The sequence below is a fragment of the Oncorhynchus mykiss genome, chromosome 16 (genome assembly GCF_013265735.2).
Source record: "Oncorhynchus mykiss isolate Arlee chromosome 16, USDA_OmykA_1.1, whole genome shotgun sequence".
Lineage (NCBI taxonomy): Eukaryota > Metazoa > Chordata > Actinopteri > Salmoniformes > Salmonidae > Oncorhynchus > Oncorhynchus mykiss.
The window spans coordinates 55,858,152-56,000,660 of record NC_048580.1 but is presented as its reverse complement, the minus strand read 5'-3'; the positions used below and the strand labels follow the sequence as shown (position 1 = coordinate 56,000,660).

The window sequence follows — 142,509 nt, the reverse complement described above, 5'->3', positions numbered from 1 at the left end:
CCTCCGGTGAGACTGACCAGAGAGAGGGGACATCATCTTCCTCTTGATGGTGATACTCTCCTTGCACCACATCTGCCTCATGCACAAATACATGTTGTTCCTATGAACAGAGAATGTTAAATATTCCTCATTATTAAAATAGACAGGACGACCTGCTAATAATAATATAAACGCAGGGCTATTGATTCACTTGTCTACTCATTCAGTATAGTGTGGATTTTGGTATTTTGGTATTTTATTAGGATCCCCATTAGCTGTTGCAAAAGCAGCAGCTACTCTTCCTGGGGTCCACACAAAACATGAAACATAATACAGAATGACATAATACAGAACATCAATAGACAAGAACAGCTCAAGGACAGAACAGCATACATTTTTAAAAGGCACATGTAGCCTACATATCAATGCATACACACAAACTATAAAATAATAAAACAGTGTAGACAGTGCTGAATATAAACAGACAAACTCACTCAAAAAACAGCAGCTCTTTGCTGTATTCTTTGACGCTCTCTCTCTCTGGTCAAGGTTTTATGAATCTCAGGTAGGCTAGTATAAAATTTAGCTGTGGCCGGGGTTGTGGAAACTGTAGGCAAGGTGATTTGAGCGATCCAGGACAAATACAATTTAAAAAGGATCGCAAGGAAGTGATCGACTCGGGAATGCCTTGAAGATTGACCTGACCAGTCGATCGTAATCGACCGGTTGGTGACCATTGTCCTAAAGTTAATAAATAACTCATATTTGACAAGGACATAAGAGAGGGTATATTTAAGGATCTAATTGGGGACAAACTAAAAAGGTGGTCTTACCAATTGAGCACCTGGGAAAACTCAGCAGTCATGTCCTCGCTGCTTAACTGAAGACAAAGGGCAGACAACAACAGTCAATACACCCTGGCAAGTTTAGTATTGTCTGATTGTTACTGATGGAAAATGTGCCATGTGAATTGACTGTGAGACTGGGCCACTTACTGTGAGATGAGGGAACAGAGAGCCGTGGAAGGAGGAAACCCACCGTAGCAAAGCCAGGACACAGCTAGAGCTAACCTCTAGCCACTTGGGCACTGGGAACACACACACATTAAAGAGTTACACACTCTTGCATGATAGAACACTTTCTTATCTGAAGCGCAGTCTGCAAGTAATATTTTCAAGACCGTAAAATAATGAAGATAACATGGCACTCACCCTCTGCACTGGAGTTGGCTATTTCATTTAGAAGTCCAGAGAGGCCTGCATCACGCCTAGCAGACAGACACAGAGGTAGGAATTAGTGAACAGGGCCTTAGAATTGACTGTGTGCGTCTCTGTCTGTGTGTATGTGTCACACACACCAAGCCCCTGCACTCCTTGTGTACAGTGTCTCACAGTGGTCCCGAAAGGCTGCCTTGCTGCTGCACTCTTGGAGGCTGCGAGGTTTCAGTGACTCTCCCGGGAAGTACAGATTCAGAGGATGTGAATCCTACAGCAAATGGAAATACATTAGACACACACACACACACACACACACACACACACACACACACACACACACACACACACACACACACACACACACACACACACACAATAAGAATAAACATCTAAACATTACAGTGACAAACAGTTTTTGGTAACTGAAGTTTGTGGTGACTAGTACAAGGATTGGCATTGATATGGTAGCCCACCCACCCACCCACCCCAAACCAGACTGCTGGATCTGTGTTGGACTCGTCGTATTGAGAAGTCTCTCCATAGCCGGACAGCGGAGGGGGGAACAGAGCCAGGGAACACATCATAACCACATTACTCCTGAAAAATACATCACATTTAATAGCTCAATATTCAGCCATCACATGCAGATGCTAGCTTAATTAGCTAGCTAGTCACTAACGTTAGCTATCTAGCAAGCTTGGCTGGCTAGATTGGATTGACACTTTAGACTTGCTAGCTACTTAGCAGGCTAGCTAGACCGACATTTACAAAATACAACTACACAGTTATCCATGTAGTGGTACATTGTCCATGTACTGTTGTTACCTTTATTTTCCTGTAAAATGTAGCTAGGTTTACAGCAGCTTCAAACAGATCAGCCAGTTAACAAATCCCGCCGTGCTGGATTCATAAACTACGGAGGCCTGTAAGAAGGCATACAAAACGGCGAATTTCCACAACGCGGACATACTTTTCCCAGAGGTGAATACTCTGCTGTCATCTATCGGATAAATAGTGGCATTACATCCTACTTCTGTTCGCAGTTCACATTGGTGCTGTTTCATCCATTTGTGACATGGATGAAATAAGCAAACTGTAAAAACGTGCTGGTTGTTTGCAATTCAAATGCCGTTTTGATGAGTGAATGCATGGTGTGTAGACCTTGATGGACAAATTATTAGCTATACCACATTTGAACCGTTAATTGTGTGTGTAATTTAGAGATTTCCGAAGACAGAACTAAGTAGTCAGTGGAACAGACATGACACGAAGACAGTTGATTAAACTTTGCTGAAAAGATGGAAACCACTGTACAGTTTTGTGGGGGCGATATCCACGCCCCCTTGTGGGTTTGCAACTCAGTGACGTCAATTCAGCACTAGGAAGGAGACAGCTCCCTCCCTCCCCAACCCTGCGCGCCTCACGTTCCATGGGTCCCCGGTTATTGATAACACAATTTGCCCGCTGGGATTCGTTCTGATAACGTGAACTCGTGGGAAGGGTCTTTCATGCAATACAACGACAGACAGTCCGGAGAGAAAAAAAACGACGATTGCTCTTCATTATTACATACAGGAAGCTGAACCCACCCCTTACTTGAGAACGCGACAGCAACCAGACAGAAAGGTAATGGAATGTCATTCAATTAATTATATTATATAAAATATTATGATGAGATATGCAGGTGCGTTGCCTCGTGCAATGTACTCTGTTCACATTAGCATAGGCTACCACCAGGTCAATCTGTCAAAAATGCATACTCGTCGATTAATACGAAAAATCATATTTCTGCATCAGCATCATAGTCTGTACGACATATTTTATGTTGGTGCCAAAATTCAGTAAATCTACAGACGCTGCGGCAGTTAGACTTGGCATGGACTTGTACGGTTCGGGCATTAATTGACGTACGTCGACTGTGATGCTAGTGAGTGTCATCATCACATCCGTGGTTATTTAAAGATTGATATTCCTGCGCTTGTGTGAGAAAGAGCTCCTTCACACAGGCCCAGTGTTTTTCCCATTTCACGCTCTCTATTCGCTCGAGAGTCGCGGTTCCCATACTGGGCTACCTTGTAATATGAATTGGGTACATGTGGCAATTCTCTCTCCCTCCCTCTTACACACACACACACACACACACACACACACACACACACACACACACACACACACACACACACACACACACACACACACACACACACACACACACACACACACACACACACCTCAGTGGTTAGAGTTGCAATTTCGTCATATTCTGCAGAACTAAAATGTCAGGACTGAAACACATACAGTATTGTATATGTATAGTTTGCAACATTAAAATGTCAAGCCAAGCATGTATCAGGACCATAAGTGTCATTCAATGCATACAGTACCAGGAGAGGCATAGTACTCATCCTTATTGATTCCAGCAGTGCCCCATCCATATCCATCACAGTGTAAAACAAGATATAGGCTATCCTGACCTATGGTGACCCTCCTACAGGAATCACCCTGGGGATAAAGGTCAAGTCTATTTTGTAGTCAGTGCTATGTCCTTGGTTCATTCATAAAACTATTCCCCATTGACTAGCCTTGTAATTACCAGACTGATTACCACTGTCGCGAACATTCATGTAAGCGTGCAAGATCAGGCGGCTTGAGATGCTACTGTTTGACTGCCTCAATCCCATTCATAAATATTAAGATGTGGTCTGCTGAATAATTGAGGCTTTTGCCTTTATTGAGGAGAAACTGGATGTAATGGTTGACTTGCTCTCACAGGAGTTTTTTTAATGAAAGAGTAAGATTTCTTTTTTTCTCTCCCTCTACTCTCCTGCAAAGTAAGGCCCATCTGTCTGATGGTTCATCTGTTACAGACAGTCATTCTGCATAGTACTTGATTACAATAATCTATAATTTACTTCAACTATGTACCATACTGACAAGGCCAATCACACATCACACACTGTTTTAAAATGAGAAGTCTAGATACAGGTCTATTTCATCAATGAACAGCTCTGAAACAGCCAAATGAATTACACTGATTTATAGTGACTCATTGCATTTTTCCTCTCCTATTCATCTTTGTGTCACTCCATCCAGGCCTCCCCTTCTCCCTCTCTACTCCCATACATCCTTGGTTACTGTGTTGTGGGACCCCCTGATGAGTGGGACCTGCCTCCATGAGCCCCACACCCCCTCCCCCTCCCTCTCAGGCTTCAGCACCCCCATCTCAGAACCTACCTTCCGCAGGCTGGATGCAGACCCCCCCGCCTGCACCCCAGAGACCGACCTGACCCCCACCCAGTGTGTCCTCCGCAACGTGCTGTGCATCGACACAGGTGGGGCACCAGTTGTGTCAGGCGGAGGTGAGGGGTGCCCCCACACCTGTGGCAGCAGCCCGACCCCCAGCGACGGGCCCCTGGCCCACTTTGACAACAGCGTGCTGAAGTTGCACGAGCATGAAGCCTGCCAGTGTGGGGGCGGGGAGGAGGCGGGGCTTAGCTCAGAGGCTGGGGCCGTCCACAGCCAATCAGACAACATCCGGCTGCAGCAAGGAAGTGGAGGGTTCCTGGAGGGGCTGTTTGGCTGCCTGAAACCCGTCTGGACCATGATCGGGAAAGCCTACTCCACCGAACACAAGCATAACCAGGAAGGTGCGTGGAGTGAGTATAACAGCCAATTCTATGTCACTTCACTATTTGCACAAGGTCTCCTGTGTTTAACAAAGACGTTTGTATACTTTTAGGATACTGAATACCTAACCAATACATGAGAGACACTTCAGAATATTTCACTCTGCGTAGGATATGTACGACACCGAATCTTTTGTCACTTGAAATGTTAGATAGTCAAGATGTTGAGGTAAATCCGCACACCATGGTGATGCATTATGTACTGTATAAAGGTTCAACTTGACTTACTTTCATTATGGAGGTACATCACTAAAATGGCTTCCATTTTCCTCACTGTTTATCTCTCACTCCTGCCACCATGCCCCACTTTCTCTTTACACGCCCCCTACAATGCTGCTGACGTTACCTGTGCACTAGACTTATTCACAGTTAGCTACAGGTGACACCAGCAGCTGCCTCCACAGCAGCAGGTCCCTGGAGACCACAACTCCTCTCATGAAGAATTCTCCTGCTTGTCTCTCTTATCCCGCCTACTGGCTTCTCTTTCCTCACAGTGACCAAATTCTCAGTCATTCATCTATCTAATGTACTCTCATGACAGATGAGGGAGGGAGGAGAGATTAGATTTGGGGAGATGTGCAGCTGTTTGCCTCTACATCTCTCCCCAACTGCCATCGTACTGTACACTGAGCATATTGATCAAATCGTAGCTATGATGGTACCATGGGGAAAACACCTACTAATTTGCCGATGTAAAGTACTTTTTTTCACAGGAACGCTTCCTATAAACAGATGATGAGGTTTATATGATACTTCTCAGCTGGTCTGCTTACTGGCCTGGAGTCCTCTCCATCTGCCGCTCATGGCCTGTGACGGACTGTTTCCTTGTGTTGATATTGTGTTTTTAGAATCCTGGGAAGTTCCGTTTGAGGAGATCTCAGACCTGCAGTGGGTGGGCAGTGGGGCCCAGGGTGCCGTCTTCTTGGGGAAGTTCCATGGAGAGGACGTGGCTGTCAAGAAAGTCCGGGACATCAAGGAGACGGAGATCAAGCACCTACGCAAACTCAAGCACCCCAACATAATCACCTTCAAGTGAGGAAAACTCCCTGACCCAGACTCCAAGAAAACAGTAGAGATTTATATGAACATATCAACTGTTCGTCCGAGCTATTGTAGCCTTGACCAGCAGTAACTAGCACTCCATCAAGACTGACATCATCAGACACTGACTTTTTCAAATGTTCTCTTCTTTATACTTGTCCCACTGCCTCCTCCCTCCCTCTCCCCATTCCTCCTACCTCCTCTCTCACTCCCCCAGGGGTATCTGCACCCAGGCTCCCTGCTATTGTATCCTGATGGAGTACTGTGCGCAGGGCCAGCTGTACGAGGTGCTAAGGGCGGGCAGGAACATCACCCCCTCCCTACTCATTGACTGGGCCATGGGCATTGCCGGGGGCATGAACTACTTACACCTCCACAAGATCATCCACAGAGACCTCAAGTCCCCCAAGTGAGTCACTGTCCTGGGTCCTATCAAAACCATCTGCCTATAGACCAGAAGGCCCCAAAGTAAATCAATTAGCTCTTTCATTAAAAAATGTATTTTCTGGCTTAAGAACATCTAAAAAATATATTTTTTTGCTCTATCCATGGCAGTATGCTGATTACACATGATGACTTGGTGAAGATCTCTGACTTTGGCACCTCCAAGGAGCTCATTGATAAGAGCATGAAGATGTCATTTGCTGGTACGGTGGCCTGGATGGCCCCAGAGGTCATTCGGAATGAACCTGTATCAGAGAAGGTGGACATCTGGTAAGTGAAGGAATTCAACTTATTGACCATTGAAAAGAGGACCAATGCAATTCCATCTCTGATCAGTGATCACTAATATAAAGAGTGTTGTGAACTGCAGGTCGTTTGGGGTGGTGTTGTGGGAAATGCTGACCGGGGAGGTCCCCTATAAGGATGTGGACTCCTCCGCCATCATCTGGGGGGTGGGCAACAACAGCCTGAACCTCCCTATCCCCAAGAGCTGCCCCGATGGCTTCAAAATCCTCCTGAGGCAGTGCTGGTGAGTGAAGATGGTGGGAGGGAGGGAAGGAGGGGGAGAAAGAGAGGGATGGTGGAAAAGAGGAGAGAGGAGAGAGGATGTAGTGGAAATGGATAGAGGGAAATTATTTCCTTTGAAATCTTTCCTAGGTAGACTTGGCCCATGTAGATCCATAATGATTATATAGGAGATATACCAAACTTGTCTCTGACTCCTCGGTTTTGCAGGAACTGTAAACCCAGAAATAGACCCTCTTTCCGTCAGATCCTCCTCCATCTGGATATAGCCTCAGCTGATGTCCTCTCCACCCCACAGGAGACATACTTCAAATCTCAGGTAGCCTACTCGACACTATGCCACACACACACAACATAATGAATGTATACACAAACAAACACATTCACATAAACGCACACGCGCACACACACATAAACACACACACACACACACACACACAGAGTGCCTAAGTCTGTGTGTGTGTCGAGCAGGCTGAGTGGCGGGAGGAGGTGAAGCAGCACTTTGAGAAGATTAAGTCTGATGGGACCTGTCTGCACCGACTGGACGAGGAACTGATCAACCGACGCAGAGAGGAGCTCAGGTCTGTACCACAACACTCTGATAGACAGAGTTACTCTTCTCTTTTACCTGCTGGAAGTGATGCAATGCCAGTATTGTATAAGAGAAAGCCACCAGTGCCTTGTTATGAGCTGTGTAACTACAGTACAGCAGTCCAGGGTCATGTAGACAGGCAGTTTCACTAACATCAAATGGCTCCAGTTCCTTTGCCCTTCCTTTATCTACCTTTGGAGATATAAAAAAAAAAGAAAGAGATGGAGAGAAAAAATCAAGTAAATAGGCTCAGGGCGCATTTCTGTTACACAGCATTTTGATTCTTTCATGCGTAAACATGATGTCACTTCTTGTGCACTGTTTTCTATTCAGGCACGCTCTGGACATCCGTGAGCACTATGAGAGGAAACTGGAGAGGGCCAACAACCTCTACATGGAGCTCAATGCTGTCATGCTGCAGCTGGAGCTCAAAGAGAAAGAGCTACAGAAGTAGGTGGATCCATCAGGCAAAGCAATTCAATGCATGTGGAGTTGTTCAGCAAATTCTCAGATCATTTATAAAGAAAATTCTAATTTAGCACATCAATCATATCAGCTAGGATGGTATATAGACATACTGAACAGGCAGTTTGAAAATAAGTGGATAATAAGTGTTTGGTAATTAGGGTTATAGAAGATACAAGTCATAGAAATAGAATATGTAGAACATAGTAGTTACTGGATTTCGCATGCAATCAACTTTAATCGTTTTGATGTGTACCTAGGAGAGAGCAGTCTTTAGATAAGAAGTTTCCAGGACTGTTCAAGCACCACAGCTCCAGACAGACTAGCTCCTCCAACTCCATGGACAAACTCATCAAGAAGAGAAACGTCCCACAGAAACTGCCCTCTGGAAAGAGGTGAGCGTTAATTCCGAGAGCCAAAAGCATAGGAGGCAAGGGTAGTTCTAATGTCAACCCAATGCAGAATTAACTTACTCATGTAAAACAATTGAAAGCACTTTAAATAAATGTATAATCAGATTATATCACAATGTATCTGACCATTGTTTTCTATTCTATCCTGTTCTCACAGGCCAGACATCCTCAAGTCAGAGGTGATCATTCCCAAGATGGATTCCTCCGTGATGCAGGTCACCATCCCCTCCTGCACCAACAGGGGCTCCACGTCTCCTAGCCGCTCACGGAGGATCAAGACCCGCCACCGCAAGCCTGGCAAGGGCAGCAGCGGGGACCTAGCTGGCCTGAAGGCCACTCAACCCTCCCCTGGCGGGGACAACCCTGCCCAGGCCAACAGCTTCAGCACGGAACCCTCTAAGCAGCTCCTGGACCCCAGCGCAGTCTTGCGGGCCCTGGGCCACGAGCAGCAGCAGAGGCAGCTGTCCTCCTCCAGCCCAGACCTCATATGCACCACGCTGGCAGCTGAGGGCCAGGGGAAAGGAGAGACCACCATGGGGGGGCTGGAGAAGGGTGGCAGCCTGAGTGCCTCTGCGGGCCTGGGGGGGTCCGAGCGGGGCGCGGCAGGTCTGGATGACCTCACAGAGACGCCCCCGCATAGCAACACTCCCAGTGAGGACGCAGCATCATTCCCCTTCTCTAGCAGCCCAGACTCGCCATGTGGGAGGGGGGTGGCCGCCGGGAGGGGGTCTGTGCTGGGTGCCCCACGCCTGCCCCACGATGGGGACTATAAGGAGGAGGGAGTGAGTGGTGTGAGGTTACCCCGGGTGGCGTCAGGGCACCTCACCCCCTCAGCTATCCTGTACAGGGCAGCCATCACACGCAAACAGGTACAGTCCCAATGAAAAGCTAGTCATGTTCAGTATGTACTTTCTCCTTTCATCTCTGTGAATGTGTTTAGCTAACTCCCTCTGTTCTATGGGCTGTGTCCACAGAGACGTGGCGTGTCTTCGGAGGAGGAGGAGGGGGAGGTTGACAGCGAAGTGGAGTTGCCACGGAGACGGTGAGAATGTTGCTGTACTCCAGTACCCAAAAAACTGCCCGTAATTGACCTTTGTCTCATCATTGATCTGTGATATGATTTTAGGAATCACAGGGTTTGACACCATTATGAAAATGACATTTGTAATTCCAATCAGAGATGTTTTGTGTTGCTAGTATAAGTGAATGTGCAAGTGACATGCAGTATGATGACAATTAATTATGGAATGAATCAAAACTGAAACAAAAGTGGATTCTTCCTTTCTTTTATCTCCCTCTTCTCTCTTGTTCGTTCTCCCCAGACGTCCGACCAGCATCAACCAGTGCCAGTCGGGGTCCACCTTCAGTTCAGAGAACCTCTCTGTGTCAGACGGCGAGGAAGGTCACACCACCGACCACTCCCACAGTGGCACCCCGGACGTGGTCAGCACCAACACGGACGACCGTCTGTACGACCGCAGCGATGACCTCCTGTCGCAGGGGTCAGAGTTCCCGGCAGACAACACGGACCTGGCGCAGGGCTCTGACGGGCGGTCTGAGAGGAAAAGTGCTCTGGGCCAGGTCAAAGCCCTGCTAGATGCTGCACAGAATCCTAATGAGGTAACACAATCTGATACTGGCACTTTTGTAGCGCACACCCCCGCAGCCCCTGCAAGATGGGGGGGGGGGGGGGGGGGGTCCACGAGCTTTGACCTAGCTTTAAAAATCCCTATTTTTTTAATAGTTAAATGTTTTTTATTCAGTTCCATTATTTGAGCTTAAAATGTACATTTACGGGAATTTTATAAGGGAAAAGTTTTTGTTTTTGAAATACTTTCAGTACTATAAATGTCCATGTCAGTTCTATGCTTGGAAATGGAAGTGCATACCACTTGAAGAAATAGTCAGAAAAACACAAAATTCTTCAGATTTTTGTCTATTGTCAACTCATCTCCATCAGAGTACTGAAAGATCTGATAGAAAGGTTATGTTTTTATTTGGGATTTTCAAATGAATAATTTTCCATATTTGACAAATGTTTGTATTGAACTTTAATTTTTGAGGCAAAAAATATGTCTGTTTTGAGTATCTGTTGTCAAATCCGTCAGTGGCTTGTCACCCCGTCTCTGATGGCTAACCCCCTTAAAATATATATTTTTGTCAATATTCTGAATGATGTTTTTTATTACTAGCTAGGTTTACATCCAATTGGTGACAGATTTTCATGCGAATACTACAGAATCCGCAAAAAGAAAATATGCGCATTTTCCCACCAGTTGAATGTTTCCACTAAATGGACTTGTTGAGAAAAAAAATCAGTGCGTGATGACGTAGTGCATACAAAATGTACTTTTTCGTGATAGTTTTGTCTCAAAAACGTTTGCGTTAAATAGCAAATGTGCCTCCATCGGTCTTGGCGCCTGCGCTCTAGCCAACAGCTTGCAGATACAGTGCGGGTAGTCAGTGCGGGTTGTCTAGTCTACATGATGAGATTCTTATGGATAAGAGCAAGAATATTTGTATTTGTTAAACGGTAGTCAAGCATCGACCATCATATCACCAGAATAAGACCCTCGATATTTATTGGAAAGCAGCATCAAGCTCATAACCGTGTACTTTCCACACGGTGTAGTTCATCGTAATTTATTTCATATGTAGCCTATAAACTGCATGGTTTCCTGAGTCATAGTGGGAGAACCACACACCATATCATCACGTGACTCCAAATTTACTTCGAAATGATGGTTATTTTATCAATATTTGCGCATAACGGCGTTTCCATCAACGTTTCCAACATAATACATTTTACCGACACAGAAAGATTCCGTAGAGGTTAAACAATTGTATTTGCTGTGCAAGACCTACGGGATAATGTTTGTTTTAGAAATGTTGTTTTATGTTTTAAATCTAGAAATGCATGCATGCTTTTTATGGTGTCTGAGTTAATTGTTCATTTTTATGGTGTCCAGTTAATTGCATTTCTTCTTTTTTTAAAGAAAAGGAGGTTGTTCTTTTACCTGGTGTGATAACACTTTGGTCTATCAAAATATATATTAAACATTTTGTAAATATTAAGACAAATATTTGTGGGGAAAAAGAATCCCTGTGCTCTAAAACAGCTAAATATTCTGTCAGCCTTATAGCAAAATGTGTAAAATAGCATGAGATTAGCTATAAAACTGCAATTTTTTTCTCTCTGCCCCATGGCAAAAATAGTATTTACTCAGACATTGCGGGGGCCCTGCGACCTTTTCCACATTTTGTGTTACAGCCTGAATTTAAAATTTATTAAATTGCGATTTTGTGTCACTGGCCTACAAACAATACCGCATGTCAAGTGGAATTATATTTTTTGAAATTTGTACTAATTAAGTATGGACAAGTACGATTGGAACCATTTCGCTGTTTGACCGCTAGGTTTTATGGGTATTATGACACCTCCACTGTGGGGCTGCATAGCAGCTGTTTGTCTGCTATTGCACAAGTCGGCTTGATTGGTTGCGCTCTCTCCCTCGCTGCTTCTCGTGTCACTCGCTCACACAGTACGTCCCTTACCCCGCTTGCTAGAGCGGCACCGCTCTCTCCCTCTCATGCTTTACCAGCTCTGGTTCATCAAACATGATTTTCTGCTGCTTCCCTCACTCGGCTCGGCCCTGGTTTGGATCCAACCATGTCTATACGGAACGGGTCTAGTTGTCCTCGGGTCCGTTTGGAACGGGTCTCTGTATTTAAATTGTTTTATTTATGCATATCGGGTCCAGGTGGGAAAGCCCCAGGTCCATTTTGGAATGGGTCCAACTTCACAGCTGTATTTAATTCAGGCTGTAACACTACAAAATGTGAAATAAGTCAAGGAGTATGAATACTTTCTGAAGGCACTGTACTTGTACCTATAATTTATCTATTCACTACCACCAGTTTCTAATCTACAACTTCTAGTGTGAAGTTTTTTTTATTATACCACAATCTCTTCTTCGATAGTGATTAACGGTTCCCATAACTCTGAGGTTTCAGTTGATTCTGTAATCTACCTCTAGCATAATGTTTCTCTCTCCATCTTTACCCCTCAGAGTCAGGCCCTGTGCGACGACTCAGACTGCGACAGCGCTGAGCTTGACCAGTCAGGAAGTGGGGAGCCCAGTCGTCCACCCAGCGCTGGGGCCTATGCACCTCCATCAGGGTCCCATTTTGGGCACCAACGAGGGTCTCCACAGGGGGCCCAGACAGGGCCTCCATAGAGCCAACACACTGGACACTATAGAACTACAGCTACCTTACAGTAAACAAGCATCACAAGAGCCTACATACGCCAGTCTCTAAAGCAGGACTTGACTGAATGTGATGAGGGGTCACATCCACTTAGCCTGAGCTATGACAAGTTATCTACCAGTGTCTTATAAAGCAATATGGGTTTGTTAGTTAGCAAGCCTTCATAAGACAATGCAGGTGATTTGTTATAAACTGATAGCAGTTATGACAGTTTGTAATATCTGACTTGTTTAGATTTTATTTTATAGACTTTAGATAAAAGTGTTAATACAAATACCTATAGCCACTGCTCCAGTTCAGGAAAAAAAATATATACTCAGAAATACAAACTGTCCCCTTTGGCAACTTGTCATCTGGTACTTTACCATCACTGCTCTTGGAGGAGCCTAATTTCCAATTCACTTTTTTCTCTCATGCAAATTAATAATAATGTAGATATGTGGATATCACATGACAAAAATCTAAATGTATTTTACGTGTAAGACAAGAACTGATGTAAGAAAAAGCTGTATGCAGCCCAATGTACAAATGCATGACTACACATGCTTATATTTTAAGTTTTGGATGTATCCATTTTATATTTTGTGAGAAGGTTTACACTTTTTTACCCTGTATTATTTCCATACATTTTTTATTATTATTGATGTCGGCACTTAAATAGTTATGTCAAAGGGGAATGAAAATCTCACCGAAATGTTCCCTTTCATGGATAGGTCCCTCAGTTGGTAATGTTAAAGTCATACTTTGATCTTAACTCTCCTACCACTGAGTTTTGAATACACATCCCTTTAAGATCACACAGGAATTAGCCAGAACAGAGAATACTACTCTCTGGTAGAAGTAGTGGAATAGTAAGCATCCTTTGAATTTCAAGAGGTTTACACATGAACTGTAAAATAGGAATGATATCAAAATCCAAATATTATGAGGAACAATAAAATAAACTGTTGGCAAATCGTCAAGGTGTGACAGGTGTGTTATATTTGGGAACATGTAGCCTTGAAGACCCTATGACTAGGTGATACCCCTGTATGACAGTCAAATCCAATAAAAATAAAACCAAAACGCGCAACAACTACATTGTACCATTTCTATTCATTGAGTTCAGGCAGTTTATTTTTACATTAGTAGTAGGAAAGTTACTCATGTTTACCCCAGGAAATGTTCAAATAAAAAGACTGCTTACAGCCAGAGGTAGTTTAAGCGTTTCACATATTTTTATTTCTGTCTTTAAGTTCAACAATTCAGTTGCACCCAAATCTACAATAGTTTGAAAACGTGCACAAAAACATGTTTCTTCATCCTGCAAAGAATAATACAAAATAAAATCTGACCCAGGCAAAGGAGGAAACTAGTGTTAGTTATATAATCTCCCTTCTAGTTATTTTAAATTAATACCTCAAGTCTGATCATATAAAGACCCACAAGTCTTTGGGGAGTTTTGCCCCTAGCCCCCAGCAGTTAAAAAAAATATTTTCTCTATTTAAAACAAATATTCCAATGTTATTATCATTATTATTTTAGTAATTTCTGAGAAAATAAATCCATCCCTACAGCCCGTTGTCTCTGGGTACCATGCCCCACCCACCCAACCCTATCAGAATCCAGTACACAACACTCAAATGTCCAGATAAAAAAAAGAAAGAGGATGGAAACAGGAATGACAAAATAATTATACAGTAAATAAGAGGTGACACAGAATTCAGTTAAATTCTCCTCATAGTCCCACTTTAGAGACGTTTCAATTATTTTCTGACATTGTCTTTCATTACATTTTTTTTTTTAAAAGAGTACATCATTTACACCCCACGTATACCCATTGCCCACAATGCCTCGTTCTGGAAGTTCAGCTTTAAAGAATGTCAAATATCAGTGAATTCTAACACGAGGACTGGTGTGTATTAAATAAAAAATAAATACAGATAAAAATTAATCAAATGCAGGGGGAAAAAAACAGTCCATCTAGTATGTTATTATTGGGTATTCTTTTTAAAAACATTTTGTAAGAAAAATCTGACAAAATATTATGCTTTTTCAGATTCCTCCCATTTCAAAACAGAACATCAAAAAATTACCAAAGACAAAATATCTTTCAAAATAACTATTTGCAAAGGGAATTTAAAAACATAAATAAATAAAATACATTGATGTAATTACAACTGAGTATGTAGGTGTTTAACCAAAGGAAAAGAGAAAACAGTAAGTTGAAAATACTTGGTTTTTGCATTAACTTCAGTGAGGGACTCTGTAAAAAAGCAGGGGGGGGGGTTACGTCAGGTGCTGATGAAGATCCTCCGTGTCAGTTGGCTGCCAGTCCAGTAGCTTCAGAGGACAGCCTACAGCAACACAACAAATGAGGTGAATCAAAACAAAAAACTAACAATTGTATACAAGCTGCTTTGATTTCCCAGTCATACTAGTCTAGTCCTCTTATTTTGAACCATGACATATCAGTAGTTCCAGTGTGTTGTCCCTTACCTGGCATTGATCAGGTACTCAGCCAGGCTGATGCCGGCAGGGGAGCCGGTGATGGTAACCTGCCTGTCAGAGGAGCCCTCCACTTGGTTGGCGATCTTGATCTGAGCCCCAGACATCTGACGGATCTCATTGATCTTAGCCCCCTGACGGCCAATGATGCAGCCAATCAACTGAGGCAAGGAAGGGAAGAGGGAGCGAGTCAGAGAATACAAGACATTTCAACCACTTCAAGAGATGCAGTGCATTCGGAAAGTATTCAGACCCCTTGACGTTTTCCACATTTTGTTATGTTAAAACCTTAATCTATTTTCTCATTGATCCACACACACAAAGTTTAGAAATTCTTGCAAATGTATTTTCTTTTAAATGAAACACGGAAATATCACATGCACATAAGTATTCAGACTTATAATAACTTTACTAACTTTACTAATAACTTTACTCAGTACTTTGTTGAAGCACCTTTGGCAGCAATTACCGCCTCAAGTCTTCTTGGGTATAACGCTTCAAGCTTGGCACACCTGTATTTTGGGAGTTTATCCCATTCTCTGCAGATCCTCTCAAGCTCTGTCAGGCTGGATGGGGAGCGTCACTGCACACCCATTTCTGGACTCTCCAGAGATGTTAGATTGGGTTCAAGTCCGGGCCACTTAACGACATTCAGAGACTTGTCCCAAAGCCACTCCTGTGTTGTCTTGGCTGTGTGCTTAGGGTCATTGTCGTTGTCTGAGGACCTGAGCAGGTTTTCATCAAGGCTCTCTGTACTTTGCGTCATTCATCTTTGCGTCGATCCTGACAAGTCTCCCAGTCCATGCCGGTGAAAAACATCCCCACAGCATGATGCTGCCACCACAGGGATGGTGCCAGGTTTCCTCCAGATGTGACGCTTGGCAGTCAGGCCAAAAGAGTTCAATCTTGGTTTCATCAGACCAGATAATCTTGTTTCTCATGGTCAGTCCTTGGGTGCCTTTTGGCAAACTCCAAGCAGGCTGTGATGTGCCTTTTACTAAAGTGTGGCTTCCGTCTGGCCACTCAAACATAAAAGGCCTGATTGGTGGAGTGCTGCAGAGATTGGGCTCTTCTGGAAGGTTCTCCCATCTCCACAGAGGAACTCTGGAGCTCTGTCAGAGTGACCATCGGGTTCTTGGTGGTTCCAAACTTCTTCCATTTAAGAATGATGGAGGCCATTGTGTTCTTGGGGACATTCAATGCTGCAGACATTTTTTGGTACCTTTTCCCCGGACCTGTGCTTCGACACAATCCTGTCTCGGAGCTCTACGGACAATTCCTTAGACCTCATGGCTTAGTCTTTGCTCTGACATACACTGTCAACTGTAGGACAATATATAGACAGGTGTGTGCCTTTCCAAATCATGTCCAATCAATTTAATTTACCACAGGTGGGCTCCAATCAAGTCGTAGAAACATCAAGGATGATCAATGGAAACAGGATGCACCGGAGCTCAATTTCAAGTCTCATAGCAAAGGGTTCAAATAGTTATGTAAATAAGTAATGTTTTTTCTTTTTTCTCTCCATCATTATGGGGTATTGTGTGGAGATTGAGGGAAAAAAATGATTTAATCAATTTTTGAATACGGCTGTAATGTAACAAAATATGGAAAAAGTCAAAGGGGTCTGACTACTTCCCGAACACACTGTAAATGGAAGTTCGATTGAAATATGTTTCTGCTAATAACACAGATCAGACAAGTTTATTAGACAAATAGACTAACCACATGGCTGAATTATTTACATTAAAAACTTCAGCTGAAGTAACGAGAACAGGTGAGAGAATTCAAGGGTGGATGCGGACACTTACATCATTTGGAATGGTCAGCTCATGGGAACTAGTTTGTGCAGAAGAATCCATCCCAGCTAAAGAGAGAAAAACACTCAGTACCTACAAAGCAAACCTTGCACACAATGCACCGTATAAACAAATAACATGTCAATCAAATGCTTCCTGTCTCCATCCTTCCTCTGTGACCTACCTTGGAAACCCTGGTTGTTGGGAGCGATGGGGAAAGGGCTCTGCTGCATGGCCAGCTGGTGGAGTTTGGTAAGCTTTGGAGAGAGAGATGGAAAGGAAGAGCGAGAGATGGAAAGAGATGAAGAGAGGGGGGGGGGGAATGAAAGGAGACAGACATAAGTCAGGAGACAGAGGGCTATGATCAGCACAATTATATATACAGTACCAGTCAAAAGATTGTAGAAAATAGTAAAAATAAAAACGTGTGTGTACCTTCTCAAAATATATTTGAGATTCTTCAAAGTATCCACCCTTTGCATTGATGACAGCTTTTTAAAACATTTTTTTTTAAACCTTTATTTAACTCGGCAAGTCAGCTAAGAACAAATTCTTATTTTCAATGACGGCCTAGGAACAGTGGGTTAACTGCCTGTTCAGGGGCAGAACGACAGATTTGTACCTTGTCAGCTCGGGGATTTGAACTTGAAGTTACGAGTCCAATGCTCTAACCACTAGGCTACCCTGCCGCCCCTTTGCACACTCTTGGCATTTCCTCACCCAGCTTCATAAGGTGGTCACCTGGAATGCATTTCAATTAACAGCTGTGCCTTGTTAAAACCTAATTTGTGGAATTTCATTCCTTCTTAATGAATTTGAGCCAATCAGTTGTTATGATAAGGTAGGGGTGGTATACAGAAGATGGTCTTTTATCAAGTAGGGCTAAATCCATATTATGGCAAGAACAGCTCAAAATAAGCAAAGAGAAACGACAGTCCATCATTACATTAAGACACGAAGGCCAGTCACTGGAACATCTCAGGAACGTTGAAAGTTTCTTCAAGTGCAGTCGCAAAAACCATCAAACACTACGATGAAACTGGCCCTCATGAGGACCGCCAGAGGAAAGGAAGACCTAGTGACCTCTGCTGCAGAGGAAGTTCATTTGAGTCATCTACACCTCAGATTATAGCCCAAATAAATCTCTCAGTTCAATTAACAGACATCTCAAAATGTAACTGCCTTAATTTTGCTGGACCCCAGGAAGAGTAACTGCTGCCTTAGTTAATGGGGATCCATAATAAATACATCAACTGTTCAGAGGAGACTGCGTGAACCAGGACATGGTCGAATTACTGCAAAGAAACCACTACTAAAAGGACACCAATAACAATGAGACTTGCGTGGGCCAAGAAACGCAAGCAATGGACATTAGACCGGTGGAAATCTGTCCTTTGGTCGGAGTCCAGATTTGAGATTATTGGTTCCAACCTCCGTGTCTTTGTGAGACGCAGAGTAGGTGAACGGATGATCTCTGCATGTGTGGTTCCCACCATGAAGCATGGAGGTGGTGTGATGGTACTTTGCTGGTGACACTGTCTGTGATTTATTTAGAATTCAAGGCACACTTAACCAGCATGGCTACCTCAGCATTCTGCAACAATATGCCATCACATCTGGTTTGCGCTTTCATTTGTTTTTCAACAGGACAAAAACAGCGAAAACAGCTTGTTGATGAGACAGGTTGAAGGAGAATGGCAAGAACTCTGCAAGCTAACAGGCGGCTCACAAACGACAAATAATGGAATGGATAACTAGTCTATCCACGTCACGGACGGAATGTTGCAGCAAACGATCACACCAGGTTCCACTCCTATCAGTTAAAAACAAGAAGAAACGGCTCCAGTGGGCACGCAACCACCAACAACGGACACTGAGGAGTGGAAAAACTTTGCCTAGATTATGAAAGTGAGTTCAGTTTACTTAAGTGGCCTGCGCAGTCCCCCAGACCCCAATCCAATGGAGCATCTTGGAATATACAAAATCCCTGTGGAACGTGTCGGACACCTTTTGGAATGCCCCAAAGAATTCAGGCTGTTCTGAGGGCAAAGGGGGGGTCCAACCCGGTACTAGATGTGTGTGCCTAATAGACTGGCCGGTGAGTGAGTACACACGCACAGGGATGCATACAGTGCAGTCGGAAAGTATTCAGACTCCACATTTTCTTACGTTACAGCCTTATTCTTAAAAACCATAATGACAAAGTGAAAACAGGTTTTTAGAAATATTTGCAAAATTACACATTTTAAAACAGAAGTCTTTGCTATGCGACTCAAAATTGTGCTCAGGTGCATCCTGTTTCCATTAATCATTCTTGAGATGTTGTTTCTACAACTTGGAGTCCACCTGTGGTAATTTAAATTGATTTGACATGATTTGAAAATACACACCTGTCTACATAAAGGTCCCACAGTTGACAGTGCATGTCAGAGCAAAAAACAAAGAGCAAAACTGAGAAATCATTGGTCACTGACAGAGCTCAATAGTTCCTCTGTGGAGATGGGCGAACCATCCAGAAGGACAACCATCCCCGCAGCACTACACCAAAGCAGTCCTTTATGGTAGAGTGGCCAGACGGAAGCCACTCCTCAGTAAAAAGCACATGACAGCACGCTTGTAGTTTGCCAAAAGGAGTCTCTGACCATGAGAAACAAGATTCTCTGATCTGATGAAACCAAGATTGAACTGAATGCAAAGTGTCACATCTGGAGGAAACTTGGCACCATCCCTATGGTGAAGCATGGTGGTGGCAGCATCATGCTGTGGGGATGTTTTTCCAGCAGCAGGGACTGGGAGACCAGTCAAGATCGAGGGAAAGATGAACAGAGCAAAGTACAGAGCGATCCTTGATGAAAATCTGCTCCAGACCGCTCAGGACATCAGACTGGGTAAAAGGTTCCCCTTCCAACAGGACAAACAACCCAACCCTAGCTAAGACAACGCAAGAGTGGCTTCGGGATAAGTCTCAATGTCCTCGAGTGGCCCAGCCAGAGCCCGGACTTGAACGCGACCTAACATCTATGAAGAGACCTGAAAATAGCTGTGCAGTGATGCTCCCCATCCAACCTGAGAGCTTTAGAGGATCTGCAGAGAAGAATGGGAGAAACTCCCCAAATACTGGTGTGCCAAGCTTGTGTAGCGTCATACCCAAGAAGACTCAAGGCAGTAATCACTGCCAAAAGGTGCTTCAACAAAGTACTGAGTAAAGGGTCTGAATACTTATTTAAATGTAATATTTCATTTTTATTTTATTTTATACATGGAGTAGTGTGTAGATTGATGAGGGGAAACAACTATTTAATCCATTTTGGAATAAGGCTGTAACATAAAATGTGGAAAAGGTGAAGGGGTCTGAATACTTTCTGAATGCACTGTATATAGCCCATCACTTCCTGTTGAACGAGGGAGAGCTTGGTTTGTTTTGGAAGGTTTGTTGGTTTTGAAAGTGTATTGAGTTTCTTAGTAGCTAGCTAACTTTTGAATTTGGATCCTACGAAGCAGTTGGCATCAGTTACTGGGACTGCGCTCTGTCCAATGATCCTGCCGATCAAAGCCGTGTCTGAGGAGCTATTTGGCGTAGCGGCTAGCCCAGCTGCCTATCAAGCTAGCGGGGGTTTTCTGAGCGCTTGAACATAGCCTGCGACATGGTTGACCATTGTAGCTGGGACTGCAGATTTTCCCAGGTTTGTGGCCGTCTAGATCCTTGCTGTTTGTTGTCGTTTTCAATCTTCCCTGCGACCTGCCCCGTCTAGCACTACTAGAAGTAACAGCATAACCTACATTGCTAGCTAGTATGACAAAGACCAAAGCCGGCGGGAGTACTGTTGAAGACAGTGGTGTCTATCACAGGTGAAGGATCTTAAAAAAATATATAAAAAACACAAAATAAATTAAATAGGAGTTCTACAAGCATTTGTTACAACAAGAAATAGCTTCAAATGTTTTGTCCAAATACTGGTGGAGTCAACTAATACAAAATAATAGATGACCTGACCAGAGAGGTCCAGGACCCGAAGAACAGTTTGCAGTTCTTCCGGGGTCAGCTCGATGAGTTGAAACAGGAGAACGGCAAGATGACAGCAATCTGTAGGTCACTGAGAGACAGGACATGAGTTGTGTGTGTGAAACCATGATAACAATAATGGAGAAATCAGATTGAGGGACAACCAAGGCAGAACATAGTTGTGGACAGAATTGCAGAACCTCTACATGAGACCTGGACGGAATCTGAGGACAAAGTGAGGGAAATTATCTTGGAGAAATTGAAGATGGACCACAGGAAGATTGAGGTGAAGCTGGAAAACCCACCACCTACCCAGGTGACAGGACCAGGATAGTGGTCAAGTTCCTAAGGTTCAAGGACAAGGTAGCGGTTCTGGAAAGATCCAAGAACTTGAGGAATGTATATCTTCCTCAACAAGGACTATCCTGAAGCTGTATGCCAGAAGAGGAAAGAACTGATCCCAACCATGAAAGCTGCCAGAGCACGTGGGGACACTGGTTACATCCACTAAGACAGGCTCATTATCTACCCTGGAAGGCATGAGAGCCAAGCCTATGGGTTTGTAGCATCAACCCCACAGCACACACACCAACTGATTAATGGACTGCTGAATGTATATTGTTTATCGTTGTTTGCTATTTTCCATATTATGTCTCTCTGATAAGCTACCCAGGGAAGGGCTGAAAATAGCACATATTGATATACAGTGCCTTGCGAAAGTATTCGGCCCCCTTGAACTTTGCGACATTTCAGGCTTCAAACATAAAGATATAAAACTGTATTTTTTTTGTGAAGAATCAACAAAGTGGGACACAATCATGAAGTGGAACGATATTTATTGGATATTTCAAAAAATTTTAACAAATCAAAAACTGAAAAATTGGGCGTGCAAAATTATTCAGCCCCCTTAAGTTAATACTTTGTAGCGCAACCTTTTGCTGCGATTACAGCTGTAAGTCGCTTGGGGTATGTCTCTATCAGTTTTGCACATCGAGAGACTGACATTTTTTCCCATTCCTCCTTGCAAAACAGCTTGAGCTCAGTGAGGTTGGATGGAGAGCATTTGTGAACAGCAGTTTTCAGTTCTTTCCACAGATTCTCGATTGGATTCAGGTCTGGACTTTGACTTGGCCATTCTAACACCTGGATATGTTTATTTTTGAACCATTCCATTGTAGATTTTGCTTTATGTTTTGGATCATTGTCTTGTTGGAAGACAAATCTCCGTCCCAGTCTCAGGTCTTTTGCAGACTCCATCAGGTTTTCTTCCAGAATGGTCCTGTATTTGGCTCCATCCATCTTCCCATCAATTTTAACCATCTTCCCTGTCCCTGCTGAAGAAAAGCAGGCCCAAACCATGATGCTGCCACCACCATGTTTGACAGTGGGGATGGTGTGTTCAGCTGTGTTGCTTTTATGCCAAACATAACGTTTTGCATTGTTGCCAAAAAGTTCAATTTTGGTTTTATCTGACCAGAGCACCTTCTTCCACATGTTTGGTGTGTCTCCCAGGTGGCTTGTGGCAAACTTTAAACGACACTTTTTATGGATATCTTTAAGAAATGGCTTTCTTCTTGCCACTCTTCCATAAAGGCCAGATTTGTGCAATATACGACTGATTGTTGTCCTATGGACAGAGTCTCCCACCTCAGCTGTAGATCTCTGCAGTTCATCCAGAGTGATCATGGGCCTCTTGGCTGCATCTCTGATCAGTCTTCTCCTTGTATGAGCTGAATGTTTAGAGGGACGGCCAGGTCTTGGTAGATTTGCAGTGGTCTGATACTCCTTCCATTTCAATATTATCGCTTGCACAGTGCTCCTTGGGATGTTTAAAGCTTGGGAAATCTTTTTGTATCCAAATCCGGCTTTAAACTTCTTCACAACAGTATCTCGGACCTGCCTGGTGTGTTCCTTGTTCTTCATGATGTTCTCTGCGCTTTTGACGGACCTCTGAGACTATCACAGTGCAGGTGCATTTATTCGGAGACTTGATTACACACAGGTGGATTGTATTTATTATCATTAGTCATTTAGGTCAACATTGGATCATTCAGAGATCCTCACTGAACTTCTGGAGAGAGTTTGCTGCACTGAAAGTAAAGGGGCTGAATAATTTTGCACGCCCAATTTTTCAGTTTTTGATTTGTTAAAAAAGTTTGAAATATCCAATAAATGTTGTTCCACTTCATGATTGTGTCCCACTTGTTGTTGATTCTTCACAAAAAAATACAGTTTTATATCTTTATGTTTGAAGCCTGAGTCTCTGACGTGATCTTCCCGTCAGGGTTGGCGCCCCCTCAGATTCGTGCCGTGGGGAGATCTTTGTGGTCTATACTCTGCCTTGTCTCAGGGTAGTAAGTTGGTGGTTAAAGATATCCCTGTAGTGGTGTGGGGGCTGTGTTTCGGCAAAGCAGGCGGGGTTATATCCTGCCTGGTTGGCCCTGTCTGGGGGGTATAGTCGGACGGGGCCACAGTGTCGCCCGACCCCTCCGGTCTCAGCCTCCAGTAATTATGCTGCAACAGTTTGTGTCGGGAGGCTAGGGTCAGTCTGTTATATCTGGAGTATTTCTCCTGTCTTATCTGATGTCATGTGTAAATTTAAGTATGTTTCCTCTAATTCTCGCTCTTCTCTCAGAGGACCTGAGCCCTAGGACCATGCCTCAGGACCACCTTGCCTGATGACTCCTTGCTGTCCCCAGTCCACTTGGTCGTGCTGCTGCTCCAGTGTCAACTGTTCTGCCTGCGGCTATGGAACCCTGACTTGTTCACCGGACGTGCTACCTTATCCCGGACCTGCTGTTTTCGACCCGCTCTTTACTGCACCTGCTGACTCTAACTCAATGATCGGCTATGAAAATCCAACAACATTTACTCCGGAGTTGCTGATCTGTTGCACCCTCTACAACCACTGATTATTTTTATTTGACCCTGCTGGTCATCTATGAATGTTTGAACACCGTGGCCATGTACTGTTCTAATCTCCACCCGGCACAGCCAGAAGAGGACTGCCCACCCCTCAGAGTCTGGTTCCTCTAGGTTTCTTCCTAGGTTCCTGCCTTTCTAGGGAGTTTTTCCTAGCCACCATGCTTCTACATCTGCTTTGCTTGCTGTTTGGGGTTTTAGGTTGGATTTCAGTTAGTGATGCACTGATATGACATTTTTTGGCCAATATGCGATATTTTCCTTGACAAAAAAACCCTGATACCGATAACTGATATTTCAAATTTTAGCAGCCTTTTAAGCATTCTAGTACAGGTAAATAGTTACACACAGACACAGCGGTCTAAGACACTGTATCTCAGGGTAAGAGCCATCATTAGTCTAGACTGTAATAATAACATCCGGCCGTGATTGGGAGTCCCATAGGGCGGCGCACAATTGGCCCAGCATTGTCCGGGCCGTCATTGTAAATAAGAATTTGTTCTTAACTGACTTACCTAGTTAAAAAAAGGTTACACACAAAAAAAGTTATTTTGTTGGCATTTACCTATGTCCCTGTTACCAATAAAACTTAATCAAAACTTATTTATTTAACTTACTTGCTGTGCTGTTTTGTTCATTTGTTCAGTCGTTTCATTCTCAACCAGGATTTCTATGGAACGCCGTTTGGGTCTTTGCGTGTCAAAAATTATACACGTCAAATAACCTGTTTCAGTAGCTATAGTTAGCTAGCTTACTATAGCTAGGTGTCATCTAAAATAACCCTCATTTATAAGAGAGTTCTTATTTGATTAATGGTGGTGAGACCCATCAATGTGAAGCTAGCCACAATAGTGGACTTTGCGGTTAGCCTTCAAAATAAAAGTATAGCATAATTATACTATTTGTATTAATTTGAATCACTCAATGACATACTTTAAATTTGAAGGCAAACCGTAAATTCCACGATTGTGCCTAATCCTTATTGTGGCTAGCTTCACAACACATAACCCGCTCCGGTTGAGCCTCACTAGCCAGATGAAGCTAGCTGGCTGCTTATAAAGTTAGCTTTGGGCGACAGGGTTAAGTAGCTGGCTAGCGTTCCATAGCATGCATGTCGTGAATCTAATAGCAGTGACACTATTACTGTGTAACATCGGAAAAATAGCACACTTGGTAGTGTTAACCGGTGCTCGACCAGTCGGCGAAAGCCAACAATCAGCCACAAGAGAGAACGGTTGATTGTCAAGGGCAATGAATTCCATTATCTTGGCTTTAATGGATTGCCTTTGAGTTGTCTCGCTAAAATTTTGACTTGTTGACTGCTTGATCCACACAGCAGACATTGTGGGCTAGTTTAGGAATGCTATGTTGCACGTATAGTGCAACATTTTACGTGGTGTCATTACATCATGTACCTTCATTATATAGGTATGCACGTCAGCTTTGACATCGTTTTGCACATCGGTCGTTAAACTACAGCTATGTCGGCTGATTACGATATGTTCACCGATATATCGTGCATCCCTAGTTTCTGTATAGCACTTTGAGTCATCTGCTGATGTAAAAAAGGGCTTTAAATAAGTTTAATTGATTGATTAAATCCCAAATTGATTGCATAGTCAACATACACAAAGCTCTGACATACGGTACACACTTATCCCTGGTGCCATGTCTGGTGGGGTATTTTCACAGTCCCCAAATCCATAACAAATTCAAGAAAGTGTACAGTATTATATAGATCCATTATTGCACGGAACTCTGTTCTATTTCATAATGCTAAAATGAACAGCAAACCTGGATTTTAAAAAACAAACATAACACAACGCCTCTCCCCTATTTGACCTAGATCGTTTGTGTGTATGTATTGATATGTAGGCTACGTGTGCCTTTTTTAAAATTGATGCTGTTCTGTCCTTGAGCTGTTCTTGTCCATTAGTTCTGTATTATGACATGTTTTGTGTGGACCCCAGGAAGAGTAGCTGATGCTTTTGCAACAGCTAATGAGGATCCTAATAAAATACCTACAAAATAAAAATAAAATTCTGTCGACACCGATAAATTATTGGCAAAGATTTAACACTACGAAATACCTGCAGAAAACATTGGCTATGAAATTATCGTCTGATACTGGAACGATTTTAGGCCAGTCAGCCGATACCATAGGCTGAAATATCATGCATCCTACATATCAGAGAATGTGGGCCTCTAATTTAATTCTCTCTCCAATTGTGATCCAATTATCGAAGGTAGAGTCATGCATCCTCTGAAACATGACCCGCCAAACCACGCTCCTTAACACCCACCCGCTTAACCTGGAAACCAGCTGTACCAATGTGTCGGAGAAAACATCGTTCAACTACGACTGGAAGTCAGCTTGCAGGCGCCCGGCCGCCTCAGGGAGTCGCTAGAACGCGACGAACCAAGTAAAGTCCCCCTGGTCAAACCCTCCCCTAACCCCGACGACGCTGGGCCAATTGTGCACCGCCCTATTGGACTCCTGGTCACGGCCAGTGAACGAACCCGGTTCTGTAGTGACACCTCAAGCACTGCGAAGCAGTGCCTTAAACCACTGCGCCACTCAGGAGGCCGGAATCCGGGGCTTCTGAGCAATTACTTTACAGTACTATGTGCTGTCAATTTTTTATAATTACCATACATGCAGCAACTCAACACAATGGATTGATTGACAGTAGAAGACTAGCATAGGATCACAATCAAGCCAATGAGTCAAAGCCTAAATTCAGAATTCCTATCAAACATAATTGGTGTGCAAAGAAACTAAACAATACACACGGCAACAAAGTCATTGAAACAACCAACTGTGTTTAGAACTAAAATTAGGCCTTAGCATTGCATCATTGCAGTGCATGAATTGAAACACAAAATGGAACTTGGGTGCTTAGGGGGAGGGACAAAAAGTACAGCATGTAATAGAGGGTGGATGCCATTGATACCCAGGAGGGTTGACTGTATATGTAGATATATGGGCTCACTTACAGAATGACCTTCACTTACGTCAGGCTGTGGAATGGCGTGCTGTCCTTGAACAGCGTATGCCTGCAATGACAGAATAGCACTTAGGAGGGCGCAAGGGAAACAGAAACAAAGTGCATGCACATGCATACACACCAAGTGAATGTACAGACAAACACGCAAATATATAGGCTGTAGTACACTGGGAACCTATGACCTTGGATGTCTGGAATGAGAAAAATGTTATGGGGTAATTCATACATCAACACACATCATAAGTAGTCACCCCCCATGGATTTATTTTCTTAAATGCTTTATTGTAATTGGTCATTTATCTGCATAAAGTATTCCATAATGTTAAAGTGAAGAGAAATCTTTAACAATAAAAATGTAATAACTAAAATAGTAATTTAGGCATTTCTAAATGATAGTGAACTAAAATATCAGCGAAACATGAAGTGTTGGTCCCATGTTTCATAAGAATGAAAGATCCCAGAAACTTTCCATTCACACAAAAATATTTCTTGCAAATGGTGCTCACAAATTTCTTTACACCCTTGTTGGTGAGCATTTCTCCATTGCCAAGACTATCCATCAACCTGACAGGTGTGGCAAATCAATAAGCTAATTAAACAGCATAATTACACAGGTGCACCTTGTGCTGGGTTCAATAAAAGGCCACTAAAATGTATAGTTGTCACACAACACAACGCCACAGATGTCTCAAGTTCTGAGGGACCGTGCAATTGGCATGCTAACTGCATGAATGTCCACCAGAGCTGCTGCCAATGGAACTTGGCAACTACCGCCTCCGTTGATTTAGAGAATTTGGCAGCACGTCCAACCAGCCTCATAACCGCAGACCAAGTGTATGCCGTCTTGTGGGTGAGCGGTTTGCTGATGTCAACGCTGTGAACAGAGTGCCCCATGGTGGCAGTGGGGTTATGGTATGGGCAGGCATAAGCTACGGACAATCAACAATTGCATTCTATTGATGGCACACAGATACCGTGCCAAGATCCTGAGGCGCATTGTTAATCCATTCATCCGCAACCATCACCTCATGTTTCAGCATTATAATGCACGGCCCCATGTCGTAAGTATCAACTTTATGCGAAGGAGATGTGTTGAGCCGCATAAGGCAAATGGTCACAAGATACCGACTGGTTTCTGATCCACACCCTACCTTTTTATTAAGACATATGTGACTAACAGATGCATATCTGTATCGTTTCCCAGTCATGAGAAATCCATAGATTAGGGCCTAATTCATTCATTTCAATTGACTGATTTCCTTAAATGAACTGTAACACTGTAAAAAAAAAAAAATATGGTTGCATTTATATTTTTGTTCGGTATAGTTTAAGAGTAAAAATTTGACTTAACAAATCACGTAAGTTACATGGACTCACCCTGTGTGAAATAGGGGTTGAATAACTAACTACCCCTTCCATATGGAAAGTATTCAGACCCCTTGACCTTTTCCACATTGTTACGTTACAGCTTTATTTTAAAATGGATTAAATAATATTTTTCCCCCTCAGCAATCTACATACAATAGCCCATAATGAAAAAGCTAATTTACGTATATATATTTTTTTATACCTTACATACATTAGTATACAGACCCTTTGCTATAAGACTCGAAATTGAGCTCAGGTGCATCCGGTTTCCATTAATCATTCTTGAGATGTTTCTTCAACTATTGGTGTCCACCTGTGGTAAATTACATTTCTTGGACATGTCTATATAAAGTTCCACAGTTGACAGTGCATGTCAGAGCAAAAACCAAGTCGAATGAACTGTCCATGGAGCTCCGAGACAGGATTGTGTCAAGGCACAGATCTGGTGAAGGACACCAAAACATTTCTGCAGTATTGATGGTCCTCAAGAACACAGTGGCCTCCATCATTCTTAAATGGAAGAAGTTTGGAACCACCAATACTCTTCCTAAAGCTGGCCGCCTGGCAAAAATTTGAAATCAGGGGAGAAGGGCATTGGGTCAGGGAGGTGACCAAGAACCCGATGGTTACTCTGACAGAGCTCCACTGTGGAGACGGGGAACCTTCCAGAAAGAGAACCATCTCTGCAGCACTCCACCAATCAGGCCTTTATGGTAGAGTGGCCAGACGGAAGCCACTCCTCAGTAAAAGGCACGACAGCCCGCTTGGAGTGTGGCATATCAAGAAGCTGATTAAACAGCATGATCATTACACATCAATTAGGCTTAAGTGCCTTGCTCAATAGCACACATTTTTATCGGCGACCTTTCAGTTACTGGCCCAACACTAACCACTAGCCTAACTTCCACCCAAATCCAACACGTCACTGCAGTGTTGTGGGTATGCTTGACATCAACAAAGACTGGAGAGTTTCAGGATAAAAAGAACCGGGAAGGAGCTAAGCACAGCCAAAATCCTAGAGGAAAACATGCTTCAGTCTGCTTTACACCAGACACTGGGAAAATAACTCCCCTTTCAGCAGGACAATAACCTACAACACAAGGTCAAATCTACACTAGAGTTGCTTAGCAAGTCAGCAAATGTTCTTGAGTGGCCAAGTTACAGTTCTGACTTAAATCTACTTGAAAATATATGATTAGACTTGAAAATTGCTGTCCAGCCATGATCCCCAACAATGACAGCTTTTGAAAAGAATAACAGGCAAATATTGCAAAATCCAGGTGTGCAAAGTATTTACTCAAGAAGAGTCAGCTGTAATCACTGCCAAAGGTGTTTCTAACATGCATTGTTGACTCAGGGGGGTGAATACTTATCTAAATCATGGTTTATTAGGGTCTTATTTTTCATTCATCAAAAAAATATATACATTTTTCTTCAATTTGACAGAGTATTTTGTGTAGATCGTTGACAAAACATGACAATGAAATCAATTTTAATCCCACTTTGTAACAAAATGTGAATGAATCCAAAAGGGGGTGAATACTTGTGACAGGCACTGTATACACACACACACAAAGAACACATTACACACAAAACAATGATATGGTCATGCGGGTAACACATATGCACCCTCCAGCTGGCATTCAACCCATCTGTCAGCTCAGCTACTCTACAATTACTGGAGGGGATTTCTAACATAGAAACGCTGGCCAATCGGCAATGGTGCTGACATCTGCACAGTGCAGAATTATACTACTTAAATGTAGTAACACAGACCTAAAGATGCAGTGGTATTCAACTTCCCTAAAACAAATTACAAAGCTATCATTTTAGAAGGGAAACTTAATTAACAAACTGACAAATTACAGATTAATTAGTTGATTAATTAGGTTGGTTTATTTACCTGACCACCTGCAAAGATAACGGGAGAGCCTGAGGGTTTGGGCCTGTAAGGGATGGTTACACCCTTAGGCGGAGACTGAGGAGAGAGAGAAACAAATACTATTAGGAACTGGAAACTATACATACACAGTAGTTATTTTGCAGGACCTTCAAATGTAGAAAAGCAATGGTTATCAAATCAGGAAGCTAAGTAACATTCCTGACAATCCAAGACAAATAAGGGGTAGTGCGCCATTGTTCCCATACTACTACCTCAAGCATGACGACACAGATCTGCTTGACACACTCGATGATGGGCTGGGGGGTCCCTGCAATGGTGATGGCCCGCTCCGTGGAGTTAGGTAGCATGTCTCCTGCCACCTGCACCTGAGCTCCTGTCGACTACAGAGATACAGTTCTCTTTAAAATATCTTCAGACAATTATACTACTACTACTACTACTACTAATAATAATAATAATAATAAAGCTAGTTCTTTGAATAAACATATTAACATTTTATGTGGTGACCCAGTGCCAAAGATGTATTATTCTTAGGCGAAAATAGCCCTGGTGTCAGTAAAGGTTGGATCATAACATTCAACGACAGGTGTTTGGCAAGAATCTTCCATTCATAACTTGACTGGCCAAATGGTCAAAAAAGGTTTTTGGATGAATTTCTTAAGGGTTCATTCAAATTCCATTGTCAATACTTCTCTTTAGAATATATCTCATGAAACCCCCAGCTGTAATGATGACTGCCTCATGTGTGGCTGTACTGTACTTACCTCTCTGATTTCCTTGATCTTGCAGCCGCCCTTGCCGATGAGCGAGCCACACTGGCTGGCAGGCACAACGATGCGCAGGGTAACTGGCGGTTTACTGGTGGCCGTGCTGTTAGTCATTGAGCTGCTGATGTCCTGTGGGGAATACAACAGGAGACACTGGTCAGGATGACGTCAGTCCAAAGACCTAGAATCTAGGTCGTATAGATGTTTTAGGAACTTCACTATGAAAAATCAGAAATTGCTACTAGTATTTTTACTCCAAAATTGTGTGGTTATGGGTGCATAAAAACTATTTTCTTTACAATTTCATTTTAATACAGTTCCAGTCAGATTTAAACATTTTTTATTTAACTAGGCAAGCCAGTTAAGAACAAATTCTTATTTACAATGACGTCCTACCCCGGGCCAACGCTGGGCCAATTGTGCGCAGCCCTATGGGACTCCCAAACACTACCGGATATGATACAGCCTGGATTCAAACCAGGGACTGTAGTGACACCTCTTGCACTGAGATGCAGTGCCTTAGACTGCTGCGCCACTCTGGTTATACATGGCCTGTTTGAAATCTGTAGTTAGGATTCCTTTCGAACCTCCTCCAGCTTCTCGATGATCATGGAGAAGGCTTTAAAGATGGCGGTGGTGGGGCCTGCCAGGGTGATGATCCTCTCTGGGCAGTTCCCTTCTGAGATGTTGATACGAGCACCACTCTACACAAGACAAACAGTCACTTGTTTCTTTATTACAATGCTAAAATATTAAGACTCCATATATTTCATTTAGGAATTCAGTCATTAATTAAAGCTCTGTCAGTGCCAGCCTGATTTTGGTTCTAAAATTGCAATCTATCAACCCTGATGCATGAGTCAGAATCAGACATGGAAAATGTATAGAATTGTCTACTTCTCTCAAACTCCTTTCAACACTTCTATACAGCCTCAATGCAATGACAGACAACTCACCTCCTCTCTCATCTTCTTCACAGACTCTCCTTTCTGCAGAAAAATTACAGGAACCATAATATTTACATACACTACTGTTGCTCCAGATTGAATCGGGTTGCACAAAAACAGTCAAATTTACTGGGCCGGTGGGCAGGACGGTTGGTGATCATGACGGGGTGAATGAGAAAATATCTAAAATAATGCATTACTAAACTGACTTTCCAAACTTGGGTCGGTTGTAGACTCAATTCCTCTCTGCTTACCTCGTCAAAATAAAAGTCCCCCGCAAGTTATTACTTTTTTGTACACATATGGCGCGTGTGAAGTGAATATACAGTGCCTTGCGAAAGTATTCGGCCCCCTTGAACTTTGCGACCTTTTGCCACATTTCAGGCTTCAAACATAAAGATATAAAACTGTATTTTTTTGTGAAGAATCAACAACAAGTGGGACACAATCATGAAGTGGAACGACATTTATTGGATATTTCAAACTTTTTTAACAAATCAAAAACTGAAAAATTGGGCGTGCAAAATTATTCAGCCCCTTTACTTTCAGTGCAGCAAACTCTCTCCAGAAGTTCAGTGAGGATCTCTGAATGATCCAATGTTGACCTAAATGACTAATGATGATAAATACAATCCACCTGTGTGTAATCAAATCTCCGTATAAAATTTAACTTTTTGGCAACAATGCAAAACGTTATGTTTGGCGTAAAAGCAACACAGCTCATCACCCTGAACACACCATCCCCACTGTCAAACATGGTGGTGGCAGCATCATGGTTTGGGCCTGCTTTTATTCAGCAGGGACAGGGAAGATGGTTAAAATTGATGGGAAGATGGATGGAGCCAAATACAGGACCATTCTGGAAGAAAACCTGATGGAGTCTGCAAAAGACCTGAGACTGGGACGGAGATTTGTCTTCCAACAAGACAATGATCCAAAACATAAAGCAAAATCTACAATGGAATGGTTCAAAAATAAACATATCCAGGTGTTAGAATGGCCAAGTCAAAGGCCAATCGAGAATCTGTGGAAAGAACTGAAAACTGCTGTTCACAAATGCTCTCCATCCAACCTCACTGAGCTCGAGCTGTTTTGCAAGGAGGAATGGGAAAAAATTTCAGTCTCTCGATGTGCAAAACTGATAGAGACATACCCCAAGCGATTTACAGCTGTAATCGCAGCAAAAGGTGGCGCTACAAAGTATTAACTTAAGGGGGCTGAATAATTTTGCACGCCCAATTTTTCAGTTTTTGATTTGTTAAAAAAGTTTGAAATATCCAATAAATGTCGTTCCACTTCATGATTGTGTCCCACTTGTTGTTGATTCTTCACAAAAAAATAAAGTTTTATATCTTTATGTTTGAAGCCTGAAATGTGGCAAAAGGTCGCAAAGTTCAAGGGGGCAGAATACTTTCACAAGGCACTGTATATGGCGCATAGGAAGTGAGTCTACAACAGACCCACGTTTGGAAAGTGTTTTTAATAATACATCACTTTCAATATTTTGTCTGAAATCCCCCCTCTCATAATGACCAACTGTCATGCCCACCGGCACAGTAAGTTGAAATGGATTTTGTTTAACATCTAGCTTCACCATGGAGTGTTTTTGTGCAACCCATACAATGGGGAGCAACACTAGTGTATGTAAATATACCTACGCTGCTAAACGCAGCTAGATGTTTACACAACAGTCACAGCCATGATTGAACAGCGCAAAGCCGAACACAGTGAGAAACATCAGGAAAAAGACACACTCACCTTGCCAATAATGCTTCCAACCTCCTGCAGACAAGAAAAGCAATATCACTAATCCATCCGTTTTTCATATTCACTTAATAGCTTTACTCAAGATTGAAAGAAACCTGTCTGTATTAGTTTCCCCCATTATATCCAAGTTATCCAATGTAGTGTGCAAGATTTATGCTAGTCTCTGGTGCCTCACTAAAGACAGTGGCAAGAGATTATGTTTATGCTGACTATTCACAGTAATGAATGAGTTTTGTGAATGGAACAACCATGGTGTAATGATCATAATTCTATCACCCATCTCCTGTTCATACTCACCTTTCCGTGCATAAGTAGCCTAATAGTAAGGGTGACATTGAGCCCTCCTTCAACCACACTGGTGTCCATAGCTGTTGTAGTGTATTTAGTCTAGACTGGCCAAGAAGTCGAGTCTCTGGTCAAAAGTATCAGGTCTGCAAGACAAGAGGGACCAGAGAGATAAACGGCCGAGTTTTAAGTTAGAGGGCAACCAACAACCGTAACTAGTTACTGTTCTATATAGAGTGTTAAGATGAAAAGAGTATAACTAGCTGCTGAATGTGTTGACCAGATGAGATGGATATAGTACCAGTCTGATGATGCCATCTCGTAAGTGAATCACGTCGATTAACTTGATACCTTAACTACACCAAAGATTCACTGACTCCGTTCACATTGCAGTGTACCGGTTCAGATAATAGTAGCTAGCTAGTTAACGGCCTATTAATTAGCTAACGTAAAACAACTCTGGAAGAAACAGCCCTGTGTAGCGACGCTAACTAGACTTAGTTGCTAACAGATACCTAGCTAACTACCTTTATTTACACCTTGGAAAATACAATATACTTTAAAACAAAGTTACTGTAGTAGCTAGCTAGTAGTAACGTTTGCTAGCTAGCATTTTTTATGGATATAAACCAGAACGCTTGCTAGTGGAAATAAAATGTCAAAGCTTCAAGTGCCTACTTGAAATGACAACGAGTTAGCTAGCTAGCAGTATGGCTAGCAGTGACATTGGCTAGCTAGCTAAACTAGTTAAGAGTTGAAAAACCTAAATTAATCAATTAATAAGAAACTATCCATACCTTGGGTACAGTAGTGTGGATACATCAATATTGTGCCAGCTGCATGTTCTCGTTAGGTTGTTTTTAAAACCATTAACTAACTAGTTAAAAAAGGAAGATATCAAACGTTAACTGGCTAGCTAACGTTAATCAAATCAGAATGAGCACAATGTTAGCAAACTAGCATGTGTAACGATAATCCGCAATTTTGAATGTTGCGGCCTAGGTCCTGAGACTCGTTCAGGCGCCGTTAACCCTGTCTTTCATTCCAAAGAAAATGCAGTAGTTAGGGCAGCCTTACCTGAACCGTACTGTGAGATGTGTTCAGGGGGAGGGTAGGGTATTAAGGGAAGAGGTTCGGGAGGGAATTTTAAAAGGATTCGGGGAAAAGGGAAGAGACGCTGCTGCTCGATCGGGTTCCACTCTTCTGCTTAACACAAAAGACAACAAAAGGAAAATTGTTCAACTTTCAACTTTAACCCGATCCTCCCCAACGTGTTAACCCCACCCATTAAAAACACTGAATGTCGTCACCATTTTATCCCCATTTACAAACCACACATATTGATGGTGGTAAATACATCTATTTTTATTTGAGAAAAATATAAAAACGTTTATTTTGGCGGTGCTTACTCTAAGGCGGCCATATGAACAATAAGACAAACGCATGTAGCTAGCTAAGCAATCTGTTTTATTTTTCTTGAATAACGTGGTATTTGTTATTCCTTTTCTGTACATTGACAGTATAATGGTCTTGTATCTGTGTTAAACGATAGCAGGGAGTATAATAGAGGCAAAGCCACTGATGTGAGAGTAATTTGACCAGATGGCCATGCAGTGTTAGCTCATTCCTGGGAAAATAGCAGAGTATGTCTGGGCAAAAGCTATTATTCAGAATGGTGATGGAGAAATCCACATAGGCCTACAATAATTATAGGTTTCACTTGTATAATCGAATTTCCTCCCCAAAACTGAAAGGAGTCTATGATGTAACAAAGTATATGACGTAATTTATTATTATTATTATGTTAGTGTGTTTCAAAGTTCTCCGTTCTGAAAGAATGAGACTTTGCCTCGGCTTCATCAAAAAGGTGTATTTTTTGGTACTTAATGTGTATTTATTTAAAGAGCCCATGAGATAAATAGGAGATTATATCATATCTATTTTTCTTTCAAAAGTATATCTATTTGTATTTATATTTTCAGAGAAATAGTTATTTATCATAGGGGAAAATGGAGGAGAAACCAACTATGAGTGATATCGATTTGGACAAGATCCTTTCTACACCTCAAGAAGTACCACATTCCGTTGAGGTGGTACTGAGGAAATTGGAAATTGCTGAAATGGGTCGAGCTAAACGAGTGAGTCACATTCCAAAAATGGTTCCACTTGTAACTCCCATGCCCATATGAAATTATTGCTGTGAAGAATTGTCATAAAAATATGTATTTAAGAAGAGCATATGAGCCCAGCGAGCATATTTGGTTCAATGGAAGTTGTGGGAACATATGTTTTTGGTTTTACATTGGTTGTTGGAACGAAGCCATAAGTTTCCTGACCGATAAAACTGAAGAACAGAACAGAAGTCAAAATTTTGCCTGTGCTGGGAAAGCTTATTTTTAGGTTGTAGGGAGGTTCTGAGAACATTTCACTCTGGCTCCTTGAAAGTTTTACTGGGAGGTTTTATTAATGCTCTGAGAACAGAAATTACAGTGGGGCAAAAAAATACTTATTTTCCACCATAATTTGCAAATAAATTAATAAAAAATCCTACAATGTGATTTTCTGGAAACATTTTTCTCATTTTGTCTGTCATAGTTGAAGTGTACCTATGATGAAAATTACAGGCCTCTCTCATCTTTTTAAGTGGGAGAACTTGCACAATTGGTGGCTGATTAAATACTTTTCTGCCCCACTGTATGTTATTTGGAGGTTTTTGAATAACTTTGTTAAAACTTCCTGAATGTGTCATTAACAATTTTAATAACTCTGTTAGCTTATTTTGGCGTAACTTTTTGTTAAACTCCAAGCACATACGTAAAGTATGTTTTTTTTTTGTCAAATTCCTTAAATGTGCTGAGAATGTTCCAAAGCCAAGCAACTATCCTGCAACATTCCCAGGAAGTTGTGTGAAGGTTGTATGCAAAATAACCATAGGACAACCACGATCTCACCAAGCTCTAAGAAACATATGTGCTAGCTGGAATGAGATATGAGCATAGTTACCAATATCCCCTCACTACCTGTAGGTCATATGGCAGAGAAGCACTTTTTCATGATGCCACGTGTTCTACTTCTTCATCTAATCACTTCATAGTAGTGTGGCATCCCTGTTTTTACGGCACAGGTGGTAGTGCACTCGCCCCACTGTAACCTCAGAGTCAGGTTCAAGTCTCTCTACTGCTGTTCCCCTTCCATCGTTACGCAATAGTCTTTGTAGTAGTATTCCATGTAGGCCTATCCAGTATCTTCTAGCCTCATACAAACCATCCTGATGCGAGATCAGGACAATTGCCTGTGTGTGTGAAGAAACACACACACAGGCACAGACACATGCTTACACATGCAGATGATAAGACACGCACTCAACACACACATGGATTTTGTATTGTAGATATGTGGTAGTAGAGTAGTGGCCAGAGGGAACACACTTAATGTGTTGTGAAAAGTGTTAATGTAATGTCGTGTCATATTTTAAATGGTATATAACTGCCTTAATGTTGCTGGACCTCAGGAACAGTAGCTGCAGCCAAGGCTGCTAGGAATCCTTAACAAATACAAATACCTACAGGACATGGCAGGGAGACTGCACGTGATCCTGAACAGTGTAAACAAGGCGCTGTGCCGCATGCGCTTGGCCTCGGCTGTAGAGGAGGAGGATGATGACCTGATAACACAATCACAGCATCTGGAGGAGAAGCGCAGGCGTGGCCAGCAGCTCGTCACTATCCAAGCATTCCTACAGTCCAGCCTGGACAAGGAAAATGAGCTCAGCGTGGTCCTCCAGTGGCTCAGAAACATGAGTGAGTGGCACAGTGCCATTAGCTGTTCAAAGTGCTTTAGAATTGGACCAAAGTGCTTCAGTAATTAATGCTCATACCATGGTTGTGATATCTGTTCTGTACAATCTATTTTTATACACTGCTTGCTCTTCAGGGGTTTAAGTCAGGATACTGTAAATAACGTTGTGACATTTGTTAGGGCTTTATTAATACAATTTTATTAATTGGTTGATTGCTGTAGACCAGGAGCTGGTGGAGGTGGAGGAGGACGAGGACTTCCGGGAGGTGGATGGTATCACTGAGGAATGGGTTGAGGAGATGCAAGACAAGATCCAGAGTTTCATGTCGGACATCCAAGCTTGCATTGTACGTCTTCACGAGCTTTGTGGATTCCTCTTTGAACTCGACACCAGGAAAACCAAAAAGAAAGAAGCAGAACATAAGAAGGGAGGTGTGTGGCACTGGTGGCTGGAGTCAAAAGTCGATGCCAGGACGATACTGAAGATCCAGGAGCTGCAGCCGCCCACAGTGGACCGCATGATGGCGGAGCCCAGCCTGGCCACCAAGTCTTCCACAGATCTGTCCTTCATGCTGGGCGACATCTCCAAGTCCATGTCCTGCAACAAGGCCATGAGCATGGCCTTTAAGTTCATTCAGACGGGGCTCCACAACCTAAACGAGGCTCTGCAGGAGCGCACAGGCGAGGCCCACAAAGCCCAAGCCCAACTGGATGAGATGAAGGCTGATGACTGCCGTGCTAACCTGGCCCGTGCCAAAGCAGAGCTGGAAGGGGGCAAGACAAGGATCACCAAACTGGAGGGAGATAACTATAACCTTCAGGAGGAGATTGCAGCGCACATGTTCCAGATCCACAAGCTGGAGGGGATGGTCAGGTCAGGTCAACAGGGTTCTGTGATTAAAGTGATTGAGCCGATGATGGAATTCCCCATGACTCAGAGCCAAACCCAGCCAGAGAGCACCTCAGTCCCATTCAATCCGAAATATCCCAGATGGCCCCCTCCGTCTAAGAAGGAGCAGAAGCCAAAGATAGCCCCATCAGTGGTGGAATCACAGCTACCCAAGAGCCCACCCAAGACTGCGGCTGGGACGGAGCCAGAGTCCATTGAGGAGGAGTATGTCGAAGAGGAGATACCTCCCACACCTTCCCCTGTGTCTGAAGAGGAGATCAAGCCCGAGCCATCACCTGATGAATTGGACCTCTTTGAGGCCATGGAGAAGAACAGCACCAGCCTCTTGGATGGCTTCCAGTCATCTGTGTTCAACATAATTGAAAAGTCCCTCAGTGTTAAGGGTATAGGCCTAGAGGCAGACAAGGCCAACGATGCCATCAAACTCTACATCATCCTTCAGAAAACCATCCGAGACTCCTTCAACAACATCACCTCCAAACTCCATGGGAAATTTACAGACAGCATCCTGAACATGCCGTTTGAGGAGGACGCCACCAAGTCACCAGGGGACATGCTCAAAGAGATCAACTCTATGTTCGTCAGCCATGACCAGAACATTGAAAGTTTGGGCGCCAATGTGCACATGCTCATGAAAGAAGAAGACAAGAACGCCAAGTCTGCTTCCAAGAAAGGACCCCACCAAGAATGCCGTCACTCTGTGTCTGAGGTCCTGATCCAGTTGAAGAACATCAACAACATGAGCAAGCAGCAGACCTGTAAGATGCGCCTGGCCCTGGAGAACCTCATAGACATGAACAACAGGTTGGATAATGAGCCCAAGACTGAGGAGGAACAGCCATCCACCAGCCATTTCTCCATCTCGTCCTCTGACAGCTTTGTAGAGGAAGAAGAGATCAGAGTGGAGAAGAAACGCCACCACCACATCGAGAAAACTGTCAAAGTACCGGTAGAGAAGCGAATCAAGAGGAGACATACTCCACATCAGACAACGAGGCAAGTACTGAAACCCAGACTTATAGAGACAGCCAACCAGGGGGACATGGAGCGGTATAAGATGGAGATTGAGGAGGAGGGGAGGAAGATAGAGAAAACGGTGATGGTGGGGGCGACCTACCAGGTGAATGTGGTGTCTCAGAGGACCAACCTGAATCTCCTGAGGCAGGCGGCGATCAGCGGGGAGATCTCCACTGAGCTGTACAGCATGGCCAAGGACCTCATCACACACATTCTGGGCATGGATGAGATTAGACTGGCCTGCCTGCTCCGCAAGTTCATGGCCTACAGATCAGTGCAGCAAGTCCGGTATGATAAGAATTTATGCTCATACTCTTTTTTGGTAGAATTGTTTTGTTCATATGATTCACGGGACCATTTATTGATCAGAACTTGTATTTTTGGAATACAACTTATTTTTTAACCTCTATTTTTTCTTGTCAGTTACAATCTGAATATGCAGTTGGTTGCTGCTCGGGAGCTAAAGGATGGACAGTCGGTAAAAGAAATATACTCCTTCCTGACGAAACTGGATGTGTACCAGAAACGGACGTTGCGTCGGTGGAGTGCTAAACAAGCTGCTATTGAACACAGCCGCAAGACCTGCCTTGCTCGCATGCTATATCTTTTCAGTGAGGTGAGGAAGAATATTAGAAGAAGAATATTAGACAAGCCTTAATTTGGTTGCTACATTCACTTTCATCCTACAGACATATATGGCTTTTCATGAGTCTTTATCGTTGGTTATCTTTAATAATGTTGTGGTCATTTAAAATGTTAAAGCTGTTCAATGGAACATTTAAAACCCAATGGGTTCAGAGCCTTTCCTCAAACACATACATTTTAGAATCGTAATTTCCATGGAAAGCAAACTCTGTTGATCTACAGTGCCTTGCGAAAGTATTCGGCCCCCTTGAACTTTGCGACCTTTTGCCACATTTCAGGCTTCAAACATAAAGATATAAAACTGTATTTTTTTGTGAAGAATCAACAACAAGTGGGACACAATCATGAAGTGGAACGACATTTATTGGATATTTCAAACTTTTTTAACAAATCAAAAACTGAAAAATTGGGCGTGCAAAATTATTCAGCCCCCTTAAGTTAATACTTTGTAGCGCCACCTTTTGCTGCGATTACAGCTGTAAGTCGCTTGGGGTATGTCTCTATCAGTTTTGCACATCGAGAGATTGAACATTTTTCCCATTCCTCCTTGCAAAACAGCTCGAGCTCAGTGAGGTTGGATGGAGAGCATTTGTGAACAGCAGTTTTCAGTTCTTTCCACAGATTCTCGATTGGATTCAGGTCTGGACTTTGACTTGGCCATTTTAACACCTGGATATGTTTATTTTTGAACCATTCCATTGTAGATTTTGCTTTATGTTTTGGATCATTGTCTTGTTGGAAGACAAATCTCCGTCCCAGTCTCAGGTCTTTTGCAGACTCCATCAGGTTTTCTTCCAGAATGGTCCTGTATTTGGCTCCAACCATCTTCCCATCAATTGTAACCATCTTCCCTGTCCCTGCTGAATAAAAGCAGGCCCAAACCATGATGCTGCCACCACCATGTTTGACAGTGGGGATGGTGTGTTCAGCTGTGTTGCTTTTACGCCAAACATAACGTTTTGCATTGTTGCCAAAAAGTTCAATTTTGGTTTCATCTGACCAGAGCACCATCTTCCACATGTTTGGTGTGTCTCCCAGGTGGCTTGTGGCAAACTTTAAACAACACTTTTTATGGATATCTTTAAGAAATGGCTTTCTTCTTGCCACTCTTCCATAAAGGCCAGATTTGTGCAATATACGACTAATTGTTGTCCTATGGACAGAGTCTCCCACCTCAGCTGTAGATCTCTGCAGTTCATCCAGAGTGATCATGGGCCTCTTGGCTGCATCTCTGATCAGTCTTCTCCTTGTATGAGCTGAAAGTTTAGAGGGACGGCCAGGTCTTGGTAGATTTGCAGTGGTCTGATACTCCTTCCATTTCAATATTATCGCTTGCACAGTGCTCCTTGGGATGTTTAAAGCTTGGGAAATCTTTTTGTATCCAAATCCGGCTTTAAACTTCTTCACAACAGTATCTCGGACCTGCCTGGTGTGTTCCTTGTTCTTCATGATGCTCTCTGCGCTTTTAACGGACCTCTGAGACTATCACAGTGCAGGTGCATTTATACAGAGACTTGATTGCACACAGGTGGATTGTATTTATCATCATTAGTCATTTAGGTCAACATTGGATCATTCAGAGATCCTCACTGAAGTTCTGGAGAGAGTTTGCTGCACTGAAAGTAAAGGGGCTGAATAATTTTGCACGCCCAATTTTTCAGTTTTTGATTTGTTAAAAAAGTTTGAAATATCCAATAAATGTCGTTCCACTTCATGATTGTGTCCCACTTGTTGTTGATTCTTCACAAAAAAATACAGTTTTATATCTTTGTGTTTAAAGCCTGAAATGTGGCAAAAGGTCGCAAAGTTCAAGGGGGCCGAATACTTTCGCAAGGCACTGTATATCCGTTCTATGTGAAGCGATCCTGCTTCTGGCAGTAGGCGGTACAGTTTTCCTACTTTTGCTTTCTCTGTCTGGTACTTGTTGGGTATTTCAACAGAAAATATACAAGAGTAATGGCTGTTCAGAAGGTATTTCACAGCGTATTGTTTGGACTATACAACCATACTTCATATTATACTTTGAAATGTAGAAGGTTAGATTAGTAAACGATGGTACAAAAGACTTACCGCACAGCACCTTTAAAATAAATCAACCACAATTCCTACAATTTCCTCAGATAAGACAAGACTACAACGTGCACCTGCTCACCCCGTTCCCGTGCTCCAGCCACTCCCGTCAACATCTGGCCATCAAGTCCCACAAGCTGACGTGGTCCCTGAACCCTGGTTGCCAGCGCCGCCACCTGCCCACTCCAGCCCAGACCCCCCACCTGGTGATGCCCGCCTCAGAGGCCGGACCCCTGAGCGGAGTCAGGTATGGGCAAGGCCATTAAGGTTAAGGGCATCATTACATGTTCCACAAAAAAATGTGATATAGCTGATCAAGTGTATTTGTGGTCTATGCTATGTGGGAAAAACAAAACAAGCTCTGAAAACAAGGATAGCAGAACACAGGAGTAATATCAGGACTCGTCACAACATTAGCTCTGAGATACATTGGCATCGAACATGTTAAGACTCCTAGGAGGGGAGGAGATACTGATAATCTATTACTGAGAAGAGAATTGTATTGGATTTACCGTTTGCGTACAATCTCCTAGATGTCTGAACCCAGAGTTTGATATCAGACCATTTGTTACCTGAATATGTCACTTTACTTTGATTTGTCTTGCCTTCCACGTTACCCACTTGGTCATTTTGTAAACATATATTATGTTCTGGAACCATGACATGCACCCATCTCATTGTTATTTCATTATTAGAGATATACAAATGTGTTTTGCACCCACCGTGCGTCACATGGTCATGTCAGGTGAAATGTGTATATTTGGGGATGTGAACACTCAGTGTGTTTGACCTGACGAAGATCCGTTTTGGATGGAAACGTTGTCAATAAAGTGGTGAATTGGGAGCTTTAACAGTGTGCGGGCCTTCTTGTTCTATATAGGTACAGGGACCCCCACTGTCAACCCCCAGTATTGTGAACTCATTAAATGGCCTTTATGTTGCTGCAGTAAATTATTATTACGATAATGCAGTCATGTAACCATACTGCAATGTTCAGCCTCAGCTCTCCCTCCCCTTCCTAATTGGTACAGATACAGTAACTCAGTGCTTTGTCTCTCTCAGGGAGCTGTTGAGGGGTCAGCTACCCACACTGTGGCATTGTAATCTGACCATGAACAACATGCAGCTGGCCAGGAAGATGGCCTCTCCCCCCTGCAACCTCTCCTCCATCCCCCTGCTGATGGAGATGGACGTCAACCATAGCCGAGCCACTGCACTGCGCTCTGCACAGGGCAGGTAAGGCCTCACACACTGCATCAACTGGTATCAATGGATAGGAGCTTAGAGAGCAGCAATGTTTGGACAACTCAGGGCAAGATCTTAGTATTTTAGGATTATGTCCTTCCCCTGGTGAAAGGTATAGACTGCTTGTGATATTGAGTTTCAGTTCTAAATTCTCATTGGTTTGTGATGCGTGAACTGCAGTGGTGTAAAGTAATTAAGTAAAAATACTTTAAAGTACTACGTACTTAAAGTAGTTTTTCGGGGTATCTGTACTTTACTCTATTTTTGACAACTTTTACTTCGCTACATTCCTAAAGAAAATCATGTACTTTTTACTCCATACATTTTCCCTAACACCCAAAAGTACTCGTTGCATTTTGAATGCTTAGCAGCACAGGAAATGGTCTAATTCACACACTTATCAAGAGAACATACCTGGTCTTCCTACTGCCTCTGATCTGGCAGACTCAGTAAACACACATGCTTTGTTTGTAAATTATGTGCATTAAAATAACAAGAAAATGGTGCTGTTTGCTTAATATAAGGAATTTGAAAAATATTTATACTTTTACTTTTGATACTTAAGTTTTATTTTAGCAATTACATTTACTTTTGATACTTAAGTATATTTAAAACCAAATACTTTTAGACTTTTACTCAAGTAGTATTTTTCTGGAGGAATTTCACTTTTATTTGAGTCATTTTCTATTAAGGTATTTTTACTTTTCCTCAAGTATGACAATTGGGTACTTTTTTCCATCACTGGTGAACGGGATAAGCCACTGCACTTATTGAGTCCCAGAGAGGCAAATCGACCTCTGGGTTTTATTACAGGGATATTGGATGTTAAGTGAGCAGGGGAACAGGAAACTGACTTCTGTCATCTGTGTGTAGTGTACCCAGCACAAATGTCTAAAGACAAGCTAAACTAAAGTTTGAGTTATTGAGTGTGTTATCATCTCTTCTCTGTCTCAGGATGAGTGGGGGATAGCTGCATGCTTTCTAGAGGAGATGTGTTGATGCATAGGGAGATGATCTACTGAAGGGATCCAGTCTGTCACTAATCTCAAACGCCATCCATTAAAGAATATGTTCACTCCAGCCCCATGCTCCATGCCTCATTTACTCCCACACTGTAGTTTTCAGTGGCGTCACAGGACAGCTGAACAAGCACGTGTGCAAAAGGTACAGTTGTTGAGCTGTCGGGAAGAGGCATCCAGTGAATCCATTCACATAGCCACATCATTTTAAAAACCTTGTTGAGAGGGGTTTCCTCTCCCCTTCCATAAGATTTTCCCTCATTGTTTGCCTTGGTATCAGGACTGGACATGGGTTGATTCCTACAGTATGTTAATGCATGCAGAAGTACTGTATATTAGGGGTCTTTAACTGCTTCCTGAAAACCCTATTTGTTAGGTGCCTCCTAAGAAGAGGTAGGTGCACGAGTCAGGAGCAGGAGAGCAAGGAATTCCAGTTTGCACAGTCGTTTATTATAAGTCCCAACCCACCAACAACAGGCGGGGAAAATCACGAAACACACGGAGGAGAAACCTCTACTCCTAACACAGTACCAACGGTACAACGACTGTGAGGGGAAAAAAACCCTGTGGCGCAAACACGCACCCCTAACAGAGCTAACACAGCAAAATAATCCCGCACAAAGACTAGCAGGCAGTGGAGGTTAATAAACCCACCGAAATTAACTAATCAGACACAGGTGATAACAACAACAGACAGACACAAACGAAAAGGAAAAATGGATCGGTGGCAGCTAGTAGGCCGGCGACGACGACCGCCGAGCACCGCCCGAACAGGGAGAGGAGCCACCTTCGGTGGAAGTCGTGACACTATTAGAAGTGTATCTGGCTTTCCAGAGCAGTTCTGAGAATTCACTTTTTTTCTGTTTGCGCACCAGCAGGTGAAGACCGCTTATAGAGCAATTGTTGCAGCAGTAGCACAGTGACTACAAATAATAATTCACTCACAGTCACACACAATATACCAATCGAAAATCAAATCAAGAATCGGCTTTCTATTCCGCAACAAAGCCTCCTTCACTCACGCCACCAAACTTACCCTAGTAAAACTGACTATCCTACCGATCCTCGACTTCGGCGATGTCATCTACAAAATTGCTTCCAACACTCTACTCAGCAAACTGGATGCAGTTTATCACAGTGCCATCCGTTTTGTCACTAAAGCACCTTATACCACCCACCACTGCAACTTGTATGCTCTAGTCGGCTGGCCCTCGCTACATATTCGTCGCCAGACCCACTGGCTCCAGGTCATCTACAAGTCCATGCTAGGTAAAGCTCCGCCTTATGGTCACGATGGCAACACGCGCTCCAGCAGGTGTATCTCACTGATCATCCCTAAAGCCAACACCCCATTCGGCCGCCTTTCGTTCCAGTTCTCTGCTGCCTGTGACTGGAACGAATTGCAAAAATCACTGAAGTTGGAGACTTTTATCTCCCTCACCAACTTCAAACATCTGCTATCTGAGCAGTTAACCGATCGCTGCAGCTGTACATAGTCTATCGGTAAATAGCCCACCCATTTTTACCTACCTCATCCCCATACTGTTTTTATTTATTTACTTTTCTGCTCTTTTGCACACCAATATCTCTACCTGTACATGACCATCTGATCATTTATCACTCCAGTGTTATTAACCTGCAAAATTGTAATTATTCGCCTACCTCCTCATGCCTTTTGCACACAATGTATATAGACTCCCCTGTTTTTTCTACTGTGTTATTGACTTGTTAATTGTTTACTTACTCCATGTGTAACTTTGTGTTGTCTGTTCACACTGCTATGCTTTATCTTGGCCAGGTCGCAGTTGCAAATGAGAACTTGTTCTCAACTAGCCTACCTGGTTAAATAAAGGTGAAATAAAAAAATAAAAAAAATAAAAAAATATCCACCATATACCTTTGCACAACAAAAGGTGTATGTACACTCACATTATACATTTACATTTAAGTCATTTAGCAGACGCTCTTATCCAGAGCAACTTACAGTTAGTGCATTCATCTTAAGATAGCTAGGTGGGTCAACCATATATCACAGGCATAGAAAGTACACTTTTCCTCAATAACATAGCTATCAGTAGAGTCAGTAGAGTCAGACTCTGTTGTCCTAGCTTCATGAGGAAGCTGGTTCCACCATTGGGGGTGCCAGGACAGAGAAAAGCTTGGACTGGGCTGAGTGGGAGCTGGCCTCCCGTAGGGGTAGGAGGGCCAAGAGATCTGAGGTGGCAGAACAGAGTGCTTGGGTTGGGGTGTAGGGTTTGAGCACAGCCTGAAGGTAGGGAGGGGTAGTTCCTCTTGCTGCTCCGTAGGTAAGCACCATGGTCTTGCAGTGGATGCAAGCTTCGAATGGAAGCCAGAGGAGTGTGGGGTGACATGAGAGAACTTGGGAAGGTTGAAAACCAGGTGGGCTGCAGCATTCTGGATAAGTTGCAGGTGTTTAAGTGTCACACATGGGGACCCCTGCCAACAGCGAGTTGCAGTAGTCCAGACAGGAGAGGACAAGTGCCTGGATTAGGACCTGCGCCGCTTCCTGTGTGAGGTAGGGTCATGTGTGGAGTACAGAGGAGCCTCTTAAAGAAGAAGTTACAGGTCTGTGAGAGCCAGAAATCTTGCTTGTTTGTAGGTGGCCAAATACTTATTTTCCACCATAATTTGCAAATAAATTCATAAAAAATCCTGCAATGTGATTTTCTGGATTTTTTTTCTCATTTTGTCTGTCATAGCTGAAGTGTACCTATGATGAAAATCACAGGCCTCTCTCATCTTTTTAAGTTGGAGAACTTGCACAATTGGTGGCTGACTAAATACTTTTTTGCCCCAATGTATGTGTGAGTGAGACCAGTTTACTCAATAGGCTGAGTGAATGAGTAGCGGATGTTGTCAACCTTTTTTTCAAAGTGGTTGACAAAGTCGTTCATAGAGAGGGAGGAGGGAGGGGGGCGGGGTGGAGGATTAGGAATGGAGGAGAAGGTGGAAAAGAGTTTCCTAGGGTTAGAGGCAGCTTGAAATGTATAGTGGTAGAAAGTGGCTTTAGCAGCAGATACAGAGGAAGAGAAGGTAGAGAGGAGGGAGTGAAAGGATGATAGGTCCTCCGGATGTTTAGTTTTCCTTAATTTTTGCCCAGCTGCCCACTTCAATTCAGCTTATAAAGGCTTCATAAAGCCTTCATAATACCTTCATAAGCACTAAATGTGTTACAAAGCATCTATAACCATATGCCATGCTTTATAAAGGGTTGATAAATGTGGCATAACTGTGTGACATAATCACCAATGTCAAATGTGACCTGAGCCACTATGTCGAATATGATATAAACGTGTGCTTTATAAAGGGCGACATATTGTGCTGAAGGAAGGATACACTCTAACGTGATGTAATGTTAGTCACATTACACCTAGTCTCATTCCCAGATACTTCTGCCCAAATGCGCGGTATTTCTGGTGGAGCAATGCATAAAACTTGGCCTTCATTAGTTAGGGCTAGGCTTCAAATACAATTTTAAGAAGATCAGTTGTAGACATGGGCAGAGTTTAGCAATAATTATGACTTTTTGACTGTGTTACGTAGTGAGGATGACAAACATTCTACTCAGTAAGAATCCTAAATAATTCTATGGCACACCCACTAAGGCCGACTTTTAATGTTTGATATCCCAGGCTTATACTGTATGTTATGTGTGTGCAATAGCCTGGAGACAACGTTACACCAAGAAATACTTATCTTGATGAAAGCCCCCAACCTAAAGAAATTGAAAAGGTCTTTCATCTGGAACTAAGTTACATGTTCCTCAGTACACAAACACACACGCAACAAAAACTATCCAGACCGCGTGGTACTGGGCCCAGTCAGGTCTTTGACACATTCACCTACTCCCCCTGCTGAAAGATCAGCCACAAAATGTTGGCACCATTGTAACAGGTTGTAATGAAGCCCTGGTCTCCAGCATGGGAACAGAAGAGAAATACCTGGTGCAGTAGTCTCAGCTTGGACTACTCCAAATCATCTTGGTTCTGGCACACAGATACTAACACAAATGCAAGCTTTGCTGGTCCATTAACCCATTTAAATACCTATCACACCCTACAGTAAACTGTGGATCATGAAAAAACCTTCATAAATCATCAGAACTTTAATAACCTATTTATTGAAACTTTATGTAGTGTCCTGTAATACTTACTCTGAAGTGAGACACATTCAGTCATTCATAACACATCCATAAAGACTGTACTGCATAACACTGTACTTAATTTAAAGTCAGACCCCTTTGGTCATATATAACTTATACATAAATGCCTTGTATCATATGACGCTGTACTTACTATAAGGCCAGACACCTTTGGTCATTCATAGCACATACATAAAGGATTATGTAAACACTAATATATTAACACTTAGGGAATTATCACTAACAGCTAAAACAACTAAACATTAAAGACATGTTTAAACCATACAACAACCCTTTTATCTGTACATTTTTAAAACAAATACATGACGTTTCAAAAAGTCCAGCAATGAAATTGGTTCTTGCCTCTCTTCCTGCTGCAGGCACTGCATGTTGGTTCCACCCTTAAAAGTAACATCAAAGAAAGTTAGCAGTTCTGTTAGGAAATGCCTTTGTTACACCATCTGGGTAAGGGCATTTCTGTACTGCACCAGAAACTCTAAATGGAAAGATGGAAAACTCCATTCAATTCATAATATTATCTTCCTCTTTCATTTACAAATCTCATGATGTGACTATGAGACATGGTTGTATCCAGGGGATTTGTATTTAGCTGAACCTGCTAGCTAGCGACATTTCATCTTCACACAATTGCTGTGAAGTCACAAAAATTGAGGTAACTACATTGTGTAATCTAACTCAACACTTACAGTTGAAGTCGGACGTTTACATACACTTAGTTTGTCATTAAAACTCGTTTTTCAACCAGTGCACAAATTTCTTGTTAATAAACTATAGTTTTGGCAAGTCGGTTTGTGAATGACACATGTAATTTTTCCAACAAATGTTTACAGACAGATTATTTAACTTGTGATTCACTGTATCACAATTCCAGTGGGTCAGAGGTTTACATACACTAAGTTGACTGTGCCTTTAAACAGCTTGGAAAATTCCAGAAAATGATGTCATGGCTTTAGAAGCTTCTGATAGTCTATTGAAGGTATACCTGTGGATGTATTTCAAGGCCTACCTTCAAACTCAGTGCCTCTTTGCTTGACATCATGGGAAAATCAAAAGAAATCAGCCAAGATCTCAGAAAAACAATTGTAGGCCTCCACAAGTCTGGTTCATCCTTGGGAGCAATTTCCAAACGCCTGAAGGTACCATGGTCATCTGTACAAACAATAGTACGCAAGTATAAACACCATGGGACCACGCAGCCGTCATACCACTCAGGAAGGAGACACATTCTGTCTCCTTGAGATTAAACTACATTGGTGCGAAAAGTGCAAATCAATCCCAGAACAACAGCAAAGGACCTTGTGAAGATGCTGGAGGAAACAGGTACAAAAGTATCTATAGCCACAGTAAAACGAGTCCTATATTGACATAACCTGAAAGGCCGCTCAGCAAGGAAGAAGCCACTGCTCCAAAACCATAATAAAAGCCAGACAGTTTGCAACTGCACATGGGGACAAAGATTGTACTTTTTGGAGAAATGTCCTCTGGTCTGATGAAACAAAAATAGAACTGTTTGGCCATAATGACCATCATTATGTTTGGAGGAAAAATGGGGAGGATTGCAAGCTGAAGAAACCATCCCAACCGTGAAGCACGGGGGTTGCAACATCATGTTGTGGGGGTGCTTTGCTGCAGGAGGGACTGGTGCACTTCACAAAATAGATGGCGTCATGAGAAGGAAAATTACGTGGATATATTGAAGCAACATCTCAAGACATAGAACATTTGTGGGCAGAACTGAAAAAGCATGTGTGAGCAAGGAGACCTACAAATCTGACTCAGTTACACCAGCTCTGTCAAGAGGAATGGGCCAAAATTCACCCAACCTATTGTGGGAAGCTACCCGAAACATTTGACCCAAGTTAAACAATTTAGAGGCAATGCTACCAAATACTAATTGAGCGTTTGTAAACTTCTGACCCACTGGGAATGTGATGAAAGAAATACAAGCTGAAATAAATCATTTTCTCTACTATTATTCTGACATTTCACATTCTTAAAATAAAGTGGTGATCCTAACTGACCTAAGACAGGGAATTTTTAGTAGGATTAAATGTCAGGAATTGTGAAAAACCGAGTTTAAATGTATTTGGCTAAGGTGTATGTAAACATCCGACTTGAACTGTACCTACTACAAACTAATTTAAATTACAATAAATAAAGCTTAACTTACTTGTTTTGCTGCCCAGTGGCAGCACAAGTGGGGCATTTGATTGGCGAACTCATCACATGATCAGTATCTCGTCAGCAACACACAAAAATGTACTTCTGAGTCACGGAATTACAGACATATTCTAAATAGAAGACCTCCACACAATAGTAGAAAAGTGTCAATAACCGTTGATGATATGAACAAATAATTGTCTAAACATGAATGATTCCTATTTGTTCATATTTAAGTGACATTTGCATTATACTTGGGTTTTAAAACATGTTCCAAGGTCAAATAAATGCCCCCTATGCGAATCACTGTATATGGAATACAGATTGGGTTAAATCAAGAACTATTCTGGGATCAGCAGTAAATATTGTAGGGAATACTGAGTAGGGTCTGTAGAATGTAAATATGGTGTCATTTCATGGGTCACTGAATAATAGGGAGTGTTGCTGTTGCTGGCCTTTTACTCCACCCATTCCATTGGTTGCCGAATCACATCACGTGCGCTTACCACACTACAGAAAATACACTGACCAAACAACAGTGCAGCTCACTGAATTAATTGGAAACTACACTCAAAAATCTCAAATCAAACAGAAGTAAGCATTTTTTGCTGTACTATAAAGTGTGTGTCATCCTTCAGCACAGCATTTTGGGGGAAGTTGAGGACAGGTCCAATATTAGTTATGCACCCAAGAGGGAAATAGGTTGGGCCATCCTAGAAGTGTTTTAGTGAAATATAATATTATATATACAATTTTGCAGACACATTTATCCTAAGCGACTTACAGTCATGCGTGAATACATTTTTACGTATGGGTGGTCCAGGGAATTAAACCCAATATCCTGGCCTTGCAATGCTCGACCAACATACATGACAGGGTTCTAAATGCTTTGTGAAGCCTCAATTGAATATGATTTATAAGGCCTTTATTAAGGGGAGTTTATGCCACCCTTTATAAAGCACAGGTTTATGTCATATTTGACGTAGTGGGTTATGAAACATTTGACATTGGTGGTTATGTCACACAAGTATGCCACATTTATGAACCCTTTATAAAGCATGATATAAGGTTATAGATGCTTTGTAACACATTTATGTAGTGTTTATGAAGGCTTTATAAGCTGAACGTCATTTAAAGAGGGACCTTTTTTTAAGCTTTGAGACAATTGAGACATGGATTGTGTATGTGTGCCATTCAGAGGGTGAATGGGCAAGACAAAATATTTAAATGCCTTTGAACTGGGTATGGTAGTAGGTGCCAGGTGCACCGTCAAGAACTGCAGCGTGTGTATCAAGAATGGTCCACCAACCAAAGGACATCCAGCCAACTTGACACAACTGAGTCAACATGGGCCAACATCCCCGTGGAACACTTTTGACACCTTGTAGAGTCCATGCCCTGACAAATTGAGGCTGTTCTGAGGGCAAAAGGTGCACCTAAATATTAGCAAGGTGTCTTTAATGTTTTGTACACTCAGTGTATATTCCCAGGACATAGTGCATTCGGAAAGTATTCAGACCCCTTGACTTATTCCACATTTTGTTACGTTACAGCCTTATTCTAAAATGTATTAAATAAATAAAAATCCCAACTACACACATACCCCATAATGACAAAGCGAAATATGTTACAAATCAAAAACAGAAGTACCTTATTTACTCAGGAGCTTAGACTGGAGTAAAGTTTCACCTTCCTACAGGACAACGACCCTAAGCACACAGCCAAGACAACACAGGAGTGGCTTCAGGATAAGTCTCTGAATGTCCGTGAGTGGCCCAGCCAGAGCCCGGACTTGAACCCGATCAAACATCTCTGGAGAGACCTGAAAAATAGCTGTGCAATGATGCTCCCCATCCAACCTGACAGAGCTTGAGAGGATCTGCAGAGAAGAATGGGAGAAACTCCCCAAATACAAGTGCGTCAAGCTTGTAGCGTCATACCGAAGAAGACTCGAGGCTGTAATCACCGTGTCGTGTCTTTACTATCATTAAATGAAGACTTTTAGTTTTTATCAAAGATTCTCTGTAATTAGTATTACTCGATTAAACGGATTCATCATGTAACTGTAATTAACTAGGAAGTCGGGGCACAAAAATGCATAAAGAAACAAACAAGGTAAATATGGTTACAAGAAATTATAGGGGAATGTACCCTAGTGGGCGAAACCGGCATCTTGGTGGACAAAAGGGGGAGTCAGCTGAGAAGTCACTACAGTGATAATTCTAACAATTGAAATGCTAATCCTTTGCACATGAACGCTCACTCATTTGGGAACAATTGCAATCAATATATATATTAATGCTCAGTGTGACGTCTTGATCGCTGTTGAAAAGTTTGTTTCTGTTGGAGAGTTTCGTTCTCTCGCTCTCTCTCTGTCTTTGTTAGAGGGAATGGTTCAGAGTGACATTAATTCATTTGTTATAGAATGGATGTTTCGGCGGTTGTCGTTCTTCGCGTTCAATGATACCGAATTCCTAGCTGCAGACTAGTAATTAATATCAAAGACTTGTTCTTATTCTGTCGGTATCAATAGTCTAAGAGCCTGACCCTAAGAACTGGGCTCAGGGGCGGTCCTCTGATTTAGTTAAACTCAAAAGGGAATCCTTCATTAAACAGTCCAAAATCACATCACACAATTTTACAAACAGTATCATACTCACTCATTCATCTTATACAACAATTAGATGGAAACCTCATATCTGAGGCTAATATATAAACAGTGTTATGGCAATTTTTATTTTTTTTCCTTTAAGTAGGCAAGTCAGTTAAGAACAAATTCTTATTTTCAATGACGGCCTAGTTAGTAACTGCCTGTTCAGGGGCAGAACAACAGATTTGTTCCTTATCAGCTCGGGGATATGAACTTGCAACCTTTCAGTTACTAGTTCAACGCTCTAACCACTAGGCCACCCTGCCGCCCCAGGTAAATATGGCAATGTGGCAATGTGGCCACACCGTCTCCCATGAGCTTCCCCAAAATGTAACAAACGGACCAGTTCGTAGCTGGATTCTTCCCCGATCTTTTATACCTTGTCCGGAACATGAAATTTGTTTGGACCTCAAGTTCTGTGAGGTGGAAGAAATTCCTTTGTTCTCTATGAAAATTCACTCTGTCTTTTACACTGTGTGGCCATGAGGCAGGGTCTTCTCAGGAATTTACGACCTCTCTCTGACCACAGCAACCTAGTTGAAGGAGGCAGGGAGAGGGGGATGGGAGAGGGAGCTTGCTGTACCCAAATAGGGCAACGGCATGACAACTGCCAAAGGTGCTTCAACAAAGTAATGAGTAAAGGGTCTGAATACTTATGTAAATGTGATATTTAATTGATTTAATTTTTATACATTTGCTACATTTTCTAATATTGTGTGTAGATTGATGAGGAAGAAAAACAGTTTAATCCATTTTAGAATAAGGCTGCAACGTAACAAAATATGGAAAAAGTCAAGGGGTCTGAATACTTTCCTAATTGTGCACTCACTCAGTAACCATTCGGACAGTCTTCACTCACACAATACACAGTCCAAAAGGTTTCACAATGATTCTTTGGACATGATTTTCTTCTATGAACTTATTTCTGTAAGGGTTTATTTCTGCCAACTACAACATAATGATTCACATATTTTAATGAGTATATACAAAAATATGCATGTCGCACAATGAATCACACAATGAGCATATAGGCCTACAGACATATATAAATACATACAGTACACATTATGGTTCCCTAACAAAGTAATATTATGTGTGTAATTTTTTCATTTTACTACATAATGATATGCTGTTATACTTACAAGTTTAACAATATTATCACATATTTTAGATATGCTAAAGTCAGACAGTCGAATATCTTGTACAATTTCTCAAACTTGTTACATCCAAAAATGACCTCAAATGGGAATCTAAATAATCGTTGGGGGCAGGTCTGGTTTGAAATAATTCAGTCTTTAATTTATCCAAGTGGAGGGGATAATGAGTTTTTCAAACTGTTACTTTATCTCATCACTTTCTTCAGTAATTAGCAATTATGCAGCCAAAAGGATTTGAAAGATATAGGTGGCCCTGGCCCCACAACACACTGTTATCAATCAGAGATCCTGAGGTGCTGTAGGTGTCAGTCATTAGTAGGCCAAATTCTAGGTCATAGTGTCTGTTAGGTAGACCTGAAGTAAACACTGTACAGTCCGGCTAGTTAGTGAACCAACTCTACTGTACAGTACTTGTCAAAAGACCTTGGTCTCCCAATCACAGCTCCAGCAGCTGCTGGTTTTCTCTGTCCCGATTGGTTGATCAGGATTCTGACTGAGAAAACACAGCAGAGCACAGGACCATGTAAAGTTCACATTGGTAAGCTGCCATTACTAACATGCCACTGTTACGATCAAATAAAATGCTTTCAAACCCCATACTGGTGGCAGCTCGGTTAGGAGCAGTTTAAAAACACATCCAGAAGGTGTTTTGTGGTATATTGAATAATGTTTTTTTTTTATAGGGGTTGGGAAATGTTGGCAGGATGTTGTGCCCTATAACAGAATACACAGAGCAGGTAGAAGGGGTACCATTTTAAAATAGAGATGTGACTATCTCATCAATAACATCATACCTTACTTCATGATGTTACGGAGGAGGAATCTTTGTACAAACAAATCAGTTGACAGGACATAACAGCTCCCTTCACTGCCTTACAATCCACTAATATAACAACATGTTGGAATAATGATTTAAGTTGATAAGTTGTATCAGTAGATCTAGAGGTAGTAAATACACAGATACTGTACTTCTATATATGTACACACATGACTGCATGTTATGATCATGTGAAATCAGCTGTCATTATTATTAAGGCTGGGTTAGACTCTAAAGGGCATAGGGCATGGCTGAGTTCCACATGCCTCAGTACTGACTGGACAATGACATCATACATCTAATACAACAGCATCATAAACTCTACATGACATCTGTCAATACCACCGTGGTGGTTCATGACAGTTAAAAGCAAATTGAGTAACACTGTCATGAAACATGCACAGATTTAGTTGGCTACTCAGCTAGCTGGGCAACATGCAGAGTGAGATCCTTTGTTGTAGGCTGGCATAACGTCTTATAGGAGAGGCGCCAGGGCATGGTTATGACGGTGCTATAGGTCAGCATTATGATGCCACTGTCGAGTAAAGTGGAACTGTACATACACAGAAACAGTGCTGGTCAATACCTCTACAGGAGTATACATTACGATGTGTTCTAATCACAGGAGTGTGAGGGTGGTCGCCATTGGGAGCATGGGGCTGAGCTTGGGACTACAGGGGAGAATCCGTGGCCAGTTATGGGTGCAGGGGGAGGGAAGCTAGACGGCTGCATGCAAATATATGGGAGCGGTCCTAAATACAGTATTTGGTCACCTGTGGAAAGAAAAGGAAATAGGTCGTTAGGAGATGCATTCCAAACAAGGAGTAGGAATTCATCCTTCAACATGTATATTGAATTCATCATTTGTTGTGAATGTAAACAATGCGTCTGATGAGAGAGTTAATGTGTGTTTGCGCCTGTGTGCGTGCGCGTTAGTTACCATGGCATTAACTTGCAGCAGTCTCCTGCTGAATGATGTACAGTCTGCCTGGGTCCTCCACCTCACTGCCACAGTGCCCATCACTCCTGCAGACACACACTACACTGTTCAGTACTGTAGAGTGGGAGAAGTAGCACTGGTAGTAGTAGTAGTATTAATAGAGTAACAGAGGTAGAAGTGGGAGTAATATTAGTCTCTTTGTAATGCTTTTACAATATACAGATATGCTTACCTGTTGTCATTGATGTCTACGGTGTTTCCTGTTCATGAATATAACAGGGAATAGTTAGGATTAGTGTGTATATACTGTACAGTGCCTTCAGAAAGTATTCAGACCCCTTGACTTTTTCCACATTTTGTTACGGTACAGCCTTATTCTAAAATGTATTAAATAAAATAATCCTCAGCAATCTACCCACAATACCCCATAATGACAAAGGGAAAACAGTTTTTTTTTTATTCTAGCAAATGTATTAAATATCAATATCAGCAACAATTTACATTAGTATTCTGACCCTTTGCTATGAGACTCCAAATTGAGCTTTGGTGCATCCTGTTTCCATTGATCATCCTTAATCCATTTCTACAACTTGGAGTCCACCTGTGGTAAATTGAATTGATTGGACATGATTTGGAAAGATACATGCCTGTCTATATAAAGTCCCACAGTTGATAGTGCATGTCAGAGCAAAAACCAAGCCATGAGGTCAAAGGAATTGTCCGTAGAGCTCAGATACAGGATTGTGTCGTGACACAGACCTGGGGAAGGGTACCAAAACATGTCTGCAGCATTGAAGGTACCCAAGAACACAGTGTACTCCATCATTATTAAATGGAAGAAGTTAATAACCACCAAGACTCTTCCTAGAGCTGGCCCCCCAGCCAAACTGAGCAATCGGGGGAGAAGGGCCTTGGTCAGGGAGGTTACCAAGAACCCGATGGTCACTCTGACAGAGCTCCAGAGTTCCTCTGTGGCGATTGGAGAATCATCACCATCTCTGGAGAAGGATCTGGAGAAGGATCACCATCTCTGCAGCACTCCATCAATCATGGTAGATTGGCCAGACGGAGTAGAAGGCACATGACAGGCTGCTTGGAGTTTTCCAAAAGAAAAGCATAAAGGTTGCAGCATCATACTGTGGGGATGTTTTTCAGCGGCAGGGACTGGGGGACTAGTTAGGATCGAGAGAAAGATTAGAGTAAAGTACAGAGCGACCCTTGATGAAAACCTGCTCCAGAGCGCTCAGGACCTCAGACTGGGGCGAAGGTTCACCTTCCAACAGGACAACGACCTTAAGCACACAGCCAAGACAACACAGGAGTGGCTTCGGGATAAGTCTCTGAATATCCTTGTGTAGCCCAGCCAGAGCCCAGACTTGAACCCAATTGAGCATCTCTGGAGAGACCTGAAAATAGCTGTGCAGCGACGCTCCCCATCCAACCTGACAGAGCTTGTGAGGATCTGCAGAGAAGAATGGGAGAAACTCCCCAAGTACAGGTGTGCCAAGCTTGTAGCGTCATACCCAAGAATAATTTAGGCTGTAATCGCTGCCAAAGGTGCTTCAACAAAGTACTGAATAAAGGGTTTGAATATTTATGCAAATGTAATATTTTTTATACATTTGCTAAAATTTTCAAAACCTGTTTTTGCTTTGTCATTATGGGATATTGTATGTAGGTTCATGAGGGTATAAGGCTGTAAAGTAACAAAACATGGAAAAAGTAATGGAGTCTGAATACTTTTTGAACACACTGTATATACTGTCCCAGTCAAAAGTTTGGACACCTACTCATTCAAGGGATTTTCTTTATTTTTTACTATTTTCTACATTGTAGAATAATAGTGAAGACATCACAACTATGAAATAACACATGGAATCATGTAGTAACCAAAAAAAGTGTGAAACAAAGTACTTCAAGGTTGCCACCCTTTGCCTTAATGAAAGCTTTGCACACTCTTGGCATCTCTCAACCAGCTTCACCTGGAATGCTTTTCCAACAGTCTTGATGGAGTTCCCAGATATGTTGAGCACTTGTTTGCTGCTTTTCCTTCATTCTGCGGTCCAACTCATCCCAAACCATCTCAATTGCTAAAGATGATTAGGAATTGCGGCAGCAGGTAGCCTAGTGGTTAGAGCATTGGACCAGTAAACGAAAGGTTGCTAGATCGAATCCCGCAGCTGACAAGGTAAAAAGGCAGTTAACCCACTGTTCCTAGGCCGTCATTGTAAATAAGGATTTGTTCTTAACTGACTTGCCTAGTTAAATAAAGGTAAAAAGATATATATAATAATTGTGTTGAGGTCAGGTGATTGTGGAGGCCAGCACTCCATCACTCCCTTTCTTTGTCAAATATCCCTTACACAGACTGGAAGTGTGTTGGGTCATTGTTCTGTTGAAAAACAAATGAGCGCAACAAATGAGCGCAAATAAGCGCAAATCAGATGGGATGGCGTATCGCTGTGGTAGCCATGCTGGTGCCTTAAATTCTAAAGATCACTGACAGTGTCACCAGCAAAGCACGCACACACCATCAGACCTCCTCATCCATGCTTCACGGTGGGAACCACACATGTGGAGACCATCCATTCACCTACTCAGCGTCTCAAATAGACACATCGGTTGGACTCAGATTTTGACTCATCAGGCCAAAGGACAGATTTCCATTGCTCGTGTATCTTGGCCCAAGTAAGTCTCTTCTTCTTATTGGTGTCTTCTAGTAGTGGTTTCTTTGTAGCAATTGGACCATGAAGGCCTGATTCACGTCTCCTCTGAACAAATACATTTGTCACATGCGCCGAATACAACAGTGAAATGCTTACTTACAAGCCCTTAACCAACAATGCAGTTTTAAGAAAAAGAAGTGTTAAGTAAAAAAAAATAGATAAGTAGAAAATAAAAGTAACAAATAATTAAACAGCAGCAGTAAAATAACAATAGCGAGGCTATATACAGGGGGTACCGGAACAGAGTCAATGTGAGGGGGCACCGGTTAGTCGAGGTAGTTGAGGTAATATGTACATGTAGGTAGAGTTAAAGTGACTATGCATAGATAATAAACAGAGAGTAGCAGCAGCGTAAAAGATGGGTCTGGTAGACCTTAGCTGTTCAGGAGTCTTATGGCTTGGGGGTAGAAGCTTTTAAGAAGCCTTTTGGACCTAGATTTGGTACTCCGGTACCGCTTGCCGTGCGGTAGCAGAGAGAACAATCTATCACTAGGGTGGCTGGAGTCTTTGACAATTTTTAGGGCCTTCCTCTGACACTGCCTAGTATAGAGGTCCTGGATGGTAGGAAGCTTGGCCCCAGTGATGTACTGGGCCGTACGCACTACCTTCTGTAGTGCCTTGCGGTCGGAGGCCGAACAGTTGCCATACCAGGCAATGATGCAACCAGTCATGCTCTCGATGGTGCAGCTATAGAAACCTTGGAGGATCTGAGGACCAATGCCAAATATTTTCAGTCTCCTGGGGGGGAATAGGCTTTGTCGTGCCCTCTTCACGACTGTCTTAGTGTGTTTGGACCATGATGGTTTTTGGGGATGTGGACACCAAGGAACTTGAAGCTCACAACCTGCTCCACTACAGCCCCATCGATGAGAATGGGCGCGTGCTCGGTCATCCTTTTCCTGTAGTCCACAATCATCTCCTTTGTCTTCATCACGTTGAGGGAGAGGTTGTTGTCCTGGCACAACAAGACCAGGTCTCTGACCTCCTCCCAATAGGCTGTCTCATCGTTGTCAGTGATCAGGCCTACCACTGTTGTGTCATCGGCAAACTTGATGATGGTGTTGGAGTCGTGCCTGGCCATGCAGTCATGAGTGTTCAGGGAGTAAAGGACACACCCCTGAGGGGCCCCCGTGTTTAGGATCAGCGTGGCGGATGTGTTTAGTCCCAGGGTCCTTAGCTTAGCGATGAGCTTTGAGGGCACTATGGTGTTGAATGCTGAGCTGTAGTCAATGAATAGCATTCTCACATAGGTGTTCCTTTGGTGGGAAAGGGCAGTGTTGAGGTGGGAAATGGCAGTGTTGAGTGCAATAGACATTGCCTCATCTGTGGATCTGTTGGGTCGGTATGCAAATTGGATTGGGTCTAGGGTTTTTGGGATAATGGTGTTGATGTGAGCCATGACCAGCCTTTCAAAGCACTTCATGGCTACAGACGTGAGTGCTACAGGTCGGTAGTCATTTAGGTGGGTTACCTTAGTGTTCTTGGGCACATGCTTTAAAAAATGTTGGTATTACAGACTCAGTCAGGGACAGATTGAAAATGTAAGTGAAGACTCTTGCCATTTGGTCAGCGCATGCTCGAAGTACACATCCTGGTAATCCATCTGGTCCTGCGGCCTTGGAAATGTTGACCTGTTTAAAGGTCTTACTCACATCGGCTACGGAGAGCGTGATCACACAGTCCTCCGGAACAGCTGATGCTCTCATGCATGTTTCAGTGTTACTTGCCTCAAAGCGAGCATAGATGGAATTTAGCTCATCAGTTGATGTTGAGATGCGTCTGCAATCTCTGAGGCTGATAACTAATGAATTTATCCTCTGCAGCAGAGGTCACTGGGTCTTCCTTTCCTGTGGCGGTCCTCATGAGAGCCAGTTTCATCATAGCGCTTGGTGGTTTTTGTGACTGCACTTGAAACTTTCAAAGTTCTTAGCATTTTCCTGATTGACTGACCTTCATGTCTTAAAGTAATGATGGACTGTCATTTCTCTTTGCTTATTTGAGCTGTTCTTGCCATAATATGGACTTGGTCTTTTCACAAATAGGGCTATCTTCTGATTATCACCCCTACCTTGTCACAACACAACTGATTGGCTCAAACACGTGTGTTATTGTAGAGTTTTAATGTCTTCACTATTATTCTACAATGTAGAAAATAGTAAAACAAATAAAGAAAAACCCTTGAATGAGAAGGTGTGTCTAAAGTTTTTACTATATTTTTTTCTGACATTCAATTACTTAATTACAAGCTTTTAACCATGGTAAAATGTAATATACAGTAAAAACCAGAACTGTTGGTGTGGGTGATGGGTGAACTGTATGGCTCTGGTACTCACCGTTATCCCTGTCTATGTTGAGTGGGTAAGACTCGAGCATGTCTGTGGGGTTGACTGCTCTGTTGCCCAGTCCTGTGGACACTCTGCTTAACATAGACATTAGAACACAGTCACTCCTGAGTCTAATAACACACCAATAAAAGTAAATTATTCAAAGCTAAATTTACTTAAAGGATTGATCTATATAAATATGAGTGTGTGAGATGGGACTCACATGTTTGTCTGGACGGAGCTGAGCTGAGAGTTAGGTACGGTGGTCTGTTCTGTGATGGCACTCTGGAACAGGGCATTACAGTAGGTGTTGGCCGGCTCACTGACATGTGTGTAGAAAGGGTTGGTAGGAGAGCACACTGGCAGCTGCTTCGGGCGCACTGGTTTGGCTGCAGGGTAACACAGAGGCCAATCAATCAGTATTACAATACAGAGGTAAATTATGTTTAAAAAAAACATATATATATATATATACCACCTGTTACTTAAAATAGCTATATTTGACCCATGTCTAAGCGCCTATTTTATCTTCAAAATGTTCTGTGTCATTCCGATCATGTATTCTATTTATCAGTGACTGTCTATGAAGCTCTCCATCCATAAACAGAGGACACGTCAGCACAGTCAGTAGAACTGTATTTGGGGTGGGTGCGCTACCGATCTGTGCTGCATGGGGGCGTCTCAGAGTGTTCTTGGTTCTCATGGCGTCTTTGATGCGGTCCACTTCCTGCTGGTAGCGACGCCTGTCGATCATGGCGCCCTCCTTGGCGTCCCTCAGTGCCGTCTCCAGGGCCTTAACTCTCTCAGCAGTAGACCGAAGACGTTTCTCCAACTTTGGAAGCTCACAGCGCAGATCTGCATTGTCACGAACCAGCTACAGAGAAATACAGAAAGAAAGAGAGAGAGAGCGAGAGAGAGAAGAGAGGAAGTGAGAAGAAATAAGAGTGACACAAGGGAAGAGAGATTTGTTGCCTGAATATTTATTGATCAGGGATGGATAAGGTAAGAGAGGGGTGGGATGAGACTGGGTAATAAGGGGAAAAGGAGATTGTATTAACAACAGGGAAGGAGAGGAGACTGGATACTGACCTTGGCATAAAACTATGCGTTTATGACTCCCCAAATGTTAAATTTACCCACATGAGCAAGTTTTCTTTCAATATTTTTTGTGTCCTCTGAATATCTTGTATCACATAAGAATTTTGAATTGAAATGTTTCTTCTCTCATATCCCTTAGCATAAAATCATGATATCATTCAAAGGTAAATATTAGAGGTTGACCGATTAATCTATGGCCAATTAATTTGGGCCGATTTCAAGTTTTCATAACAATCGGTAATAGGCAGTTTTGGACACCGATTATGGCCGATTACATTGCACTCCATGTGGAGACTGCGTGGCAGGCTGACTACCTGTTATGCGAGTGCAGCAAGAAGCCACTGTAAGTTGCTAGCTAGCATTAAACTTATCTTATAAAAAACAATCAATCTTAACATAATCACTAGTTAACTACAGGTGGTTGATGATATTACTAGTTTATCTAGCTTGTCCTATGTTGAATATAATTGATGCGGTGCCTGTTAATTTATCATTGAATCACAGCCTACTTCGCCAAACGGGTGATGATTTAACAAGCGCATTCGCGAAAAAAGCGCTGTCGTTGCACCAATGTACCTAACCATAAACATCAATGCCTTTCTTTAAAATCAATACACAAGTATATATTTTTAAACCTGCATATTTAGTTAATATTGCCTGCTAACATGAATTTATTTTAACTAGGGAAATTGTGTCACTTCTCTTGCGTTCCGTGCAAGCAGAGTATATGCAGTAGTTTGGGCCGCCTGGCTCATTGCGAACTATGTGAAGACCATTTCTTCCTAATAAAGACCGTAATTAATTTGCCAGAATTGTACATAATTATGACATAACATTGAAGTTTGTGCAATTTAAAAGTAATATTTAGACTTAGGGATGTCACCCGTTAGATAAAATACGGAACGGTTCCGTATTTCACTGAAAGAATAAACATTTTGTTTTCGAAATGATAGTTTCCGGATTTGACCATATTAATGACCTAAGGCTCGTATTTCTGAATGTTATCATGTTATAATTAAGTCTATGATTTGATATTTGATGGAGCAGTCTGACTGAGCAGTGGGAGGCAACAGCAGGTTCGTAAGCATTCATTCAAACAGCACTTCCGTGCATTTGCCAGAAGCTCTTCGCTGTGCTTCAAGCATTGAGCTGTTTATGACTTCAAGCCTATCAACTCCTGAGATTAGGCCAGTGTAACCGATGTGAAATGACTAGCTAGTTAGCAGGGTGACATCACTCGCTCTGAGACCTTGAAGTAGTTGTTCCCCTTGCTCTGCAAGGGCCGCGGCTTTTGTGGAGCGATGGTTAACGATGCTTCGAGGATGGCTGTGGTCGATGTGTCCCTGGGGCGAGGAGAGGGACGGAAGCTATATTGTTACACTGGCAATACTATAGTGCCAATAAGAACATTCAATAGTCAAAGGTATATGAAATACAAATGGTATAGAGAGACATATTCCTATAATAACTACAGCCTAAAACTTCTTACCTGGGAATATTGAAGTCTCATGTTAAAAGGAACCACCAGCTTTGATATGTTCTCATGTTCTGAGCAAGGAACTGAAACGTTAGCTTTTTTACATAGCACATATTGCACTTTTACTTTCTTCTCCGACACTTTGTTTTTGCATTATTTAAACCAAATTGAACATGCTTCATTATTTATTTGAGGTTAAATTGATTTTATTGATGTATTATATTAAGTTAAAATAAAAGTGTTCATTCAGTATTGTTGTAATTGTCATTATTGCAATTGTTTTGTTTTTTTTATGAATCGGTATCGGGGTTTTTTTGGTCCTCCAATAATCGGTATCGGCGTTGAAAAATCATAATCGGTCGACCTCTAGTAAATATACTGTGAAACCTTTCCTCTTCTTTTGGTTCATGCCAGACTAAAACAGCTAAAAACCAGTCAGATAACACGTGACAACATCTTTGTGAGTATTGTATCACACGAGCACTCACATACAACTCACTCTTTTTCTCTTTCAAACATCTCTCAGATTCATAAAAAATATTGCATGCATAGAAAGAGTGTTAAGGAAGCATCAAGTTTGTGTCCCTTTAGAAGCCTAATGGATAGTGCCCAAAGCAGAGGGAAGTTTTAGGTTGAAAATATGAAGAAGAAAAAGGGATGCATGGAGGCGAAGGAGAAGCGAGGGCCTGTACCTGTCCGTAACACTCCATCATCTGCAGGGTGTGCTCTCAATGCACACAACAACAATAATAACAACAACAGAAACCCATGAAACAAACACACAAAGACACACACAAACACACATCCATGCCCACACACACAAAACAGCACAAGGACAAGAGGTGAAAAAAGAGTGAGTGAAACAGAGCCAAGAGGAGCCAACCCACTGTGCACAAACTGGTTGAATCAACGTTGTTTCCTCATCATCTCAACTAAATGACATTGAACCAATGTGGAACAGGCGTTGAATTCACATCTGTGCCCAGTGGGAAGGGTAGAGAGTTGACTGTGCAAGGGGGAAAGGGACGATGCTAGGTTGTGAGGTGTTCACACTTAGAGCTGGAGAGAGGTTTCTGGTTAGGTTTTACTTTATCAAAACAAGTCAGACAACACGTTTATCCTGTGCGGCTCTCACCTGTTTGTGAACCTTTGTAAGCTGGTCCAGGTTATTCTCAAGAAAGGAAATCTTCTGTTTCTGGGTGCAAGACCCCCCACTATCATCAGGTTCCATTTCGGTACTCTGTGTAAGAATGAAGGGAGGAACAGAGAGGAAAGGGGGGCTTCGTACCCTTCATAGTTATTAATAGGGTTATATTCTGTCTTTCTTTCTCCATCTCTCACTCACTTTTTTAACCCGCGACGTGAGGTCTTGAACGAACAGCTTGCGCAGGTTGTGGAGGGTCTGGAGCTCCCGGGCCTGAAAAACAAAGATGTAGAAGAAAATAAGTCAAATAAGGAAAAAGAGGGAGAAGGTGCAGAAAATAAGAGCTAAAGCAGAGAGAGAAGAAAGACGGAGAAGGTGCAGAAAATAAGAGCTAAAGCAGAGAGAGAAGAAAGAGGGAGAATGTGCAGAAAATAAGAGCTAAAGCAGAGAGAGAAGAAAGAGGGAGAAGGTGCAGAAAATAAGAGCTAAAGCAGAGAGAGAAGAAAGAGGGAGAAGGCGCAGAAAATAAGAGCTAAAGCAGAGAGAGAAGAAAGAGGGAGAAGGTGCAGAAAATAAGAACTAAAGCAGAGAGAGAAGAAAGAGGGAGAAGGTGCAGAAAATAAGAGCTAAAGCAGAGAGAGAAGAAAGAGGGAGAAGGTGCAGAAAATAAGAGCTAAAGCAGAGAGAGAAGAAAGACGGAGAAGGTGCAGAAAATAAGAGCTAAAGCAGAGAGAGAAGAAAGACGGAGAAGGTGCAGAAAATAAGAGCTAAAGCAGAGAGAGAAGAAAGAGGGAGAAGGTGCAGAAAATAAGAGCTAAAGCAGAGAGAGAAGAAAGAGGGAGAAGGTGCAGAAAATAAGAGCTAAAGCAGAGAGAGAAGAAAGAGGGAGAAGGTGCAGAATATAAGAGCTAAAGCAGAGAGAGAAGAAAGAGGGAGAAGGTGCAGAAAATAAGAGCTAAAGCAGAGAGAGAAGAAAGAGGGAGAAGGTGCAGAAAATAAGAGCTAAAGCAGAGAGAGAAGAAAGAGGGAGACGGTGCAGAAAATAAGAGCTAAAGCAGAGAGAGAAGAAAGAGGGAGAAGGTGCAGAAAATAAGAGCTAAAGCAGAGAGAGAAGAAAGAGTGAGAATGTGCAGAAAATAAGATCTAAAGCAGAGAGAGAAGAAAGAGGGAGAAGGTGCAGAAAATAAGAGCTAAAGCAGAGAGAGAAGAAAGAGGGAGACGGTGCAGAAAATAAGAGCTAAAGCAGAGAGAGAAGAAAGAGGGAGAAGGTGCAGAAAATAAGAACTAAAGCAGAGAGAGAAGAAAGAGGGAGAAGGTGCAGAAAATAAGAGCTAAAGCAGAGAGAGAAGAAAGAGGGAGAATGTGCAGAAAATAAGATCTAAAGCAGAGAGAGAAGAAAGAGGGAGAAGGTGCAGAAAATAAGAGCTAAAGCAGAGAGAGAAGAAAGAGGGAGAAGGTGCAGAAAAGAAGAGCTAAAGCAGAGAGAGAAGAAAGAGGGAGATGGGACAAGAAAAGGGGTATAGGGGGAATGAGGGAGAGAAAGAGGAAGAAAGGAGGGTAAGAGAGAGAGGGCCACTCACGACAGTCTCCTCCAACCCTTTGAGATCCTGCTTGGTCTGCTCATGGCGCTCATGTAGAAATCTGACAGGAAGAGGAAACACATCCTCATCAGAACACATTTCTTAACTTTGTTAAACTGTGACGTGAGTTCACATTGTGTCAGTGTGTGTGTGTGTGTGTGTGTGTGTGTGTGTGTGTGTGTGTGTGTGTGTGTGTGTGTTTATGTGTGTGTTTATGTGTGTGTTCAGACTTACGACAGCTCCTCCAGCCGCTCGCTCTTGCTGCTGTCCACGCTCTTCAGACGGTCAAAGTCGGCAAGCACCTGAGCCAACTCAATCTGCAGCTTCTGGTTATGACTGAGAGAGAGAGAGAGACCGATAATAAAATGTTTAATAAAAGAGAGAGAGTGAAAAAGTTGAATGTTCAAGGTTTTTAAAAGTGAATGTTTTCATCATTGTTTTGTTTTATCTCATCAATGGCACATAAATGAAGAGGCTTCCAGTAGTTCTGATGACACTGACTCAGTGAGGTCATCGATGATCCTCTGCTTCTCGTTGATCTCATCCCGGAGACGGGCCATCTGCATGTGGTGCAGACCACGGTGAGACTCCTCCCCCTGCTGCCGAGGAACCTTCTGAACCACCGAACAATGAGGAAAATCACACTGCCGGTTTCATTTTATTTCAGTCATTACTGGGTGACATAATTAGCATTATTGGAATCCTTGTTTACCTTGACGTTGCCCTCCTCAGTCTCACCCTTCTCTCCATCCTTCTCTTCAAGCAGAGAGTTATCTGTAACATAGAAATAGATCTATAAGATATGTTTTCCCACCTGGGTCCATGAGCCTGGCTGATGTGAGGGTGGATGATGTGTACAGGTGTGTTAGCTGAGTCCTGTAGCCTGGCTGATGTGAGGGTGAAGGATGTGTACAGGTGTGATACCTGAGTCCTGTAGCCTGGCTGATGTGAGGGTGGATGATGTGTACAGGTGTGTTACCTGAGTCCTGTAGCCTGGCTGATGTGAGGGTGGATGATGTGTACATGTGTGTTACCTGAGTCCTGTAGCCTGGCTGATGTGAGGGTGGATGATGTGTACAGGTGTGTTACCTGAGTCCTGTAGCCTGGCTGATGTGAGGGTGGATGATGTGTACATGTGTGTTACCTGAGTCATGTAGCCTGGCTGATGTGAGGGTGAAGGGTGTGTACAGGTGTGTTACCTGGGGGGTGAAGAGTGTGTACAGGTGTGTTACCTGGGGGGTGAAGGGTGTGTACATGTGTTTTATCTGAGTCCTGTAGCCTGGCTGATGTGAGGGTGGATGATGTGTACAGGTGTGTTACCTGAGTCCTGTAGCCTGGCTGATGTGAGGGTGGATGATGTGTACAGGTGTTTTACCTGAGTCCTGTAGCCTGGCTGATGTGAGGGTGGATGATGTGTACAGGTGTGTTACCTGAGTCCTGTAGCCTGGCTGATGTGAGGGTGAAGGGTGTGTACAGGTGTGTTACCTGAGTCCCGTAGCCTGGCTGATGTGAGGGTGAAGGGTGTGTACAGGTATGTTACTTGGGTCCTGTAGCCTGGCTGAAGTGAGGGTGGAGGGTGTGTACAGGTGTGATACCTGAGTCCTGTAGCCTGGCTGATGTGAGGGTGGAGGGTGTGTACAGGTGTGATACCTGAGTCCTGTAGCCTGGCTGATGTGAGGGTGGAGGGTGTGTACAGGTGTGTTACAGGTATATAGCGATGTGTTACCTTGGTCCTGTAGTCTGGCTGAAGTGAGGGTGGAGGGTGTGTACAGGTGTGTTACCTGGGTCCTGTAGCCTGGCTGAAGTGAGGGTGGAGGGTGTGTACAGGTGTGTTACCTGGGTCCTGTAGCCTGGCTGAAGTGAGGGTGGAGGGTGTGTACAGGTGTGTTACCTGGGTCCTGTAGCCTGGCTGAAGTGAGGGTGGAGGGTGTGTGTTACAGGTATATAGCGATGTGTTACCTGGGTCCTGTAGCCTGGCTGAAGTGAGGGTGGAGGGTGTGTACAGGTGTGTTACAGGTATATAGCGATGTGTTACCTGGGTCCTGTAGCCTGGCTGAAGTGAGGGTGGAGGGTGTGTACAGGTGTGTTACCTGGGTCCTGTAGCCTGGCTGAAGTGAGGGTGGAGGGTGTGTACAGGTGTGTTACAGGTATATAGCGATGTGTTACCTTGGTCCTGCAGCTTGGCCAGCTCCTCGCTGAGGGAGTCGTGGCTCTCCTCCAGCATCCTCTTCTTTAGCTCTACACTCTGCATGTACTCTGTCAAAGACCGGATCTTGGCTTCATGCTGCGAACACCCCAAACAGAGTCACTCAGCTGACGTGGCACACTACACTCCCATCTATACAGTTTAGAAAATGTACAAAGTCTCTAAAGTTTGTCAATGACATGAGGGAAGAATGTTGTCATAGTGTGCAGTGGTAAAGTGTATCTACTGTATGTATACACGGTATCAACATACCCTATGTATTTCTACACATATGCTGTGTATAGTCATTCTAGAAAGTTGTGATGTTGATACTGAGGTGCCCAGTAGAGCTGGAGGCTGACCTGTGAGATGAGGAGCTGGCAGGAGGAGAGCTCGCGGCCTGTCTCCTCCATTTTGCGATGACACTCCAGCTGCAGGTTCTCCAGCTGGCGACAGCGCTTCACCATGGACTTGACCTCCGACTTGATCTTACTGATGTAGAGACGGGCCACTGTGAACTCCTCCTCGATCGCCCCGCTGATCTCCACCGGCTACAGCAGAGAGAGAGAGAGAGAGAGAGAGAGAGAGAGAGAGAGAGAGAGAGAGAGAGAGAGAGAGAGAGAGAGAGAGAGAGAATGACAGATTAGAGAAAATGAGGGAGAGGGATTGAAAGAAAGGTACACAGAGAGAGTTGCAGGGATGAGAAAGGGGGCGGACAGGGTGGATTTTAATGATGGGGCGGTGGCTCCTAAGCTGAAGAGTATACTGTATACAAAACCTCTCTATCTGCCCATCAGTGGTGGCTGGTGGCCTATAAATTGGGAGGTAGGGCTCATTGTAATGGCTGGAACATAATGCATGGAATGGTCTCAAACACATCAAACACCTGGTTTTCGATGTGTTTCATACCATTCCATTCACTCCATTCCATCATTATTATGAGCTGTCCTTCCCTCACCAACCTCCTCTGCTACTAATCTACCTAATTGTTCTACCTCTCAGCAGTTCCAGAGGAGAGCAGTATGAGATGTAATTAACTCACCAGCTTGATCTCCCCGTTGCCCACGATGGTGCTGAACTCACTTAGGTCCCTCATCAGGCCGTTGAGGACGTCAGCGATGCGCTTCCTCTGCTGACCACTCACTTCCTGCATGTGGGATAGCTCCGCCTCCAGCTCCATCAGACTGGCCTGCACAGCAGACAGGATGGAAGGAGGGAGGGAGGGATGAGTGGAATAAACGAGAGACATAGGCTACAGATTTACTTATGCAAAAATGTCAGCTAAGTAATGCCACCACGTTGGCAGACCTCTGGTAATTTCAAGTAGAGCAAAGAATCCATACAAGACTTTATAGAAGTTCATAGTAGATTTTCTGTACACTCTATGGCATGTATTTCTATGCCCTGTGGACCCACCATCTTCTGGGCCAACTGGTCGGCCAGCAGCTGGTTCTGCAGGCCCTTCTCCTCCACCTCCTGGCTCTTCTGGTCATAGTTGATGGCCAGCTCCTCCAGGGCCTGCAGCACCTCTTTCACCTCTGTCTTGGCACAGCTGCTCTCCACCTGCAGACGACCCAGCTCTGCCTGCACCTTGTCCCCATCCCCACGAGAAGATGCCAGCAGCTGGAGAGAGAGAGAGAGTGATAACGATCTCATAAACACAGCCTCACAAACATGATCATATGTAGGAACACAGTATACAGACAACACACAATATAAGTAATATCCACACACAGTACACATACAGTACACAACCATACACAAGGCACACACAGATGTCCTAGATTTAGAACTGGCGCAGAGTCATCCCTGCTGCTATGACAACTGATCTATTGAAAGAGATTTGTTGGCTAACTGAAAGGGTAGGAAATGGATTATACAGTCAAATGTATCAGATTATCACATATATTGGGTATTATATGTAGAGGATTCCAGGCTATTTGTTTGCTTGGTTATAATTCTACTACTTTCTGTATAGACCTAGTGCACATGCACTGACATTGAATCCCCATTAGATGTAACCTCTACCACTACTCCCCCTAGTGTCCATAACACAAAGAGCACTATATACTACCTATATTACCAACATGTTTAGATTCAGGATAATCAAGATTTGAATCACAATACATTTGTGAAGAAGACCTTTGCGTGGCCAAGAGATGCCTGGACAGAGATACAGAGATACAGACAGATAGGGGAACAGAGATAGAGACAGAGAGGGGAACAGAGATACAGACAGAGAGGGGAACAGAGCTACAGACAGAGATACTGACAGAGAGGGGAACAGAGATACAGACAGAGAGGGGAACAGAGATACAAACAGAGAGGGGAACAGAGATACAGACAGAGAGGGGAACAGAGATACAGACAGAGAGGGGAACAGAGATACAGACAGAGAGGGGAGCAGAGATACAGACAGAGAGGGGAACAGAGATACAGACAGAGAGGGGAACAGAGATACAGACAGAGAGGGGAATAGAGATACAGACTGAGAGGGGAGCAGAGATACAGACCGAGAGGGGAGCAGAGATACAGACAGAGAGGGGAACAGAGATACAGACAGAGAGTGGAGCAGAGATACAGACAGAGAAGGGAGCAGAGATACAGACCGAGAGGGGAGCAGAGATACATACAAAGAGGGGAGCAGAGATACAGACCGAGAGGGGAGCAGAGATACAGACCGAGAGGGGAGCAGAGATACAGACAGAGAAGGGAACAGAGATACAGACAGAGAGGGGAGCAGAGATACAGACAGAGAAGGGAACAGAGATACAGACAGAGAAGGGAACAGAGATACAGACAGAGAAGTAAACAGAGATACAGACAGAGAGGGGAACAGAGATACAGACAGAGAAGGGAACAGAGATACAGACAGAGAAGTAAACAGAGATACAGACAGAGAAGTAAACAGAGATACAGACAGAGAAGGGAACAGAGATACAGACAGAGAGGGGAACAGAGATACAGACAGAGAGGGGAGCAGAGATACAGACAGAGAGGGGAGCAAAGATACAGACAGAGAGGGGAACAGAGATACAGAGAGAGATACAGACAGAGAGGGGAACAGAGATACAGACAGAGAGGAACAGAGATACAGACAGAGATACAGACAGAGAGGGGAACAGAGATACAGACAGTGAGGGGAACAGAGATACAGACAGAGAGGGGAACAGAGATACAGACAGAGAGGGGAAGAGAGATACAGTCAGAGAGGGGAACAGAGATACAGTCAGAGAGGGAAACAGAGATACAGACAGTGAGGGGAACAGAGATACAGACGGAGAGGGGAACAGAGATACAGACAGTGAGGGGAACAGAGATACAGACAGTGAGGGAACAGAGATACAGACAGAGATACAGACAGAGAGGGGAACAGAGATACAGACAGAGAGGGGAACAGAGATGCAGACAGAGATACAGACAGAGAGGGGAACAGAGATACAGACAGTGAGGGGAACAGAGATACAGACAGAGAGGGGAACAGAGATACAGACAGAGAGGGGAAGAGAGATACAGACAGAGAGAGGAACAGAGATACAGACAGAGAAGGGAACAGAGATACAGACAGAGAGGGGAACAGAGATACAGACAGAGAGGGGAACAGAGATACAGACAGAGAGGGGAACAGTGTGTGTCCGAGAAAGTTCACCTCATCCTGATCCAGCATCTGCTCCTTCAGTTTCTCAACCAACTGACACTGCAGATTGATCTCATCATCCTGTGGAGACACGCACACACACTATGGTCACTCGGTTTACTGGTGGAAATGAATTGAAGACATTGTACTGTTTGTTTTAAGGGATACTGGTCTACTTTGTTTTTTTGTATACAGTGTGTGCATGTGTAGATCTCCATACCCCCCAATGAGTATGTGTGTGTGTGTGTGTGTGTGTGTGTGTGTGTGTGTGTGTGTGTGTGTGTGTGTGTGTGTGTGTGTGTGTGTGTGTGTGTGTGTGTGTGTGTGTGTGTGTGTGTGTGTGTGTGTGTGTGTGTGTGTGTGTGTGTGTGTGTTTGAACAGGCACTGACCTTGTCGTCCAACTGCTTGTAGAGCTTGCGGATCTCCTCCTCGTATTTCTGACGCTCCTCCTCTGAGATACGCACCACGATGGAGGAGGTGTCGTTGTCCAAGATCAACACGGGGCTCCGCTCCTCCACCGACTCCAGACGCACCACGTCAGCAGTGGTCCTCTCCATCTCAGGAACGTTCTCCCCTGGAGGAGCATGAAGAGTGGAGAGGATGGAGAAAGGAGATGATGGGTCAGCAGCCTATGTCAGCGCTTAAGAGAATGGACTTCCTATTCATCTGTCTAGAGAAGCTAAGACAAGCTTTTTCCTGGAACATAAGTGTGCTGACACGATGTGCCTTGTTCCCATCCTTAGGTAAACAGAGTTATAGGCGTATCAAGAATATGCAAGGCAAGCATTTTGCAAGGCAAAGTATATTAAGACTGTTGTCACGACTTCCGCCGAAGTCAGTTCCTCTCCTTGTTTGGGCGGCGTTCGGCAGTCGACGTCACCGGTCTTCTAGCCATCGCCGATCCACTTTTCATTTTCCATTTGTTTTGTCTTGTTTTTCCGCACACCTGGTTTACATTCCCTCATTATGTGATGTGTATTTAACCCTCTATTTCCCCCCCTGTCTGTGTGTGGAATGGTTTGTTGTTACGTGTATGTGCACATCAGACTGGTTTGCGCTGGGTTATGTCAACCCGTATTTGTTTATTTTTCTTAGTGCCAGGTGTCTGTTCGCCATAATAAAGGGCTCCGTTTGCTACCCAATTCTGCTCTCCTGCGCCTGACTTCAGTGCGGCCAGTTACGCATACCTTTACAACTGTAAATGAATCAACATTGTGAAAAATACTGTAATTAACAAGAATCAAATGTAATAAACTAGGAATGTAATTATGACCTATAAAATGTTTCAATCCAGTAAACTATTTTTATCTCTCAGTAAGTCTAACCGTTCCTCCAGCGGTTGAGCTCAGCCTCCAGCCTCTGGGTGGTCTCCTTCATGGCCTTGTTCTTCTCCTTCTCCTTCTCGTACTTCCTCTTCCACTGATCGGCCGTCAGCTCCAGGTTGACGGACGCCGTGTTCCTGATGGTCTTAGCACTGCGAAAGTAGAGCGAATGGGGGTTAATGCCATGATAATGCAGTCACAGATTGGGGCGGCAGTGGTTAGAGCGTTGGACTAGTAACCGAAAGGTTGCAAGTTCATATCCCCGAGCTGACAAGGTACAAATCTGTCGTTCTGCCCCTGAACAGGCAGTTAACCCGCTGTCATTGAAAATAAGAATTTGTTCTTAACTGACTTGCCTAGTTAAATTAAATAAATTATAGTGGGGATAATATAATACAGGTTTATACTGTATATTTATTCTGGAGCAATAGATTATGAATACGGATTTAGGAAATACTGATTCAAAATCCTTTGACTAGGGCCATGATAACACATTGGCCGTTTTTGAGTAGAACTGTGAGCAGAGTGTAGAACCTGACAGAGTGGGCTGAGTGTTTGTTACCGTTGTCCGAACATCAGGGTGGATTTGGTTTCGGCATCGTTGTAGCTGGAGGGGGAGCAGCAGATGAACATGGTGGTCCTACAGTTTCCCCCCAGAGAGTCCTGCAGAATACGGGTCATCTTGCTGTCACGGTACGGCACGTGAGTTTTCTGACAAATAAAACAGAGGAAGAAGAGATACAGTGAGTAAGAGAAGGGGAAGTAGGAGTACAAATGCAGCATTCAGTTAACCTTGCTGGCAGAGTAAGGCCAGGAGGTTGGCATTGGTGTGTGTGGTGAGTAGTGAGTTGGCATTGACTAGGCTTCAGATGGGTTGGCACTGAGTTGTGAACCTTCATTAGCAGGTCCAGGGGTTGGGTTGGGTTGGTGGCTTGGAGATGAATGTGCAGTAAGTTGATACAGATGGATGTGTGGAGGTGCTGGGATGAATGATAAGTAAGGTGGACGGCTGTGTACTGGACTCACCGTCCCTTCAGCCAGAGCAGATATCACGTTGCCCAGAGCGGACAGAGACTTATTGATGTTTTTGGCCTCATCAAGGACGGCGCCCGCAGCACCGGTTTTGCTGACCTGAGAGAGAGAGAGAGAGCCAGAGAGAAACAAAAAGAGAAACAGAGAGAGAGTGAAACAGAGAGAGGGAGAGATGGAGAAACTGAATTACCGACTGTGACTTAATGACCCATGGAAAGGTCACTAAAAGGTCACTAAAATCTGTCCTTGTGGACATAGCTCCATACATCATCTCTTGGTTCTGAGAAATGCTGCTACAATGGAGTATACAGAGGAGAAATTGCTTCAGCGGTCCATAGTCTCTCTCACCTTAACCCAGCCAGGTAAACCAGACAGGCAGACAGACAGACAGGTCTTACCTTCTCACTACCAGCCAAGTCCACCAGATAGAGTTTCCCACACAGCTTCTGCTCTGTCTCCGTATGCTCTTGCTTGATGTTGATCAGGAAGATGCTGTGACTGCGAGAGCTGTGCTCATTCATGTCTATGGGGAGAAAGAACAACATGGAGTCGAATGAGCATCTTTGCACAAAATAAGCCTATAGTGTATTAAGGGATTTACGTGTATTTTGTTTATTTTGATGGGCAGAATCCATGTTTTTCTGGATCAATAATGCAAGTTTCTCACTGATATACGATGCAAATGAGAGTACGCAATGTACTCTATAAAAATTGTACTCTGTACTCTATAAAAAACATTTCAGGATAGGACCAATATAGGAGTCCTTCTCCTGATGCGACCTACAGTGCCCAGAATAAAGGCTCATGTTAGTAAGCTGCTCCTATCTTATAGTACCAACTCATTATCAGCAGACCTGAGCCCATTACAGTGTTATGACTATGCTACAGTGAGTCAGCATTACATTAGCCAGCAGACACCCAGTTGGACCCTTGTAATTGAGAAGGTCCTCCATATATGTAGAGATGCTGCTTGTAAGTAGAATACAAGTGGGAAGAAGTGATACTATATAAGCCATAATGAGTCACATGGCTGAACTGTCACCAGACACTCCACTAACCATGCAACTCTCCTGCTAGCAGAAAAACATGGCACTGGATTATCTTCTTAGATGGATAGTGGTGGAATGAAACATTCTGAAGGCTTACTGGTCACGGCAACATGGCGGTTGTTTTTCCCCTCGTCAATGACATCCATGACCTCATCAGGGCTGGACACAAAGCGCTCAGTGCAACCCTACATCACAGGGTGTGGGGAAGGGGGAGACAGGGATGGTAGAGAAGTGAGATAATAAAGGGTTAATAATGAATATGCATGCTCCTTTTTTATTGGAAAATCTAATGCACAGTTATAAACAGATGTTGGGGTAGTTAGGTATGGTTGGCCTTGGTAAACCCACCTTTACATATGGGATCTTGTTCTTATCCTCATGAACAGCCAGGTTAGTCTTGGTCACTACAAGATAAATAAATAACCTTCAGAGCAGACAGTCTTTGAAGAAGATTTGGCTCAGTAATGGCATTGGATGTGGACTTGGTATATAACATTTCGGTAAACTGTGTACAAACCATCCAGGAGATCACGAATTTTGTCCATATAGACTTCAAAATATGAAACCTTCGAAGAGGAAAGAGAAAAGATGAGATAATCACAATCAAAAGTCAAACATGCTGTGGCTTCATGTAAGAGCAATACTTATTGCCACTGAGTCTTTGTGGTATCATCCTACATTTGGTTGAGGAGATGGAGATGAATCCAAACCTTGATGTGGAACTCCAGGTTCTCATCCATGCCAAAGATATGGTTGAAGATGTCCTCTGCAATCCTGGGGATGATGCCCATCTGATTGGGGTCATGCAGTTTTCCCTATAAAGACATACTGTGCAGTCAGTCTCTGGTGTTTAAAACCCTCGTATCATTACAAGCAGTGTTTTTCCAAAAGGATTTACCAGGGGGGGGGGGGTACAAATGCCCCCAAAGCAAGATCCGGGGTATTACATTTTGATTGAAACCAAACTGAAGCCATATTTATGCTGATTTATGGAGTTATTTCATAATGCGAGATCATCACTTTTTAAGAAGATAAAAAGTATTTTAAAATACTGGATTATGTATATTCGTTTTTCTCATCATTGTAATGACTCCCACTGTACCTCCATGGTGTGAGTCTTCCCAGAGGCAGTCTGTCCATATGCGAAAATAGTGCCGTTGTATCCACCCAGCACATCTATATAAACAGAGGGAAACCAAGATCATTTGAGGAAATTATACAAACAAAATAATTTCTTCAGGCCTTCAAGTCTGAAAATAAGAAAAACACCAACAACATTTAATTTGAACACAGTTATGGGAAACAACGGCAGCAAGTAATACTGTGTGATGTCACCGACTGGTTTAATCAATTGATGAGTCAAAACCCCATGTCGATTTCTCTTTTATCTCTCTACACCTCCATAGTCTGCATGTGGATGTTGTTCTGCCATTGTTGACCGTATCTGGTCCTTACCCTTGACAATTTGCTTAGCACAGGCATTGTAGACCTGCTCCTGAGTGGTGTTGGTGGGAAAAACCCGGTCGAACACATAGGACCGCCCCTGGGAAACACAAAGACATTAGGTCATTTTGTAAACCAAAAATGGTAGCTGTAACTACACAGACCAGGATGAAGCAAGATATAGCCTAGACATAATGAGGGACATTTTCTTGTCTCCAATTGTCTTTCCAATTAGCATTGTTATTTCATGTAAACTGTATATGCCAAACAAACAAACAACAATGGAAATGCAATCAAGTTTGTTCTTGGTTCCTTATTTATGGATAGTGGTAGACAATATATGTTTGTCAATCACTGAATCAATTAAAGGGACAGATGAAAAAAGGTCAGAGACAATAAGTACCAAAACCGTAGAGAAATAATCCCGTTTCCAAAACGTCCTAGGATAGAGTTTGGAGGGCATAGTGTTTCATCTGCGTGCCTACCAAAAAGGTTTAGAATCATCTCACAACGATGTGATCTTGAATGCAACCCTGCTTGTCTCTTCACCACATGCTAGTCATGTAAGCCTTTGGGAAATGATGTCATATAGGTTATCATTGACTGAAGCAGATGACGCATAACCAAGAGCTTGACTCAGACTGGATTTTAACACAGCAGGTCTTCAAATATGGAAATCATTCAGAATGCATATAGGATCCTTCAAACTTGCATTGTAGGCCTATAATATATTGAATCTCAATCCTTTTAGAAAAACAGAAGAGTATCTGATCACTAGCACTACAGACGCATCCCCATGACAAAATCATTGTCCACAGAGTCAGTCTGGCACAGAGGAGAGTGGATCCGTTCTAAACAGTAGAATGATATTGATCCTCTCCTCCATGTGCAATAAGAGAATAGGTTCTTGGCCCATTGTTAAGAATTATGACTGAAGAGGTCAGCCTAAGGTTTCCATGAACATCCTTAGCTAAACTCTAAATGAATCTCTTTCCACTCTGCCCTGGCCCTGATCGAACCATGAAGACTAGTAGGCCTGTCTGAAGAGGGACTGATTAAGCGGCACTGTGTTTTATGAACTGGCATTGATCTTGGGCCTACATTATCTACATTCCTTGAACATACATCTAATGTACCATTGTCATTACCTACGAACCAACTCGTTACAACACGAATAACAGCAGCCTGAATGTTTTATCCTGAACATCTCCCCGATAATCAAAGCAATCGTGTAACGATTATAAGCGCGGAAATCGACTCTGCTGCACGAGCATGCTTTTGCGGCACCGTCGATAGCGCACCGGACCTCGGGCTAGAAGGTCGAGGGTTCGAGACCTGCTCCCTGCCTGTTTCATAACACTGGTGTTATAGACAGGCTAGGTTGATCACCCAAATAGGCGTGTAGTATCTTCAGCCCGTTTTCATGTATGTTATTCATAGCCTAAGCAGGGAAAAGGTTAATGTAAGTTGGTGTCGATTTTATGGGGGCCGATGTAACTGCAGAAAATAAAACGTGACCAGTAAATGAGCCTACACTGAGCCGACTGCACTGAATAGAATCACATTTGCCTTTACAGGCTAGGCTACGCAGTAATAACGATTGTAAATCATCAGGTAGGGCCTAATTTCAATCACAAATCATTGTTATTATTGGCAGTCCAAACGAAAACATAACAGGTTAATTATAACAGGTTAATTATTTATTAATGAGCATATGAGAAACAAAGCGCCTTACCCCAACGTTGACACTGTCATCTCCTTGAAATGTAGGGATAAATTGATCCCCACGCAGAATCTCCGATTGATTCAGGGGGCGAAAGCGACACAAAACTTTGATATTACATTCTGAGGTTACATCGGCCATTGCGCAAATTCAACGGATGGGGTTGGAATAAACTAATCGAGAATCAGATTAAAGCAATTTGCAGCCCGTCGATCGTAAAATAATGAATGAACGATCTGCTAAGATGCAACCAGAAACGTCCTTAAACGTATGTCTTAAAGGTAGAACAATATTTCAACTCAAGAGGTAACGCTTGACAGTTGACAACAGATAAACTACAATTTAGAGGCCAAAAATGATGCTTCGAGCATGTCGCAGCAAAAATAGGCCATGTAAATTCGAATTAAAATCGCAATGGGTTACATCCTTGTAAGAATATATAGATTTTTTGCTAAATTCCTCCTCTGGCTAAATCTTGAAAGATGGACGTAGTCACGGATGTTTTTCTCAGATGTGTCGTTGTCAGATAGTTGGCGGCACAGTCGGTCAGGCTGGTTGAAGGTGAGACTTCTTTACTGTGTGGAGCGTAGGGCGTGGTCTGCCTCTTCCCTTTAAAGTGGTACCCGCCTCAGCATCCATATCAGCATCCAGGCACCGGATGTAGCCTATCAGCAGCATCAGAACGTCATTTACGTAGGCCTATTCCGCTTTATGGAATCAACTGCTTGATTCAACTATATATAAATGAAAGATTTCATATGCAACCAAGACTTAAGTAAATTATGTTGCTTTTTCAATTGTGAACGTTTTGTCGTTTGGATTGTTTCTTCTCTCTGCTAGGAAGGCATTCTTCCCGGAATGTAAAGCTAACCACATTCACAATGGGAAAGAATGACATTTATTGATCAAAAGCGGAGTTTGGGCTCGTGGTCCTTTCTACTGATGCAACACGTATAATTTTGCAAATAAGAGGGTGGTTACTTGCTAGACAATTCAGTAGATTTAAGCTGCCAAAATCAAATAAGGAGGCACATTTTCTGTAAATAGTTTAATATTAAATAAAAAAAAGACTCCCATATAAAAAGAAAGCTACAGTCAACAATTTAATATTCTTTTAACATAAGTATTGAAAGCAAGGGTAGAATGAGAAAATACTTAATTACAATTCCCCGAAAATTCACAATTCATTGTCTCTAACAATATAAAATAAAACACATTAACTGTACATATTTACAAATCTCCATGTGTAGAAATTGCATAATCTGCTTCTTTTCATTTAAATAAGATATGCCAGCATTACTGGGCTGTAATAGTGTATAGCACAGCGATCCGAAGGACAATGAGAGAAAGTACAACTACATCCCACCCAAAAATACATTGAGTTAAAAACCCCACACATAACTCACACTTTTTCATCAGCCATTCCCCTGTGAAAGGACCTAATTGAAATGTGCATCGTTTACTAAACACACCACAGAGAACATACAAAGGGGTGTATCACAAAGCATGACCACTTTATAGAGCAGGTTCTATAAGAAAGCTTATCTTGAATGTGGGTTGTTGGAAGTGTCGAGTCTTGCCAATTTCACATCTATCTTTATGAATTTGAAAATGTGACTTCAGATTATTTAGGCAGTACACTTAGCTGGCTAACTCATCTGCTTGGTGATACACAACCCTCCCCAGGTAATCTGATTCTAGATCTGTGGTCAGGGGCAACTTCTACCTTGAGCATCTTGAACACCCAAATGTGCACAATCCACAGGCACACAGACATCATACAATCTCAAACAGAGCGCAAATGTAGGTCATTCAAGTAGATACTCTTATCCTGACTCACAGTAAACACACTGAGAAACAGTGCAGTTTTTTGTAGACATAATTCTAACACATCATAACGGATCTCCATCAATCACAATGTCAAGCAACCACACAGACTTAAGAGAGGACCTAAGTGAAAGCATCCACATAACTATTTTTCATTTTTTCATCTAGATCACTCCCATTCAAAAGGTAAGAGGTTGGCATGACAATATATTAGTGCAGTGTAAAAACAGAGTGGGGGAGCTTGGACAATATAAAGCAGTGATAGGGGCGGGGTTGGGGTGAACCTGCTCCCGTCACTGTCTCTGGGACCTGGCTCCCCGCCGCCTCCTGCCCCGGACCGACCTCTCAGGCTTCAGCAGCACCACCTACAACACAGACACACATCACATCATCATTAGCAGTCTGGACGGCAGACACTAAGGGACAAACTGATATAATAGGTCCAATGAAGTTAAGGGTTGTGGGGTGGTCTAGTGTTTTACCCTGGGTTTAGGTTCCTCTAGGGCTGGAGAATCCAGTTCTCTGAAGTCCTCTAGCACATTCTGTAGCCTGATTTGGTTTTTTAAACACACAATAATATCAGTATATTTACACTGGTATTACATTTCCTTGTTCTTTGGAAAAGTGGCAGTGTTATAAGTGCCATCGAGAAGATGGGCAGAATAGTAAATCGGTGCTCATCGTTATCAAAGATTCAAGTACAGAATCAAAATGAGCTCACGTTTGTTTCCTTTTCCTGCCTCTTCTGGCTCCCCCCATTTGTGCAGTTTGGTTCTGAAAGGGAGAAGGGACACTAATCAATAAGGCACAAATTACATCAATCTTTCACTGCTTGTAATGCAATATTGTGTCTAAATGGCATTTTTAGCCATGCAGTGGTAAAATAAAATGACCTCCTTTGGGCTTGGAGGATGGATTTAGGGATCCTTTTTGACTGTGTTTAAATCAGGACAATAAACTAAAGGAAACAGCAGCCAGACTCACCCTGCCCTGCTCCGTGTGCTGTAGACCCCCAGTCTCCTCCTTGGGGCAGCTGCTCCCGTCTCTGGGACTCTGGTACCCTCCTGCCTGGGGTCTGTCCCCCTGCCGATCGGACACAGCCTGGCTGTACGAGTCTGTCTTGGCTTCCTCCAGGTAGATGGGAAGCAGAGGAGGGTTAGTGTGACACTCTGGGAACTCCAACTTGTTCTGCAGGGGCGTGTTGGAGCCATCGTTGCTGGGTTTAGGGGTGCCCTGAGCCGGGGAGTGGGCTGCCTCCATATTGAGCCGGGACAGGTCCGGGTTCCTCAGGGTGCAGGCCTGCCGAGGGCTCAGGGAGAGGGGGGCACTGACCTGAGGGAGGAGAGCGGAGGGGGAACGACGCTCCCCAGGGTAGGAGGGCGGTAAGGCACCGAAGGCATCCGGCCCAGACTGAACTGCTTCCTGCTCTTTAGCACTGACCTGGAGGAAGGAGGTGTAGATAGTGTCCATGAAGGAAGCGTAGGGGTCCAGGACGCTCACCACGGAGCCCTCTCCACGCTGGGACACGGGGGCCAGGGCGGGACAGGGGCTGGGCGCAGTCTCTGGGGTAAGCCGATTGGCTGGAATATCCTCCTGAAGGGAGGAGCTGTCTGTTTCCTGTAAGGAGATTGGCTTTTCTCCCTCTGAGGGTGGTGCCATGTTGAGCTGAAGAAGGAAGATAGAGATATTTCAAAAATCACAGGACAAGGCTTGTGTCAGGAGTGGAAAACAATGGGCGGTGTGGTCCAGTGGTTACAGCCGTTGATCCCGGCACACGTATGCCAGAGTCGGCATGGGTTCGAAACCGTCACACTGGCATTTTACTCCCCCTCCTTCCCTTGGCCTTTCAAACACTTTACTACCATCTCTTCAATAAATCATTTTTTTTTTACAAAAGGAGGGGGACTGCGCCACTCCTAAAAAAAATAAGTGGAACACAACAAGTACCTGGATGTTGTTGAGGAGGTTGATGGCCCCATCAGGGCCCTGGAGCAGAGGCATGCCCAAGGCAGAGGCCTGTACGGGGGGCAGGAAGAGAGGGCCTGCACCTAGCCCCAGAAGACTGTGGAGGCTGGTCAGAGCAGACAGGTCTCCTACAAATACACATGGTTCATCATTAAAACTGTTTGTGAATGGGATAAGGTGACATTCTAAGCAATATGTGGGTAATGTACAAGATATAGCTTTGTTGTAGCTGTTCCCAAAGTTTGTAAATGTAAAGTGAAATGTAATAGAAAAGACTAACTATGATTCCGCATTTGTAATTGACAACAAAACCTTGATATTTATAGCAGTGTAAATGAATGTTGCTGTGACTAACCTAGAACCCCTGGGTTGAGGAGAGTAGGCAGTAACTGGTGGAGGACAGGGTTGTCCTTTCCCTGGACAGACAGGGGGATTAGAGTTTCCATCCCCCCATCATGGCCTGAAGTTGAGACCTAGATGGAGACAGGATCAAACATCAAACTGACATCTCTAATAGAGATACAGTGTTAACTATTTGACAAGGGAAAACTACAGGGTAGAGGACCAGGCTAAGGGAGAGAACCTACCTGAGGTGGGGGTTGTTGGGGTTGCTGTGTTAGGGGGAGATGAGGGGCAGGCGGGAGGCCAGTAGAGCCCAGGGCAGCAGTTAGCAGATCAGGGCTGAGGGAAAGGAAGGCCGGGGGAGGCAGGGGGGTGGAGAGCAGGAGCGACTGCAGGGCCTGGAGGGGCCCATCGGCGGGGGGAAGCAGGCCCTGGAGGGCCTCAAGGAGCCCAGGGCCGGGGAGGGATGACGGGTCCAGGAGTCCAGACCCTTTATCCAGAGACAAACCGTCCAACAGGGCTGGGATGTGCTGCCGGAAGGGGAGGTCCAGGCTCAGCTGGCCAAGCCCAGACAGGGGCAACATGGCAGTCTGCTGCTGGCCTAGTAGCAGGGAGGCCATGAGGAGAGCCTGGATGCCCAGTTTCTCCCCCATCCCCAGATCACACTCCTGGCCTGGGGTAGGGGCAGCAGAAGGGGGTAGCAGTGGGTTCAACAGACCCAGGAGATTCAGAGGCAGCTCTCCCTGACCTCCCATTAGACAGGGGAATAAGCTAAATGGAAAGTTGTGGTTCAGATGGGCAGTCTGGTGTTGTTTCTGCTGTTGCTCATGCTGTAACAGTAGTTGTTGTTCTGATTGTTGTAGTAGTTGTTGATCGGGCAGTTGATGGTGTTGCTGAGGTGTGTTGGAGATGGGGAGGTGACCCTGCTGACCGCCAATCCACAGGCCCAGGGGCAGAGAGCCCAGGATGGTGGGGTCCAGGAGGGAGGGCAGGCCGGCCGTGGCAGATAGAAGCTGGAGAAGCTGCTCCTGACTCATGAAGGGGAAGGCTTCAGCCAGGGGTAAGGAGCAAGTGGAGTCCCCCAGGGTCTGGGGGCTGCAGCCTCCCGGGGGTTTGGTCACTGTGGAGCCCTGAAGATCAACACTCTGAGGCTCTTGCACCCCTAGAGAGGATTGGAGAGAACCAGGATTAACGGCATTAGGAAGGTTCTTTTTCAAAACAGACAGTACTCAACAAATCTTAACACGTCTAATGAAAAATGTGTGTATTTTCCTAGGCCTCAGGTAGCCTAGCGGTTAGAGCGTTGGGCCAGTAACTGAAAGGTCGCTGGTTTGAATACCTGAGACAACAATGTAAAAAATCTGTTGATGTGCCCTTGAGCAAGGTACTTAATCCTAATTTTCTCCAGTGGAGCCGTACTACTATGGCTGACCCTGTAAAACAACACATTTCACTGCACCTATCCGGTCGGTGTAAGTGACAATACAACACTTTAAAGGTTCATCCTCACCTGTAGTGTTGTTGCCGGTGGTTCTGTCCAGGCCCCCCTCCCCAAGAGGTGTGGTGGAAGAGGCTGCCAGCAGTGCCAGCATGTGGTTACTGAGATCCAGGGGTCTGGGGGAGGTGGTGCTGCTGTAGCTGGTGACGCTGCTGCTATGGTTGGAGGTGGAGGTGCTGTTGAGACCAGGGCCTAGTGTTGACATGCTCTCCATCTCCATTGATTCACTGACTTCAGGAAAGGCCTGGCCAATGGGTGACTGGATGGTGGTGGCATCCATAGGTTGGTTTTGGGCCTGCCACAGCCTATTAGGGGTGTGTGGGGTGGGCGAGGGGCTACTGCAATATTGTGCTGACTGAGCGTTGGACAGGGCCATGGAAGGAGACCGTCTCTGTTTGGGACTAGTCCTCGTATGTGGTCGAGACGGAGACTGTGCATTACCTCGCCTGGACTTTGACTGAGAGGGAGAGAGGGGCTGTGATGGGCCTTGTGTGGTACTGTGATTAGTGGGGGACTGCACGGGGAATGGTCTGATGTTTAAATGGGAGGGCGAGGGAGACTGCCTGGGGCTCTGCCTCATGCCTCCTGTGCAGTGTCCAGAGCCGGGCTGCGCTCCAGTGGCTTGAGCGTTCTGCACACTGAGCAGGTGAAGCAGAGCAGAGAGAGGCTGGGTGGGGGGATCCGGTTGACCTGCCATGATTGTTGTGAAATCCAGGGCGCCGTCAGGCTGCTTCTGGGGCCCTGCGAGTGTGCCAGAGTGCCGGACTGAGAGCCTTAGGGCCTGGAGGTGGTTCTCTAACATGGCGGGGTAAGGCGAGGCTGAGGTAGAGGAGGGTTGAGAGTGCGAGGAGAGGTTGAGCACGTCGCCGGGGGTTCTGGGACCGGTCATCTGGGACTCCTTCAGCATGCTGAGCACTGTGGGCGAACGCCGCTGCCGCTTCCTGTGGGATGTCCGGTCCGTACGGGAGAGGTGAAGGGGACTGGAGGCTAGGGGCTGGGAGAGGGAAAGCAGGGGGGAGGCTGCAGACAGGGGCCTAGCGATTGAGGGAAGGCTGTTGTGTAAAGTGCTGTTTGTTACCTTCAATTGCTTAGACTCCCTCGAGACTTCCAAAGAGAGGGCTGAGTTGAGGATGTTGCGCGAATTGGAGCTCTGGTTGTGAGTCATCTGGCTGGCCAGCTGGGCCTTGGCTGCTGCCGAGAGGAGACTACTGGCAGGAAAAGAAGCTGGGTGGGGTTGCTTCTGGTGGTTCAAGAACTTTCCAAGAGGCAAACCAGAAGGACCAGCACTGATCTCCATGCCTGAGGCAGAAGCAGGTGCCTTTGTGGGCCTCCCAACCTTTTCAAGAGCTAGAGAGAGGATATGAGGATTGTTTTGGTTGCTCAGTGAGTTTGGGTGAAGGATGTGATTATTAGTGCTACTGTTGCCAGAGTTCTTAAACTGCTCTAAGATGTCCTCAAGCTTGTATTTTGAGAAATGGAGGATAGGGGACCCCCCTGGTATAGGAGAGTGTGAGGAGGAAGAGGATATCCTTCTGGGGGGGTAGCCCCCAAGCACCACCCCTCCCACCCCCTGCTCAGAGTGAGCAGAAGAGGCGGAGGGGTGGCGTGAGCGCTGGCGGGGAGAGGGGCAGTTCATACTCACAGAGGGAGAGGGGGAACATGAGGGGGACAGGGGAGACCCAACGATGATACCATGTTGATGACTCTGCCCTCCCCTCCCCAGTGTCCCAGGGGAGGAGGGATGAGGGGGAGAGAGGGGCCCCATATGAGGAGATCTGAGGGCTTCTGGAGTCTGTGGTGCCCTCTGACCCTGACTGAGATTCTGAGGCGTTGGTGTGCGTAGGGACCTCTGAGGTGCCCCATAGCTGGAGAATGGAGAGGTGTTGGGGGGGAGATTGAGAGGAGGTGGCAGTCTCCTCAAAATATCAGGCGTGTGATAAGAGTTAGTGCTATTGTGTGAGAGGGGCGAGGAGCCATTGTAAGAATACACAAGTTGGGGAGAATTTTTAGGACTGCCACAAGAGTTGGGGTGGAGGTTATTGTTGGGCCTGGACTGGACTAGATGGTGTTTGGAGGTGTAAGTGCCACATTCTTTTTCTTCCCTGTCCACTCTCATCCTCTTAGGATCTCTGTTCTCCATAATGCCACTGGTGACCTCTGCAACAACAACAAAAATATACATTAGAGCTTGCACAATAATTGTATAATAGTGTAACCGACAATTTTGGGCAATAACCATGAACTCACATTTTCCTTCATAATTCTTAATACATTAGTAGGGGGTGAGATTCAACTTCCTTTTCAAGTAGATATAGTTTACCCAATAGCAGTTTTGAATAATTTTTACATGAAGTGGGTAAAGTTGGTAGCCTAATCATTTTACGAGAAAAAAGGCATGGTCAGGAGTAGAAGCTTTGTTTCCAAAAGTTCCAAGTGGTCATAACCATTTGTTTTGAGACGGGTGTCACCAAAGCTGTGTTGTATCATAGGTATGTCGTAGCTCATTTTCAAAGCTGTGTTGTATCATAGGTATGTCGTAGCTCATTTTCAAAGCTGTGTTGTATCATAGGTATGTCGTAGCTCATTTTAAAAGCTGTGTTGTATCATAGGTATGTCGTAGCTCATTTTCAAAGCTGTGTTGTATCATAGGTATGTCGTAGCTCATTTTCAAAGCTGTGTTGTATCATAGGTATGTCGTAGCTCATTTTCAAAGCTGTGTTGTATCATAGGTATGTCGTAGCTAATTTTCAAAGATGTAATGTATTATAATACTGCAAGCTCAAAACATTTTTCACAAAAAAATGGCAATTACAACAATAACCATGGCAATTAACTGTTACTCAAAATCCCATATTGTCACAGCCCTAACCAACATGATTAATGACATTTCTGAGAGCACTATTTGAAGAGCACAATGTAAAAATGTTTTGGTACCTGACCATCAATAGCCGTTTAATGATCCTTAAAGCACTTCATTTCTGTTACATTAGATCTACTCATTTTTTAGGCGCTGACACAGTGCCTTCATTAAGTACTCACACCCCTTGACATTTTCCACATTCTGTGTTACAGCCCACATTTAAAATGTATTCAATTATGTTTTTCAAAATGTTGAAATAAGTCAAAAAGTATTCAACCCCTTTGTTATGGCAAGCCTAAATAAGTTCAGGAGTAAACCTTTGCTTAACAAGTCACATCATAAATGCATGAACTCGGGGCAATAGAGAGTTTAACAGTATTTCTGAATAACTACCTCATCTCTGTACCCCACACATACAATTATATGTACGGTCCCTCAGTCGAGTAGTGAATTTCAAATACAGATTCAACCACAAAGACCCGGGAGGATTTCTAATTACTTCCAAAGGGCACTGATTGGTAAATGGATAAAAATTGACATTGAATATCCCTTTGAGCATGGTGGTTATGAATTACACTTGGATGCTGTATCAATACACCCAGTCACTACAAACATACAGGCGTCCTTCCTAACTCACTTGCCGGAGAGGAAGGAAACCGCTCAGGGATTTCACCATGAGGCCAATAGTGACTTTAACGCAGTTAGAGTTTAATGGCATGATAGGAGAAAACTGAGGATGGAACAACAACATTGTAGCTGCTCCACAATACTAACCTAATTGACAGAATGAAAAGAAGGGAGCCTGTACAGAATGCAAATATTCCAGAGCATGCATCCTGTTTGCAATAAAAAATAAACGTAAGAGAGCTAAGCATAGGTCAAATCCTAGAGGAAGACCTGGTTCAGTCTGCTTTCCAACAGACACTGGGAGACAAATTCACCTTTCAGCAGGACAATAACCTAAAACACAAAGCCAAGTATACACTGGCGTTGCTTACCAAGACGAAATTAAATGTTCCTAAGTGGCCCAGCTACAGTTTACTTAAAATCAGCTTAAAAATCTACAGCAAGACTTGAAAATGGCTGTCTAGCAATGATCAACAATCATCTTGACAGAGGTTGAAGAAAAAAAAGTTTTTTTGTACAAATGTTGTAGAATCCAGGTGTGCAAATCTCAGAGACTTACAGAGAAAGTGATTACAGATGCCAAACGTGATTCTAACATGTATCGACTCACGGTGTTGAATACTTATCTAATCAAGATAGTGTTTTATTGTTATTTTTTTATTCAAATGTTAGTATTTTTCTTCCACTTTGACAGAGTATTTAGATCGTTGACAAAAAAATGGCATTTAAGTCAATTTGAATACCATTTTGAACAAAATTTGGAAAAAGTCAAGGGGTGTGAATACTTTCTGAAGGCACTATATTTATCTGTGTGACTTTCTGAAGGCACTGTATTTACCTGTGTGACGGGCAACATAGGGCAGTTGTGAAGCCTGCATACTGCGACAGAGCGCTGCCATGGCAACCACTTTCCTCCGATGGTTACAGAGCTTTGTCATGTCCTGCTCTGCCTTCCCCACCGGCTGGCTGTGCTGTTGAATTTTGACCCCTAGGCTAAAGTTAAACACCTGCAGAGACAAAGGAACATACATTCAGCAAACCCCAGTCAAAACCGGTTGTGAGACAATAAGTGAGATGTAGAGGGAGTCACCTTGTGGATGACCAGCGGACACTCGAGGCCACACTTGCATGTGCCATCGGTCAACAGATATGACTTAACATCTTCCAGTGAGGACAGGACTGCGCCACTTGGACTGTAGAAATGGACAGGGATGCAGGAGATGAGCGATGAAATAAAGGGAAGGGGAAATCAAATATATTTTACAATTCCCTGCTCCAGACCAGCTTTTGGGAAATGAAAACATTATAATGGCTCATATATGCTTATAACACAAGTATAAAAAGTATTTTACCCGCCTGTGTTACTGAACTTGCTTACCTGACATACACCACAAGCCCGTCCTTCGCTCTCCTCTGCCAGCCAATGGGGACTTGTATTGCCACAGTGTGAACTCCATCCTTGTCTCCACTGCCACTCTCACTGCCTCCCATCATTTTGTAAAAACTGCTTTGCAGCACCTTTGGGATAGAAGAAGCAGGAACAAATGTAGAATGAATACATGCTTTGATGAACAACTATTACGACCACTATACTGAGATTCTGACACCAATGTTATCCCACAAAAAAGACAACCAGAGTTCCAACTCGTAGAAACCAATATAAAGTCTCTAACATAAAGCATGCCTGATGATAGCCCATTCATCAATGCTAACTACCTTTAGCACCTATTGTGGATAGTATCTTCTGGCCAGGGGAGTTTTGTTAAGCTTGTGCTAAACGTTTACACACATCACTTGCGGTACGGTTTTGAAAACATATCTTATCTTTCATATCTGTTAGGAAAAAAAGAAGGTTAAATTACTACACACCTTTATAGGGTTGGGGTTCCCACACGGCCATATTTCCATGTTACAGCGTCTGTTTACGGAAAACAGAGTCGACCAATTGTGCTAATTAGCTATCTGCGTCTCCGAACACCTGTGTAAACGGAAGACGGACGCCACAAACTTGTCACTGAAAAATACTGCTGGCTGCAACTGTGTTAAAACCAGTTAAAACAGTGTTCAGTAAGTGTATATTTTGCATTTGTGAAATTATTTTGATGTGATATGAAAGTAGAGGGCATTATGTTTCTAGAATCGTACCGCAACTGAGAATCCATTCACATTGAGATGGAGTATTTAGCTGTTTTGGATGCCAGGGACATTTCGCCTCTAAAAAGAACATGTAAGGTCCTTGGACTTGGAGTAACGTTAGGCTCTTTTAGCCTGTTATTGGGCTAGCCTGATGAGTGAGGAAGGATATCATGTTCTCAAGCCTACCTTGTCATCTTTGAAATGCCAAATATATTATTGGCTATGGTATCCACCGTGTGAAGGCCATTGTGTCAGGGGAGAAGCACACACACTCTGCCAACCACCCCCCAACACCTTGCAGAACTCTCCAAGAACTAACGTTAAGTCTTCTGGCCCTGCTTCAGAGGTCAACTCCTCCAAAACTCTGCAGCTGACACTAAGGCCACAGTTTGACTGCAAAGAAGATTGAGATAGACCTGACGTTAGATAGCCCTAAAAAAATAATACGTGAAAATTATGAACAAAAATAATCTCTCGATTCTGAAACACAGCCACATAGCATTCGAGGAAGGGGATGCATATATTAGGATTGGCCTAGTAGTGGTATTTCAATTGAGTGACGTATTATCAAATAGCTACCTAGATAGTTAGCGAGCTAAATGAGACTGGTGGTGTGTGCAGCTGGATGTTGAAATTGAAAGGGAAAACAGCATTTGTAACTTGATAATAGTTATCTAGCCCACATGCACACTATACTTTATAATATAGCCATTACAGAAACGGCACATAAAGTTAAATCACAGTCACAGCAATGATTGTCCTACATAGCTAGCTAGGCTACCTTTATCCAACTAACGTTAGTTAGCTAATGTTGCAGTCTAAAGTGTCGTAACAGCTTGACAGACACACCTTGCAAAATAGTAACATTTCAATAATGGGAACTTGGGAGAAATGTGTTTATATATTGTCATGCATGCTAGCTAGCTCTTAGCAATTGTGCGAAATGTATTCTACCATTCTGTTCTCAAACAAGGTCGCGAAGTTTTTGGAGTCTTCTCCAGTAAGCTCGCGGGAGAACCCCGGACAGAGTTAGCTAGCTGGCTTACTAACGCTAAATTGTTTTGGATGTTAACATTATCTAGACAGACAATGTGGTGATCAACCCTCCAGTGCAAATGATTTGCGCCATCAATCAACTATCCGTCTGTCTAGCTGCATCTGCCCGTCTCGTTAAAAACAAAGGACAATAATGCTTCATTTTACTGCGCCTATGATCTCGGGGCTAGGCTAACGTTAGATGGCTAGCTAGCGTTGACAGAAATTTACTTGATTCTGGAGTGTCCCAAGACCCAAGGATGTCTGATCGTGTCGCCAAATTATTCAGTCGTTATCTCCAGACACTGTTCAATCAAGCTGGTGTATGTTTAGCAAAAATGGAGCTCATCCGATGCACCTTTTAATCTCTATTTCACAGTTATTATTTTTTCTTGCAGATTCCGTGCAAAAAAAATAATGGAGTTTTCTATGGAGCATGCGCACTGGGGCGGCGAGGGACTATTGTACCCACAATGCAACCGGACCTTTGTAGTGGTAGCCGACGCGACCCCCCAAATGAAGAATAAACTGGCCATGGTTCTCTGTTCTTCTACTGGGCTACGGAAAAATAGGCTTTTGTAGAATGTCATGTTTTCTTCCATGGATTAGCTACCTCTACTACCATCAGTCTTTCACAATACAGTACTGTACTTAATATATTATGTAGATCCTCTCCTTATATATAAACTACAAGTTTTTCTTTATGTTTAAAATGTTCTTTAACCTGGCAGTACAATAAAGATAAACATAGCCTATTTCCATTCCATTCCTTTGTCAGTATTTTCCATAAAAATAAACAATTGTCATAACGATGTTGACAACAATGAGAGCAACTAAAACAATAGTGATTATGCCTGCAGTTTGTACAGTAAGCCAACAGTTGGCTGTGTGTGTCTTGGCCTGTCCTCTCAGGCTGTGACAGGGGTCTGCGGGGTCATGGCTAGAAGGGATCCAGCTTGTGTCAAATTAACATCAAAAGTCATTTTTCCCCCATTTTAGTGAGACAAAGCTGGATCCCTTCTAGCCATGACCGATCTACAGGGCCAAGGAATGGGTGTGAGTATCGGATTTCCCCTCGTCACCGGTACCCAGCTGTCTCACTCACTCAAACTGATGCCTGCCTTTACAGTCCCTCACTCACTCACCCCTCTGCTCTAACCACTAACCATTGGATCGCTTTTTGGAATTTACCTGCATGAACCTGAAAAGGGAAATATCAAGAGTTGGAATGGTTCGGAGGCCTCCGGTGTGACAGGTTGCTCATCACACATGAAAGCAAACTGGTGAAGAAAGCCTTTACCATACATCCACATACCAGATTTCATTTCTTCATTGACTGGACTAGCAACCAGTAGGAACAAGTATGTCTAAACTGTAACTATATTGCATGCCCCTTTTTTTTGTGTATATGTGTGATCTGTTCAGCTTAGTCCTTTTCTAAATAGATATCATATATTTTATCATTTAGATATATAGCAAATTCTTTAAGTTTCATTATTAAGAGGGGACTGAAATGTCAAATTCTCACTAAGACTGATTCTGGTTTTATATCATTGTAATTTTTCAGAATCTCTCAGCTCATGCCCAGTCTGGCAAGGCACCCAAATTTAGCCATGATGAGATTGAGTTACCCTGCCCCAAAATAGTATAGTGGACGAGTGTATTTTGGAGATTGTGTGTGTGTGTGTGTGCAGGCTTGTGTGAGTAAATCATCTCCCCCTCCCCCCTTTACTACATGCGAGAGGAGAGGACATGATTGGGTCACGTGTCTCATTAAAATGGTCCCATTCAAATTGAGAGCCAGTGTTTCTGTTCCCCTAAACTGTATTCTGTCTTAGGTGGGTAGCACTGCAGGACGAACGTGAGAGCTCACACACTACACCATGGCCCAATATGACCAGTGAGTCTGCTCTCCTGTTGCTGAACTGAATACATAGGATATTCCTTTTTAATAGATTTACCTGGTTCTAAACAAAACAACGAGGGAAAGATTTAAGTATTAGATTATTCATTGCAATAGACATGTAAAACTTGGTAAAAATGTAAAGCTCAGCCACCGTAACAATACTACTGTAATATCCGCCCTTAAATATATGTCAGATATCCTTGTTTGTTGATGTTGCTTAATAGTCTCTGTTTGTTTCTCTGAGTTAGACTTGAAGATAAACATTCTGTGGATATCCACGATAACCCCACAGCCCCTGACAATATTGTGAAAGAAGAAGACAATACTGTGAGTAGCATGACAATCTGCCACTGTTGGTAACACCATCCCTCAAACAGTTTAAAATAGCAGCCAACTAGGATGGTCAGAATACAGTAACCTCATTAGTTTAATATGCTCCCCTATTTATATTCTGCAGTAAGGTGACACTGTGGGCTAAATCATTAGCCTTTTTCATTTACCACTTACTCTCCAGAAGTAAAATAATGGTTTCAATGGAAATTTTTCTACAGTGCAGTTGGGAAAGTATTCAGACCCCTTTACTTTCCCCACATTTTATTACATTACAGCCTTATTCTAAAATTGATTTTTTTTTAAATAATCCCTCATCAAGCTACACACAATACCCCATAATGACAAAGCAAAAACTACTCTTTAGAAATGTTTGGAAAATGTATCAAAAATTAAACATTGAAAGCATCTTTGGCAGCGATTACAGCCTCCAGTTTTCTTAGGTATGACGCTACAAGCTTGGCACATCTCTATTTGGGCTGTCATGAGCCTTTTACTGAGGAGTGGCCACTCTACCATAAATGCCGGATTGGTGGAGTGCTGCAGATGGTTGCCTTTCTGTAAGGTTCTCCCACCTCTACAGAGGAACTCTGGGGCTCTGTCAGAGTGATCGGGGTTCTTGATCACCTCCCTGACCAAGGCCCTTCTCCCCTGATTGCCCAGTTTGGCCGTGCGGCTGACTCTAGGAAGAGTCTTAGTGGTTTCAAACTTCTCCCATTTAAGAATGATGGAGGCCACTGTGTTATTGACGGTGGTGTAAAGTACTTAGGTAAAAATACTTTAAGGTACTACTTAAGTAGATTTTTACTTTAACACATTCCTAAAGAAAATAATGTACTTTTTACTCCATACATTTTCCCTGACACCCAAAAGTACTCGTTACATTTTGAATGCTTAGCAGGACAGGAAAATGGTCCAATTCACACACTTATCAAGAGAACATCCCTGGTCATCACTACTGCCTCTTATCTGATGGACTCACTAAACACAGATGCTTTGTTTGTAAATGATGTCTGAGTGTTGGAGTGTGCCCCTGGCTATCCATACATGTTTAAAACAAGAAAATTGTGCCGTCTGGTTTGCATAATATAAGGAATGTGAAAGGATATATACATTTACTTTTGATACTTAAGTACATTTAAAACCAAATTATTTTAGACTTTTACTCAAGTAGTATTTTACTGGGTGACTTTCACTTTTACCTGAGTAATTTTCTATTAAGGTATCTTTACTTTTCCTTAGGTATGACAATTGGGTACTTTTCATGCTGCAGACATTTTTTGGTACCCTTCCCCAGATCTGTGCCTCGACACAATCCTGTCTCGGAGCTCTACGGACAATTACTTTGACTTCCTGGCTTGGTTTTTGCTCTGACATGCACTGTCAACTGTGGGACCTTATATAGACAGGTGTGCGCCCTTCCAAATCAAGTCCAATCAATTGAATTTATCACAGGTGGACTCAAGTCTTAGAAACATCTCAAGGATGATCAATGGGAACAGTATGCACCTGAGCTCAATTTTGAGTCTCATATCAAAGGGTCTGAATACTTATGTAAATAAGGTAGTTCTGTTTATTTTTAGTATATTTGTTAACATTTCTAAAAACCTGTTTTCTCTGTCATTGGGTATTGTGTGTAAATTGATGAGGAAAAACTAATATAATACATTTTAGAATAAGGTTGTAACATAACAAAATGTGGAAAAAGGAAAGGGGTCTGAATAGTTTCCGAATGCACTGTATGATATAAATAACAATCATGATAGGAAATCATTGTTTTGATGAGACTCATTCTTTGGATTTCAATAAAAATGTTCTACCTCCAGCTGAATCAAATCAAATGACATATTAAGCAGATGTTATTGCGGGTGTAGTGAAATGCTTGTGTTCCTAGCTCCAGCAGTGCAGTAATATTGAACAATTTTTAGACAATACAGATGTAAAAGTAAAACAAGGCAAATAAGAAATATATAATATATATATACACCAATCCAATATATACCAATCAGCGGTCACTAGGCAGGGGAAAGGAAGGAAATCTGTAAAAGTATTGAGACATAGGCACCCTCTCTGCAGGTATACTTTATTTATGAGGAGGAGGTGGAAGTGGAGGAGAAGGAGCCTGAGCCTGAGCCCGTTGTTATATTGGTGAATGACAAACCACACAAGTTCAAGGACCACTACTGCAAGACGCCCAAGTTCTGTGACGTCTGTGCTCGTATGATAGTCCGTAAGTTATAACATTGGCCACAGTGGCTCTTGTATTTATTAATAGTATCTGTAAAGCTGAAGCTTAATAATACTGGCTAGCTTCTTATAGTTGACTTTTCAACCTTTCAGTCAACAACAAGTTTGCTCTAAGGTGCAAAAACTGCAAGACCAACATCCATCACTCATGCCAGTCCTATGTCGAGTATCAGAAGTGCTTTGGCAAAATTGTAAGACATTTTCAATTCATAATTTAGATGATTATGTTCTGACATTATAATGACTAAGTTGCCATTGCATGCAGTTGCCAAAAACAACAATTATTCTACATGTTCATTTTGCTGTCTCTCCTATAGCCCCCAGGTTTCAGAAGGGCCTACAGCTCCCCTCTATACAGTAGTGACCAAACAGATGCAGGTAATACACTAACCATCTCAACAAGCGTTCAACTTATTTTTTACTATGTGCTCTCTCTGCTGCTTCCCTCCTGTCTAGCCCACTCCAACCGTAACGACCCTGTGTTTGACACCCTGCGGGTTGGGGTCGTCATGGCAAACAAGGAGCGCAAGAAGGGGTCTGAGGACAAGAAGAATGTGAGTGTGGACCTCGTGTCCATATTAGCCAAAAAATAAATGAATGACAATAAGTGGTGTAATTTACTGACAACCATTTGCATAGGGATCATAAATGGCATGTTAACCATCTTTTTTCCCTCCAAGATGATGATGATGATGATGGAGGAAGAGGAATCGCAACAACCCAAAGAAGACGAGCAGGCAGAAGGTATTGAAAAAGGATGAGTATGTCCATATTGAAGCATGTGACAATTCAAGGTGATGCCATCTATGGTTCCACTGCATCAACTATACAGAAATACACTTTATTTATTTAAAACAACGTATTTTATTTAAACATATTGTGCCATATGAAATGATATTGAAGCTCATCAAAGTGAATGATAAATAAACCGAAGCATAAGGGGTGGTTGGTTGTCAAGCAGATGCTAAACAATATACAGTACCGGTCAAAAGTTGACACACCTACCCGTTCCAGGGTTTTTCTTTATTTTTTACTATTTTCTACATTGTAGAATAATAGTGAAGACATCACAACTATGAAATAACACATGGAATCATGTAGTAACCCAAAAAAATGTTAAACAAATCAAAACATATTTTAGATTTAAGATTCTTCAAAGTTGCCTTGATGACAGCTTTGCACACACTTGGCATTCTCTTTACCAGCTTCATGAGGTAGTCACCTGGAATGCATTTCAAATAACAGGTGTGCCTTGTTAATTTGTGGAATTTCCTTCCTTCTCAATGCGTTTTGGCCAATCAGTTGTGTAACAGACACATCTCAACATCAACTGTTCAGAGGAGATTGCGTGAATCAGGCCTTCATGGTCGAATTGCTGCAAAGAAACCACTACTAAAGGACACCAATAATAAGAAAAGATTTGCTTGGGCCAAGAAACACGAGCAATGGACATTAGGCCAGTGGAAATTTGTCCTTTGGTCTGATGAGTCCAAATTTTAGATTTGTGGTTCCAACCACCGTGTCTTTGTGAGGTGCAGAGATGGTGAACGGATGATCTCTGCATGTGTGGTTCCCACCGTGAAGCATGGAGGAGGAGGTGTGATGTGTGGGGGTGCTTTGCTGGTGACACTGTCAGTGATTTATTAAGATTTTAAGGCACACTGAACCAGCATGGCTACCATAGCATTCTGTAGCGATACACCATCCCATCTGGTTTGCACTTAGTGGGACTATCATTTGTTTTTCAACAGGACAATGACCCAACACACCACCAGGCTGTGTAAGGGCTATTTGACCAAGGAGAGTGATGGAGTGTTGCATCAGATGACCTGGCCTCCACAATCACCCAACCTCAACCCAATTGAGGTGGTTTGGGAGGAGTTGGACCGCAGATTGAAGGTAAAGCAGCCAACAAGTGCTCAGCATATGTGGGAACTCCTTCAAGACTGATGGAAAAGCATTCCAGGTGAAGCTGGCTGAGAGAATGACAAGAGTGTGGAAAGCTATCATCAAGGCAAATGGTGGCTACTTTGAAGAATCTAAAATATTTAACATTTTAAATTGTTTAACTCTTTTCTGGTTACTACATTATTCCATGTGTTATTTCATAGTTGTGATGTCTTCACTATTATTCTACAATGTAGAAAATAGTACAAATAAAGAAAAACCCTGGAATGAGTAGGTGTGTCCAACATTTTGACTGGTCCTGTATGTATGTCAACCTTTTCCCAGACTAACCAGAATGACATCCAGTACAGAACAAAAAATGTATCTCACGCTGAATGTCAAGGAGCAACGTAAAATTAATGTTATACTGACTATAAAGTTGTGGAGTTGACCATTGTTGTATTGAAACTCTACAAAGACCCTGTGTGATGTCCTTATAGGAAAGCCAGAGGGGGATAAGAAAGGAGACAAGGCTGACAAAGCAGATGACAAGGTAAAGGACTGTAACTGCCTGACATCATGTATACACTAACCATGTAAATATCAATAATAGCACCCTGTCTGGTACATCAATACAATTAGTAGTTAAATAAACATTGGTGTATGTTTGCTACAGAAAAAGAAGGAGATGGGAAACATGGGAAATCAGTCACATTACTACCTGGCTCTGTATCGCTTCAAGGCTATTGAGAAAGACGACCTTGACTTCCAGTGGGTTTACCAATACATTTCCTTATATTGTATGAATTAGGTTTTATGTCCAACATTTCAGTCTTGTGGTAATATGAAACATTTGATACAATTTCATAAAAATATACAAACCTTTGTGTCTTTCAGTCCTGGTGATCGAATCACTATAATTGATGATGCAAATGAGGAATGGTGGAGGGTAAGTGTTCCTGAAAAATGTTCATGCAAGCTGACAATGATCAAAACTAGCAATGACTCTGCTAGTTGTCTCTATGGGGGTGCCACAGGGTTCAATTCTCGGGCCGACTCTTTTCTCTGTATTTATCAATGATGTCACTCTCGCTGCTGCTGGTGATTCTCTGATCCACCTCTACGCAGACGACACCATTCTGTATACATCTGGCCCTTCTTTGGACACTGTGCTAATTAACCTCAAAACGAGCTTCAATGCCATACAACACTCCTTCTGTGGCCTCCAACTGCTCTTAAATGCTAATAAAACTAAGTGCATGCTCTTCAACCGATTGCTGCCCGCACCTGCCCGCCCATCCAGCATCACTACTCTGGACGGTTCTGACTTAGAATATGTGGACAACTACAAATACCTAGGTGTCTGGTTAGACTAAACTCTCCTTCCACACTCACATCAAACATCTCCAATCCAAAAATAAATCTAGAATCGGCTTTCTATTTCACAAAAAAGCCTCCTTCACTCATGCTGCCAAACATACCCTCGTAAAACTGACTGACTTCCTTGACTTCGGCGATGTCATTTACAAAATAGCCTCCAACACTCATCAAACTGGATGTAGTTTATCACAGTGCCATCCGTTTTGTCACCAAAGCCCCATATACTACCCACCACTGCGACCTGTATGCTCTCGTTGGCTGGCCCTCACTACATATTCGTTGCCAAACCCACTGGCTCCAGGTCATCTATAAGTCTCTCAGCTCACTGGTCACCATAGCAACACCCACCCGAACACACGCTCCAGCAGGTATATTTCACTGGTCGTCCCCAAAGCCAACATTTACTTTGGCCGCCTTTCCTTCCAGTTCTCTGCTGCCAATGATTAGAACAAATTGCAAAAATCACTGAAGCTGGAGTCTTATATCTCCCTCTCTAACTTTAAGCATCAGCTGTCAGAGCAGCTTACCGATCACTGTACCTGTACACAGCCAATCTGTAAATAGCACACCGAACTACCTCATCCCCATATTGTTATTTATCCTCTGAATCTGCAATAGGTAAGCAGCTTGGTTTGAAGAAATCAACTGTGGGAGCAATTATTAGGAAATGGAAGACATACAAGACCACTGATAATCTCCCTCGATCTGGGGCTCCACACAAGATCTCACCCCGTGGGGTCAAAATTATCACAAGAACGGTGAGCAAAAATCCCAGAACCACACGGGGGGACCTAGTGAATGACCTGCAGAGAGCTGGGACCAAAGTAACGAAGCCTACCATCAGTAACACACTACGCCGCCAGGGACTCAAATCCTGCAGTGCCAGACATGTCCCCCTGCTTAAGCCAGTACATGTCCAGGCCCGTCTGAAGTTTGCTAGAGAACATTTGGATGATCCAGAAGAAGACTGGGAGAATGTCATATGATCAGATGATACCAAAATATAACTTTTTTGGTAAAAACTAAACTCGTCGTGTTTGGAGGACAAAGAATGCTGAGTTGAATCCAAAGAACACCATACCTACTGTGAAGCATGGGGGTGGAAACATCATCCTTTGGGGCTGATCCGTGTAAAGGAAAGAATGAATGAATGGGGCCATGTATCGTGAGATTTTGAGTGAAAACCTCCTTCCATCAGCAAGGGCATTGAAGATGAAACGTGGCTGGGTCTTTCAGCATGACAATGATCCAAACACACCGGCCGGGGAACGAAGGAGTGGCTTCGTAAGAAGCATTTCAAGGTCCTGGAGTGGCCTAGCCAGTCTCCATCAACAGCCCCAAAACATCACTGCTCTAGAGGAGATCTGCATGGAGGAATGGGCCAAAATACCAGCAACAGTGTGTGAAAACCTTGAGAAGACTTACAGAAAACGTTTGACCTCTGTCATTGCCAACAAAGGGTATATAACAAAGTATTGAGATAAACTTTTGTTATTGACCAAATACTTATTTTCCACCATAATTTGCAAATAAATTCATAAAAAATCCTACATTTTGTCTGTCATAGTTGAAGTGTACCTATGATCAAAATTGCAGGCCTCTCTCATCTTTTTAAGTGGGAGAACTTGCACAATTGGTGGCTGACTAAATAATGTTTTGCCCCACTGAATTTATTGCCTTACCTCCCTACTTTTCTACATTTGCACACACTATACATAGATTTTTATATTGTGTTATTGACTCTGTTTGTTTATGTGTAACTCTGTGTTGTTGCTTTTGTCGCACTGCTTTGCTTTATCTTGGCCAGATCACAGTTGTAAATGAGAACTTGTTCTCAACTGGCCTACCTGGTTAAATAAAGGTGAAATTAAAAAAAAATAATAATAATAGTGCCTCATGAGATCTACTTTCTATTTTATTGTCACCATTGTAAATAAGGGCAATTTTTTATTCTCAGGGGAAGATTGGGGAGAAGACAGGTTACCTCCCCACAAATTACATCATTAGAATAAAAACGGGAGAGAGGGTGTTCAGGGTGACACGCTCCGTCGTGGGAAACAGAGAGATGGGTCAGATAACACTGAAAAAAGACCAGGTAAGAAATGGGTGTCTCTGTATCAGACCCGAGTCAAATACTATCGCATACAGCAGTTGAAAGTAGTGTAACTGAGGTGTACTTTATTTAGCTACTGCTGGTCACACTGAATCAAGCCCAGCTCAAGTATTTGACCCAGGTCAGCTGTCTGTCTATGAAAATAATGTTTCTTAGTTTTTCTTTGCACAGGAAACTGATGTCAACTGTTTTATGATCATGAGCAGTATGGATGAATGTGTGCATGTGGACAGTGACTGTAATGACTGTTGCTACTGTGCGTGTGTGTCTGGTCATGTGTGGTGGAAAAAGTATCCAATTGTCATACTTGAGTAAAAGTAAAGATACCTTAATAGAAGATGACTCAAGTAAAAGTGAAAGTCACCCAGTAAAATACTAATACTAATAAAAGTATTTGGTTTTAAATATACGTAAGTATCAAAAGTAAACATAAAGTAAAATTATGTATAATTCCTTATATTAAGCAAACATTTTCTTGTCATTTGTATTTACGGATAGCAAGGGGCACACTCCAACACTCAAACAAAGAATGTGTGTTTAGTGAGTCCAGCAGATCAGAGGCAGTAGGGATGACCAGGCATGTTCTCTTGATAAGTATGTGAATTATACAATTTTCCTGTCATGCAAAGCATTCTAAAGTACTTTTGGGTGTCAGGGAAAATGTAAGGAGTAAAAAGTACATTATTTTCTTTAGGAATGTAGTGATGTAGAATAATAGTGAAGACATCAAAACTATGAAATAACACATATGGAATCATGTAGTAACCAAAAAAAGTGTTAAACATGTCTTAATATATTTTTTTATTTTATATTCTTAAAAGTAGCCACCATCTGCCTTGATGATTGCTTTGCACACTCTTGGCATTCTCTCAACCAGCTTTATAAGGAACGCTTTTCCAACAGTCTTAAAGGAGTTCCCGCACTTGTTAGCTGCTTTTCCTTCACTCATCCCAAACCATCTCATTTGGGTTGAGTCGGGTGATTGTGGAGGCCAGGTCATCTGATGCAACACTCCATCACTCTCCTTGGTCAAATAGCCCATTCACAGCCTGGAGGTGTGTTTTGGGTCATTGTCCTGTTGAAAAACAAATGATAGTCCCACTAAGTGAAAACCAGATGGCATGGTGTATTCGCTGCAGAATTCTGTGATAGCCATGCTGGTTCAGTGTGCATTGAATTCTAAATAAATCACTGACAGTGTCACCAACAAAGCATCCCCACACCATCACACCTCCTCTTCCATGCTTCACGGTGGGCACCACATGCGGAGATCATCTGTTCACCTACTCTGCGTCTCACAAAGACACAGCGGTTGGAACCACAAATCTCAAATTTGGACTCATCAGACCAAAGGACAGATTTCCACTGGTCTAATGTCCATTCCTCATGTTTCTTGGCCCAAGCACGTCTTTTATTTTTATTAGTGTACTTTAGTAGTGGTTTCTTTGCAGCAATTTGACCATGAAGGCCTGATTCACACAGGTTCCTCTGAACAGTTGATGTTGAGATGTGTCTGTTACTTGAACTCTGTGAAGCATTTATTTGGGCTGCAATCTGAGGTGCATTTAACTCTAATGAACTTATCCTCTGCAGCAGAGGTAACTTTGGGTATTCCTTTTCTGTGGCGGTCCTCATGAGAGCTAGTTTCATCATAGCGCTTGATGTTTTTTGTGACTGCTCTTGAAAAAACCTTCAAAGTTCTTGAATTTTCCAGATTGACTGACCTTCATGTCTTAAAGTAATGATGGACAGTAATTTCTCTTTGCTTATTTGATCCGTTGTTGCCATAATATGGGCTTGGTCTTTTACCAAATCTTCTGTATACTACCCCTACCTTGTCAGAACACAACTGATTGGCTCAAACGCACAAAATAAAGAAAAATCCTTGAATGAGTAGGTGTGTCCAAACCTTTGGCTGGTACTTTAAATAGTAAAGTAAAGTAAAATACAGATACCCAAAAAACCTTAGTAGTACTTTAGAGTATTTTTTACTTAAGTACTTTGCCACAACACTGTCCTCCATTCTCTCTGTGTTGCAGATCGTGGTGAAGAAGGGAGAGGAGGTGAATGGCTACTTGAAGGTCAGCACAGGCCGCAAGCTGGGCTTCTTTCCCACTGACCTGCTCCAGGAGATCTGAGCCTGACCGGATCACAACCACAGGTCTAGAGTCACACCGTCACCAGGACCATAACCACATAACACCAAACCCAAGACCTAAACACATGATCACAACATTTTCTAACACAACATTTACACAAACACTTGTATTTTCCACTTTTAGGGGCCTATAGAGCTGATCTGGTGAATGTGTAAGCTGTTTGAACTCTGTAAATTGTGTTGAGTGTAACTTAATACTGTAGCCTACCCACCCTAGTGAACTGGATCAGCTATCTATGCAATCCGAGCTGGACAGAGACGTGTGACGTAGGACCAGGAGTGTGTGGTGGACACCTAAAAAGTGAACATGTTTGTGCCATTTTAATGTGATCAAAACCGGACAACCTGAAACTACATCTTCAGAAACTTGAAGCAAAAAAAGTTTCTAAACCCAATGGCTGTAACTACTGACTGTATCTATTAAGTAACTAGGATTTTACATTGTTTTTGTTGTGCAAACCTAATTGTCTTGGAGGCTAATGTATTGCTTACTCTTATTGTAGTAGTTCCTTTTTTATATATAGTCAGCTGAAATTCTAGTGCTTCATTTTCCCCTTGATGCAAATGTTCAAGAGGGCTTGTTAAAGTGCATGTTGTAATTTTATTTTAGCTTGGGCCGGTCTTTTAACATCTTTAACATACCAGTGTGCTGTGTATTCGTTGTATTTTTTAGAGCAATAGACAATGTAAGCCTGGCTGACAGAGACCCACAAACTTTTGCCAGACAAATGAAGTTGAAATCATTGATACAATATTGTAACATTACGCAACAGTCCTTTGTTATGAATTTACTATTTAAGTACTAACAGTGGAGTGCAGGCTTTTCCCATTTATTGTCTTACTTGATATGCATCCTCTGTGACACCATCATAGTGGTGAAATCAATTCACAATTCAAAATAAAGTCCTCTATTTTTGAATCAGTATTTTGCATTCACTGATTTTTTTTTGTCTACCATGATTCATGACTTTTGTGTCCAACCTAAAGACGGAATCAGTTCAGCTTGTGTCTACAAAATAGTCAATACAGATACTACTTGTGTCATGTATTGATCCTGTGATGGGGACAATGCAGCCTTCATTGTCCTGTGTGAATGCTAGCAGTGTCACATGGAATTATTGTAAATAGTGTCTTACATTTATTCAAAATATGATAGTATTAGATATCTATATATTAAAATATTATATTCTATATATATTCACACGCAAGCATGGCTCTAATGGGGACAATTTGAATAGGCATCCATACAACAGAACATTGTATGGTTAGAACACATACCTCCTCAACAACTACCAATCGTTTTCAACCATACGGCCATACGGCCGGACAACAAAAAATGTGTTGATACTCAATATAAATGTGTTGATACTCTCCAAGGAAATCGTTAGTAAAAGGCGAAAGATTTAAGCGATCTCAAAAAGAAGACACTAGAGTGTAACACAAAACAAAGGAAACGGCTCCCTCACACTTCAATTTATTATAAAACCCGGTAACGGTTTACATAGCAATATCACCCAAACGATAAGGTCAGAGTATCGCAGTCTTCACAACTTAAAATCAAATTCATCACACAATTTTAATGGCAAAATATGGCAGAATTATTATATTTATATATTTAATAGCCTAAATGTATGCGCGACAGGCATGCTGGGAATTACACCCGCTTCCTAATTTTCGAATATTTATAGTACAGTGCCCATACTCAACGACTTTTATTCAATCGAATTATGCCTGAAGAATTATTTATAGCTGTCAATAAAGGTCATTAACTCAAAAGAGGGAAAAAACTCAATTCAAATGCGTTACGTCTACATTTTACTGAGCCACTGAGTTCAACACATTTACATGCTTATGTAGTATAGCTAACATCTCTTCCCATTTTAGTGCGTGCATTTCTCAAACAAAGCCTACGTTCTCTAAACTCGTCTGTCGTAACCTTAACTAACTTCATTAGATCTGGAAGCCTTTATTATGCATACGTGTATATTTATAAAGCATCATATATGGTAATTGATCAACTTCATGCAAAATCGATATGATCCAAACTGTTTTCATCATACAAATAATTCTAGCGACACGCTTTGGTCAATACTAAGTACTACACACCACCATGACAGAACATAAACGCTGCAGCGCGCACGGTGGCAGTTTGGCTTCAACCATTTTGATATGGCCCTGTCACTTTTGTGACACTGACACTATCATAAGTACATTTGAATTATCAAATGATGTAAATCACTCTTGGGTGTTCTGAAAAGAGGGCCGTGGACCGTGACGGTGTGAAGGATAATGGATAAATAAAAAATAAATGAAAATGTTGCATTGTCACATACTCCAGATTGGTGCAGTGAAATGTGTTGTTTTACAGGGTCAGCCATAGTTGTATGGCACACCTGGTGCAAATTAGGGTTAAGTGCATTGCTCAAGGGCACATCAACAGACTGTTCACCTTGTCAGTCAGGTATTCAAACCAGCTAGCTTTCGGTTACTGGCCACTCTAACCGCTACCTGCCACCCTAAAAAAAATGGGACAATGGGGCTTTCTCTCAATGGTGTAGTAGCAGGTGTCCGTGGGTAAAACGCCATATACCCACTTATTTTTCAGTGGCCATTGTGTATATACTCACTTCTTAATACTCACCCCAAAATGCGTATCAAAGTAGTGTAGTGGTGGTATATGCTGCATCTGTTAATATGGCTGATGGAACATTTAGCTTAAAATTTTAATAAACTATTATTTCTTCACATTTTAAGCACAGCAATGTGCACATGGCAGTAGGCCTATGCGCGAATGTTCCAAAATGCAATTGCGGGAAATATCTAAGATGGAAATATCTGTTAGAGATTTTGAAACAGGGAAGATCTAAAGATGCAACAACTATCATGGGTTGTTAATATGACTAGGATAAGGCCGTTGGCTGATAGACAATTAAAGAATGTTGAAAGAAAACCAATAGAACAGGAGAACGCATATGAGGAAGTCTATAAAATAATTGCCTCAACGTTTCTATGGTGGGATTTTGGCTATAGGCTACTTTGAAGCAAGTTAAAGACATGCCTCATAATATGAAGTAAAAGGGTGCACAATATATGTTGAACAAATCTAATAACATAGATTGATTATATTCCATCTAAATGGTCGTTATGCAAAAGTTGATAAAAAATCTAATTATACACTTCTATTTTTGCAATTTCAAATACATTTACACAGGGGTAAACCAGCAGGTGTGTAAAAGGGGCTATGCTAAAAGCCTGCATGCTGTATAATTTCTAACTTTTTTTTAGCTAATACAGAATAAAGAAATCACAAGATGATACGTTGGCTTTAATCAGAGTGCCCGAATATATATATTTTTAAACAATTAGGACTCTGATATAATGTGGGTGTAAGAACAGACGCTGGAGATGAGAAGGAGCTACGGAGAGTTGAACATTTCATTTAGCACAGACATGGAACGGGACAGGAACAGCGTCAGAACCAGGTAAGACAAAGACACCACAATTCATGAAATAATTTACCTCCAATTTTGTATACTGTGCATTTCAATAACATAAAGACAGTAGGTTACTTAAGACATAAACGATAGGATGGAGGTTGGCTGGTTGGATGGGTGGCCCAAAGGTTATGTGTTCAAATCTCATCATTGACAAATTTTGCATTTTAGCTAATTAACATCTTTGCAACTACTTACATTCTTAGCTACTTTGCAACTACTTTGTATGTTAGCTAACCCTTCCCCTAACCCTTCCTCTAACCCTTTAACCTAACTCCTAACTGTAACTTTAACTCTTCAACTACTTACCTAACCTTAACCCCTAAAGCTAACCCTAACCGCTAACCGTAACCCCTAGCCTAACTAATGTTAGCCACCTAGCTACCCTAGCTAACATTAGCCACAACTAATTGGAATTTGTGTAATGTACACAAATATGCTATAAAAAAAAGAAACGTGTGTAAAAAGAAATACGTTGTGAAGAAATTGTGTAATACACAAGTTATTTTTCTTGTGCCTGTCATGAATTTCCATTAAGTAATTTGTGTCTATTTCACAATAAGCTGTGATAGTGTAGATTTGTCAGTTTCACAGAAGTATAGCCTACTTTGAAAAACCTCTTAAGGATCGGACCCTTTTTTTCAATTTTGCCTAAAATGACTTTTGCCAAATCTAACTGCCTGTAACTCAGGACATGAAGCAATGATATGCATAGTTTTTGGAAATGTGAAATGAATGTAGGAGAATAACACATTAGACTTGGCAAAAGATAATACAAACCAATAACATGTGTTTTCATAATATTTGAAATGGAAGAGAAAGGCCATACATTAAAAGATAGGATCCTAGGTATAACTTCAAATTTGTCCACAAGATGGTAGCAGTGTGTGTGCAAAGTTTCAGACGAATCCAGTGAAGATTACTGAATGTACATTATTTACCTTCAGAGGTGAATGTATCAAACCAGTTGCCGTGATAAAAGTTTTGTTGTTGTGTACTATACTCAAACAATAGCACTGTATTTTTCCTTTCTGTAACAGCTACTGTAAACTGGACTATAGAGTTAGATTAACAATAATATACGCTTTCTGCCCATATAAGCCATTTGTAGTCACATTATAGCATATTGAGCAACAACCGTCCCGGTTTAAGAACACCGATCCCGTAGAGGTTTAAAAAGAAAGTTGATTCCAGATTTGTTGAAATGCCACGAGCTTCTCGAATTCAATTCATTACATCACCCTCCCTGTCCCTGTTGGGCCTTGAAATGGGAGGTCAGGGGCCTCGAAATGAACATGCCTCTTGGTTACTTTGATGCCCTACCTACTGATCACTGTAGGGCATCACATGCACACAACTATGGCACAGGTAGTGGCATTTTACACCTACTAAGAGTTAGAAATCTAGTCTGGTAAAAGTAGCACATAGCAGGCCTATACGTAGAAATTGTAACAATACATCTTGTAGAAAATGTTGCATATAAATAGGCCTACTTACTGGCCTGCTACACCAGACACAAAGTACTCTTAGCAGGTAGGCTACTCAAATGTTTTCTTACCCTGTTTTTTTTTATTTTTATGGACTCCCGATGGTAGGTGCTAGATCCTATGTTAGGCTATACTGAACAAAAATATAAACGCAACATGCAACAATTTTAAAGATTACAGTTCAAATAAGGAAATCAGTCAATTATAATAAATTCATTAGGCCATAATCTATGGATTTTACATGACTGGGAAAACAGGTATTGTTGGTCACAGATACCGTAAAAAAAAAAGGTAGAGCCGTGGATCAGAAAACCAGTCAGTATCTGGTGTGACCACCATTTGCCTCAGGTGACACATCTCCTTTGCTTAGAGGTGATCATCAGGCTGTTGTTTGTGGCTTGTGGAATATTGTCCAACTCAAGTTTCAAGTTTTAATGTCACATGCAAATGTTCACATGTACGTGAAATGCCTTGATTTCAAACTCAAAATCCAACAATGCAAGAATCAGGAACATTGTAATCCTAGAGAAAAAAACATGTGAGAAATAAGAAAAAATATGAACAACAGAATAAGTAAGTAAGCATACTATAATACAGAGTCAATTCCAATACCATATTTACAATGTGCAGGAATACTGGAGTGATGGAGGTAGATATGTATAAGGGTAAGGTGACTAGGCATCAGGATATAAGATAAACAGAGTAGCAGCAGCTTGTATGTGAATGGGTGTGCGTGTGTGTGTAGAGTCAATATAAATGTATGTGCTTATTATGTGTGAGTGAGCAGAAGATGGAGTGAGTGTGTGATTGTGTAGGGCCCGGTGAGTGAGCAGATGGAGTGAGTGTGTAGGGCCCGGTGAGTGTGCATAGAGAGAAAAACATAAAAAGGTCAATGAGGATACAGTGAGGGAAAAAAGTATTTGATCCCCTGCTGATTTTGTACATTTGCCCACTGACAAAGAAATGATCAGTCTATCATTTTAATGGTAGGTTTATTTGAACAGTGAGAGACAATTTAAAAAATCCAGAAAAATGCATGTAAAAAAATGTTATAAATTGATTTGCATTTTAATGAGGGAAATAAATATTTGACCCCATCTCAATCAAAAAGATTTCTGGCTCCCAGGTGTCTTTTATACAGGTAACGAGCTGAGATTAGGAGCACACTCTTAAAGGGAGTGCTCCTAATCTCAGTTTGTTACCTGTATAAAAGACACCTGTCCACAGAAGCAATCAATCAGATTCCAAACTCTCCTCCATGGCCAAGACCAAAGAGCTCTCCAAGGATGTCAGGAACAAGATTGTAGACCTACACAAGGCTGGAATGGACTACAAGACCATCGCCAAGCAGCTTGGTGAGGAGGTGACAACAGTTGGTGCGATTATTCGCAAACGGAAGAAACACAAAAGAACTGTCAATCTCCCTCGGCCTGGGGCTCCATGCAATATCTCACCCCGTGGAGTTGCAATGATCATGAGAATGGTGAGGAATCAGCCCAGAACTACACGGGAGGATCTTGTCAATGATCTCAAGACAGCTGGGACCATAGTCACCAAGAAAACAATTGGTAACACACTACGCCGTGAAGGACTGAAATCCTGCAGCGCCCACAAGGTCCCCCTGCTCAAGAAAGCACATATACATGCCCATCTGACGTTTGCCAATGAACATCTGAATTATTCAGAGGACAACTGGGTTAAAGTGTTGTGGTCAGATGAGACCAAAATGGAGCTCTTTGGCATCAACTCAACTCGCCGTGTTTGGAGGAGGAGGAATGCTGCCTATGACCCCAAGAACACAATCCCCACCGTCAAACATGGAGGTGGAAACATGTTAGCCAACAAGGGTTTTGCCACCAAGTACCAAGTCATGTTTTGCAGAGGGGTCAAATACTTATTTCCCTCATTAAAATGCAAATCAATTTATAACATTTCTGACACGCGTTTTTCTGGATTTTTGTTGTTGTTATTCTGTCTCTCACTGTTCAAATAAACCTACCATTAAAATTATAGACGGACAATTTCTTTGTCCGTGGGCAAACGTACAAAATCAGCAGGGGATCAAATACTTTTTTCCCCTCACTGTACAAGGTTAACTCAGATAGTCTGTGTATTTATATTGTTAGCTATTTATCAGGTGTATTACTTGGGGATAGAAGCTGTTCAAGAGCCTTTTGGTGCCAGACTTGATGCACCGGTGCCGCTGGCTATGCGGAAGCAGAGAGAATAGTCTATGGCATAGGTGGTTGGAGTCTTTAACGATTTTCCGGGCCTTCCTACTACACCGCCTGGTATAAATGTCCTAAATGGCAGGGAGCTCGGCTTCAGTGATGTACTGGGCTGTCCGCACCACCCTCTGTAGTGCCTTGCGATCAAGGGTGGTGCTATTGCCTTCCCAGGCAGTGATGCAGCCAGGCAAAATGCTCTCAATGGTACAGCTGTAGAACTTTGAGGATTTGAGGGCACATGCCAAACTTTTTCAATCTCTTGAGGTGGAAGAGGCACTGTCGTGCCTTCTTCACGACGGAACTTGAAGTTGTCTACCTGCTCCACTGCGAGAAATTAACATAAAATTCTCTGGCAACAGCTGTGGTGAATATTCCTGCAGTCAGCATGCCAATTGCACGCTCCCTCAAAACTTGAGACATCTGTGGCATTGTGTTGTGTGTCAAAACTACACATTTTTGAGTGGCATTTTATTGTCCCCAGCATAACGTGTACCTGTGTTATGATCATGCTATTTAAACATCTTCTTGATAAGCCACACCTGTCAGGTGGATGGATTATCTTGGCAAAGGAGAAATGCGCACTAGGGAAGTATACAAATTTGTACACAAAATTTGAGCAAAATTAGCATTTTGTGCAAATGGAGTATTTCTGGGAACTTTTATTTCAGCGCGTAGATTTTGGTTCAGTGCATGTTGACAAAGGAATTTGGACCACGTGGTAAAAAAAAAAGACGAGGGCAATTGAGAAACGATAATTTCCCTGCCTTATCAGGCTGTTTCCACACACACATACCAAGACTGTACGTAAGATAGTCAGCAGCAACCACCAATAGTCTACAGACACTCTATCCACATTCTGCACACATACTGACACTATGCTGGTACTGTCTTTATATTCCCCACTCCCCAGGGAGAGATTTCCTGTCATTGTGTCAGCCTCCCAGTGGCAGAACCAGGGACATAGGGGTAGGCTGTCAAATTGTGCTGCTTAAGAAGTCACATCTCTGGGTAAGAGTCGTAACGAGCCAGGAGGTTTGGTGACAGATAGACAGTAGCAGAGTGGTAACAAGCCTCCATACCACCATCCTGTAAGATTTCCTCTGGAATTTATTACCAGATTCATGAGAGGGTCTTTATGATTTTAACACATGCTGCCCACAGTTGATAGCGTACATATTGGAGTATATAATTAATCCCTAATAGCTTCACAATTGTAATTTTTGGACCATGATCTATATTTACCATGGTCAATTTCAAAGGAATGCCAGCTACAAAGTGTAGGTGGTTTGTGAAATGATGCTCTTTTACATGAGTTCTAATTTGCTCTCATTATACAATGATGAGAAGAAAACTGACATGTGCATGTATGGCACAGACAGAAAGGGAGAGAGAGTGTGCGAGGGAGAGCGTGAGAGCGCAAATGAAAATACAGGGGCTGTCTAATAATATAAGCAGGGTGGATCTCTCAAACAATTTCCTGATGTTCTCTTTCCTCCCAGTTCATCCTGTTTTCACAGAGCCATGGACCTCACGATAAAATGTTATTGAAGCCACTAACAAAATGTGATTTGACTTTCTTGTTAGTCTAAAGGGTTCTACGTTTTCTTCCAAGTGGATTGCTGTCAGACTTTGATTGATTGCCCCGGTGTCCAGATTTGTACGTCAACATAAGACATTCAGAGAAGAAATGAGGGTACTATTAATCAACTTTGCCACCTTCAGTCTGTGTCTTCTACCAACGGTAAGCTATTTCACATATTTCACGTGACAAGTGCAGGCAATCATTTTCAGATAAACAGGTGCTATTCAGAGAGTTAAAGTAAACATGTGTGGCTGTATTTTTTCCATGTGTCTTTTACAAAATAACAATAGTACTTGGCTCTTTGTGCCCATTCATGCTTAGGTGCCGTCCATATGTCTGTGGCGTGGCCCAATTGCTTTTGGTTCTTATTTGAGAAGAGGAGTGAGTAAACTGTGTACCTGACCAGTGACCACTTTGATGCACCAAACCTCTCTGAACAGAAATATAATGGCAACATGTCAAATGTTGGTCCCATGTTTCATGCGCTGAAATAAAATATCCCAGAAATGTTCCATAAAAAGCAGATTTCTTCCCCAATTTTGTGCACAAATTTGTTCACATCCCTGTTAGTAAGTATTTCTCCTTTGCCAAGATAATCCATCCAGCTGACAGGTGTGGCATACCAGGAAGTTGATTAAACAGCATGATCATTACACATCATTTTTCGTGGTATCCAATTGGTAGTTACCATCTTGTCCCATCGCTGCTACTCCCGTATGAACTCAGGAGAGGCGAAAGTCGAGAACCGTGCGTCCTCCGAAACACAACCCAACCAAGCCGTATTGCTTCTTTATGTAACAGTACAGCATCCGTCCCTCTCCTCGCCCCAACCTGGGCTTGAACCAGGGACCCTCTGCACACATCAACCACAGTCACTCACGAAGCATCGTTACCCATCGTGCCACAAAAGCCATGGCCCTTGCAGAGCAAGGGGAACAACTACTTCTAGGTCTCAGAGCGAGTGACGTCACCGACTGAAACACTATTAGCGCGCACCACTGCTAACTAGCTAGCCATTTCACATTGGCCACATTGACACAATGCCCACTTAACCCAGAAGCCAGCCATGCCAATGTGTCGGAGGAAACACCATACACCTGGCAACCGTGTCAGCGTGCACTGCGCCCGGCCCACCACAGGGGTCACTAGTGCGCACTAGTGAGTCACTAGTGGACTACAATGGCTCGGGCCATGAACAAAGAGACTGCATCCAATGTTTTTTCGAATTGATAATGGACCGATGAGATGAACCATCTTTTCATACATTTTCATGAAATCATCCCATCATTTTTAGCATGTCTTTGTCAATTCTCCATTAACACTCATGTCCTCTTAATTGTATTTTTAGGATTATGTCCACACTGATCAGTAGATTACCTAATGTACTTGAAGGTTATATCCATATAAAGCCTCCAGGCACGTGACGATTGACAACAATTCGTTAGAGACAGAGAGAGAGAGAGAGACACAGACTGACAGAGAAATTAAAAAAATACTAAATGTATCCTTCATTCATGTGTTCACAGGTGCAAAAGGAGGATGCTGTGAAGACCTTGGACTATCTGAACCTTAGCCCATTTGACTCCCTCTCACAGCCCTCTCCCTATGACATAAGAAGGTTAGGGGTAGATGGAAACATTGGCGCTGCAATGAAAGTCAAACACCTTTCCAAAGACTTCCAGATCGTATCCACCAAGACTAAGCCCCCAAACTATAGCTCTGTGGGCCCACATGGCTGGTCACAGAACCTCTCCCTACCCCTGGATCAGTCACAGTTACACTCCAAACCCAAGCCCCCCATGAAAGCACCTATCAAAGCTAAGAAGACCTTTGGCTGGGGAAACTTCTACCTCAACATCAAAACCACCAAGTTCAGCCTGCTGGTGACAACTAAGATAGTGGACCACATCAACGGCACCTTCAGTGTGTACTTCCATCACAATTCGTCCCATCTGGGGAATATCTCAATGAGCATTGTTCCTCCCTCCAAACCCGTGGAATGGGATAATGTGGGAAGCCCGGAGCTCCAGTTCCAGAATCAGCCACAGTCTACCATCAATGAGCACCTGCAAGAGATGAAGGCCCTCAACTGCAGGGTGGAGTACCAGAGGACCAACAGGGCCAAGAAGACCAAACCCTGCCTCTATGACCCCTCCCAGACCTGCTACTCAGAACACACGCAGTCTCACGCCGCCTGGATCTGTGCCAAGCCCTTCAAGGTCTTCTGTGTATTCATCTCTTTTCTCAGCACCGACTACAAACTGGTGCAGAAGGTCTGTCCAGACTACAACTTCTAGGCAGATCTCCAGCAATTTGGTGGACGAGGATAGTCGATAAACTAGAAAGGTTGATAAGGCATGTTTTTCTACATCTCCTATCCCAGTGGAGAAAGGGGCTTGCGCTGAACGGCAAGGATGGATGGTCCCACACCAACATTCAGGCCTCACACAGACATTCAGATGGAGAGCTTTGTGTTTAGCAGAATGGAAGTCAGCAGCATATGGACAATAACCTAAAAAAAAAATATTCACCACTGAAGGGTAGAAGACAGAAGATCAAGTAGGATAATAGTAAGATTATTTTGTGAACTATTTGTGGTAAAATATTGACTTGGGGGAGTGATGCCCTATGTGCATGCCAATTCCAGCACATCTCTAATCCCTGCTTTTATTACTTGTGGTTATGTTTGGGGAAGTGTTCTGCTTATTTGTCACACGGTGCCCCTTTGTTAGTTTGGGGTTATCCTAACGCAACTAAGGCAAGGTACCTGGATGTTGATTATTGAGTTTGGTCATACTGTATGATTCACATACGGAATCTACATTTGATTTAATTTTACAAGCAGATATGAAATGATGTATGATGGAAAGCAAAATGTAGATTTGAAATGCATATTAAAATGAGTAGGTTTTTGCTTGATGTGTTATTGAGTTCATACATCACACACTAAGTTTCCTAATGAGTTGGGACAACAACATTAGTAAGGAAAACTAACTGTACTGTACAGAAATTAAGCACCTGTTCTGGACAGAAACAAATTTAATTTGTGTGAATTAGTGCTCAATTCGCATGCGTCCCGTCAATATTTCACTATCTCATTATCGGCGCTTCAAGACATGCTCTCTCTATCACTGCCACAAATAGTGTTGGTGAGTGAGTATGTCCTGTGTATACTGTATACAACGTGTGAAGTGTTTTTTAACCAGCCGACAGTGTGCAAGTTTATAGGTACTACTAGGATAATACACGTAGCTGTCTTTCAGTTTTTTAATAGGCATATTGCACCTATACGTTTGTCATATCTTTTGGCAGATGATTGCTTATGACTTTTCTTGATTTGTAAATGATTTGTTAAAAATAGGTCAGTATGTTGCCTTGAGTGATTCATCTGAGGTTTAAACCCTAAATGATTCATCTCAGATTTGACTGTTGGACTATAGAAATGGTCATTATGGCGTGTATCACCATTACTATATTGACTGCTATTTAGACAGGTTTATTCTACCATTTTAAACCAAACATTATTTAGCAAAATGCTAATTGAACATCCCTCTGGCCAAAGTAAGAGATGTTGCATAATATCATGCAGCAAGGGTTTGACCTTCAGTAAACAAACAAACCTTGATTACTTTGTATCTCTCCCGCATGTGCACAGTAATCTATTATTTTTTACTTAGCAGTGGGGTGAGAGGGGCAGCCTACCCTGCAGCTGTCCCAGTGTGCTTTAGCCAGTGTGGAGCTATGGACAGGCCAGGACAGCCTAGCCAGAGATGTGGACCCTAACCCTGCCACTGAGGCTAGAGTTTAAACTACAAAACCATCCAGAGATACAAAGAGATGGAGATAGAGAGAAACAGAAACATACCCAGAGAAAGGAAGGTCGGAGAAAATGTGACTGACAGAATGAATGACTGATTGGTTGGGTGACCAATGCTGGTCTGTTAAAACCAATGTTGACGTTTTATTGAGAAGTTATACATGATCAGATTATTTATTAATTTCTCATCCTAAATTAAAGGAGTTCCCTCATCTTTACTTGAAAGTCATTCACATTGAAGTAGGAGAGGAAATGGGAGAAACTCAAATGTGCAGATGCTGTTACTCATTCAACACCGCAGCCCAACAGAGACTTTGAAAATAGTCAAAACTGTCAAAAGCTTCCATTGGATTGCGTGATTGATCCCATCATATATCCATTCTCTCAGGCTCTCTAAGAAAGTGGAGGAGGAATGAGTTGGATGGGAGAATGATATACCCTCAAGTAGCAAAGACTCCTCAGTCACAGTGAAGTGTCATTGAAATACCACTGATGTGTGACTGAAAGATCCCTACACACTGACAGTTTTAGGGTAGCACTAGAGATACACCGGGAGGGAGAGAAAGATGCTATTCTCTATTCTCCCTCCCTGAGCAGCAGTTGTTTCTCTCTCGGATGTCTGTGTAAGCAACGTCAGATACACTGATATGATGCATCACATGGGAAGTCAACCCCAGAATGATTTTGCCAATGCAACATGCATCTTCATCTGTTTATTGTCCTGGGTTTTTCTATCAATGTGATTCTACATAAGATGTACATGTACAGTGCCTTGCGAAAGTATTCGGTTCCCTTGAACTTTGCAACCTTTTGCCACATTTCAGGCTTCAAACATAAAGATATAAAACTGTATTTTTTTGTGAAGAATCAACAACAAGTGGGACACAATCATGAAGTGGAATGACATTTATTGGATATTTCAAACTTTTTTAACAAATCAAAAACTGAAAAATTGGGCGTGCAAAATTATTCAGCCCCCTTTAAGTTAATACTTTGTAGCGCCACCTTTTGCTGCGATTACAGCTGTAAGTCGCTTGGGGTATGTCTCTATCAGTTTTGAACATCGAGAGACTGACATTTTTTCCCAATCCTCCTTGCAAAACAGCTCGAGCTCAGTGAGGTTGGATGGAGAGCATTTGTGAACAGCAGTTTTAAGTTCTTTCCACAGATTCTCGATTGGATTCAGGTCTGGACTTTGACTTGGCCATTCTAACACCTGGATATGTTTATTTTTGAACCATTCCATTGTAGATTTTGCTTTATGTTTTGGATCATTGTCTTGTTGGAAGACAAATCTCCGTCCCAGTCTCAGGTCTTTTGCAGACTCCGTCAGGTTTTCTTCCAGAATGGTCCTGTATTTGGCTCCATCCATCTTCCCATCAATTTTAACCATCTTCCCTGTCCCTGCTGAAGAAAAGCAGGCCCAAACCATGATGCTGCCACCACCATGTTTGACAGTGGGGATGGTGTGTTCAGCTGTGTTGCTTTTACCCCAAACATAACGTTTTGCATTGTTGCCAAAAAGTTCAATTTTGGTTTCATCTGACCAGAGCACCTTCTTCCACATGTTTGGTGTGTCTCCCAGGTGGCTTGTGGCAAACTTTAAACGACACTTTTTATGGATATCTTTAAGAAATGGCTTTCTTCTTGCCACTCTTCCATAAAGGCCAGATTTGTGCAATATACGACTGATTGTTGTCCTATGGACAGAGTCTCCCACCTCAGCTGTAGATCTCTGCAGTTCATCCAGAGTGATCATGGGCCTCTTGGCTGCATCTCTGATCAGTCTTCTCCTTGTATGAGCTGAAAGTTTAGAGGGACGGCCAGGTCTTGGTATATTTGCAGTGGTCTGATACTCCTTCCATTTCAATATTATCGCTTGCACAGTGCTCCTTGGGATGTTTAAAGCTTGGGAAATCTTTTTGTATCCAAATCTGGCTTTAAACTTCTTCACAACAGTATCTCGGACCTTCCTGGTGTGTTCCTTGTTCTTCATGATGCTCTCTGCGCTTTTAACGGACCTCTGAGACTATCACAGTGCAGGTGCATTTATACGGAGACTTGATTACACACAGGTGGATTGTATTTATCATCATTAGTCATTTAGGTCAACATTGGATCATTCAGAGATCCTCACTGAACTTCTGGAGAGAGTTTGCTGCACTGAAAGTAAAGGGGCTGAATAATTTTGCACGCCCAATTTTTCAGTTTTTGATTCGTTAAAAAAAGTTTGAAATATCCAATAAATGTCGTTCCACTTCATGATTGTGTCCCACTTGTTGTTGATTCTTCACAAAAAAATACACTTTTATATCTTTATGTTTGAAGCCTGAAATGTGGCAAAAGGTCGCAAAGTTCAAGGGGGCCGAATACTTTCGCAAGGCACTGTATATTATTTGTCTCTGTTATAACATTATAATAAAAATGCCATTTAGCAGATGCTTTTATCCAAAGTGGCTTACAGTCATGGGTGCATACATTTGATGGCAAGTGAGGGTTTTCAATCAATGGAAGTTGAATGCTAGCCTGAAATCCAGAACCTGTTTCGCTAACTCCGTGTCAGGCCAATCTCAATTTGGGTAGTAATTATCTTTCCATAATTAGTCAAATAAATAATTTGACCATGTCTATTTGACTTGTTAGAACTTCTGCTGTCAAGCTGCTCTGGAGGCTTAAGGCTCTTGTCCGAACAACAAGAACGAAGAGAAATACACTGAACAACTGAGTATGATCATTAAATATGCACTGGTCTGCCATGAAGGTCACTACAGTGAATTTCACTATTGTCTTTTAACATTCCACAAAAGCCATAAGAATTCTTCTACCTCTGAGTTACAATTTTGCTACACTGTCAGTACATGTAATGGTCATAGTGTATGTACCCTGATCTTAACCTGTCAGAATGGACGGCACCTGTCTGGTTCCTCTTCAGGTTTCATCCTACCTTTGATCGTTACAGTAGATAAACTTTGATGGATTAATTGATTTATACAGCCTCATATCATTACTGAAATGTTTCCCTGTGCTGTCTTAGGTCCTATGGTCGTGCAGAGGTGGAAGACCAGATTGAGGTGCTGTGAGGGGTGAAAGTCCAGCCCTACTGTTAAGGGATTTCTTAAAATCAATAATTATGTATACATTTCAATCAGGACTGACTAATCAGAATACTATTATGTTACTGTATATGTATGAATTTTCTTTTTATCCTAGTACTGAATATAATGTGTGTAATTATAATCAAGAAGTAGAACAATGACTGTCTGTTCCTTGGTAGAAATGAATTAACTTATCGCCAGACTGGCTAGAATGCTTATCTACACAGGCAGACCTTGGCTCGGGTCATAAATTATCTAAATTAGGAGAGACGATGTGGGAAGGCTTGAGAACTATACAGCCTTTGTACCAGCGTGAAGAAGAGACGGGACAGTTAGAAAACTAATGACGTCATTTTCAGTTTATAACCTGTGGTAAACTGTATCATGTTCAGTACTCTCGAGAATAAACGCTGCTGGTTGATTTTGAGACTGGTCTCTGTCCATTTTATGCAAATAAGAGTCTCACAAATTCTTAGGAATTGACAGAGTGTTTAATTTGAATTGGGTATTAAAACATATAGGAATTTAATTCCTGTAACACCTACTCAGGCTCTCCCGCTAACTTTGCTGCCTGATGGATAGACCTGTCCGATGGACTTGCCCGATGGAGGACAGTCAGTCCCCTTTTACTGATTTTAGATTGGTTCAATGAAAGCAACTTTCTTTATCCAGGTGGGTCTCATGTTTTATTTTTTATTTCACCTTTACTTAACTAGGTAGGCCAGTTGAGAACAAGTTCTCATTTACAACCTCGACCTGACCAAGATAAAGCAAAGCAGTGCAACAAAAACAACAGAGTTACAAACAAACGTACAGTCAATAACACAATAGAACAATCTATGTAGTGTGTGCAAATGTAGAAGAGTAGGGAGGTAAGGCAATAAATAGGACATAGAGGCAAAATAATTACAATTTAGCATTAACACTGGAGTGATAGATGCGCAGATGATGATGTGCAAGTAGAGATACTGGGGTGCAAAAGAGCAAAAAATAAATAAATAACAATATGGGGATGAGATAGTTGGGTCTGCTATTTTACAATTTCCCTGAAGTTTTGCATATCGAGGGGCTATTCAATGCTAATGCAGAACGCCACAGGATGTTTTTGTGCTGGTCGAAGGTAGTCAAGTCTGGGGTGAACCACAGGCTATATCTGTTCTTAGTTCAACATTTTTTGAACGGGGCATGCTTATTTAAGATGGTGAGGAAAGCACTTTTAAAGAGCAACCAGGCATCTACTCTACTCTACTGACAGGATGAGGTCAATATCCTTCCAGGATACACAGGCCAGGTTGATTAGAAAGGCCTGCTCGCAGAAGTGTTTTAGGGAGCGTTTGACAGTGATGAGGGGTGGTCGTTTGACCGCAGACCCATTACGAACGCAGGCAATGAGGCAGTGATCGCTGACATCCTGGTTGAAGACACCAGAGGTGTAATTTAGAGGACAGATTTTGACTGACTTAAATGTAATCTTGAACTCATCTTTATCCTTGATTAAGGCAAGCCCAGAGTAATATCTTTATGTTTGAAAAACTACTGTGATTTTGCTGTCTCAACTACGATGTGATTTACCTCCCATGTTACAGCTTGTCATGGCGACATGTCTGATACAAAGAGGATCTCAGCCACCTCCATCTACTTTGAATCAATGACCGACAAACTAGATGTGATTACTAAACTTGAAACAAATGTGTGACATGGCTTCTGTACATGTTAAACATGTCATTGTTCCTAACTCTTTGAAGATCGCTCCCCTCTCTCATGGGGACAGGCCAAGCAGGCCAGACTATGACCAACTGGTCTCACATTAATTACTGTATATTAGACACACTGTTTTCTGTAATTCTGCTTGTGGCACAGTTGTGCCAAGCTTTATTTTTTATGTATAGTAGCATGCATCATTTTTCTAATCTGCACATTTTCCTAATTTAGCTTTTTCTTAAAAATACCATTCTTTATTCCCTACCTCTCCTTTCAAAAGCCATGTGTTCATGAATGTCAGTTTATATGTTACAAGTAGGCCATCATTGTAAATAATAATTTGTTCTTAACTGACATACCTAGTTAAATAAAGGTTAAATAAATAAATATAATAAAATATACTGCTACAAAAATGTAAGAGATCCTAATGGTCTTGTTATGTATATTGACAGCGGACATTGACAGCGGTACTGTTCTCACTGTAGGTTACATCTCTGCTACTAATACTATCACTACTACAGCTACAGCTACTAGGACATCTACTATCTGTAGTACTAACAGAGATGGAGCCTCCCTGTATGTAAGAATACTACAGCACCTGCCAAGCTGTCTGAACCTAATGGCACAGAAAGTAGTGCCCTTGCCCTGAAACTGCAGGGTTGCTGGTTCAAGTCCCATTTCAGCTTTCCCCTCTAAGTTGTGGGACAGCTTGTAATGATGTTCGTCTGAGGAAGAAGTAGTAGACCGCAGCGTGGTAAGTGTTCATATTTCCCTTAATCAACTGAACACTAAATACAAAAGAACAAGAGAATAAATGAAAACCAAAAAAGTCCCGTATGGTGCAAACACTGAAACAGAAAACACCCACCCACAACCCATAGTGGGAAAACAGGCTGCCTAAGTATGGTTCTCAATCAGAGACAACGATTGACAGCTGCCTCTGATTGGGAACCATACCAGGCCAAACACATAGAACTATAACACACAGAACAAACAGAATGCCCACCCCAACTCACTCCCTGACCAAACTAAAATAGAGACATAAAAAAGGAACTAAGGTCAGGACGTGACACAGCTTGCAAGGGAGGTCTTCACTAAATCATGAACTAATTGCTAGTGTAACGGATGTGAAACGGCTAGCTTAGTTAGCAGTGTGCGCTAAATAGCGTTTCAATCGGTGACGTCACTTGCTCTGAGACCTTGAAGTAGTAGTTCCCCTTGCTCTGCAAGGGCCGTGGCTTTTGTGGAGCGATGGGTAGGTGTCAGTTGTTGATGTGTGCAGAAGGTCCCTGGTTCGCGCCCGGGTATGGGCGAGGGGACGATTTAAAATTATACTGTTACATTGATGCTGTTGACCCGGATTACTGGTTGCTGCGGAAAAGGAGGAGGTCAAAAGGGGGGTGAGTGTAACGGATGTAAAACGGCTAGCTTAGTTAGCGGTGTGCGCTAAATAGCGTTTCAATCAGTGAAGTCACTTGCTCTGAGACCTTGAAGTAGTAGTTCCCCTTGCTCTGCAAGGGCCGCAGCTTTTGTGGAGCGATGGGTAACGACGCTTCGTGGGTGTCAGTTGTTGATGTGTGCAGAAGGATTTGCATGCTTGTATTTTATTGACCTGGGCTCCGTTTCTACTACTACTTGCGATGAAGTAGTAGCAGTAGAACCTTAGATGTTCAGTTCTCCTTAACTGTATATCTCACTAGTGTGTAATGTTTCTTTTTAGCGTATTATCTGTTACACATAACAGCCTGTGTGCCTTACAACTTCGGGTCATTGGAGAACACCTGATTGGGTTACAGAGACTGCAGGAATTTAGTAGGTCTGAGCATTTCATGCAGGTTGTCTAATGCAAATGTATAGTTAATGAAGATCATTGTTTGCTATATCTGTTTTGAGTTTGTGTACCATCTTTTGACACTGGACTGTACAGGTCAAAGAAATGTGGTGGCAGCTTCAAGCTACTCTGCTCCAGTACTTTCCCCACCTCTCATGTGGTCTAGTGAGCTTTATTACAATACTAATTTACTACAAATGTTGTTTTGTGAACAGTTGTTTTACTTTAAGGCATGGCTGAGTCAAATAGAAATCCTGACTTAATGAAGTGGTGATATGGGGACAATGATGTAGGCTCTGTGTAGCAGGTATGATATATGATTTGGCTTGGAAAGTTTTTTTGCCTGGTCACATACAGCTGATGTGTTGTGCATTGAAGTCCACAAAGGATGGAGGAGAGTGCATAGAGGCGAGAAGGAATACAACGTGGTGTTTACGCGTGATCAGTGGCGTAGTCATTCTGCCGATTCTGTTAAAACCTTTCTTAAACGGAAGCAAACGAAACAGGGATAAAAATGCCTGAATTTGCCCAAAATAAACTTGTTTGCAACTGTTGGACTAATGATCAAGGCATTATTGAATGTGTCACTGTCTGTCCACGTGTCACTGTCTCTCGACCTGTATGCACCTACATTGTAAACTTTCATTCACAGGCTAAGTTGTAGCAACCTCATAATGGGCATAGGGAAAATGTGAGTATCATGTAGTAGCCTAAACCTATCGATGTTACATTGAACTGGATGAATGACAGTAATCTAATATGCTGTAATAGAAATAAGGCCACGCTCATGAATTTTATTTTTTGTCCTCCCTCATAATAAACAGCACTGAACGCCACTGATGCTTTTACTTTTTATTGTCCTAGGCTACCTGGCTAAAATGCTTGCTCACTAGCGTAACTTCCTTTCATGAGCAACGATGAGCCAACTAGCTAACATTAGCCTTAAGTAAAATCACAAGTCCAAATCCCTATCTCCATCCATGGCTAATTTAGATAAGGGACCATTATAGATAGCTATCTATCCACCGGAGGACAACAACACAACGAGATGCAACAATTCAAGTTCTGTCAATGATTTTTTGTATTTTGATGTGAAGACAAATCCCTACTGGCTTCCCTTGGTGCACTAGGACCATTCACAGCTGAGCTAGCTCAGTTTAGCTCAACGTTGATTGGCTATTATTGTATATTTTTTTAATCAAGGGAGGCCAATTGCTCGATGGCTTCCCTTGCATTCAATGCTACGGGTGGCAACAATGTCATACTCTTTTTGACCAGACAGCATCAGATAGATGGGCTACACATACAGAGACTAAGGGGCGTTGTTTCGCTCGCTTGGATGCTATCTCCGGTGAGATACATTCAGCCTCTTGTGAATTGAAGGAAAATGATAGAGATGAGAGATGAAAGATACATTATTTTATATGCAATTTTCTTTTTTTCTTGGTACATGTTTGGGGGAAGCCTGGCTTCCCTTGGCACCCATCAACACACACCATTGCATATTACATGGAGTAGAAAAACAATTTTCCTTCAAACATTTCCTCAAACCCCTACCCATCACAAACTCACAAGAACTGAGGTTGATTTTACAGTCTTACTGAGATGCATTTTACAAAGGCTTTACACAAATGTCACCAAGCAAAACTCCTGTGTTATGTGTCACCCTTTTCACTACAGTGTGGAGTAGAATTGTTGCTGTATTGTCTTGTACGGTGATATGGTCACAGCAGGCTCTTTCCAATCAAGACTTCTGATGCACATACTCATAGAGGTGGAGAGGTACTCAATGTACTTACTGGTAGTGCAATGAAGCAGCAGGGGAAACAGTAGGCATGGTGTCTGTGGTTAACACCAATTAAAAATAGATTAAACTACGGCGCAGAACTGACTTCCTTCACCTTTGATACATTTCTTATTTTTACTCACCAACATCCATCATCAGAGGACACCTTTTTTTTAAAGATGTATTTTCCTTTTTAGTATTATGTATCATTTATATAATATTTTCTACACATTTTCTTAATTGAGCATTTCTTGAAAATACAATTTTTTTCCTCTCCTTTCAAAAACCCAAAAAATCTTAAAAGATGACAATAGTAGGTCACAGAGACCCTTATTGCTTGTATTGCTAATCTGCTCCTCTAGGAGGTATAGACAACCACCTCTTCCTGGTTGACCTTTGACCCAAGAGTATGGATGGACGTTGCCACAAAACCGTCATGATCATGACTTTCTTCATTGTTGTAACCTACTTATTACTGCTGTCTCAGCTCTATCTGGGGAGGACATTGATTGTACTATTACCACTGTAGGTTACATCTCCACTACTAATACTATCACTACTACAGCTACTAAAACATCTACTATCTGTAGTACTGACAGAGATGGAGCATCCCTGTATGTAGCAATTGCTACAATACTATTACAAATGGTTAGCGATAATAATTCAAACATTTCCTAAACCCCTCTACCTCTCACAAACTCTGAGTTGTTGGGGAGTGTGTGATTCTTAAGAAGTGGGCTGGCTAGTCCTCTCCAGTGGCAACAGAGCCCCACCTGTTTGGAGCTCCAACTGTTTAGCAAAAAATGTAACACAATAAAAATGTTTTTCATGTTATTTTGGCATTCATTTGTGTCACATATCAGTTTGCAGACACTGTAAAAAAAAAAAATATTGAGTTAATAAAGCCTCATACTAACATGGTCTCTTTCTTGAGTAGGGCAGCTCCAAAATGCAGGTGTTTCAGCCTAGCTCAGTGCTCCCTGTGGTGGCGGGGCAGCCAGTGAGAATACAGAGCAAATGCGTTGGTAATCTTCTCTAGTTGCTCCATAATTGGCTCAGTGTTCTGTCGCTCATGGGGACACTATAGTAAGGCAATTCAAATCCCCCTTGGGTGCTGCCATAGATTTACATTATAATTGCCCTTCCAAGAAGGCTCAAGGTCATTGGCCACAGATAAAATGATGTCAAATCACATTATATCTACCATTTGATTGGACTGATCATGTCAACCTCATACAAGCAGTCATCATGAATCACATCGAATAATCTACTGGCAAATCCTTTTCAATCCTTGTCATATGAAGAGAAATTATAGATAAACATTTTCGGTGCTCATCGGCCATTGGACATAAACATTATAGAAGTCGACAAATCGACAATGAGTGGTTTGGAAGGAACCAATAGTATCACAAAGCAATCACTATTTTGCTTCCCCTGCCTGCTATTCGGTGGAGGGTTTTGAACGGTCATCCAACTCGGAATTCCAACTCTGGAACTCAGGCCTCTTTCTAGAGCTTTGACCTGAAGATCACTGACGTCATGATTCAACCTTGTTTTTTCCAATCAAGTTCCCAGTTGTCTTGAAAATGCCATAAATCCAGAGAATGTCAGACTTTGATGACAAAATATGTCTTGTATACTGCGGAATAAATTATGTAATATGCCAACCAGGGAGATATGTATACAGCAGCTAAGAAAGTAATACTAAGTGTATGCTGTGTAGTAAGCTGTTAATAGTCCACGTGTTTCATCTTAAGAATTTGGTCCCTCTCCCCCTCAGAACTTAGCTTACTGTTCTGACTTAGTGGTGCACATGTAGCCTATTGCCTGTTTTAGAGAGATGTCATCAAATATTGCAAGAGCTTTCAGTGACTGCTTATATGCTCCCGTTATTTATCTTATGGTTCTGACTTGGTGTACAGGGAGAATACTGCAAGAAAAGCCCATGTTCTGAATTCTGTCACTGTACATTTCAAAAGTGCTGAACAAATAGTTATATCGACTACTTGCACGTTAATGTCTTAATCAAAATTACGGTTTGCCTCTTATCCATTCATCATTCCCTTATGCCATAGTTTGTACATCTCAATTGTTATATTGCTTATCATTAGTATCTTATTCATAATTTTAGGCAATGTTGGTTTTGCCTACTATAATTAGCTAATGTGCTTTTCTTCACGATGAGGGGATACTATATAATGTTATTGGGTCTGTAACAATGTTTTCCAGTGACAGACTCTTCCCATTCAAATCTTTTTTAAACAAAAAGTTCAGTGAAAATCCCATGTAATTCCAGTTAATATTGCGAGGGCTGTTTTGTTTGCGCAATGCGCTGTCTGTATATTGTCTATAAAAGTGGATCCTCATGATTGTAATATCCTTCCTTTTTTGACCACATAGGCCTAGTAAAAGAAGACATTGTTGTGTAGTGGCTTTTGCTGGCATGCATCAAAAAATGAATTGGTTGAGTTTGCCCCACCAAGATTTACATGTTAAAATCTCCACTGGTCCTCTCTTCAAACTCAGTGCCTCTTTGCTTGACATCATGGGAAAATCAGAAGAAATCAGCCAAGACCTCAGAAAAAAAATTGTAGACCTCAAGTCTGGTACATCCTTGGGAGCAATTTCCAAACTCCTGAAGGTACCACGTTCATACGTACAAACAATAGTAAACACAATGGGACCACGCAGCCGTCATACCGCTCAGGAAGGAGACACATTCTGTCTCCTGGAGATGAACGTACTTTGGTGCGAAAAAAGTGCAAATCAATCCCAGAACAACAGCAAAGGACCCTGTGAAGATGCTGGAGGAAAGTATCTATATCCACAGTAAAACGAGTCCTATATCGACACAACCTGAAAGGCCTCTCAGCAAGGAAGAAGCAACTGCTCCAAAACCGCCATAACAAAGCCAGAATACAGTTTGCAACTGCACATGGGGACAAATATTGTACTTTTTGGAGAAATGTCCTCTGGTCTGATGAAACAAAAATAGAACTGTTTGGCCATAATGGCCATCATTATGTTTGGAGGAAAAAGGGGGAGGCTTGCAAGCCGAAGAACAGGAGCGACTGGTGCACTTCACAAAACAGATGGCATCATGAGGAAGGAAAATTATGTGGATATATTATGAGGAAGGGAAATTATGTGGATATATTGAAGCAACATCTCAAGACATCAGTCAGGAAGTTAAAGCTTGGTTGCAAATGGGTCTTCCAAACGGACAATGACACCAAGCATACTTCCAAAGTTGTGGCAAAATGGCTTAAGGACAACAAAGTCAAGGTATTGGAGTGGCCATCACAAAGCCCTGACCTTAATCCTATAGAAAATGTGTGGGCAGAACTGAAAAAGCGTGTGCGAGCAAGGAGGCCTACAAACCTGACTCAGTTACACCAGCTCTGTCAGGAGGAATGGGCCAAAATTCCCCCAAACTTATTGTGGGAAGATTGTGGAAGGCTACCTGAAATGTTTGATCCAAGTTAAACAATTTAAAGGCAATGCTACCAAATACTAATTGAGTGTATGTTAACTTCTGACCCTCTAGGAATGTGAGGAAAGAAATAAAAGTTGAAATAAATCTCTACTATTATTCTGACTTTTCACATTCTTAAAATAAAGTGGTGATCCTAACTGACCTAAGACAAGGACTTTTTACTAGGATTAAATGTCAGGAATTGTGAAAAACTGAGTTTAAATGTATTTGGCTAAGGTGTATGTAAACCTTGACCTGAACTGTATTCTTCCTAACATAGTAGGTCTTTGTCTCAATCTGACATTGAAGCAGTGACCTTCTGCACAAAAGGGAGGGCACTATTTCAGTGAACGATATAATGGACCTTCCTCTGTGATATGATACCCTCTTTAGGTTGGATTGGTTATTACATGCATTAGATCGATGAAAACAAGGCATTTTCATTTCAACACACTCTCACAGTTTCACGTCAGAATTAGACATTCATCCATTTTTCTCCAACTTCAAATTTCAAAGTTGTTCCATATGTGTTTATGGTTAGGTTTAGGCATTAACAGTGCATTTTTAAAGTTAGGGTTAAGTTGAAGCATTAACTCCGAAATCTTAAGATTAGGCATTAACTCAAAATGGTTAACGTAAGGTTGGGTTTGGGATAGACTTTAAAAAAATCCATTGCTGGATTTGAACATGTAACCATCCACCAACCATCCTATTGCTCCAGCAAACCCTAAACCTACTTGAAGGTAACATCGCTCACTCTTGCCTCTAGTGGCCAGTTTCCACATCATCTCCCAACGTCCTCAGCCGTGGATGGACGTTGAATACTGATTTGTATCACGGGTGACCTGGCTGTTATGTGTAGTTCACCTGTCAAAGTTGTAATTGCAGTAGACTGGTCTACTCTTCCAACTCACTTTGCCTTTGCCAGCACGACAGCTGTAATAGGCTTGGCATCAATCTTCTTGCCTCGACTTATGCCACTGTTGTGGCAGACTTGTAGTGGACATTTTATCTTGGGCTCTCCAAAGATCCAGGGTGTGGATCAGCCTGACAACATGAGAGCAGTAACCTGTGGAGTTAGCATAGAACTGTGTTGAAGTGAGGGTGCTGGTTGTTTACGTTAGCATGCAGCTAGCTACAGCTGATATTGTACACAATATAGTATGTGTTTGAATTAAAGAAAACAAATTGTGAGACATACCACTGCAGGCACAATGCTGCTCCTTTTTTTCATCTGCCTCTGCCTTGATAGTCAGCTGGTGGGGTTTATCTCTCTTACTAGGGGACAGGAAGGCTTTTGCCTCTATCCTAGAACCTCCTGCTTGTTGTGTTACACTTCTCCGTTATTTTTATTTTGTGAATATAGCCTTCAAAGGCATATTGAAGGCCCTTTTGTCTGCTCCTATCTGATATGCAGTACCAGTGTGCAAAGCTGTCACGAAAGGCAAAGGGTGGCTACTTTGAAGAATCTCAAATCTAAAATATATTTTGATTTGTTTAACACTTTTTTGGTTACTACATGATTCCATGTGTTATTTCATAGTTTTGATGTCTTCACTATTATTCTACAATGTAGAAAATATTACAAATAAAGAAAACCCCTTGAATGAGTAGGTGTGTCCAAACTTTTGACTGGTACTGATAGTGATGGTTGTCTCCAAAACTTTTGGGAGTTCCCTTAGTGTTTTTACTATGCTCTTCTCCATGTTTGTGGGAAGGCAACGCTTGTTTGAGTTAGCAACACTAACTAAAGGGGCGTGGTTTAGCGAAGGGTTAATTGGACTAGACTCATTAGATGGTTTATATCAAGAACCACAGTCCTGTAAAGCTTAGAGAGAATATCTTGTTAAATACCGTTGAAGTATTATGGCTGGCTACAGGTTCACCTGCTTCACCTAAAGACAATTCTTGTGGGAAGCTGCTTTTGACCACCGAGTGCTAATATGTGTGAAATGCTTGATAATGTATGTGAATCAACAGAGAGGTATATTCTCTGGGGGATTTCAGTATTGACTGGCTTTCATCAAGCTGCCCGCTCAAGAAAAAGTAACCAGTGCCTGCAACCTGGTTCAGGTTATCAGTCAACCTACCAGGGTAGTTACAAACAGCACAGTAATGAAATCATCAACATGTATTGATCACATCTTTACTAATGCTGCAGATATTTGCTTTAAAGCAGTTTCCAAATCCAAAGGATGTATTGATCACAATATACAGTGCCTTGCGAAAGTATTCGGCCCCCTTGAACTTTGCGACCTTTTGCCACATTTCAGGCTTCAAACATAAAGATATAAAAATGTATTTTTTTGTGAAGAACCAACAACAAGTGGGACACAATCATGAAGTGGAACGACATTTATTGGATATTTCAAACTTTTTTAACAAATGAAAAACTGAAAAATTGGGCGTGCAAAATGATTCAGCCCCTTTACTTTCAGTGCAGCAAACTCTCTCCAGAAGTTCAGTGAGGATCTCTGAATGATCCAATGTTGACCTAAATGACTAATGATGATAAATACAATCCACCTGTGTGTAATCAAGTCTCCGTATAAATGCACCTGCACTGTGATAGTCTCAGAGGTCCGTTAAAAGTGCAGAGAGCATCATGAAGAACAAGGAACACACCAGGCAGGTCCGAGATACTGTTGTGAAGAAGTTTAAAGCCGGATTTGGATACAAAAAGATTTCCCAAGCTTTAAACATCCCAAGGACCACTGTGCAAGCGATAATATTGAAATGGAAGGAGTATCAGACCACTGCAAATCTACCAAGACCTGGCCGTCCCTCTAAACTTTCAGCTCATACAAGGAGAAGACTGATCAGAGATGCAGCCAAGAGGCCCATGATCACTCTGGATGAACTGCAGAGATCTACAGCTGAGGTGGGAGACTCTGTCCATAGGACAACAATCAGTCGTATATTGCACAAATCTGGTCTTTATGGAAGAGTGGCAAGAAGAAAGCCATTTCTTAAAGATATCCATAAAAAGTGTTGTTTAAAGTTTGCCACAAGCCACCTGGGAGACACACCAAACATGTGGAAGAAGGTGCTCTGGTCAGATGAAACCAAAATTGAACTTTTTGGCAACAATGCAAAACGTTATGTTTGGCGTAAAAGCAACACAGCTGAACACACCATCCCCACTGTCAAACATGGTGGTGGCAGCATCATGGTTTGGGCCTGCTTTTCTTCAGCAGGGACAGGGAAGATGGTTAAAATTGATGGGAAGATGGATGGAGCCAAATACAGGACCATTCTGGAAGAAAACCTGATGGAGTCTGCAAAAGACCTGAGACTGGGACGGAGATTTGTCTTCCAACAAGACAATGATCCAAAACATAAAGCAAAATCTACAATGGAATGGTTCAAAAATAAACATATCCAGGTGTTAGAATGGCCAAGTCAAAGTCCAGACCTGAATCCAATCGAGAATCTGTGGAAAGAACTGAAAACTGCTGTTCACAAATGCTCTCCATCCAACCTGACTGAGCTCGAGCTGTTTTGCAAGGAGGAATGGGAAAAAATTTCAGTCTCTTGATGTGCAAAACTGATAGAGACATACCCCAAGCGACTTACAGCTGTAATCGCAGCAAAAGGTGGCGCTACAAAGTATTAACTTAAGGGGGCTGAATAATTTTGCACGCCCAATTTTTCAGTTTTTGATTTGTTAAAAAAGTTTGAAATATCCAATAAATGTCGTTCCACTTCATGATTGTGTCCCACTTGTTGTTGATTCTTCACAAAAAAATACAGTTTTATATCTTTATGTTTGAAGCCTGAAATGTGGCAAAAGGTCGCAAAGTTTAAGGGGGCCGAATACTTTCGCAAGGCACTGTATCTAGGAAAAACGCATTTCCAAAGGTTGGGCCTATTATAGTGTATGAGAGGTCATGCAATAAGTTTTGTAGTGATTCTTATGTTGATGATGTAAAGAATAGTTTCTGGTCTGTGGTGTGTAATGATGAGCAACCAGACGCTGCACTTGACACATGACATTGCTTATTCCAGTTACTGATAAGCATGCACCCATTAAGAAAATGACTGTAAAAACAGTTAAATCTTGGATTGATGAGGCATTGATAAATGTTATGGTTGAGAGGGATGAGACAAAAACGAATGGCAAATAAGTATGTCAGCACAACCGATTGGCAAATGTACTGCAAATTGAAAAAATCATGTTACTAAACTGAATAAAAATAAGAAACTATACTATAAAACAAATTTAAATGATATTAAGAATGATAGTAAAAAGCTTTGGAGCACCTTAAATGACATTTTTGGGCAAAAAGGCAAACTCTGCTCCATCATTCATTTAATCAGATGGCTCATTCATCACAAAACAAACTGATATTGCAAACTACTTTAATGATAATTTCATTGGCAAGATAAGCAAACTTGGGGATGACATGCCGACAACAAATGCTGCCACTACACATCCAAGTATATTCGACCAAATTATGAAAAACAAGCATTGTCATTTTGAATTCCATTAAGTGAGTGTGGAAGAGGTGAAAAAAGTATTGTTGTCCATCAACAATGACAAGCCACTGGGGTCTGACAACTTGGATGGAAAATGACTGAGGAGAATAGCAGGACAATATTGCTACTCCTATTTGCCATATCTTCAATTTAAGCCTACTAGAAAGTGTGTGCCCTCAAGCATGGAGGGAAGCAAAATTAATTCAAGTAAAGCTTCCTTTACAGCCGACCAATCAGCCTATTACCAACCCTTAGTAAAAAAAATGGTGTTTGACCAGATACAATGCTATTTTACAGTAAACAAAACTTTCAGCACACTTGTAGGGAAGAACAGTCAACAAGCACAGCACTTACACAAATGACTGATGATTGTTTGAGAGAAATTGATGATAAAAAGACTGTGGGGTTGTTTTGTTAGACTTCAGTGCGGCTTTTGACATTATCGATCATAGTCTGCTGCTGGAAAAACTTGTGTTATGGCTTTACATCCCCTGCTATAAAGAGTTACCTGTCTAACAGAACACAGAGGGTGTTCTTTAATGGAAGCCTCTCCAACATAATCCTGGTAGGATCAGGAATTCCTCAGAGCAGCTGTCTAGGCCGCAAAACTACTAGCAGAGGTCTGTTTAAACTACTAGCACACAGCTCGGACACCCATGCATACCCCACAAGACATGCCACCAGAGGTGGATGTACCTGTACTTTTGTACCTGTTTCCTCCAGCATCTTCACAAGGTCCTTTGCTGTTGTTCTGGGATTTATTTGCACTTTTCATCTCTAGGAGACAGAACGTGTCTCCTTCCTGAGCAGTATGACAGCTGCGTGGTCCCATGGTGTTTATACTTGCGTACAATTGTTTGTACAAATTAACGTGGTACCTTCAGGCATTTGGAAATTGCTCCCAAGGACTAACCAGACTTGTGGAGGTCAACCATTTTTTTTCTGAGGTCTTGGCTGATTTATTTTGATTTTCCCATGATGTCAAGCAAAAAGGCACTGAGTTTGAAGGTAGGCCTTGAAATACATCTACAGGTACACCTCCAATTGACTCAAATGATGTTAATTATGACATCATTTTCTGGAATTTTCCAAGCTGTTTAAAGGCACAGTCAACTTAGTGTATGTAAACTTCTGACCCACTGGAATTGTGATACAGTGAAATAATCTGTGAAATAATCTGTTTGTAAACAATTTATTGTACATTTCAAAACATTTCTTGTAAACAATTTGTAAACAATTGTTGGAAAAATTACTTGTGTCATGCACAAAACTATAGTTTGTTAACAAGAAATTTGTGGAGTGGTTGAAAAACGAGTTTTAATGACTCCAACCTAAGTGTATGTAAACTTCCGACTGTACTAAAATACAGCAGGTTATTTTTCCCTAAAGGTACTTTCTTTCTCTCAAGTTACTTACTTTCGCTAACTTATCAGTTACCAGTTCTTCTAAGAGAGAGGAGAGCAGGGGTTCTCTAGTTCTGTGAGGTCAAATGGTATCATACATAGGATATTACCCATTGTCTTAGAGAGAGAGAGAGAGTCCTTGGAGGAACTCAATTTAGTTTCTGTCAAATCAGCAAAATGTCCAACATTGTTCAACAGATTACATTAAAATTACACATCGCTTGAGGTTACAAGTCTATTACACAGTCTCTCACTGAGATGCATTTCACAAAAGCTTTCATTTGACCTATAAAGCTTAAAGGTGCAATATGCATAAATCGCTCCGCCATTTCCCGGTTGCAAAAATTAGAATAATTTGCCTAATTTCTGTATATGTGACAAATCAAGCAGAGAATCATTGCATCATCTAAACTGCTGAGAAATATATTTTCAATAACCAAAACTATTGTATTTTCAGCTGTTTGAAGCTGGTGTACAAAACTGAAGGTAAAATTAGATGCAAAAGCTCAACTTAAAGGGAAATTTATGTTCCATTTTCAACATCTCCAGCACCACCCCAAAATCAACATATGTGAAAATTGTGCATTTCTGTTTTGTAGTTTAAAAAAATAATCCCTTTAAGAACAGGAAGCATAAAAATGGTGCACATAGATTATATCTATCGCTTCTTACTCTTGCTTTCACTGACAATGACAAATCTATAACTCACATTTCTTTGTGAATTTGGTTAGGTTGCCCAAAATGTTACATATTGCAGCTTTAACAACGTTCATAAACAAAACTATTATGCCACACCTTACACTTCACAATACTATAAATTGTTGCTGTATTGTCTTGGACAGTAATATGACTACTGCAGGTTCCTTTAAATCTATACTTTATACATCAAAATATTGTGTGAATCAACAAATCAATGTTTTTAAATTCAGCTCAGTCGGATTATAGCGACCCAGTAGGAGGCCTGGGAAACACTGTATGAGAGCATTAGAATGTACCTTCTTGTGCCCAGGTTCTGGGTTTGTTGACTGTGCTGTAGATTGCAGATGGATCCTCAGCTCCATGTGCTGCAGGTTGGGGGGCAACAACTAGGTGCTTGAATTTTACCACAGTGTATTGGATTTCCTTGTTAGGCAGCTGGACAGTGGAGTACATAGGCCCTTCCTGGTTTCTGAAGGGAGAGAAGTGGACACTGTCATAGTGGATGTTATCCTCCTCGTCTGTGTCCACTGTCTGTACTACAGGAGGGGTCATGGCCATGCCTGAGATGGTGTCATACAGGTGACTAGAGCCTCCCTGTCCATCCTCTGCTGCGTCCCGTGTGTCAGTTGATTTGGGAGCCCTCTTTCTGAACCACAGAAAGCTAAATAGGAGAATGAGAACCAGAGCACCAACTGTGATTCCTACAGCTATGTTAATACTAGATGTTTGTTTTCCTGATACAATGATCAATCTAACTGTAGAGTTACTAGCTCCCATTTCATTCTGTGCCTCACAGTAGTATTCTCCACTGTCCTCAGAGTTGATGTTGGTGATGCTATAGATCTGACCGAATGCTTTTGGTGAGATGACAGTCTTTTTAAACCAGGTGTATTTCTGCACTGCTGGGTTGGCATCACTGTTGCAGGTCAAATTCACTGAACTGCGCTCCACTATTTCACCAGAGGGACTGACTGACACTGAGGTGTTCTTTGGTCTATACTGAACATTTACAAACACGGAGGAAGAGTTGATAAGTCCATACTTGTTGCCTGCCTCACAGTAGTACTCTCCACTGTCCTCCAACCTGATGTAGGAGATGTTATATATCTGTCCTGGTGCTTTTGGTGTCGTAATGTTCCTCTTGTACCAGGTGTATTTCTGAACTGGTGGGTTGGCATCACTGTGGCAGGTCAGAATAACTGAACTGCCCTCTACTATTTCACCAGAGGGACTGACTGACACTGAGATGTTCTTTGGTTTGTATATGACAGTAAGAGTCACTTCAGGAGAGTGGAGATCCTCATGACCTTTAACAGCACAGGAGTAGCTGCCTGCATCCTCACTGCTGACTGAATACATGTACCAAGGGGAAGAGTTGTACTGTAGATATTGTTTGTTCTTGTACCAGATGTAGGCGAGGTTGTCACTCAGAGGGGAGATGGTTCTGCAGGTCAGTGTCACCGGTGATCCCTCTGTCACCATGGTAGATGTCAACCACACCTTCAGGTCTGTCACGGACAGAGTGACTCCACCAGAGGCAGGTCTCCAAATGTAGCTCCATGTGTATTTGGTGATGGTTTCATATCTGAAGCGATACTCTCCTGAGTCACTCTCTCTCAGGTTTCTGATTCTCAGGGTGCAGTCATTGATCTTATTCCCACGGTACTCAACACGACCTGAATACTCTAATCGGTGCTTTATTTCATTATTATACTGCCTATACTTCCAATTATGCCATTGTGTTGTTGTGACTGTATACCCACTGGGATATGTGTAAGAGCAGGGGAGGTCCACTGATGACCCCTTCAAGGCAAAGATACTGGTTTTGGTGTAAGTCACAATGAACTGACCCAGTCCTCCTGAAACACACACACACACACACACACACAATTTTAAAAATGCAGCATAAATATGCACAAAAGTCAACCTGACCTGCTTGCTCACTTTGCCTATGAAGTACACTTTGTTCCACTGCTGCTGAAAAGCAGAGAGACCCAGCCTGGCATATCGCAATATATATATATATATATATATATATATATATATATATATATATATATATATATATATATATATATTTTAATACAAGGCATGGAAAAATTGTTTGGAAAGCAAATAGCTATCGTTGTATAGAGAAGACAATGAAAACACTACAATCTGTCTTTCAGTTATCAAAATTCTCAACATTATTTATCGAATGCAGCCTATTTTATAGGCACCAGTGGAGAACAGCGACCATATGCCCGGTGAGTGTGCATATCCACTGACTATCATTGGGTCAGTGCCACTTTTGTTTGTTTTCGGACAATAGTTTCTTCTTCCAGGTTAGATGGATGTCATGTTGTTTTCGTCTCCCCTTTTCATAGGCATATTATATGGATCAGACAACGTCCTTTTAATTGATATGTTTGACAGTGTCAGGAGAGTAGGCTACCTTGTAATTTTTGTCGTATTAAAAATGACTCAGCTAGTGCCTCCCGTCATATTAAGTGTAGTAGAATTAATTGTATGAAATGTGTTTATAAAAGGCCAACATTTTCCTGTGCAAAGAAAGGAGAATACATTTATCTGATATAACCTATACTATAGCCTAGGGCTACTTTAGGCCTACGCCACTATGTGCTGCATTGAAGTATTTTTGCAAACAGTGATTGAGTTACGTTATCAGTCTAAATTATGACTATCCTATTTAATCATCACATTAGGAATAGTAGGCTCTCTTACATAAGTCTGCAAATGCGAGGATGCATGGAATGCTTTATTATAAAATAGCATTTTTATGGTGAAAATTTGCTTCATCAAACTCGAACCCCACTCACTGCCTATGCAACAGGTAGCCTATGCAGCAGGTAGCCTATGCAGAAGGTAGCCTATGCAGCAGGTAGCCTATGCAGCAGGTCATCATCCATTGATTATATATTATTATATATATTATATATCCCCTAAATTGTTTGCCACACAAGCAGAGCAGCAATGCATTTGTCTCTCTATCTGCAGGAAGGATCAGAGCGCATGCTTTTTTCTCTCCAAATGACATACACTCGGCAGTCCATGAAATGAGTTTGACAACTGTAGGTAGGCTATATTAAATTGATTTATTCAACTTTTTAAAATGTAGATGTTCCAAAGGCACGCATAAGCAGCTTGTATGCATGGAAGTCCATAGGTGGTAAAAATGTTTATGTTAATTAGCGATCAATTGGCATGAGACAATTACTTGCTGACAACATTTCATGACCGCCACAGCCCTACTATAGACATAACTACATTCAGAGACATTATTCTGAATTGATTTATAGCATTTTAGATATTTCACAAGAGTGAATAACCATAAGAGAGATTTTAAAACTTTGACTGTGGTCATACCTGACACTGACAAGATGAAAACCACAATCACACTTCCTGTTGTTCTCAAGGCCATCTTTGCATTCCCCACCATGCAGTCTATCATCAAGAAACAAAGATTGTCAACAACATGTATTGTTTATATATACAGTGGGGCAAAAAAGTATTTAGTCAGCCACCAATTGTGCAAGTTCTCCCACTTAAAAAGATGAGAGAGACCTGTAATCTTCATCATAGGTAGACTTCAACTATGACAGACAAAATGAGAAAAAAAATCCAGAAAATCACATTGTAGGATTTGTAATGAATTTATTTGCAAATTATGGTGGAAAATAAGTATTTGGTCACCTACAAACAAGCAAGATTTCTGGCTCTCACAGACCTGTAACTTCTTCTTTAAGAGGCTCCTCTGTCCTCCACTCGTTACCTGTATTAATGGCACCTGTTTGAACTTGTTATCAGTATAAAAGTCACCTGTCCACAACCTCAAACAGTCAAACTCCAAACTCCACTATGGCCAAGACCAAAGAGCTGTCAAAGGACACCAGAAACAAAATTGTAGACCTGCACCAGGCTGGGAAGACTGAATCGGCAATAGGTAAGCAGCTTGGTTTGAAGAAATCAACTGTGGGAGCAATTATTAGGAAATGGAAGACATACAAGACCACTGATAATCTCCCTCGATCTGGGGCTCCACGCAAGGTCTCACTCCGTGGGGTCAAAATGATCACAAGAACGGTGAGCAAAAATCCTACAACCACACGGGGGGACCTAGTGAATGACCTGCAGAGAGCTGGGACCAAAGTAACAAAGCCTACCATCAGTAACACACTATGCCGCCAGGGACTCAAATCCTGCAGTGTCCCCCTGCTTAAGCCAGTACATGTCCAGGCCCGTCTAAAGTTTGCTAGAGAGCATTTGGATGATCCAGAAGAAGACTGGGAGAATGTCATATGGTCAGATGAAACCAAAATATAACTTTTTGGTAAAAACTCAACTCGTCGTGTTTGAAGGACAAAGAATGCTGAGTTGCATCCAAAGAACACCATACCTACTGTGAAGCGTGGGGGTGGAAACATCGTGCTTTGGGGCTGTTTTTCTGCAAAGGGACCAGGACGACTGATCCGTGTAAAGGAAAGAATGAATGGGGCCATGTATCGTGAGATTTTGAGTGAAAACCTCCTTCCATCAGCAAGGGCATTGAAGATGAAACGTGGATGGGTCTTTCAGCATGACAATGATCCCAAACACACCGCCCAGGCAACGAAGGAGTGGCTTCGTAAGAAGCATTTCAAGGTCCTGGAGTGGCCTAGCCAGTCTCCAGATCTCAACCCCATGGAAAATCTTTGGAGGGAGGTGAAAATCCGTGTTGCCCAGCAACAGCCCCAAAACATCACTGCTCTAGAGGAGATCTGCATGGAGGAATGGGCCAAAATACCAGCAACAGTGTGTGAAAACCTTGTGAAGACTTACAGAAAACGTTTGACCTCTGTCATTGCCAACAAAGGATATATAACAAAGTATTGAGATAAACTTTTGTTATTGACCAAATACTTATTTTCCACCATAATTTGCAAATAAATAAATTAAAAATCCTACAATGTGATTTTCTGGATTTTTTTTCCTCATTTTGTCTGTCATAGTTGAAGTGTACCTATGATGAAAATTACAGGCCTCTCTCATCTTTGTGGGAGAACTTGCACAATTGGTGGCTGACTAAATACTTTTTTGCCCCACTGTGTATATATATTTAGGTTCTGAGAAAAAAAAGAAAAAAAAGATATATAAATATATATATATATATATATATATATATATATACACAGTGGGGCAAAAAAGTATATATATATATATATATATATATATTTCTTTTTTTTCTTTTTTTTCTCAGAACCTAAACAATTACAATTAGGCCTTGGGCAACAAAATGTACTGTCTTGTACAGTAATAGGGTCACAGAAGTCTTGTTCAAATCTCCAGTATACTTTTTATATCAAAATTATTTAAGATCAAATTAACAAGGCAAAGTTCTGAAATTCAGTGCAGTATGATTAGTGACCCAGTAGGAGGCCTAGTAAACCAGAGTACAGTACCAGACAAGAGTTTGGACACATTGTCACAATACAACTGATTGGTTTAAAAACACTAATAAGGAAAGAAATTCCACAAATGAAATTTCAACAAGGCACGCCTGTTAATTGAAATGCATTCCAATTGACTACCTCATGAAGCTGGTTGAGAGAATGCCAAGAGTGTGCAAAGCTGTCATCAAGGCAAAGGGTGGCTACTTTCAGGAATCTCAAATATGAAATATATTTTGTTTAACACTTTTTTGGTTACTACATGATTCCATATGGTTTATTTCATAGTTTTGATGTCTTCACTTTTATTCTACAATTTAGAAAATAGTAAAAATAAAGAAAAGCCCTGGAATGAGTAGGTGTGTCCAAACTTTTGACTGGTACTGTTTGATACCTAAACATACTGAGAAAACATCAATTGAAAAGAATACATCACATCAAATAGTGTTACTGTGTCCTGAAGAATATTGTTCATAACCAATAACATATGAAATGTGATCATTAGGGGTGCAAAAATGTTCGCGATATAACCAAGCATACTTACAGAGGTGGAGAAGTTTGGCAATGTAGAGCTCTTGCTGGTAGTGCAAGGAATGAAACAGTAGAGGAAACAGTAGGTGTGTGGTCTATGGTTAACACCAATCAGAAGTAGACAAAATGAATGTGCAGAAGTGACTTACTTTTAATCAATTCAAATCAAATGTATTTATAAAGCCCTTCTTACATCAGCTGATATCTCAAAGTGCTGTACAGAAACCCAGCATAAACCCCAAACAGCAAGCAATGCAGGTGTAGAAGCACTTTACCCACCAACAACTCTCATTGGATGAGAACTTTATTTAAAGCTTTAAGTTCAAGTATAGTAGCATGCATCATTATTTATAAATCTACACATTTTCATAATTTAGCATTTTCTTGAAAATACCATTCTAAATTCCCTACCTCTCCTTTCAAAAGCCATTTGTTCATAAATGTCAGTTTATACTTTACAAGTAGGCCATCATTGTAAATAAGAATTTGTTCTTAACTGACTAGTTAAATAGTTAAACTAGTTAAACCTAGTTAAAAATAAGGTTAAATAAATTAATATAATAAAATATACTGCTACAAAAATTTAGAAGATGATAGTAAGAGATCCCAATGGTCTTGTTATGTATATCTACCATGCTCCTCCCAGTGAGTACAGACAACCACCTTGTCCTAGTTGGCCTTTGACCCCAGGGTATGGACAGACTGGCTCAAAACCGTCATGCTCATGACTTTCTTCATTGTTGTAGCCCCATTACTGCTGCTGTCTCAGCTCTATCTGGTGAGGACATTGACAGCTGTACTATTCTCACTGTAGGTTACATCTCCGCTACTAATACTATCACTACTACAGCTACTAAAACATCTACTATCTGTAGTACTTACAGAGATGGAGCCTCCCTGTATGTAAGAATACTACAGCACCTGCCAAGCAGTCTGAACCTAATGACACAGAAAGTAGTGCCCTTGCCCTGAAACTGCAGAGTTGACATTTCAGTTTTCCCCTCTCAGTTGCTACAATACTAACCACAAATGTTTTTTGTTTTGTTTACTGATTTCTGGTAACACTTAATTTTAAGGGGTCCATATTACAGTGTAATTACATTTGTAATTACACTAACAGGTATTGTAGTTAATTGTAGTAACTCAATGTTATGCTAATAACATGTAACTTGGTGGTAATTACTGTTTACCATGCTTGTTACAAATGGACAAGTTTTCACTGTATTCACAAATGTAGGGATTATTTTTTTCTCAGCTGCATCCAATTCAGTAATAACTGTCGCTTGGTTGTAATCTCTTGTGGACAGATGTGCTGGGTGTCAGAGATTACAAAGGTTGTAGCCTCAATAGGCTTTAATTACCTACCCGTGAATGCGCACTTCCAAATCTTCACTCAATGTTGTTGCGAGCACTTGCCTCCCAAAAGTATACTATCTGGGTTAACTTGGTTGAGTTTACAAAAACAGATCAGATATACTGTAGGTCAACCTCACTGACTGGGGTCTACTATAGAGCTGTCATCCCAGATTATAATAAAAACATATTGTGTAACGTTCCTCATTATGACAACCTGAACCTCCCTGCCATCCAAGTGAGAGGACACACACACAAGTACACCAAAGTACATGTAATATCTGCATAAGTAGAATTTAATCACTATGTGTTACACAGGATTTAGATACTTAAAATAAAGTCTATCTTGAGGTGTACTTAATTGTAATTATTGTGTACCTCCAAAGTAGGTTACCCATTCTGACAATCGAATCGTCATCTTCTGAAAACGCCATCCAAGTGAGAAAATCAACACAGTAATACACCACAGAGTACATACTGTATCTGCATGAGTACAAGGTTGTCACTACTTATTACACAGGATTGAACTATTTAAAGTGAACCCCTATGTTTGGGTAGCCACAAAACTAGCT

The 142,509-nt window shown here is 42.2% G+C and overlaps 9 protein-coding genes and 1 pseudogene across 27 annotated transcripts in view; 4 read left to right on the top strand and 6 right to left on the bottom strand.

Moving 5' to 3' along the window:
• LOC110492363 (aladin) overlaps positions 1-2,149 on the bottom strand; it is a 10,264-nt gene extending 8,115 nt beyond the window's left edge. For both annotated transcript variants that reach the window (XM_021566613.2, XM_021566616.2), the window contains exons 1-6: positions 2,022-2,149; positions 1,682-1,793; positions 1,337-1,464; positions 1,191-1,246; positions 975-1,066; positions 813-859 (exon numbers count right to left, since the gene is read on the bottom strand). In XM_021566613.2, coding sequence (XP_021422288.2) covers positions 813-859; positions 975-1,066; positions 1,191-1,246; positions 1,337-1,464; positions 1,682-1,780 — 422 coding nt within the window. In that variant the 5' untranslated portion in view covers positions 1,781-1,793; positions 2,022-2,149. The remainder of the gene's footprint in view (positions 1-812; positions 860-974; positions 1,067-1,190; positions 1,247-1,336; positions 1,465-1,681; positions 1,794-2,021) is intronic.
• Positions 2,150-2,586: 437 nt separating this feature from the next.
• Positions 2,587-14,457, top strand: LOC110492360 (mitogen-activated protein kinase kinase kinase 12-like). Of its 2 annotated transcripts, none has more exons than XM_021566607.2 (14): positions 2,587-2,822; positions 4,290-4,843; positions 5,731-5,914; positions 6,141-6,332; positions 6,479-6,637; positions 6,738-6,896; positions 7,103-7,211; positions 7,364-7,473; positions 7,818-7,934; positions 8,210-8,344; positions 8,520-9,231; positions 9,337-9,404; positions 9,685-9,982; positions 12,433-14,457. In XM_021566607.2, the coding sequence occupies exons 2-14, from the start codon at positions 4,351-4,353 to the stop codon at positions 12,598-12,600; spliced, it is 2,904 nt and encodes a 967-aa protein (XP_021422282.2). In that variant the 5' UTR covers positions 2,587-2,822; positions 4,290-4,350; the 3' UTR covers positions 12,601-14,457. The 2 variants fall into 2 exon arrangements, with proteins under 2 accessions (XP_021422282.2, XP_021422281.2); XM_021566606.2 differs by having other exon boundaries at positions 4,290-4,852.
• Positions 13,827-35,147, bottom strand: LOC110492361 (poly(rC)-binding protein 2). 5 transcript variants are annotated; one of them, XM_021566608.2, is made up of 13 exons: positions 34,965-35,147; positions 33,900-34,033; positions 33,594-33,617; positions 31,845-31,877; positions 31,476-31,592; positions 30,886-31,017; positions 30,370-30,501; positions 30,122-30,196; positions 26,840-26,899; positions 17,102-17,174; positions 16,930-16,985; positions 15,110-15,279; positions 13,827-14,967 (listed from the first exon to the last, which is right to left on the bottom strand). In XM_021566608.2, the coding sequence occupies exons 2-13, from the start codon at positions 33,966-33,968 to the stop codon at positions 14,931-14,933; spliced, it is 978 nt and encodes a 325-aa protein (XP_021422283.1). In that variant the 5' UTR covers positions 33,969-34,033; positions 34,965-35,147; the 3' UTR covers positions 13,827-14,930. The 5 variants fall into 5 exon arrangements, with proteins under 5 accessions (XP_021422283.1, XP_021422286.1, XP_021422285.1 ...); XM_021566611.2 differs by having other exon boundaries at positions 26,858-26,899; XM_021566610.2 differs by having other exon boundaries at positions 30,373-30,501; positions 34,965-35,146.
• A 40-nt stretch (positions 35,148-35,187) lies between these two features.
• Positions 35,188-45,621, top strand: LOC110492359. Its single transcript, XM_021566605.2, has 7 exons — positions 35,188-36,025; positions 37,456-37,687; positions 37,908-39,900; positions 40,036-40,228; positions 42,378-42,574; positions 43,390-43,563; positions 44,527-45,621. The coding sequence occupies exons 1-7, from the start codon at positions 35,897-35,899 to the stop codon at positions 44,540-44,542; spliced, it is 2,934 nt and encodes a 977-aa protein (XP_021422280.2). The 5' UTR covers positions 35,188-35,896; the 3' UTR covers positions 44,543-45,621.
• An 8,867-nt stretch (positions 45,622-54,488) lies between these two features.
• LOC110492358 (kinesin heavy chain) lies at positions 54,489-79,841 on the bottom strand. 3 transcript variants are annotated; one of them, XM_036947340.1, is made up of 29 exons: positions 79,252-79,841; positions 77,529-77,616; positions 77,176-77,249; positions 76,784-76,888; positions 76,591-76,639; positions 76,422-76,477; positions 76,171-76,258; positions 75,423-75,547; positions 75,019-75,123; positions 74,555-74,703; positions 73,996-74,144; positions 73,060-73,244; positions 72,682-72,750; positions 70,449-70,655; positions 70,075-70,221; positions 69,395-69,583; positions 69,014-69,131; positions 67,560-67,621; positions 67,349-67,461; positions 67,082-67,183; positions 66,848-66,908; positions 65,469-65,540; positions 65,259-65,363; positions 62,206-62,422; positions 61,772-61,937; positions 61,558-61,643; positions 56,731-56,758; positions 56,499-56,584; positions 54,489-56,331 (listed from the first exon to the last, which is right to left on the bottom strand). In XM_036947340.1, the coding sequence occupies exons 1-28, from the start codon at positions 79,378-79,380 to the stop codon at positions 56,506-56,508; spliced, it is 3,123 nt and encodes a 1,040-aa protein (XP_036803235.1). In that variant the 5' UTR covers positions 79,381-79,841; the 3' UTR covers positions 54,489-56,331; positions 56,499-56,505. The 3 variants fall into 3 exon arrangements, with proteins under 3 accessions (XP_036803235.1, XP_036803237.1, XP_036803236.1); XM_036947342.1 differs by having other exon boundaries at positions 67,349-67,458; XM_036947341.1 differs by having other exon boundaries at positions 61,558-61,640; positions 79,252-79,840.
• A 431-nt stretch (positions 79,842-80,272) lies between these two features.
• On the bottom strand, positions 80,273-91,984 carry LOC110492357 (methyl-CpG-binding domain protein 5). Of its 5 annotated transcripts, XM_021566602.2 has the most exons (15): positions 91,761-91,984; positions 90,681-90,887; positions 90,228-90,336; positions 89,737-89,876; positions 89,449-89,551; positions 89,197-89,365; positions 85,950-87,028; positions 84,884-85,865; positions 83,619-84,535; positions 83,387-83,504; positions 83,014-83,159; positions 82,051-82,731; positions 81,788-81,840; positions 81,549-81,615; positions 80,273-81,431 (listed from the first exon to the last, which is right to left on the bottom strand). In XM_021566602.2, the coding sequence occupies exons 3-15, from the start codon at positions 90,264-90,266 to the stop codon at positions 81,360-81,362; spliced, it is 4,566 nt and encodes a 1,521-aa protein (XP_021422277.2). In that variant the 5' UTR covers positions 90,267-90,336; positions 90,681-90,887; positions 91,761-91,984; the 3' UTR covers positions 80,273-81,359. The 5 variants fall into 5 exon arrangements, with proteins under 5 accessions (XP_021422277.2, XP_021422272.2, XP_021422273.2 ...); XM_021566597.2 differs by having other exon boundaries at positions 84,884-87,028; XM_021566598.2 differs by having other exon boundaries at positions 84,884-87,028; positions 91,888-91,969.
• Positions 91,985-92,620: 636 nt separating this feature from the next.
• Positions 92,621-104,475, top strand: LOC110492355 (SH3 and cysteine-rich domain-containing protein 3). Of its 7 annotated transcripts, none has more exons than XM_021566596.2 (13): positions 92,621-92,890; positions 93,368-93,429; positions 93,684-93,762; positions 95,842-95,995; positions 96,106-96,203; positions 96,330-96,390; positions 96,469-96,566; positions 96,693-96,756; positions 98,400-98,452; positions 98,576-98,670; positions 98,797-98,848; positions 101,237-101,374; positions 103,432-104,475. In XM_021566596.2, exons 2-13 carry the CDS (start codon positions 93,413-93,415, stop codon positions 103,528-103,530), a joined length of 1,008 nt encoding a protein of 335 aa, XP_021422271.2. In that variant the 5' UTR covers positions 92,621-92,890; positions 93,368-93,412; the 3' UTR covers positions 103,531-104,475. The 7 variants fall into 7 exon arrangements, 6 of the variants coding, with proteins under 6 accessions (XP_021422271.2, XP_036803231.1, XP_021422270.2 ...); XR_005036556.1 differs by having other exon boundaries at positions 92,622-92,890; positions 96,330-96,566; positions 103,432-103,641; positions 103,683-104,475; XM_021566595.2 differs by having other exon boundaries at positions 92,622-92,890; positions 96,330-96,566.
• A 383-nt stretch (positions 104,476-104,858) lies between these two features.
• Positions 104,859-104,986, bottom strand: LOC118939603 (annotated as a pseudogene).
• Positions 104,987-112,301: 7,315 nt separating this feature from the next.
• Positions 112,302-115,278, top strand: LOC110492354 (neurexophilin-2-like). Its single transcript, XM_036947334.1, has 3 exons — positions 112,302-112,500; positions 112,663-112,722; positions 113,868-115,278. Exons 1-3 carry the CDS (start codon positions 112,447-112,449, stop codon positions 114,636-114,638), a joined length of 885 nt encoding a protein of 294 aa, XP_036803229.1. The 5' UTR covers positions 112,302-112,446; the 3' UTR covers positions 114,639-115,278.
• Positions 115,279-133,769: 18,491 nt separating this feature from the next.
• LOC110491114 (B-cell receptor CD22-like) lies at positions 133,770-141,475 on the bottom strand. The gene is made up of 3 exons (XM_021564472.2): positions 140,598-141,475; positions 137,994-138,071; positions 133,770-136,486 (listed from the first exon to the last, which is right to left on the bottom strand). The coding sequence occupies exons 2-3, from the start codon at positions 138,064-138,066 to the stop codon at positions 134,913-134,915; spliced, it is 1,647 nt and encodes a 548-aa protein (XP_021420147.2). The 5' UTR covers positions 138,067-138,071; positions 140,598-141,475; the 3' UTR covers positions 133,770-134,912.
• Positions 141,476-142,509: the final 1,034 nt, after the last annotated feature.

Coding starts and splice junctions, on each gene's coding strand:
- LOC110492358 (XM_036947340.1), bottom strand. CDS start 79,380: ATGGCCGATGTAACCTCAGAATGTAATATCAAAGTTTTGTGTCGCTTT. Junction 76,889..77,175: donor GGAAGACTCACACCATGGAG/GTACAGTGGGAG, acceptor ATGTCTTTATAG/GGAAAACTGCATGACCCCAA. Junction 61,644..61,771: donor AGCTCCGTCCAGACAAACAT/GTGAGTCCCATC, acceptor GTCTATGTTAAG/CAGAGTGTCCACAGGACTGG.
- LOC110491114 (XM_021564472.2), bottom strand. CDS start 138,066: ATGGTGGGGAATGCAAAGATGGCCTTGAGAACAACAGGAAGTGTGATT. Junction 136,487..137,993: donor TTTCATCTTGTCAGTGTCAG/GTATGACCACAG, acceptor TGTGTGTTTCAG/GAGGACTGGGTCAGTTCATT.
- LOC110492360 (XM_021566606.2), top strand. CDS start 4,351: ATGAGTGGGACCTGCCTCCATGAGCCCCACACCCCCTCCCCCTCCCTC. Junction 6,897..7,102: donor ATCCTCCTGAGGCAGTGCTG/GTGAGTGAAGAT, acceptor TCGGTTTTGCAG/GAACTGTAAACCCAGAAATA. Junction 7,474..7,817: donor CGACGCAGAGAGGAGCTCAG/GTCTGTACCACA, acceptor TTTTCTATTCAG/GCACGCTCTGGACATCCGTG.
- LOC110492355 (XM_021566595.2), top strand. Junction 96,567..96,692: donor GGTCTGAGGACAAGAAGAAT/GTGAGTGTGGAC, acceptor TTTCCCTCCAAG/ATGATGATGATGATGATGGA. Junction 101,375..103,431: donor TAACACTGAAAAAAGACCAG/GTAAGAAATGGG, acceptor TCTGTGTTGCAG/ATCGTGGTGAAGAAGGGAGA.
- LOC110492361 (XM_021566608.2), bottom strand. CDS start 33,968: ATGGACACCAGTGTGGTTGAAGGAGGGCTCAATGTCACCCTTACTATT. Junction 26,900..30,121: donor TTATCTTTGCAGGTGGTCAG/GTAAATAAACCA, acceptor CTGTCATTGCAG/GCATACGCTGTTCAAGGACA. Junction 16,986..17,101: donor CAACAACCAGGGTTTCCAAG/GTAGGTCACAGA, acceptor TTCTCTCTTTAG/CTGGGATGGATTCTTCTGCA.
- LOC110492354 (XM_036947334.1), top strand. CDS start 112,447: ATGAGGGTACTATTAATCAACTTTGCCACCTTCAGTCTGTGTCTTCTA. Junction 112,501..112,662: donor GTCTGTGTCTTCTACCAACG/GTAAGCTATTTC, acceptor ATTCATGCTTAG/GTGCCGTCCATATGTCTGTG. Junction 112,723..113,867: donor GTTCTTATTTGAGAAGAGGA/GTGAGTAAACTG, acceptor ATGTGTTCACAG/GTGCAAAAGGAGGATGCTGT.
- LOC110492357 (XM_021566597.2), bottom strand. CDS start 90,266: ATGGAAATATGGCCGTGTGGGAACCCCAACCCTATAAAG. Junction 89,877..90,227: donor GGAACCCCAACCCTATAAAG/GTGTGTAGTAAT, acceptor TCTATCCCAAAG/GTGCTGCAAAGCAGTTTTTA. Junction 89,366..89,448: donor GTCCGCTGGTCATCCACAAG/GTGACTCCCTCT, acceptor TTGTCTCTGCAG/GTGTTTAACTTTAGCCTAGG.
- LOC110492359 (XM_021566605.2), top strand. CDS start 35,897: ATGGAGGAGAAACCAACTATGAGTGATATCGATTTGGACAAGATCCTT. Junction 37,688..37,907: donor CCAGTGGCTCAGAAACATGA/GTGAGTGGCACA, acceptor TGATTGCTGTAG/ACCAGGAGCTGGTGGAGGTG. Junction 39,901..40,035: donor AGATCAGTGCAGCAAGTCCG/GTATGATAAGAA, acceptor TTTTCTTGTCAG/TTACAATCTGAATATGCAGT.